Here is a 130,185-nt window from a genome sequence, read left to right as displayed (position 1 = left end):
CGTGTTGCATTTCTTAATTTACCTAACGCTTTTGTCCAAAGTGTTTCACAACATTAAGCTATTTATATATCTGAGCAATTTTACTGGAGTAACTTAGGGTGGGTACTTCACTCAAGGGAGGATTTCAACCTCTGACCTTTGGCTCCAAAGGCAAAAACTCTGAACATTATGCTACCAGGTATCCCGGTTCTACTCAGTAAACCCTTACTTTCTGCAGTAACTATGTTTTATTACCAACTGTGCTCTCTTGACCTGATTTGTTACCTTTGAACCGTTTGTGTGGGCAGTGAATTCTTGCCAAAAGAGAAACTGAGCTGTTAGAAGGAGGCCTGCTGCTCCAGGTATTATAATGTAGGTATATAGTATTTAGTAAGGTATATGAGGTAGGTATTAGTATTTAGTAATGCTTTATCATATATATTTTTAATTGCGAGTGGTACCCTTTCGTTTTCATTTTTAATTTTTGGAAGCTGCCTTGCAAAGTTGCATTAGGGAAGTCAAACTTTTTCTCCACTTTGTCCCGCAGCACCACGTGCACATAATGTAGGAGCGCTGCCTTTCAGTCGTGTTTTGGCGGCCTCTGCTGGTAACAAGTGGTACGTGCAACTGCCCCTTTATTGCGCGCCTTGGTTCGTACAGCTCTTACTTTTGTATTTATTCATTCAGCTGATGCTTTTCTCCAAAGCCACTTACAATGTTCAGTTACTTGCAATTATTTCTATAGCTGGGTCATTTCACTTGGCCAGTTTAGGATAAGCACCTCAAAGGTACTACAGCGGGAAGTGGGATTTAAACCTGCAACTTTAGGAACCAAAGGCAGCAGCTGCAACAACGCTACCAGCTACATGGATAGATTTAAACATGGCAGTAATGTATGTTTAAATTTACTTTGCTGGCACAATCACAAAAATGAATTCTGCAGTGTGTAAACAAGGGGGCGTGGTGGTGGCGCCTGGATGTGTCCCCTCACACCCTGTGCCACTGGGTTGGACTCCGACTCGCTGTGACCCCACTCAGGACAAGCGGCTTCAGACAGCATGTTTGATTGAGTGTATACACTTACTGAAACACAATCCAATAATTTCTGTGTGGGATTGTTGTCAAGGACAGACACATACTTAGAGAACCCCATTATAAAACCATGGATGAAAGAAGCACGAGACATGGAACATAAAATGTTCACTTGTCATGCCCACATGTCTCAGATGATGCAAACACCTGCTGAGGCTCAAAACTGCAGGTTTCACAGCACACAAAACCTCTCTTGGTGCCTGTCAATACAGTAAAACAGCACAGCCATGGGCCAAGGCCAATACTGAACAGAACGCTGCTGGCAGCGGGTGTCTTTGCTGAGATCCGAGAACTAATAAGTCATGCATAGAGATGGCCAAGGCTGACCTTTCAAAGCTCTGATTGAGTTGAGCTCCTTTAACTCAGCAGCCTTATTGTAGCAATACAACAATCATTTCATAACTACCCCTCAAGCTGAAGTCATTGCTCACCCTACAGACCAGTTCCTTACCTGACCAAGATTTAATGTTACAGTGCGGCTGTCAGATTACGGCACTTTAATTTATTTGAAAATTAATAACATCTCATACATTGCCTTTTATGTTTCCGTTATAGTAACATTTACATTTCCCTTTTAGAGGAACCTCAGCAGTTTTACTGCAAAGATCTTAATTCACACATAATTCATAGGCAGCGTGTTTGAGAGTTTCCTCGGAGAATCGGAGCTTGTCGCGTTGCCTGTCGGAGGTGATCAGTAGAATGATTGAGGATGGAGCGTAACCAGCTGCCTGGTCCGTACAGCCTCTGAGGGGCGCCTCCCAGTACCGGGGACGCTTCAGGTTGTCTTTGTCTGCAGAAGCAGCAATCGGTGGGAGATGAACCTCAGAATGAAAGCAAAACAACCGGGAAGATCTACTGAATCAGCATCATCCCCAAACAGTGTGATTTCGTGACACACGGTCATGTTACCTGCCCACCTAGGTGACCTCGTCTTTTTCGGTTTTAGGTATTCAGCAAGTAGGAGGCTTGAGAAGAAAGTCTAGCGGAATGTGATTTTAAGATGTGTCAGACCATCTCCAGTTAAACTCCAATCCAGAGCAGCATGGTCAACATCTGGGAACTATAGCAAAATTATATATAGAGAAGAATCTTAACAGCAATCACCTTAAGCTATAATTAGGTTAGCATGCAGATGTGTGTGAGAATGTGGAGTGAGTGTGCAGCATACACACAATGGTAACATGCATGTACCAGGGCCTCCCTTTGTTTCTTCCTAAATAGAGACTTTACAGCTGAGTGTATTTGCTTGTGGAGTTCATTACATGGTCCGTGATCATCACACACAATTAATTTACAGCTCAGTAAAAGCCGGGAGCAAATGGGTGTTTGTTAGCCAAGACCCAACAGTTCTCTTACATCACCAGACTGTGTTTGCCCCCATAGCGGGGTCAGTTGGTGCTGTAGGGGATAGAGCTATTGCCTTCGGATCCAAAGGTTACAGGTTTGATTTCCCCCCTCTGGCTGTAGTACTCTGAAGCAAGGTACTTACCTTAGAATTATCCAGCCCTATAAATGGGTAAATAATTGTAACCTTACCAGTTGCTTTAAAGAAAAAAACATCAGAAAAATGTAAATAAAGCATAAGCTATTAAAGTGTTTATCTGTAATAGAAGCTGCATTATGTTTGTGCCAGATGTACTAGTCAAAACATGCCTGATTTTATAGATGCGTTTGATAGATTTATTGCACTGCATTGTTTATTTGTATCGAAGGCATATTTAGAGGAAGCAGCAAAGTGGACATAACACACAAGAGGTTTCCGGTGTAGTTTTAGCGACCGCTGTGGATGGTGAACAGGCCAACAATCCAAAGAGCAATGCGTAGAAATGTTCCAGAGCGTGAGCTTTCAGTGCAAAGAGGAGGGCAGGAACCTCCGTTTATTACAGGACACAATTGTACGTGTTTCACTATTATATGTTAAATAATAGGTCGCACAGCAGTGTTCCATTCTTTGCATTTGAAGATGTGACAGCTGCACTCATTGCTTCAATAAATTCTTTGCTCTTCTGTCCTTTTCCTTCCCTGCTTATAATTAACAAACAGGCAGTGGCACTTTGCATCTTCATTATGCCAAACAAGCAAGAAAACTAGAGCATACATTTGCAGGATATTAAAAAACAGGCTGAGATTTATGGAGGCAGTTAGGTGATTACTTTGATTATAGGAAAATGTTTATGGTTTTATTAGTTACACATAATACGTTGTATATTATACCGCTGAGCCCATCTGCCCTAGTGTTTCTGCTGCTCTGTCTGTACTCCAGGCTGTTTGGGATAACTTCCAGCAACTGACATTAAACAGTCAGAAAATAGGGTACATGACCCACATTACAGATTCTAGTTATAGCCACGAATAGGAGAAAGCAACAAATATACTCCAAAGAAGGCAATATAAAATTTTATGTGCAGACAGCTTTATATTTCCTTCTGTATTTTTTCCACAACATCTCCAATCAGTGCACCCTATATGACTGGTTTTTAACCTTGAAACAAGAAGATGGCGAGCTTGGCGTTCTTCCTTTTAAAGTTTAAGTAAAGAATTTGTTATCGCAGCAGTTTTACTTCTATTATTTCTATAAAAACTTGTGTTTCTTTCCACGGCAAAAGGTCAAAACACAGACAGACTGGAGACCAACAGTAGAGCACTGAACCAACGCTGATTCATAAAGCAATAATTCACTACACTCTAGCATTACAAAACACTCAGAAGCTTGTGGATAAACATAAATCCAAACTTTTTTCAAAATAAATCAAGGAGAATTTGATTTGAAATCAGAGGTTTATGAAGTTAAAATACCCTTTAATGTCAGAAACACACCGTACATAGAAACAAACTTCACTGTGGTGCTAAGGAGTACCGTTCTCCCGGAATATTGTTCTACTTTGTTGTATGAGCATTGAGCAGGGACAGTGGTATCTACCAGTCCCCACACACCTTCTCCTGCCCATAGTTTCATGTACAGAGTGCAGGGCAAAAAGCTTTGGTTCCTCCTGGAAATGAAGAACCTTTCATGTTAAAGAGAAGAAGCACTGCAGGGAATCGCCTTGAGATCGTCGTTCCTGCGCATTAATGAAACTCGAATGAAGAGCAGTGATTTTGGCAGCTTCTTTGTGATGCAAACACACATGCTGCTCGCCTAAGACCCAGTCTCTCCCGCGCAGGGTTAACGGCCTAGGAAAGACAATCTGTGAATCCATCCTTACCTAACTCATTCATTTAACCGGCGCTAAATCTGAAGAAAACTGGGTAATGTTAACTCATAGCGTAATCATATCATAGTGTAAATATCGATGAACCTTTGAACTAGAAAGAAACTTCAGTCACAAACAGGCCAGAAAGAAACAGCCTCAGTCATGCACTAGCTATGGCACTTCCTGATCTTGTTTTTCTTGGCCGAACGGACATGCAGACAAACATCACACAGGTACCAACACATTCACGCACAAAACAGCATACGTTCAGGCTCTGCAAGGTGCATGCTGGGAAACCTCGCTGACAGATCCAGGCTGCCTTCACTGTATGAATGGCACTCGCTCCTTGCTGTCACTGTCGATGTCCTGCTCGTCCTCATCCTCATCCTCGCCCGCCTCGCTCGTTTCTGTGCTGTCGTTGGCCATCTGGAGTGAGAACAGGCTCATCTGACACTGGAGCCCAAGACATGAGTGTGTCCACACACTACCGCTTCATCTACATTAAAAATGCATATTTGAATCCATTTTGTGGCTGATCAGTCGCCACATTTTCTATCATTCGGCTGATAACTTTTTTCATCCTACACTGAAAATGGATCATTACTAATCCGACATTAGGATGCAGCAGTAATATCTTGGGATTAAAACAGGGTACTGAAAGTAGAGGTAAAATCTAAGTTAGAAGAAACTGAATTATTACACTAAGATATTAATGATGGGTGGAACCTAAATAAATTATAAGGCACAAACCTCCAGTTTACATTTACTCAATGCTTTTCTCCAATTCTACTGAATCTACTTACAATTGTTTACCCATTTATACAGCTGTTTTTTTACGGGAGCAATTTTAGGGCTTTGCTCATAGGCACTACAGCTGGAGGTGAGAGTCAAACCTGCGACCTTTGGTACCAAAAGGAGTAGCTCTAACCACTATACTACCAGCTGTCCCAGACACAAGTGACATTGAAGTTGTATATTATTTTTTATTAAATTTTGTCAAAATCTGACAAAAATGCAAGAATGTATATGGGTTTTTGCAGCTGAAAGAATTTCCACAAATATAAAGCTTTTATTATGAGAATCAAGTTATTTTAAGTTTATTTACCTACCAGTGGAGTGGGAGACTTTTCTACATCCAAGATGAGCTTCCCTATGTTGCCTCTGTCGTGGATTCTCTGCATGGCTTCTTTTACCTGCAGAAGACATGCATCTTAGAATCACTTGTCATTTATTCTGTACACCGAGGTGTACGAGAACACGAGAGCCAAGAACTGACCCATCAGCAGAGACTCTGAATTTTCAAAGTCTTTTAAGTTTGGGCTACGCAAACGGCTAAGAGAACTGAACAGATCAATGATGCAGAAACTGCAAAAACAGTGTATTAAATTTATTCGGGTCTATAGATTGTAGGAAATCTTTTGATAACTTTTTAAATTGATCACTGGGGTGTTTCAGTTCTTGGTCACTGTGAAACAAGGAAAGTTGCTCATGGTGACCAGCAGGTGGCAGCAGATGTGCCTGAAATGGACACAAAAGTGTCACTGTTTCCAGTGAGCTATTTCACCTGGTGTGACACAAAAAAAAAAAAAAAAAAAAATTGTAATTAAATTATGCACAGAAATTAACACAAAGAAATTGACTGGGCTTTGTGCAGTGCCACCAGCCTCATTCTCACATTCAGTTGCATATGTGATATTGAATATGTGAATATGAGAGACAGACAGGAAATTACATAACATCTCATACCCTTTTCAGACACTCCAGAACAGAACTGCACATGTCTAATGCCTGTCAAAGCTTTCTTCACCTAGGTCTCATTATTATTGTTGCTGTTGTTTATTTCTTCATTTATTCATTCATTCTGGGTCAAGCACACCACATGATGCTGCCTTCAATTTACTGAGAAGGACACAGGTGACACCAGCATCTGCAAATACATGGGAAAGCAACTGCAAGCGGAAAATTAAAGCTACCGTCTGTCAGGACAACAGTTAACGCTGGAAACAAATCTAGTTCGAAACAAAAGGAAAGAGTGTTAAACGCTGCAGTTTTCCAGCTGCTGCCGTCCTGCACGGAACTCAGTTCCCATCAGACACATAAATCATCACGTTTATCTTGTATTGCGCAACATGTGTATACTAATTGTTAACAAATTGTTTAGATGAGAGCCAAGTGATCTCACAGCACTATCTAAGAAGGTCCAGAAAGGGACCCAGACATTTCAGAATTCCTTTCAGTTGACTTTCGGATCAAATGTAAATTTTTCTGTTGGTCATTTACATATTTACAGGGGGAACTTCAGGTGTGGAGCATAACAATGTCCTCGCCAAGTAACAGTAATCAGCCTATATTCCATAACTTAAAAGTGGGCTCTTCTGTAAGAAAAAGAGGATTAAACAAGAAATATTAATATATTTTCTGATTCTTTTGCAACAATTGTTTGCGACATGTAATCAATAAACAATCGCTCGCGTCCCCAAGTCGCAAGTTCAAATCTCTCTTCCTTCGTGTCAGGAGATTCCTGCAGCCTGCGCCGCTTAGCACAAGCAACAGTTGAAATCGGTGCAAAAAAATCCTCAGAAAGATGCAAAAAGACCCCCCCCGTGTCCCATGGTGATGTCCTGCTCACGTAAACAACTGTCCCACGTGCAACAGTCCTAGCAGGTCGTCCATATGCATCATCCTGATGTTGATGACTGAGCAGCTGACCTTTCCCTTTCCCTCCTCGCCTTCGGAGTCCTCAGCTGACCCATGGCGAAGCACAAATGCATGAGCAAAATAAAAGTGATAATCCTGCTCATCAAAAGCAGCCTAGGATTGACTGACCTGAAGAGGAAATGTAACATATGAAGCTATCTGGTGTTCACAGCATCGCCGCTCAGTATTACAATCCTTTCTGACGTGTTCATCGTGCTGCCAAGTCTGATCTTACTGACAAAAAAATTGACTTGTAGCTCAACTTTAAGTCATTTTCATCCAAAAAAGGGCAGCTTTTTTGTGCGCGTCCCTGCATGGAGCTGCCCGCCGGTGCGTTCCCGGCGGGTCTCACGCTCCTGTGTGGACGGGATGCGAGTCAGGGCTTCGGCTTAACGCAGGGGTGACGAGGCCTGACCCGGTATTCCTGAGACCCTATTAGCCGTACTTCCCTCGCCCGGCTGGTCCATCTGCTTCCCCTGGACACCGTCCAGCGCGCGGCTGGAGTTTAACTGCAAGGCGCCACGTTAGGTCCCGACAGCAACAGCAGGCCTAATTATGGTGCGCGGGCTCACAGCAGAGCGCTATTCTGCACCGGTCTTTGCTGTAGGGCAGTGCTGCCTGCGCAGGATTATTGCCAAGTGTTTTTCAGGAAACTGTCAATATATTGCAGAAAGTAATGTACAACCATATCTGTATCATATAAATGAACACAGATCATTGACGTGTGTGTAACAGCCTTTGCCTTCTTTTTTCTATTTATGTTTATCGTTCACATAAAATTATAATCAGTTATAATGAAAATAAGGGGGGTGCGGTGGCACAGCTGGTTTGACCAGGTCCTGCTCTCCCGTGGGTCTGGGGTTCAAGTCCTGCTTGGGGTTCCTTTTGATGGACGGGTGTCCTGTCCTGGGTGTGTCCCCTCCTGGTTTCAGTCAGTGTGTGTGTGTATATAATGAAAACAATAAAAACAGTCTGCAGGTCCATATCCAATAGTAAACAAAGGTGTTCTTGAAAACATTACGATACACTGTATGTCTTTAATGACTACTGTAATTTGTAAATGTATAGGAAAAACCCTGCTGCCCATAGTCAGAATAGATTAAATTTTGACATCTGTTTATTGAAAACTGTAGATTTAATAATTGACGCAACCAGAATAAATTGTTGATCTTTTAATAGTTGTGTCCCTCCTCCATTATTCCTCGTGTCTTACTGTCCCCTACTTTGAGAACAGGATAAAGAGATGGAAGCATCAGCACACTTCTGCACTAATGTAATAGCTGCACATTCAGTCACAGTGGGAAAAATGGGTGAAAATGACTGACAGACATTGTTAAAAGCAGTTAACAGCGTACGAGACACCCTGGTCAAATTAGATATTTCTGGCTCCATGTCACTCTCCTGTCCAGGTAATCCTGTGCTACAAAAGAAGCAGCGCTTTCAGCAGGATTCTCTCCTTTCAGCACTCTGTCCTCATTAGAAACCCGTAAAAGAGCATATTCGTCTGCAGTAAATTGCCAGCTTGTTCTTCAATGGAAATCATAACCGGTGCTCACATTGCAGCTGTTCATAGAGTGATTGCTTATCATTCCGTTCTTGATGGAAATGTTACAGTGACTTTGACAAAAACACTGAACTGGTTAGGAAAGTTATCTTGTAAACGGGTTCATGAGTAAGAGTCAAAATCCAGTAAGTCCAGCCACTAAATCATTACAGGACACTGGTGAGATGCATAAACACATGGAGTGAAACTACTTGTCCTAAGCGGGAGCCTAAACCAGCAGCATAGGGCACAAGGCTGGTGGGAGAGGGGACACACCCAGGATGGGACACCAGTCCATCACAAGGTACCCAGAACAGGACTTGAATCCCAGACCCACCGCAGACCAGGCACAGGTCAAACCCACTGCACCACCACACAGCTTCAACCCTGCTCCTAAGAAATATGAAACAAGTCCTGCTACAAAGCTCAACCAGAAGAACACGTCTGACTTACTACCAGCGTAATGCATAGCCATTCTGCGCTCACCAGGCTGTGGAATATTTGTTAAGATGGGTCTCTTGTTCCCATGGCAACACTGGGAAGCCAAGCTGAAGGCTCCAGATCAGTTTGACCTTGTTCACATAATTCTGAGACAAGGCTTAACAAACAGTTTGACTACCAGAGCACAAGAAAGAGCAGAGCCCTGATTTGTACGGTCGTTTCTGTGTCACGGTGAAAGATCTTCCCCGCAATTGACGACGTCTTTGCCTGGCAGCTGACAGCACCTCCACACAAAATTTAAACCACCTATTTCCCCTGATGTGGTGGGCACAGTGCCTGTGGCACGCACAGCGGCGTTCAGGAACAAGCCCATTCGATGTCCCATCGGCATGTCGGTGGGGAACTTCATATGCAGGTTGCGCGGTGACTTTTCACACTGTTCTCGCATTGGGCCATCTGCTGTCCCTGTGGGCATCTCCAGCATTCCACCCTCTCTTGGACACGCTCACCGTCTGCAACGCTGCCAGTGCGCTGGCCTATTTAACAATACGACAACCGCGGAATCGCTCTTTAAAGCCCATTCCTGGATTTAAAACCACACAATACGCACTTCAGCAGAGTGGTTCGTGGAACATAAAAAAAGACCCGAATGACATGCTGCACTTGAAGGAACACGCACGTGACCTAAACAAAAACCTTTGCAGCGATACTTACACTTTTTGCACCCGTTTTAGTTTTTTAACCACGAGCCTGCTATGAACACGCCATTTGTTCCGTCCTCTTTCCGCACCACGATTCAACACTCAAGAAGCGATTCTGGAAATGTAATGCGCAACGTGAGGAAAAAGTTACTTGTAGAGCAGCGAACCCGAATGATGTTCAAGCTCCAGAAATTCTTTAGGAATGACATGGTAGTCGCGGGCACATGGCCGTTACACAGAGCGCACATGAAATAAACTGTAAAGCTCTTTCCTGAAGTTTCTAGAAATTCTGGCATTTGTGAATCATGCATACATTTGACTGACAACGCATAGGGCCCTCCGATCCACCGTACTAAGAATATATAGGCACACCCCGTATGCTGTCGGATGCCACGAGGACACGTACCTCTTCCAAAGCCCACAGTGAGTCCACCACAGGCCTGATCTTCTTTTCTCTGTAGAGAGAAAGGAGCTTCCGGACCACGGATTGAACCCGGTCGGCCCGCCCTTGTCTGAACAGCAGGTTCAGCAGCGAGAATCCAGCTATAATTTTATTCTCCTCGTACAGCTTCATGGGGTTCACCTTCTCCACCTGCCACCACTGGGAATCAAGGAACGGGTAAAGGCTGTCATTTTATGAGGCTAAATTTGTGCTTTCAGATAAATTCTGGCACCTAATTGCTAATCATTTGTCAAAAGGTAGCTCGAATTACAAATGAGACAATTATTCACAAGGTGTTACACATAAAGGTACTAGCAATACAAAAGAGAAGGAAGGTGTTAGGAACAGCTGGTAATAGCTGGTAGTAGTTAGAGCTGCTGCTGCCATTGGACTCAGAGGTTGTGGGTTCCAATCCCACCTCTAGCTGTAGTACCCTTGAACAAGGTACTCACTCTAAATTGCTCCAGCAAAACTATAAAGGGCTAAATCATTGTAGTTATATTAATATTATAAGCTGATTTGGAGAAATACATCAGCTAAATGAATTCATGTAATGTTTTCCTCTGTGTTAAATGCTCTAGTTTCTCACCGCATTCTTAATATCCCAGTTTCAAACAAACGGTCTGAAGTTCAGCAAACAGCAGCCAATGAGTTTTTCCACCTTCCATCACATCTTTAGCGTTACTCACGGATTTAGCGAGGCTGAAGAAGCTTCTTGTTTCCCCTGTCACCATGTTCGCCGAGCCTGGAAGCACAAGACACGGACGGATTCAAGGCCACCTCGCTCAGTTTGGTTAAGTGACAGCGGAGTTCTCCTGAAGGCCACTGCGAGCAGCAACCTGCACAACTTTTTCCAACTTTAATTTAAAAATGCTATTTATTATTACTTCATTAGGTCCCACTGCAAGTGCAGAGGCACACCTGACAGCGGCCAGAAGCCTTTTCCAATTAAATATCATATGTCGCCGAAACCTGGAGGGAACTGCACTCATTTTACAGTCAAAGGAAGGCCAGATCTGCAATAAGTGGAATAAACCTGTGTCATCTCGCCCACGACCGTAACAGTTTCATCTACTTTAAGCAGAATACCTTGGGTGAAGCACATAGTTAATCTTCTTATACTTGGTATGCAGAGCAGTCCCTGACATTTGTTCATACTTGCTTATTTTCAGGAGAGTGAACAATGACTAGGGGATTTGCTGTCTGTTAATAGCAAATATAAATAAATGCCATGCAACAAAACCACAACAAATTCAGTAGCAGCTTCATAGTTCACTGACATTCCGACGTGATTAAATTTAATCAGGACAGTGACTTCCAAACTAGCTAGGAGATAAAGAACAAACATGCAGGTACACCACAGATTTACTATTAATTCCTGTTAAATTTACTGTTTCGGGTAATGGGCAATGGAGGAAAACCTGGAATAAAAAACATATTTGTAAATAATAGACCATTAGCACAAAGAACCGACAACTGTAGATCCACTACGTCCTTAGATGACAGTATAAGATTTGTTATGTTTTATAACTAATTTATTATAAGACCATAAGATTTACAAGAAAATTTTCAGTACAGTTTATTCTAATAATATTCTAATAGTTACACTGCAAATATTCTATTATTCTAATAGAATAAAACATTCAAATGTTAAAATTTTCATAATATTCTAACAGTCACACTGCAAATAATCATTGTGTCAAGGAATTATTGTATTTCTCAAACTGCAAAATATAATATGTTCATGACTGATATTTTATGTTGTTCAACTCAAAAGACTGGCTTCACGTTATGAAGTTCTCATGAGGTTGGTGTCACAGCATCAGTGGCGCACTGAACAAACATCTGGGGCTCAGTACTGGTGTAACGTGCTGAGAAACCATAGTCTACGCTGTGGAGAACATCCTCTCCTACACACCATAGAGGATGTAGGTTCCCAAGGGCTTCAGTAAGGCCAGGCCTTTCCCTGTGTCCTCTCCACACAAGCAGTCCAGGACAACATCCACGCCTTCTGGGGAGATCCTGCAAGATGCAGAAGAGCTTTAAACACAAGAGGCAGCTTGCAGTGTAGTGATTAGAGCTGCTACCTTTGAGCTCAAATGTTGCAGGTTTGAATCCCAGCAAGGTGCTTATCCTAAATTGTTATAGTGAAATTACCCAGCTCTATAAATAGGTAAACAGTTGATTAGTGTCATAAGTTGCTTTGGAGAAAAGTGTCAGCTAAATGAATAAATGCAAACACCCCCAGAATGTACTGTTGGCACAGTGCAAGTAGTGTAACATCATCTCTTCACAATGTCCTGACACAACTGGAGAAAGCTTCTGCACTTCTAAACTTGTTTTGGGGGTATCACTGTGCAAGCTCCTGGTTTCTGGGCTATGGGTTCGAATCACTCTCAAGTTTGTGTGGAGCTTGCACATTCTCCCTGGGTCCACATGGGTTCCCTTCAGGTGCTCTGGATTGCGCCTACAGTTAAACATCATGTGTTTTCAAGTGAACTGGTCACTCTAAATTGTCCTTTGTTTGAGTGTGTGTGTTTGCCTTGTGATGGACTGGCATCTCATCCAGGGTACATCCTGCCTCTAACTCTGGAACAGCATTTACTGTTAATGGATAGATGGATGGATGGACGGATGGATGGATGGATGGATGTTTACACACTGCTGATTAAATCTATTTGCTTCCTACAAATTACATAACTAAGATCTATCTTAAAAATAACTGGTCCACAGAACTTCTAAAGTTTCACCAGCTACCACCTTTTGGTGAATCAAATAGAAGACACAAGTATTAAAAATGATATTAAATTATATTTTCTTTCACATTTCAAAGCAGATCCATCTGCACTGAGTGTGACTCAGCCTTGAGCTTCAGTTTTCAGCATCTTGTTTTTTCCAAAGTGCCTTCAGTCCTAAACGTACCTAATCCTTAATATAGAGACCATCTGGTCGATTTTTAAATAAACAATTAAACCAAGTTTTGAGCAGCTGGGAGCCTCAGATCTGAAGTCAGAAACATATGGTAAAATGAGAACAATTATATTTTTTGTTCTTGTTCATATTACACGCTGGTTCACCTATTAATTCCTATCTGTCCATAACGTAATGAGACAAAACAAGTCATTTTTTTCTTGGAAAAATATATAAGAAGGTTTCTGGGAGCATTCAACAGCTAAGGGACTAACAGTGAAGATAAGGGGTTCTCCCAGAGCACATCCACATTTCATTATTTCAAAAATCTATTTAAATTGTTACAACTTCCCCTCTGGCAGTCAGATTTTTTTTCTTCTTAAATGTGCTTCAGCTGGTGCTAAATAAAGCACAGATACTGTAAAGGATCTCGGTTACAAATTAATAGACATTGACCGTGTTCAGAAGACAAAGTAACTTATTAGATCTGCTCAGGAAAAGGAATGAGAATTGTGTTTTGAGTCTGGTGCCAACAAACAGTCCTAAGACTAGTGCTTCCAGCATGCAGAAATGGGACCGACTCGATCCTGGGAGGAATGCAAGGCCACAAGCGAAAGTATGATTGTCCTGCATCTATTTCAGACAGTTCAGACTTGTTAGAAGTGTAAAATGCAGTGTATTGACACAGTGCACATATTAAGAGCGGCTTCGTGCTGCACGAATCACCTCATATCCAACCACCGTGAACCTGGGATTATCATGCAAAGTATTGTGCATCTGACGGTTTGGGATTTACTCAAAGCGCACTTCCTATCCGGGCCACCGGCTAATCTGAACACACAACGAACACACAATGAACACACAGCGCTCGCTCCAGACCATTTCAGTCCTAAAATGCCGAGCCCAGTCTGAGAGAGCCCTGTGCTCCTAATTCGCTTGTCTTAACTCTGACAAAATGCCTTTTGGTCTTTCCTCCACGTTTCACATCCTTTCAGCCCAAATACAGTCTTTCATGGCCTTATGAAGCCAATGCTTTCTAGAAAAAACGCTTTTAAAGTGTATTCTCGTAGGCTGAAGATGTAATTACCATTGGTTTTAAATGTAAATGTTATTAAGCATTTCTGAGCCCCAAAATTTACACCCATTTAAGATAAAATATCAGAAAATCCCATTAAAAAGGAGACAGTTGCTTATCATGAACCAACAAGGCAGTTTCCCTTCACTGATTACTCATTATTGATTATGTAATATGTTATGGCTGTCTCAGTGCTCAGTGTTCAAACAAAACATACAAACATTTGATACTCAGTGTTTCTGTATTAAATCAGTCTTTAATGCCAAAAAAACAGAACAGACCAGACAAAATAAGTCAGTGAAAACAGTGAAAAAAGGATTAAAACAATAAAAACGATGCAAATGATTCACACATGTTGACATGGTGTGGACAGTCCAAATAGGGGCAGTGATTATTGAGACTGTAAGAGCAAAAAAAGAAATAAGGGCCAGTGAAAAATGGGAACTTGATGCAGCACAAGCCAGACTGTAAGTGAGAAGACAAACATATGATGGCATTAGTGTCTAAGTGCAAATTAGGATCTCATAAATATGAAGCAATGCCTCATAACAGAAAATGTAATTTTTCTAACCCAAGTGGGCATATCTCACAGTTTGAATGTAATTCACAAATTGTACCGTCTATCAGTGAGAAGTAATAAGTAAACACACCCATTTCTTTGTCTCTTTTAGAACCAGAGCAGGATAACATCAACCTTTAGTTTGCACATTTCTTTTTATATCATAGCTCATTTCTTTTTACTCTATCATTTCCTACCTTCTAAGTGTAAGCTTGCATTAAGATGGCATTTATTGCTAATATTTTCCAAAATAACCTGCACCAGGAGTTGCTGACTGCTCAAAGCCGTGATCTTACAAGCACCTGTGAACTGCGTGATAAAAAAAAACGCTAGATATTCCTTCTCATGAACACTGATAGCCTGAAGGACATTCAGCGAACAAGAGGGTGGCACAGCGTGTAATGCTGCTGTCTCACAGCACCCGAGAGGTTCAAACCCTGCTCAGTCTGTGTGGAGTTTGCATGTTCTCCCTGTGTCTGTGTGGGTTTCCTCAGGGTGCTCTGGTTTCCTCCCATAGTCCAAAGACATGCTGTTCAGGTTCACCCATAGTGTGTGAGTGACAGAGTGTGTGTGTTCCACTGATGTACGGATGAGTGACCCAGTGTAAGTGGTGTATCTAGCAGCGTAAGTCACTGCGGTGAATAAGGTATGTGGGCAGATAACACCACACAGAGTTCATTGGAAGGCCCTTCGGAGAAAAACATCTGCTAAATAAATAAATGTAAGATTCAGGGCAACCGGGTCATTGTTAGCGGTGCGCAAAACATCCATCTGAAGGTCACACAGACACCACACGTGTTGATGTGTTATTAGCACAAGTGACTTTCCAGAGCAGCACAGGTGTCTTTCGCACAGAGCCCTGTGCTACCATGGAGACCAGAGTCACAGAAGGTCAACACATTACAGCTGCCCCTTCATTTAACAAAAGAGTCTTCATGCACCATTATGATGCAGTCTTCCACGCTCCTGAACAGTAAAATGTACTTTGTAGATTATCCAGTAACTTAAACAAAGCTTAGGAAACAGGTTTACAGCTTATAATGCATTGTACAAACACAGCTATAAACAACTGACAAATCTCAGAGTCCTGGCACATTTAAATTCTTCTAAAATAAGTATTAAACAGTTCCTACTTTTTAATCTCTTGTACGTAGTCAGTGTTCCTGTCAAAAAGGAAAGTCACGGAGTCTTTGATGGCTTCGTGCTTGGAGGGTGAAGCGGTTCCGAAAACGGTGACACGGGGCACCGAGGAACAGAGCTGAGCGACGGCTTGTCCCTTTAAAAAGACACACAAACCACTGCCAACATGAGCAGACAGCAAGGTGTTTGGGTCATCAATACCATCTGATGAGAACACACAAGATCCATTTTCAGCCCACATTCTCAGAGTGCTGCCCTCGAGCACCTGCTCTTCATGAAGAAACAGGAGCAGTCATGTTCCCTTGGTGATCACAGGAACCACAACACATTCCACTGAAAGAAGAGATGCTTCAGTTACAGTTAATCACAGCTTAAGCCTCATCCTGCTGAGATAAACCATCATCTCAGCAATCAATGTAAAACTGATGTTAAGTGATTTTTTAGCCTTCTGTACGTATACAGCCATTATTTTTGTCAAAAAAGACTAAGACGTAAAACCTATACTTCGCATATTAAGATTTTTGCCTTATCTGTGAACTCATGTAAATACAAATTTAAAGTTAATTTATCAGTGTGACCCACAATCCAACAACAGTATTAGCAGTCAGGCTTCTGTTAAAGTTTACACACATACTGTTTTACTATTAAGGTTAATAATGCTATAGAATGTTATATAATATTAGAAAACTTTTATTATTATTATTGGTTTTGTAATTTACAACATGAGCTTTCCTCCTTAACTTTAACATTTATGGAATAAAGCTAATGTGTACATTAAAGCTCCTCACCCAGTCCTGTAATAAAATAACAGCTGCAGCTCTCACACTATCAATGTAATTTAATTCTAAGCAATGTAAACAATGATTAAAACTCGCGTTTAGATTTAACAGCTGAAATTTTACTACTGAGTTACACCAAAGCATTCAGAGAATTAAGTGTTGCCTTCAGAGAGCGGCAAAGCTCACTGACATTCCCAGGAGAGCCTCTGTGAAACAGCGAGCTGCGGCATCCAGAGAAGGCTGTGGATCTTTATAATATTCAGTTATGGCGATCAGCTACAATTATGAGGTGTGTTCCATCCCATAGGGGGCATGGTGGTGCAGTGGGTTGGACCGGGTCCTGCTCTCTAGTGGGTCTGGGGTTCGAGTCCCGCTTGGGGTGCCTTGCGACGGACTGGCGTCCCGTCCTGGGTGTGTCCCCTCCCCCTCCGGCCTTACGCCCAGTGTTGCCGGGTAGGCTCTGGTTCCCCGTGACCCCGTATGGGAGAAGCGGTTCCGAAAATGTGTGTGTGTGTGTGTGTTCCATCCCATCACCTCCGGGCAAATTGCTCCTAATGAAATTTCTGGAAAGAGAAGCACCTTTCTGTAACCTCCGCAGAGTCTACGAGCCCTGTGATCATTCACAGCAACATGAAGATGCACCAGTCATCACTTTTTAGTGCTCATGATCTTTGTTCCTGACTGCACTAAAAGTACAGGCCAATTTACTGGATTATTACTAGGATGAAAAATGACAATGGTGCAACATACCACGGCGCCCCCTGCAGAGTGCACTAACACCGTCATCCCTTCCTGCACGTTGGCAATCTCAAAGAGCATCATGTAGGCAGCCACGAAGCTCACGAGAAAGGCAGCCGCCTCAGGGAAAGTCATGGCATCCGGGACGGGATAGACGAAGTCCAGAGGGGCGCACACGACCTCAGCCCAGGCACCGTAATTCACAAAGGCCATCACGCGCTCGCCGATCTGAAACAAGAAATTACACTCGAGTGGGACTGACTCTCCGAAAGTGACAGCAGAGTCACGTTTTGGGGTGAGTCCCAAGAGTTATTTGGAAGCAACAATGTGAGAATATTTCTCTAAATCTCGTGTTTTCCAGTGATAAAGCCACAGCTGATTCTGTTGATGAAAAATGTTCAGCTAAAACACTGAGAAACATAAAGTGTGGAAATGTTCACTGTTACAGTTTACAAGCAAGCATGGAAATAGAATAGTTTTCTGTGTCTGATCACTTCAGAGCCATTAAAGTGACATTGTAACGCTAAGAAAAATACTGGCTTCCTGTCACTCACCTCAAATCCGGTTGTGTCAGGCCCCATCGCCTCCACTATTCCAGAACATTCAAACCCAGGGACAAGTGGCGTTTTTGGTGGATTGTCAATATTTCCTTGCCTTACCATGAGATCTAAAAAGTTCAAACCGCTGCAAAAGAAAACATGAAATTATCTTGACATTTACCACATAGGACTTCTTCTTCGAATCCCTGAAGCCTCAAAGTTTTATTTAACATTGATCAAAAGGCAGTATCAGGAGAATGTGTGTGTGTGCAGGGGGCAATAGAAAAATGAGCTGTATAAATTGGTGTCGTATGGCACTCTCTTACCGAGATATTTGAACCTTCTCAGTCTAAAACAAATGAAGATGGACAAGCGACCCAGTGTAAGTAGTGTATCTAGCAGTGTAAGTCACCTCGGTGAATAAGGTGTGTGGGTTGATAAGACTACAGAGTTCATTGGAAGTCACTTTGGAGAAAAGCGTCTGCTAAATAAATAAATGTAAATGAAGATCAATCTCAGATAAGTGTCTCTGAGGATAAATTAACAGGGGCTCAGTCTTGAAACAGCACAGCAATTTCAGTCTCAAATGTCTTGTGCAGGATAAGCATCTCCACCAAAATGTTTCTTTTGCCTGCCAGGTTTAATTTAATAGCCATTTAGTATGTATGTGACCACAGCTCTGAGGCTCCAGCATGAGAGTGAATCTCACAAAGCTCCAGGTTCGCGTTAAGGAGCTGACCACTCTGATCCTGCTTTCCGGACCCTTCAAGGAAAATCTCACAGCTGTTTGAAAAATCTGAGTGCCACAAAATGCAGTGTGATTCAAAATTTTACCCCATCTGCTGTCTTGCAGTATAGTATAAATACACACACACACACATTTTCAGAACCGCTTGTCCCATACAGGGTCACGGGGAACCGGAGCCTACCCGGCAACACAGGGCGTAAGGCTGGAGAGAGGGAGGGGACACACCCAGGACGGGACGCCAGTCCGTCACAAGGCACCCCAAGCGGGACTTGAACCCCAGACCCACCGGAAAGCAGGACTGCGGTCCAACCCACTGCGCCACCGCGCCCCCTCTAGTATAAATACATGTAGTTATAAATGAATACTATAAATAGAGTTTCTGTAAAGCTCTGAGCCAGCAGGGGGTGTGGTGGTTAGTGATCTCACTTTTGCTTGATTGAGGTCCTCAACCTGCATTGATATAATAATGTATACAGTTGTATAAAGATGCTGTAAACTTAATTACCTAACTGTCGGTGAGCCAAAGCCTAACCCAGCAACAGAGAGCGCAAGGCTGGAGGGGACACACCCAGAACGGGACGACAGTCTGTCATAAGGCACCCCAAGCGGGACTCGAACCCCAGACCAACCTTTCAGAGCAAGCACAGGCCAAACCCGCTGCGCCACCGCAGCACCCGGACTAAATCATTGCTTATCAATGCGCACATTCTGCTAAATTATTAGCCATGAGTAAGGTCTAGCTTCTAAAAGACATTTAAGATGAGGTTAAACGGTTTAGTACCTTAATATCATGTTATTTTTCAGTATATTTAATGTAAAACAATGGATTTTAGAAGAAGGAACTGTATGTATCAGGTTGGGAAATGAAAAAAATCACCTCGCTTCACTAAAACCGATAACTCACTGTGGGACGCACGCATGAGCAGAGTAAAGCTTTCCTGCATAAAGTTCTGCAAGTCCATTCCCTGGCCTGGGTAAGAGGAAGAATTTACCATGCTTTAACTCGGATCTTCACCTCCCCTTGGCGCGGCACGGGCACCGCTCTCCTGCTGCTCACGCGCACTTTGCCGAGACCCCCGAAGGCGCTCAGCACCACCGCGCGCATCTCCCCAGGACCCCGGGTGCACGAGACACCCAGCCGCTGCCGCTCCTCGCCCGGCTCGTCCGGCTCGCCCATGCGCTCCGTTTCGCGGGTCTCCTCCGCCATGTGCAACGGCGCGCGACAGACAGTGCAGCTCGCGGCGCTCTGACGGCGCTTGGAAGCTCCGGCGTGTCTCGTGCGCGTCCCCACCGCCACCACAGTGCTGAGGAGGAAAGACTCAAAGAGGCGTCCCTCGAATAACGGCCTTAACCGGGTCCACGCATTTAATAAATAAGGCTGTGCTTCGCTCACAGCGCAAAAAGCCAAAAATTAAAAAGTGACGGAATTCAAACGCCGTGTAAAAGCCGCAGCGTTGTCACAAGCGGAAAGTCCCCCTGCACGTGCGCCTAGGTGTGATGAGAATAAAGTTGACTAGTTTGAAAATGTCTTCTTTGCCAGAAATGATGGAAATACTTCGCTGAAGTGGGGCGAGGTCTTTAGACAGAAGAGCCCACTGCAGCACAGACGCGCTGAAACACGAAATGGCCACGAGAACCTTCACTCACTGTCACTGTGTGTTCAGAATCCATCCTGGCTGAATCATCACGCAGAAACGTTAACAGCCTGCATTATTATGCGTATGCTTCTGTCCACCCCCCAATATATGTTTGATTCAGCTTTTTTCAAGTGCACAAGATGTACAGGAAGGCTTCGCATTGTTACTGTTCGTGACACTTAAATTACGAAACCTTTAGTGATTGCATCTGCTGCCTTTGGACCTGGAGTTTGCAGGTTTGAATCCCAACTCCGGCTGCCTGTAGTACCTTGAGCAAGGTACTTACCCTAATTGTTCCAGTAAAATTACTTAGTCACTACTAAGTTAGTGGTATATAATAATTATTAATAGCGGGTATCTTAACACATTTGTAAGTTACTTTGAAGGGAGTGTCAGCTAAATGAGTATATAGTATACTAAGGTCTACATATGCGTGCAGTGGTTCATTTAGGAAAAATATCTTTCCTACCACGTAGTGAAATGTGTAGAAATAAAGGTTCACAAATATATCACCTGTTTACACTGAAGCACTGAATAATTGTGGTACTCAATAAGGCGAAAGTTTTGCATAAGTGCTGAAGAGGTTTATTATTGTAAAAAAATATTGTTATAAGTTCACAATTTACATGTTCTCATATTTAATGCGTTAATGAAATTAAAGTTTTTAACAGATGCACATATTTATCCGAAAGGTACATAATTTATCCGATAACAGCAAATTTACATTTAAATTTGTAACATTGCACTGGCGGTGTTTTAGCGCCACCTAAAGGAACATCCTAAAATAGTACAATAATCCCACAAAAAATAATCCCACAACCATAACTGAATTCAATTATAATTCCATAAACATCATGTATAATTAGAAGCTTTCAAAATTCCTCTTCATGTCACCTGTGTGTTCTTTACATCCCAGTAGTAACAGAAGATTAAATATAAACAATAATTTCCTATCACACAGAAACATAAACCTTTGCATCCCATCATACTTATTATTAAATGCTACACCATATGTCTGAATGAACCATTTAATGGTAACAGCCAAAATCCATGGTACCAGTGAAAAATTAAGGTGCACAAATCATTTCTAAAGAAGACAAAGGAACCAATCAAGTAAAAAAGGTTCAATTATTATTTAAACTGTAAATATTTTCCTCTCATGATGGAAAATCATATCAGTTGCATCAGAAATTTTAACTCGGGGGAAAATATCAAAATCACAAAGTGCAATTTCTGTTACTTTATGTTGAAGAACCTTTCATAATTAAGTTTACGGCAATTTTAAACTGTTAAATATATAACCAGAAAAAAAAAAACATCAGGCAAGAAATTACAGTTTACTCAACCCCAGTTGGAAATTGTGCTGAAAGTAAGACAGGGGGTCTTCAGGGTCAAAATCTACCTCAAACATTGGCTTTCTCCTGTAGACCAGAACTGCAACAGTTATGGCCAGCAGAGCAGTTAGGCCCCATATGTGGTACTCATTGTTCGAAGCAGCATCCAAGTACCAGAAACTGTGAACTCTGAATGGCAAATAAGATGCCTTAAAAAAGGAATGGTTGGTCTGGGAAAGGAAATAATCCAGCGGCACTGTGAATACACCACTCACTTCTTCTGGGTTTGGGTTAGCTTCAAAGGTGCCATCAATGAGACCCACCACTGGAGTGATCAACAGGCCGTTCTTCAGAGGGAGAGAACACACGTTGGAGAGTGCAGTGAGTGTAATGTAGGCTAATTCCTCAAACAAACAACAGAACATCTTGAAATATAGTTTAATCCTTTTGGGCATACATTACACACTGCTCCTCAGAAACTACAATGCTACTGCTATGTGTAGGTCTGCAATATGTACAAGGATTCTTTCATGTTATCCCCAATTGCAGGGAAAGTCAGCAAACAATGAACAACCGTGAATATTTAAGCTCTCAGTTTCTGGGTAATATAAAAGAAATCCAAGAAAGACTGAGAATGGACTGTACGTTTGAGACTGAAGAAGTACCTTATTCAGTATCGGTAGAAGCTTTCCTATGACCTCCACCTTATCTGGGGGAAGACCAATCTCTTCCTCGGCCTCCCTGAGAGCTGTGGCTATCTCATCACGGTCCTGTGGGTCATACTTCCCACCTGGAAAGCACACCTCTCCCGCGCCACTTCTAAGCTGAAATAAAATCCAAAACAAATGAGGTGGAAAACACCTACTGAAAAAGAAAGCCCTCCAGCAGAGCAACCATAACTGGTCCAGAAACTGTCAAATGGAGGTGAAAAAACACTATTCCGCACATATTATTCCTGAAACGAAAACATTTGTGAATTTCCTTGCAAGTATTAATAAAGTATTATCCTATCCTTCTCATTTACATACAAAGCATGAAATATAAAGATTGATGAGATAGTGATGAGACATATAGTAGTGATGCATAAATAAGTTTTCTTCTGAGTAATATTATCAAGTATTTTCTAATTTTGTTGAAAGTACAAATATTACAGAAGCAAACAGAATTCCACCGAGGTTATACTATTTCTTTAGTAACCATAACTTTAGAAAATCAGTTAATACTAGATGTGAACAATGAAAGTGTCTAACACCATACTATGTATTGATGACTTGCCTTTAATGATCGAAGTGTCATCAGAACATGAATTTCTCTATTCTTCATAAGCAATGGGATCAAAACGGACGCCTTTGTCAGTGCAGGTACATAAACTGTAAATCCGGTATCATACTTTTTGATATGGGCTTTGATCCTTTCTGTTTCTCTAGCATCCATCCTGAGAAAAAAGACCACCAGATCTGAGTATGTGGTGATGGAAATTAATTCCTTTTACATTACATTACAGCACTAAGCAACTTACAATTAGAAACCCATGCAGCTGGGTAATGTTTTTCACAACACAATTGTTGAAGTGTTTTTTGCCATCCTGATTTCTGAACGACATCTGATTTTACACAAGACAAGAGAATAATCTAGAAATGCAGCACGGGAAAGCCACCGCTAGTTGGAGTGGTTATTAACTTAAAAGAGAGGAACTATAACCAGAAATTGTTGGGTCGAGTACCACTCCTCCTTGACATATATAGCGCCCTTCAGTAAGGCACTTAACGCAACTTCTACAGTAAAATTACACACCTGTGTAGATCATAAATAAACACAAATACGCCAGTACTAGTACTAGCAGAATATATACTCACCTTGCTCAGCTACGTAAAAGAGCAGACACTCAGAAAAGCCACTATCCAACAACGCAAAAACAAATACGAAAGATGTTTAGGTTGTAGATGGTCAGAGCAAATTAAATGTCTGTCAAGCTTTCTGAGCTCCAGATGCCCAGTTTCCCCGGACGCCTCATGCTGCTCCACACACCCAAGCTACGGGTCAGGTGAACTGCACCGGATGTGACGTCATAAACAAGAGACGATGTCATTTCTTCGTCGCGTCGCAAAAACGGTAGAACGAGTAACTCTGGGTTTCTGTGGAACGTGCGTGTGGTTCGTCGGTTAATTCGCAGCTTTTGTATCTTGACTTACGGTGTCTTCGGATAGGGAGGAAGAATTGCATTCCGTCGATGTAGATGTTTGTTAAATATTAATAAGTGTTACTGGACTTTGTGTTTTGTTTGAGTTGACAAGCCGGACCGCCAGGCCACACTGTGTGACAGAGAGAAACAACACAGCCACGGGTGTTACATTTAGGCGACACTTTCCCCGTAAAACGACTTACACTACAGTGTTAAATAAATTACTTACAGTTATTTGCCAATTCAATTTATACAGCTAATTTCACTGGAGCAATTCAGAGTACGCAAGGCGTAGGCGGTGTAGCTCTAACTAAACTACTACTGCCTTCCGGCTTCCCCACCATGCCATGGTCTACTCTAAAATTATTTTTGAAGTTGTTGTTGAAATACAATCTCCCAAAACACAGCATGCTGCTATTATTATTGTTTCGATAGTCATGGTAATGATCTCTTAGTAAGTGGAATCGCTAGGTACGTCGTGAGTTACATCATTGAAAACAGCAATTTTATGACAATGTCCTGTTGTTGTGTGGTTTTATTAAAACAGACAGTTCCTGCTCTTTTACCAGCACAGCATTATTCATATTGTACAGGTAAATTGGTTGGAATGAAAAGCATGCAATTTTTTTTTCCTCATGACAGGCACTGAAACCCGCCTCTGGTGATTTGAAGGTGTAGGTTCTGCTGGAGTTAATTCTGCTCATCATCCTGCCCATAAATATCCCAAAGTTTGTTTGAAAAGTATGTAATACTGACACCACCTCCACCTTTGTACCATTTCAAAATCAGGTCAGTGCTCAGTGTTTTTGGAGCCTGCCTTAGTGACTGCGGGGCCCAATTTGGACGATTTGGTGAGACCCCTGAATTTCAGATTATTTCAAGTTATGTATCAGTAAGATATACTATTCCGTTGTATTAAAAACAAAACAATTTATATTCATATAGAGAAAACAGTATCCGCCTCCCTGGGGAGGTGCTCCGGGCTTGTCCCACTGGGAGGAGGCCTCGGGGCAGACCCAGGACACGTTGGAGAGACTATGTCTCCCGGCTGGCCTGGGAACGCCTTGGGGTTCCCCCAGAGGAACTGGAGGAGGTGTGCGGGGAGAGGGAGGTCTGGAGTACTCTGCTCGGACTGCTGCCCCCGCGACCCGGCCCCGGATAAAAGCGGAGGAAGATGGATGGATGGATGGATGGAAAACAGTATCTCTGCACCTCTCCCCACAGGGCCCCATTGGGTCAAGTATGCTCAGCTGGCCTTGCAACATCTCTGGGCCCCTTAACCTTTGATGAAAAATCAACACTGAGGATATGGGGAATGTTTAAAGTTTTTATTTTTTATCTAAAATTAATTTTAAAATATGCTCTGACCCAACATGAATCACACATTTTCAGAACCACTTGTCCCGAGCGGGGTCACGGGGAACCGGAGCCTACCCGGTAACACAGGGCGTAAGGCCAGAGGGGGAGGGGACACACCCAGGACGGGACGCCAGTCCATCGCAAGGCACCCCAAGCGGGACTCGAACCCCAGACCCACCGGACAGCAGGACCGAGGTCCAACCCACTGCGCCACCGCACCCCCCAACATGAATCATAATACCATTTTAACTTGTTCCAGTTGTTTTTATTGTCATTCTTCGGAGACCATAGTGCAACACCGAACATAGCACAAGACAATAAATAAATACACAGGACAGGACGTGGGTATGGCTGTGAGCTGGAGGCAGTTGTGGTGTAGTGTAGTGCCGAGTTCACTGTTTGACTGTGCCAGGTGAGTATTGGGAGGCAGCTGGGTGCTGAGTAGACTGACTGCCTCAGGAAACAAACTTGCGGAGTCTGCCGGTGGTGGCATGGATGCTCGTGTACCTCCTGTCAGACGGCAACAGGGCGAAGAGTCTATGAGAGGGGTGAGAGGGGACGTCCACAATGCTGGTGACCTTGTGGATGCAGCGGTTTTTGTATGTGGAGTCGATGGCGGGAAGAGGAACTTGTAGTAACTTTGGTGAAAGAGCAACTCTGTACTAGGTATCTATGATTTTATTAAGGTACTCAACAATTAGCTCAATATTTATACTTAAAAATGGTGATAACACCATATAACTTCAAGCATAAATATTATGAATTTCTTTGTTCACTTTTTACCTCGTAAATGTGCTACACTGTACATTTGTTTCTCTACTTTAAAATACATTAAAGATGGATGCAGACATCAATTAGTTTTCATACAATTTTGATAGTTATTTAGTATTAATAACTAATTAATAACAGATTGAACTGTGTTGTAAAATACAAAATTGGTGCACACCTTCATTACCAAATGGCAAAAATCTCTAATAAATGCAGTAATCATCAGCAAATACTTGCATTCTAACGAATTTTATGTTGTAAACATTTCTCCACATACTACACATTGCAGTGTGGTTAGATTAGTCTTTTTAAAGGATGTGTTTCTGAAGATGCATATAATAAAATCAGCTTTCATCAGGATGTAAAGTATGATTTTCTTATGACTGCAGATTTACATCCATTGTAAGCTTCAAACTTGTACTCTGTCTTGAAAGATGAAATATCCATGCATGTCCATGTGAAGCTGTGCATTAACAGAAGCTCGTGCAATCTCCGTAAACGTTTTTGCCTCCAGCACTAGCAGGAAGTCCGACTTCTGTGAATCCATACTGATGACTGTTGCTAAAACCACACCTGAAAACAAAGAAACATTGTTAAAGATAGCAATTAACCACAGGACTCTATGCATAGATTAAAAAATATAGAGAAAATACTATTTTTACACAAAAGTTCAAAAACAGCAAAGTCAGATTATCTCATCTCCAGCTGTTTTCTGGAGAACACACCGGAATTGAAAGTTGAAAGAATGTTATAATATGCCTGTATGTGTAAATTAGCTGACCATCATCTTCCTCTGTTGCATTAGGATTGGCAACAAAGACTGGTTCACTAGGCCAGCATCCCTGTTCTTCCCAGTGTACCATCTTCTTTGTTTCAGTGTCAAATTTTGTGACCTATATAGACAAAATGAAACAGAAAAATATGGTTTAAGCAATAATTTTACAGGTTCCAGTATTGAGTGACTACAGGTGAGGTATGAATTGAAAAGATGTAATTCATTCAACCTTGGTAGGTACTGGTGGCTTCTCAGAGCAAGTCAAATAGACATATTTTTGTTTCTTGCCATTGAAGTTGTAGTTAATTCTGGGAAGGTCCAGTCCTGGACAGATTTAAAGTTTAAAACAGCAAAACATAAGAAATGCATGGTAGAGGGTATCAGCCTAAACTGTAAATTAGTAGTACTCATGCAGCTTTATAGTCTAACATGTAAACATGCCTCTTCTGGTTTCTGAAGCACTTCAAATTTTGCATGGGATCTAGAGGTTATCAACAGTAAAGTATGTCATATTCTCATCTGTACTCGTCCCATGTTATAATAAGTGTTGAGCTATCATATAAGCTATGATACTGTAGCTCATGATATTTTCCATATGAACATATTCTGTCCATACCTTCACAGAGAATTTCTGGTTGGCAGAGAAGCAGCTTTTCTTTTTCCTTCACAGCAGTGGCTGTTGTATACTTTAATTTAACCAGATCTTCTCCAACTGAAGCCTTCAAAAGAAAAAAATATATACACCATAAATCTAAGTGCCTTGACTTTGCTAAATTTCACTGAAATTTTGACTGGAACAAGGTTCTACGCTTGTAATAGACAAAAATGGAGTTTTCATACAGAAAAGAGTCTAATTGCTGCTTTAAAGTATAGTGGTAGATTCATGATTTTATGGAGCTCTTTTTGCTTCAGAGGCCCTGGGAACCTTGCTAGGGTACACAGCATCATGGACTCCATTAAATGCCACAAAATTTTAGGTCAGAATTCAGATGCCTCAACCAGGAAGCTATAACTGGGTCATGGCTGGATCTTCCAGCAAGTACATGACTCAGAGCACACATCCAAGTCCACACAAAAATGATTCACTGACAACAGTATCAACCTTTCCCAGTGGCCATCCCAGCTCTCTGTGGTGAACCCCACTGAGAACCTGTGGGATGAGCTGAAGATGAGGGTCCAAATCTAAGGACCAAGGGCTCCGAAGGATCTGGTGAGATTCTGTATAGAATAATGTCTCAGATCTCTTGTTAAGTGTTCTCCCACTTTATACAGCATTATATGGAACAACTCAGAGCTGTTATCTTGGCAGAAGAAGCATGAACAAAGTACCAGAGGCAAGGATGGCAATAATTGTGACATGCATCTCTCTCAGAATAAAAATGTGTTAATTTTTTTCTTCTGATAAATGCTATCACAATAAAAGAATATAGTTTTGTGATTGCATAGTGATTACAGCTGTTGCCTTGCACTCTAAAGACCTAGGTTTGAACCCCACCTTCTGCTGTATTACCCTTGATCAAGGTACTTATACTGACTGATATAGGAAAAATTACAAAGCTCTATAAATGGACAAATAATTGTAAGTAGGTTAACATTGTATGTCATTATCAAGAAAAGCTGCTAAATTAAGAAATAACTAAATACATGTTGCTTGGCATAGAACAAATTCCCTAAATAATTAAATTAATTTTATGTAGCATTTTTTGCTCATCTTTACCAAGGGTGCCCAATAATGCTGGAAGGCACTGAATATATAATAGGATTTCTTCTGAAAATTACATTTATGTTTTTGTACTTTATGCCATTTATTACACTGGGTAGTAATGATTTTTTTTTTGCTTTGAGTTCTGTAATGTAGGTATTAAAATACCTTGTCAATCTGCAATGGAAGGACAAATCTCTTGTATTTTGGTATGGGAATGGATTTTTTTGAAGAGCCAGACTCATTTATTTCCTGTCGAAGGCTGTTCAGGTAGAACAAGTCATACAGGCTGTTGTCGTCATATGCAATGATATCAAACACGATGTGGCCATCCTCCTCAAACGCATTAACGTGATGGTAGACCACCATGGCATCTGTGTAGTATCTTGTCTCCACTGGCTTTTGGGTCTTTCTGTCTATCAGGTGAATCAGGGTCTGAAGTGCAAGCAGGCAAAAGACACAGGTGTGAAAGTAAAACAGCAGTAAAGGTGCAATGAATAAAACATGCATTTACAGAAATATCATGGAACATGAGGACCATGATCTATTGAAAATACTTGTTTTTAAAACAGCTTTAAAAATCGTCCAATTTTATCAATATCAAGAATGACTTTTACACGGAAAAGGTAAAATATGTAAATGAAAGGGTAATTTACATCATCTTCAGGGTTGTACTTAAGACAGCTCGCCCAGTTTGTGTGCCTCATGTATGCGGTGGCCATCTTCAGGATGTCCAGTTTTAAAGGCTGTTCAATAAAGATGATGTAGTTGTCCGTCATACCGAAGCTGTGGTAATAGCTGGGGGTCAGGAGTGAGCGGCAGGGCACTGAACACAACACCTCCAGGTTCTTCAGGGCAGGCGTGCCCTTGGGGACATCTGCAAAGAGACATGGAGTTTGGTCTCATTTTTATATCACTGCTGTTCTTCCACATTTTCTCTTTAGCCTTTAACTCACTGCTGAACCACCAGTAAAAACGATGCAGTCATTTACATCTTCCAGCATTAATTAACAATCAGACTCAGCGTTATCTTACCCTTTGCAATGGGTGGAACTTTGAATATAGTATATTTTGTCTTGCCCTTCTCTGCTATTTTGGTCCCAATGTTGTAGCTGTTTCCTTCCTTGTCATAATGTGGGTGTGATGTCACCAAATTTACTGCTAGGTATTTCTGGTAGTCCACCTAGGATGAAAGAGCTGATCACCAGAACAAATCTGAGCATGATGAAACGAGGACAACTTCTCTGGTAATATTTTCATTCCTCCCCCAATCGTGTGTCTACATCTAAAGCTCTTTGTCTGCTCTGAAAAGCACTTGTTTACTCAGAGTTATGTGTCGCCAAGGAGAAAAGTGTCTGCTGAATGAATGAAATGCAAATATAAACTGTGTTACCTTGTCTTGTGTTTCCAGCGTCTCTGGATCTATTTTACGTATGTAGTTGGTTTCTGATGTGGCATAATAGTCCTCACCATATCTAATGATATTGTTCCCACAGTTGTCTGTGAAGTCTGGGATGGTGTGGGACAGAAAGGTGATTGCCCTAGAATTGTTGAAGAAGTATATGTAAATAAGTCTGTACACAGATCTGAAAATATATAACTACTTATTCCCTAGCAGTGTAAAGGGAACAACGAATACTATAAAATGCTTTGGATAAAAGCATCTTTTACACAACAAATTAGTAGTAAAATGACAATCTGTTACAGTGTTCATTTAACTGGTTACACTGGCTGGCTTCTTTACAGTATGATGGAATTGCCTTTTAATACAGGGGACACAATTTCGTACAACCTATGCTGTAAGAAAAACGTCATACAAAAATTCAGGATCTATTCTTCTAACCACAAACACCAAGAACTTACTTAGAGAAGATGTTTTTGCTTGGATCTGGGTACGCCATAGTTCCCATCTCAGACACAACTATTCTGTTGGCCTCCATGTTTGCAGTATAAGTGTCTCCACGCAGATATCGGCTTCTGTACATAACATCCCCTGAGACCAAATGAAAGTTATATTCTGCTCATTCTGACTTCAAAAACGTTTTTGACACCTTTTGGTATATATGTTTTTGTGATTTTAATTTCAATTAAACCTTCAGGGCTATAGGCAGTATAACAGGGCTTATAGACCTGAATGTAAATAATTGTTGTTTTTTTTTGAGACCTTCCAAGTGGCAACAAATAAATTGGTAAGCGGTACAAAAACATGCTTACATATGTTTTTGTACCAAATAAGCATGTTTTTGTACCGCTTACCAATCTATTTGTTAGTGAATCTACCATTTAGCTGTAATGTTTTAGGGAACCCAATGATTATGAGGGCCTCCATTCTGTGTGAGTTATGCAGTGCTCTGTCCTTACCACCTCTGAAGGCAAAGCTGTGCATCAGGGCCATTCCATCGAACCAGTGGTTGTAAGCGGTGTCCCCAACAGTGAACATGCCGGGCCCAATGCGCACAAGTGTTCCTTTCAGCCACTCGGGGATGCACCCTGTCACCACACACAAACAAAGAGGATCGATTGCCATCTTTAAAAACATGAACAGAGAAATAAAGGTAGCTGAAGAAAAATATTATTTTATATTTCATTAATTCAGTCTTCATTACCTGCTTGTCTGATGTGGGGTCGTAGTGGTCTGGAGCCTATCCCTATGTCTGGTGTGAGGCAGGGTACCATATTATAAACTTGAAACATAAAACTTGGGCACTTTTGCCCAGAGATCACCCCAAAATGTCCTGAGCTGTCCCACAGTTTTGTCCACTGTCGGACATTATATTTTAAAGAAGCGCAACAGCCCAGCCGCTCTTACAGGGATGCTACTTAGGGGCAGCAGGGATGTTTTTGGTGGCGCAGTGATTACAGCTGCTGCCTATGGATTCCAAAGGTGTGGGTTTGAATGGCAACTCCTGCTGTAGTACCCTTTATCGAGGTACTTACCCTGAACTGATACAGTAAGAATTACACAGCTCCATATACAAGGTGTATGTGTGTGAGAGAGAGTAAATCAGTGTCAGCAGCTTCGGGCAAAGCGTCAGCTGAATGAAAACAGATAATCCTTCACTTATGACATATGCAACATAAGATGTCCAAGTCATCAACTTTATTATATTATTCCCCACGTTGGGTTGTAACGCCTAACAACGGCCATTATATCCACTGTATTGTCAATGTGTCTGTCAGCGATTGTTGCGTTTTATTTACACGAGTTCTTTTATTTACAGAACGTTTTGTTTGTGATTCTATTCAAGTTATTTTTCACATCAGTTAGCAAGCGGAGACATGAGTGTTTTGGTGTGCAGAAAATAAAAAGTGAAATAAGAACGATTCAGAAGTTATAAAGAAAAGAACAGTGCATCGTGAACACGTAACTTGTGGGTCTGATCACCAACAACGATGAGACGGCCTACAGAGAGGAGGTGAGTCTCCTGGTAGAGTGGTGCCAGAACAACAACCTGTCTCTCAATGTCAGTAAAACTAAGGAGCTGGTGACTGACTTCAGGAAACAGGACACGGTTCATGCACCCATCTACACACGAGGGGACGTTGTAGAGCGGGTCAACAGCTTCAGATTCCTAGGGTTCACCCTCACTGCCAAACTCACATGGACTGAGCACACAGCATCAACCATCAAAAAGGCCCATCAACACCTCCACTTCCTCAGGTGTCTGAAGAAAGCCAGGATGTCCACTACAGTCCTCACCACTTTCTACAGGTGTGCCGTGGAGTCCGTCCTCACAGGGTGTATTACATCCTGGGGTGGCAGCTGCTCCATACAGGACAAGAAAGCCTTACAGAGGGTGGTCAAAATGGCTCAGGGAATCATGGGCACACGGCTACCAGCAGTCGAGGACACCTACACCACACGCTGCCTCAGAAAGGCGATGCGCATCATGAAAGATCATAGTCACCCAGCACGGGCGCTCTTCTCTTCCCTACCATCTGCAAAACGGCTCGGGTCTATTCGAACCCGCACTGCTAGGTACAGGAACAGCTTTTACCCCAGTGCTGTAAGAGTATATAACACTCACCAATGTGCCACCTTTAGTAACTAGGGTTGGACTGCTCCTCCCAAGCACACTGGTAAATTACACTGCCACTTTAAGCATTCTCCTTCTCATTCTCTCTTTCTGAGTTCTCTGGCTGTCAACTGGTATTATTGTTATTATTGTTACCGTTATTTCTTGTTATTGCTATTGCATTACTCACTGTCATTGTCTTTGTCCCTGTCCATAGTCTGTGGAGCAGCATTCAAGAAAAGAATTTCATGATACTTGTACACGGTACTTGTACCTATGACAAAAAACATGAAATTTGAACTCCGTCCTGTATGTCGTTTACAAGGCCCAGCCACCAGGGGGCGACAGCGCTAACACGCGTGGCGTGTGTGTGTGTGTCTGTGTGAGTGGAGGAACTTGAGAGTGCCAGAGAGAAATCACACCGCTAGCCAGGAAGTTGTATTTATGTTTTTTTTCACTACTTAAATAACAATCACTCACTTACGTCACAATAGTTAAAACAATATAAACTCCGTGACCCTGTAAATATGCGCCCACTTATTGTTTTAATAATAATAATGTGTGAAATGAATGCAAAAACACTACCAAATCATTAGAAAAATGCTGCCTTCATGTATGTTTCTTGTTTATATATCCTTATGGTTCATATTATACAGATTATTAAGGGGATTTGCGACTCACGACGAAGACCATTTATAAGAGGTTGTCGGAACGGAACCCCGTCGCGTCGTAAGTCGAGGACCCCCCTGTAACATGTCGGTGTGGTACAGTACTCGATAAAAACAGCAGAATCGCTCAGAGCACTGAAATAAATGTGCTGTAAGAGTGAAACTTTGCGTGCCGACTGATGAAATATATTCATAAGTATGTGTTCACACGAGTAAATGCTAACTCTCGTACAGTGTTGGCGCAGAGACGTGCCATGAAAATCTTACCATTGACTCGTGCTTTCGTGGGGCAGGGCTGTTCCTCTTTATTGCTGCCGTAGTCGTACTGCATTGTCTTTTCGCACATTACGAGTCTCAATTTAAACTCTGCCCAAACTGTTTTGAAGAATTACTGTACAAAATCTCCGCCTTCTCCGGAAACCCTCAAGAACTTCGCTTCTGTTTTGTTTTAGTATAGAGTCCCGTCTGCGTCTCGCGCACCGCGCAGTTTCTGTGCAAATACAACATGATCATGCCGTTTGGTTTAAACTTGAACCTAACAACCTGTCCCGAGTCCCCGACCTTTGAACGTTTCACCACTGTGCGATAAGATATTAGGAAATATCATATAGATAGTTATTCAGCGCTGTACAACTCTCCCTAACGGTCTGTTTTGTTGTTAGTTTATAAAGAAACACCCGACCGGTTTGTATTAACTGGTTGGTGCGACCGCTGCGCTCTGCAGTGAACACCAGTTTACAGAATCACAGTGTTACACAGGAAATCCCCCGTTTCAGATGGATTTGTACTAATTTCACACAATAATATGAATCAATGAGGTCAATTCTGTTCTGACGTATAGCTCGGCGTTTCAGCAAACGTGCCGTAAACAGGCAATAATAAGCTTCTCCACATACTCTATACATTTTTTTTTACGAAGGACCTATAATTCCAGTGGATTTCACCCCTAGTAGGTCCGGTCTGTTTCCAGTCCCTTTGCAATCATTAATCTCGAAAAAGGCACGGTGGCATTTTTTTAGCCCGTGTAACTGTTCTTCACTCTGAGTAGTGTACATGAATTTACTGTGTTTGCGTTCCGTCCAACACCTCTTATCCATAGCAGTGAGTGTGAATGAAAGTAACATAATACTGTTACGTTGCAGCTCAAAAGCCATGTACTTTACTCCAGTTACACTAAATACTGAACACATGATACGATAATTAAAATAAAAATGTTAGCATATGCAATAAAAAGACAAAATATGCGAAAAGAAAAAACTAGTTCAGCAACCAACTATGACTTGCATGTTAATATTTGATTGATCCATTTATAAAACAAATTCACTGGAAATAACTACCAGTAATACTCAGACAATCTTATTTTTAGTTACTATACATAAAAAGACACACATAGAGAAGGTATAAACTGAACACATAGTTTTTGCATATCAAGCCTGGGCAGTAAGGTTTCAGACACTCAGACATACTGAGTCTTAGCCCTCAGATTTCCTCCAAGCCTCAACTTTGCATTTAGAAATGTAAATTCTGTAATATTGGATGTACACTTATGCCATTTGTATATTGCTGCCATTTGGTATTCCACCACCCATCCATCTGCATTAACTACTTGTCCTGGTTAGGTCAGTGGTCTGAAGGCCATCCCAGAATCCCTGCCTATAAGGCTGAGAGTTTTTTTTTGTACCCTGGAAGGGACATCAGTCCATCACAGGGTAACTTTTGGTATTTTATAGCATATGACGACAATTTCATATTACGTGCATTTTCCTGCAAATATGTCAGTAGGAATCTTTCATTGTATTAGTCATTTAATTATCATAATCATCCAGGAAGGTGCTAGTAAAGTGAAGATTTCATTCATGAAAATAAGGCATAGATATATTAACTGTCGCTGTACACACATCAGATCAAAAGTCATGTTTATAACAGCTTGAGGTTGCTGTGGAAATTATCCAGGTGTACAGTAATTGCTGTATGACATTTCAGGTAATTCTGAATTTTATTGCACATTTGATAACAGCATTTTTTGCCCCAGGTGGAAGAGTTCAAGTATCTTGGGATCTTGTTCACGAGTGAGGGAAGAAGGGAGCGTGAGATCGGCCACAGACTGGGAGCAGCGGCAGCAGTAATGCGTCGCTGTACCGGGCTGTAGTGGTGAAGGGGGAGCTGAGCCATAAGGTGAAGCTCTCCATTTACCGGTCGATCTATGTCCCTACCCTCACCTACGGTCATCAATTCTGGGTGATGACCGAAAGAATAAGATTGCGGATACAAGCGGCCGAAATGAGTTTTCTCCACAGGGTGCTGGGACTCACTCTCCGTGACAGGGTGAGGAGTTCGGACATCCGGGAGGAGCTCAGAGTAGAGCCGCTACTCCTTCACATTGAGAGGAGCCTGTTGAGGTGGTTCGGGCACCTGATAAGGATGCCCCCCTGGACGCCTCCCTTTGGAGGTATACCGGGCACGGCCAACTGGGACGAGGCCCCGAGGTCGGCCCAGGACCCGCTGGAGGGATTACATCTCACAGTTGGCATGGGAACGGCTCCCCCAGGTTGAGCTGGAGGAAGTTGCGGGGAACAGGGGCGGCTGGGCCTCTCTGCTCTCCCTGCTGCCACCGCAACCCTTTTAGGACAAGCGGGACAGAAGATGGATGGATGATAACAGCATTACAAATGAAGGCACAGGGCATTTTTTCCCATGTAACAAAGACTTCAAACTGATGAGATTCAGGAAAGCAAGCTTGATCAGAACGATGTCAAAGAGGAGAATACATGTTTTATAAATTAAAAAAAAAAAAAAACACTACTTCTTGATGGCCAACAACCTTAATCTTAAATTAACATGGGGGTTATATGCATGTATATGTATATATTACTAACAACATTAGGATTATAGTCGAGATAAGTAGGCCAAAACTGGATTATCACATATCCCCTGACCTTTACAAATAAGGTATTTAATGCAAAGATTTACCTTCAGACTTCTGTACATGCTGCTTACTCTTTGCTGATCTTAAAATATTCTCTTTCCCTTGAAGGACTACCGCAACTCTCTTCTGTGTGGCCTTCCTGCAAATGCCATCAAACCTCTGCAGCTTCTACAGAATGCTGCTGCACGACTTGTGTTTGATTTGCCAAAGCGCTCCCATGTATCTCCTCTACTCAGCTCTCTGCACTGGCTTCCCATAGCTGCCCGTATCAGATTCAAAACCCTGGTTAATGTGTACAAATGCATCAGTAGAACTGCTCCCGGCTATTTACAGGACTTGATCAACCGGTACACCCCAGCCAGGCCCCTTCGGTCATGTACTTCTGCTCGCTTGGTGATCTCGCGCACGAAAGGCAAAGCTCGGAGGTTCTCGGTTCTGGGTCCGTTGTGGTGGAATGACCTTCTCCTGTCACTCAGAACTACGGAAACTCTTTTCAAGAAGAGTCTGAAAACCCACCTTTTCCAGATCCACTTCGCCCAAGATCTCTTCAGATCATCTATGGTGTAACCGTTCACGCATCGTAACTCCAGAAGCATCCCAGATACAACCTTTATTCAGCCATTACTCTGCTATTGTACTGCTCATTTGTGTATCTTAATTCAATTAAAAAAATTAAAAATTGGTGTGGGTATCAGGATTTGTGTCATGCATCTACTTGAACGATGAACCTTGGTGCAGCAAGTGGTAGGGAACAAACTAGGTTTGCTTGAGACTTTCATGTCTGCAGCTATGTCTCCTTCTCAATGTAATGCATAAACTGTACTTTCGCTGAGATGTATGTCACTTTGGGCAAAAGTGTCTGCTAAATGAATAAATGTAAAAGGTTCATTCAACATTAATCTATTGTACTCCATGAACACAATCTGCCTCCCATAACAAAGTATTCTGAATCAATGTCAGTAATTCAGCAACCACCATTTGTTATTTCTGTTTAGAAATCCACTTCAATGCACAACAATGTCTGACACTAACACTAATAGACAGAACATGTACACAATGTAGTATAATTGGAATATTTATTGCAACAAGGTGCTGTGCACTTGACAGAAGACTTTCACTTCAACATGATGCAAATTGCTCTCTTGCCATTTACTCACTGTATTAGCTAATCAGATTAGCAAGAGGTTAAAAAACTTTTAAATTTAAGCTCAAATGTGTTTGTGAGGGAAATTTACAAAGTTACCTAAAATGCACATTTGCCAAAAAATGAAAACAGATTAGGAAAACAAGATACTGATACTTGCCTGTATGTACATACAGGCAGCAGGATGGGGGGGGGGGGGGGGAGTTACTTTGCCAGGCATACTGACAATGTTGGCTAGAAGATACCTTGCAAGAAAACAGTAAGAAAAAAATACAGACACCCTTTGGTCTCCAGCATAATCATGTTTCAGTATTATTAGCAGCTGTAGTTCACTTCTTCATCCTGGAGGAAGCATTACCTTCTTCCCTTTCTGCATTACGATTGGCAATCTTGTTGTTGATGAGGTTGTGAAGCGCCACCACAGAACGGATGAGAGAAGCCAGGTAGATCATCAGCATCTGGTCATTGGTCTTGATGTACAAAGTCTTGACAAACTCTCGCAGGTTGACATCAGGGAGAAAACTGAAGATGTCCTGAAGATTATAAATTATCTGCTTGTTTAATGGCAACTTGCCAGTGACCACCTTCTCCAAGTAGCTCTTGATGATTAGTAGTTTCAAATTTAGCTCCTTCAGCCCTTGCACTTGATAAGCAATGCGCTGTGACAGAGTTCCAATAGTTGTGTCTTTGATGTCTCTACAGAAGAAGCAGCAAGCAGGTCATATACCAGACAAATAACTAGCAGTCAGGAATGTATTCAAAAACCAGCAGTACCAGTATCACTCTTCAAGTAAAATTTTGGATTTCAGTAACAAAACAGTGACCTTAATATAGTACCATATTTAGAGAGCTACAAGAAATTAGATTCACTTGTTTATTCCACAGTGGCGTGCCATGGGTGAAAAAGACCATAACAACCCACTTTAATACATAACCATATACAGTATACAACCAGCAGAAGAGAAACAGCCAAGGTCTTTTACCTAAGTAAATGCTCCACACCGACTTCTTCTGCTTCTTCTGCCCCAATTTCACTGTTCACATGTTCAAATGTCTTGGAGGTTGGAGTACCATTCTTCAGAGGAAACATGCATTTCACAAAAATTTATTGGCCTTACAGAGACTACAAAATTCCTCATGTTCTGCAATCTTTAAGTGTTAATGAAAAGCATTAAAGAAGGTCTTTAAGTGTTCAGTACTATAATGCAACATACACCAAGTCTCTCACACACACACACACACACACACACACACAAACCACTTGTCCTGAGCATGGTCGCGGCAAGCCGGAGCCTAACCTGGCGACACAGGGCGTAAGGCTGGAGGGGGAAGGGACACACCCAGGATGGGATGCCAGTCCATCACAAGGCACCCCAAGCGTGACTCAAACCCCCAGACCCACCAGAGAGCAGGCACAGGCCATACCCGCTGCACCACTGCACCCCTCCACCTAGTCCTACACTTGGTAAATTACACAAGCAAGACCTACTTACATCATGGAGTTGATCTACAGCAATGTAGGCTTCAGTGGGCAGACTAAGAGCTTTAGGCTTTACATCAATAATAACTAAAACCTGGGATGTGAACAGAAAACAGTTAAGTACTGTCCTAAAATAAACTGAAATTCATGTCAGACATCTTGATTCTCCCAATTAAGCAGTAAATTAAACTGACCATTATTTTTGCAAGGCAGGTTATAAACTGCAGAAGGATCAAGGGCAGTTTTCATTAGCAATTAATATATTGACAGATGAAGTACTTTGGTTTATCCATTTATTAATGTTGTACTTGGAAGTTTCATAGATCTCCCACCCCAATTCATTTGTTCAAGTTTTTCCACATTTGTCTTTAGCAAAGATAAAGTGACTTATTTCCACAGTCCACCATTAACTGGCAGTAAAGAATGTTGTGCATATTAACAAAATAAATATGCCAATAGCAGGAGTTGCACAGAGGTTTGGAGAGAAGGTATTCTTCATTTTGATGTTGCTTGAAGCTAATAAGATGTTAAAATATTTGTTACAGCTCTAGCCAGGCGTTTCATATAACCTAAGCAGTAAAATTGAGGGACACCTATTGTGTCAAGTTGAAAGTGACTAGAACACTGATGCATCAGCATGCCCCATGTTCAAGGCAGTCAGCAATGAATAGGAGGGTGCAAAAATGGCACGGTTTTCATTTTGTTTGAAATTAATACTAAAAATGTGTTACACAGCAATGCACTGGCATCACATCTAGAGTGTACTCTGATGATGCTATCTGTTTTTAAGAAAAAGCTCTAGACCCCCGCAAGCAGTGGACTGATGGAAGTGTTACTGAGTATTTATTATAGCTTTATCAGAGGTGTTGTCTTCATAAATTGAAAAGCCAGTATTATTATACTACAAGAACCTACAGTTTGCAAAGTTTCCTTTAAAAACATAGAACTGACATATGAAAAGTACTTACTGAAGTTGTGCAATACCGCTTTATGAGGTCATTGATGGCAATGTCATTTTTATGCAGCTTTGGGCCTGTGTGATACCAACCAACTACAGTTTCTCTGGCTTAAAAGCAAGCACAACACAAGTTAAAGCAGTATTTCAATAAACTGATTAATAGAGATCTTTGATTACACTTGTGTGGCTGTGTCACGCTGACCATACCATTGACTTTTTTGAACATCCCAAACATATTCTCCAAGTAATCATGGTCCAAGAACCACACAGATTCATCCTCTTCATCAAAAGGCACTGAAGGGGAAAAATATTTGTATCAATCAAATTGCATACAGAGGAGAACATAAGTCCTCCCCAGGTAGAGCAGCATCACTCACGGTATGCATTCCAGCAACAGCAAAAACACTCACAGGCAAAGCTGTTGGACACATCAAGGACATTGTTCTGCCATGACCCCAGCAGGACACCAACAACTCGCTTGTGGATGCTAATTTTGGCCACTCTGAATAGACAGCATGAGAAATATCAAGGGTGTCACAAGATGCCAGATTCTTTGACAGGGGGGAATATTAGCACTGGCTCTCAGTGGGGTAATATGTAAATATCAGGGGAGTGGGGAATTAGGGTGCCCTAAATATTGTTACACCTATTAGAAATAAATGAAATAGGGCATGTACAGTCAATATATATACACACAGTTTACATTGCTGTTTGATAGGAGCATGAATGTGTTCTGGAACAAGCCTTCATGGGCTTGTGAAGAATTTAGCATTTTATTTGTCCTCATGAATTCATATGAACTGTCACCCCTTCTCCAATTCAAAACACAGGTGATTAAGAGACCCTCAACCCCGGTAACAGTTTCTGCAGAGAAAACAACGGAACTGCTGGGGAGGCCATTACCTGTTAAAGTGGTCCACCACACTGAGCAGCACCAGTGGGTGCACAACTACTTTCTCCACGGGAAACATTATCTGCGCAAGTCAAGAAATAAGTCTCCCCACCAGCCCACAGAGCCACTCACTATCACACTGTCCAAAACCCAACAGCGCGCTTAATAAAGGATCACGTGCTGGTAGAAGCACGCGGTACTTCTCGCGCGAAGGAAGGTCTGATTTCCTGTCCAATCAGCGCAGCCTTCGACGCTCGATGGAGAGCGGGAAACTGCCTTTTAAATCTTTGTTAATTCAGTACATCTGTACGCACGCTTCCACCGTGTCATTTCCTATTTATCTCTCTTTTCATCTGTGACATTTAATAAATGCAGGTACATTTGGGTAATTCAGTTACCTCTTTTGAAATAAACAGCATACACAGTACAGATGAACCTTTTAAGTGGACCAATACAAATAGTACAAATTGTTAATGTGGTAGCATGTCCCACACGTTTTCAGTGTCGCAAAATGTCTGTTTTCCCAATTTTAATTCCATTAGCGCGCATGAAAAACTCAACTTGGTTTCTAAAAATGAACACGTTTTAATATTCCATTTAGCAGTTTTCTCCACGGAAAAAAAATCATTACTGAACAAAAATGCAGTTTTATTTGTACGCCTACGAAAATGGTGAGTTTGATTTTGAATATGGACAGGGGTTACTAGTTGTGACGTGTACGTTTGAATTAACAGAGCGCGTAGATCACTAGAGGGCGAGCTGATCAAGACAACTACGGTTGCTCAGTTGAACTGATAAACATGGAGTAGTGTCTGTTTATATAACGTTTTTGTAGTGTCGCTTATAAATGAAAGCACTTTGAAAAAAAATTGAATTTATTCCCTCATGTTTATCACTTCTTTCTAGTCAACGCCCACATATTTACTGTCTTTAAGCCTGTACAATGACACCAGGCGCCTACACTGCTAAAACAAACACGTCGGCCGTCAGGTCTGTCGACTCTGACACCTAAACAGGAAAAGGCGCTCGCCTCTCGCTAATCTCGCGATACTCTCACAACTGTCTTGCGCGGGGCGCCGTTGCCCATGCCTTTAGGCGAGGATCGGTTCTCTTGCGATCATGTGACCGCGGCATCACGCGGAATGGGAGGAGTCGCTGAGGAAGGGAAAGGGGAGGTTTGCGTCGTAATTGCTCGAGCTGAGCGGAACCGAATGGCCCGTGTCGCGTTTTCCTGCCCACGTTCGGCTGAAGAAAAACGCACGTCGTATGATTAGTGAGGAAACTCTTGTCATTACTATTACTATTACAAGCCTATTTGGAGTGTGAAGCAGGGGGCTGGCCGGCGTCTCTCCTCACGGCTGTGCGATGCCCTCCGACTTCATCTCGCTGCTGGGCGCCGACCTCGACCTCAATTCTCCTAAGTCGCTCTACTCGAAAGGTACCGTCAGCGGCGGCTTAGCGCGGCTCCTCTACGGGGAGATACTCTGGCTTCTTTTCTGTGACGTTAGCTAGTCTTAGCTGCATGCGCCCGCGAGTATTTCTCACTCTGTCTAGACTAGTCTAGGCGCACGCGAGGAGTTGTTGTGTTCTGCTTCTCAACCAGCCAGTGCCGCGCGCGCGCCTCACCAAACAGGTGTGAGAGCCTTCTCTGATGAGCGCGTACACGAAATGTAGGCGTAGGACTGTTGGAATCATGGCTGGAGGGAGTGACTGTACAATGTCCCGTGCCATGCCATGCCTGCGCTCGCGGCCCAGTAGTACACAGGAAGTCCCACACATGCGCGATGGTCGTTAAGAAGTCGGGTAGATGTCACTCAAGTTTTGCAGAGTATTTCATTAGATGTAGGCGAGCACTGCTGTGCTGTCCGATTCCATCCGCATTTCAGTCATTCAGATGTAAACTTATATATGTGATCTGTGGGTTACTGTTGCTTCAGTTTTCATCCGCTCACCATAGAGCAGGCCAGTGTTGACCAGTGAATTTGCAGGGCTGATGAGGCTCTGTACTAGGGTACCCATATCTTCACTAGTTACACCTTCAGTCAAAGGGAGACTGCTGGTACTTGGAGGAGAAGTTGAATTCTGATCTCAGTTTTGATCAAAGCATGGCCCCTCCACAAACTGATTATATATTACCTCTTGATAGATGTATATTTTTAGTTAGCGAAAACTATTTGGCCCATACCATATGGGGATCAAACCCATGACCTTGGTGTTAGCACCACCTCTAACCAGCAGAGCAGTGTGATTCTCGATCACAAGGTATAGAGGTTTTCTTCTTGCTGCTTATCTTTTTTTCTGTGCCAAGCTTCCTTGGCCAATAAGGGAGCTAACCGATGCTAACAGCCGCTTGTCCCTAATGGGGTCACGGTGAGCCGGAGCTTAACTTGGCAACACAGGGCAAAAGGCCTTTGGGGGGGGGGGCACACCCAGGATGGGATGCCAGTCCACTGCAAGGCACCCCAAGCAGGGCTCAAAGCCCAGACCTCCCACACAGGTGACACTGGCCAAACCCACCATGCCCCCCCACCCAATAAGGGAGCAATGAATCTTTTTTTTTTTTTATTTTTTTTTATAAAGGTCCCAATGATGTTTTGTAAGGGTTCAGATGTGCAAGAATCACTTAATACTAAACTGATTCATGCTTCATGCAATTCTTAAGGTTTACACCTGAAACTCATGGAAGTGCTCTAACTTGTTTTGGAAGTTTGAATGTAGGTTTTTTAATGACATACCCTGTTTCCTGATAATTTTGTTTCAATTTGCTGCTTGTTTTTGAGGTATTTAATGCTTTTTATTCTGAATTCGGTCTTCGTACAGACCTGACAGTCTGACTTCCTGGTGTCACTGTATAAAGACCTTGGTATGCAGGAGTTCTGTAGTAGTGCAGATTAAATCTGAAACTCGATAGTGATGGAGATCACTAATTTAATTGACATTGTCTGGTGGATGTTTGTCTGACTTTGATATTCTGCCACTTCGTCATGAAATGGATTTGGAAATGTAAGCATGTAGCTTTTCTCTACAGCTCATATACCAGCGATTTGTGTGGTGAGATGTCTTTGGTCCATCTAAGTAGCAGCACTCAGTGATGCTTCCAGCACCAACACAAGTTCTGGTATGTCTGAAACTCTGCACTTGTTTGAATTCAAAAATAAATATTATCTTTAAGTATATATGGCCACTGTAAGTGCAACTTAATTCAGTGGTATGATTAATTGTTTGCGTGCACATCTCCAAAATCCTTTTCATGAGATCAGGTTAGCTTTTGCTATAGGTTAAATAAACTCTCCCTGGGTCTTACAAGCAAACTTTTGAAAGCATGTTACTGCTTCATTTATTTGGTAATTTTTATCAGTAGTGATTTGTAGTTCTTACTGTTTGTACTACTGTTTCCTGAAACAATGCCCTGCTATGATCAGCGCAGGGCTTCTCCTTGGGCTTAAACCTGGAAGCTTCATGTCATAAGTCCATGTCTTTAGCTGCTAAACTACCTGCTGCATACAAATTAATGGATTGTGTGTTACCTCTAGTTTCTCTGAGATGGCAGTGTTTTCATGTGCAGTTTGCTGAACCACAGCTGTGTCATTTGCAGTATATTGTAAATGTTTCCTTGCATCCCCTAAATTGGGGAGTAACATAACAGTACCACTGTTGATTTGTTTGTTTAATCTGGAATTTCACTTAGCCTTTGTGTTACATTGTGCTGTTACTTGTCCTGTTAATAAATTGAGGAAACACTTATGGCTTACTATATCACAAAGGCAGACTTGTGACATTGTCATGGAGATACAATGGAAAAACTGGTTTCATTTTTTTCTTCTGCATGGTGGTATTTTTAAATTTTCTAATACTGTGCCAACATTTAGTATACAAAATTTTGCCTCTGAATTGTAAAGATTTTCATGCAGACGGGTCTTTCTGAGCTTCTGCTTAGTAGCCCATGGCAGTGTCAACACACTTAGGTGCTGTCTTCGTCTGAAACCCATGGAGGGGGTCTTCAGTGGAAGCTCTCCTCTCTTTTTTTTTTTTTTTTTGAGCACAGCAGTGGGCAGTGGGTTTGGACCCAGTGGCACAAGACAGAAGCATGGAGGCTTTTGTGTGTCTGTACGTATGTCTCTGACTGGGTAAATTGTTCTCTGTAAACACTGAATGGCTGCTCGTTCCAGTATCCACAAGAATGAGCCATCTGTCAGTTGTAGAATTTTTTTTTTTTTTTGGGTCTGTTGGTGGGAAATGGTTGTGCTCCTACAATGCCTTGACTTCAGTTTTCAGTTCAGCCTGCAGGTGAAAAACACTCTTATGTCAGCAAATATTAGAAATCCAGTGTGATGCCAAATAAAAACTTAACTGGTATCACTGGACTTGCTATGATTGCCCAGTGTGTGTATCTAGCTGTACACCTTCACATCAACATTCCTTATTTACATGATTCACAGTGAGCAGGTTCATCGTCACTGCATCAGCTGCTGCCTTACGTGGTATTTTCAAAGAATTGGTTGGAAAAAATACTTTTTATGAAATCCTTTCCTGGTATTTAATCAGTCTTTTTTCCATTGATCAACTTTTATTCAAGTGGTAGGTTTCTTGGCCTGATTATTTTCATTTTACACCTGAGTTTTCTGTTTTTTATCACTATTTCCGTTGGATCATTGTGCATTCTTTCTACAGTTTTTCATGATTTGAATGTCTTTAATATTCCACAGAATATATTATGTATATATTAGATCTAGATGAAAACCTGTTAAGCAGTATATCTATAAGCACTTCTGTGAAGCCCAGGGGTTCTGTAAAAACTGTAGTGCTTGTAGCTTAAGTAAAACTCCCTAGTTTTCTGGTTCTGGTTTCCATATCTACTGATATAATCAGGTCATATTATTCACCAGATACATTAAACATTTTAAAGCTTTCTATTAGAAATTGCTGGTACTGAGTTAAGTACCCTAAAATACACTTTAATGGTTTTTTTTTTTTCTCCATACCCACTTTTTTCTTTGATGTCCTCTTGTCAGTGTAGCATCAGAAATATCTTACTAACGTGAATTGACTGCTTTTAGGGGTTGTTTGTTGCCCTGAAATGATGTTTCATGAAGGAATATTGACGTTGGACGATTTGCATGTGTGGACCCAGTAACTTCTGACACTGGTGTTCCTTACCTGCACTGTCCTAAGTACTGGCCTTGGGTAACAGTCATTCTTTAACCTGCTGGATGTGTTCAACATGCTGTTGCTTTGGTGATATGGAACTTTGCCCAAGATGGCCAGAGTATTCCCATAAACTGTGTGGGAACAACTTTCTTACAGATTTCTCTCCGTCTTTAAAAAAAAAAAAAAATAAATAAATGAACCAGTAGACCACTAAACTGTTCAGCTAAATGTTACCAGGTTTATTTATGGTAAATGTGTTCACAATAAAATGTCGTTTTAGAAATGACTGTGTTGTCTTTGTGATGGTAGCTTTCACTTTAGTCCCTCTGTTAGATCTCAGCTTATGTCTTATGATTGTTTTTCTGCAAGTTCAAAAATAACCATTGCTTAAAATAATAAACCTGTTCTATGAAAAGGGGTGTATATTTTCACAAGTTGTTGTAGCTGCTTTTTATTGTACAAGACCTCACTATCCAAGGACTGAGTGTACTTTAGGAAAAGTCTCAGCCAGAGCTCCAGACTCGGAAGTGTCAGTGCTGGCCCGGTTCTGAGTTTTCACTCTGCTGCAATCTGATTGGATTAGCACATGGCGGTAACGGATGTTCTTTAAAGCAGCAAGCAATGATTACGTATCTGGTTAGGGACAAAATGAGGTTCTTTTTAAGATTATTTTTTTTGCTAGTTGTTGTTTACCTGCGTCACCACCGCCCTAACTGCATGCTCAAAAGTTACTGACCAATGGACCAGATGCCTGATCCAGATCAGCAGGTTTCTGTTCTATATAGGGCTTCCCATCAACACCCGTGTACTGTAAGTCAGAGATTATTGGACTGGAAGGTATTTCAGGGGCAACCGTTTCAGCCATCTTAAGTAGATTTGTAGGAAAAAAAAGGAAGAAAAGCACATACTGTACAAGATAAACCTGCTTTTGTGCTGTTTTCAGACTTCCTGTGCTTCAGCTTCTGCTGTGATCTTGTACAGTATGTCATTATCATAGTAATAGGAGTGTGGGGTGGGTCCCAGCATGATTCTTTTGAACTGAGTTTTTTTTTCTTTTTTCAAAATCAGATGTTCACCTACTTAGTATTAAGCAGAAGTGGTAAATGTTACTAGGATTATTACATTTTAAAGTGATAGTGTTGAATTTAGGGAAACATGGTTGTTTCTTTTCCATTACTACATGAGGTTCTGTGAAAGTATTATTTGGTTTAGGTCTTATTTTGTCATTGTACACTGAGCAGGAAGGTGCTCCAAATGTAAGAAAATCCTGTTTGAGTAAGAAAGTTTATATCACAGAATGCTTATCCAATTCATTGATTGTACAGTTGAGATGTTTAGTGGTTACCTTCACATGTGTATTGATTAACCAGTCATGTGCCTGCTGATCGATCATTCATTTAAAGAGAAATGACCTTTGGCTCTGTGCTTTATGTTCAGAGGTTGTCCTGGTCTCTGTGTTATAGTGGTCAAAATGGGAGTCTCTCTGTCTGTTCCTGTTTTTTTTCCTTCCCTCTTTTCAATAAAACTCAGGTTATGTAAAATAATTAATCCGGTGAAAGGTGGGAGTAGGGTGTCCGTATCATTTGGAGCAAGATGAGTTAGATGAGCTGTCATCCTACACCTACTGAGGGGAATACAGTACAATACAATTTATCCGTTTATAGAAACGTCCTACACTGCATCACATAGTGCCCTCAATATCTTTGAGACTTAATTTTGCACTCACTGGTTGGCTACATTTTTGGAAACTACGATGTCGCTCTGTTCTCATTAGAACCAGGAAGAACTTTTAAGTATGCTATAAATATCTGAATGTACAGTAAGAACTGCTTCTTAAATGGCATTTTGGTTTCCAGGCTTGTCAAAAGTCCCTTCAAGTTCTTTGCCACTCCCTACCCTTCACTCCCATAGAAATCACTCCTCAATCAATATGATATTGTTTTCTGTCATTAGGAAAAATGGGAGCGCACACAAGCTTACAGGAATAATTTTTTTCTTCATAACATTTATGAAATATAAGTGTTATAAAACTATTCTTGTAAGGTTGTGTGGTGGTCCATTTTTTTTTCATAATGTTGTATATAGGTGGGGTTCCAAACACTCAAGTTCAAGCTCTTAACTTGTTTTATATCTACTTGAGCACATCTGCTGTTCTTTCCAGTATATTTGTTTTCTTTTATGCATTTGTCTGCTGTGTAGTGCAAGAATTCTCTCAGGCATTTACAATGAATCAGCAGATGCACTTTAAAGCCTTAGACTATGATAAATCTGCTTATGTTAATATAATAAAGGTGTCGTGATAGTCTGGGTCAGATGATGCTTATAGAACCTTGATGACATCTGGAGCCTGTTGAATGGAGAATACACTGATAGGGAAGTCATCCTCCCATACTTATTGAAGGGCAGGCTCAGTCAGTGGAGATTTTCTGATTAGTCAGTAATGACTATTGCTATTTATACTTATCTGTTTAGACTCTGTTGTGTGTTTATTTGTGCAAAAAGAAAGAGACAAACCTGTTCATATCACAGCCAAGGGATTCTGTTAAATTTAACCAGAAATAGAAAAACAGGTTTTGCCCAGGGCTCTCAAACATTTCTAACCAGTTGGATATTTTTGAGTGCCATGTGTCAGTAGAAACATACTTTGGGTATTTGTGGTCAGAGCAGGCATGTGGGCAGTGTGGGAACAGAAGCCTTGATGCTTTCCTGCCTGTGGTTAGGGGTGGTTTCAACAGCATTAGGGAGTTTACATTTATTTATTTAGCAGACACTTTTCTCCAAAGCAATTTCCAGTGATCTCCATGTAGGGTTATCAGCCCACACTTTATTCACCGAGGTGACTTACACTGGTAGATACACTACTTACAATGGGTCACTCATCCATACATCAGTGGAACACACTCTCTCTGTCACTCACACACTATGGGTGAACCTGAATAGCATGTCTTTGGACTATGGGAGGAAACCGGAGCACCCGGAGGAAACCCACGCAGACACTGGGAAACCATGCAAACTCCACACAGAGTGAGTGGGGATCCAACCCATGTCCTCTCGCACCACCCAGGTGCTGTGGGACATCAGCGCTACTCGCTGTGCCGCCGTGCCACCCATGTTCCATGGTACCTGCTGTGAGTGGTTGGGTTCCCCCCATCCGTGTGGGGCCTCCTTTTGTCTCCTCCTAAGCTGTTCCATCACACAACAACTTTCACACGTGACTAGTTGGGACATTCTTCATTCAGCCTGATTTTACATAGCCTCACTCCGGTTGGAAATGTGGGATTGATAAAATATGTAGTACTGTTGCTTAGTCATGTCCACGAAGCCTGCAGCTTTATTTTTGCACCACATGTTTTCTCTATTTGTATTTTTTTTCCTAACCAAGTGGCTCAGGAATTACCACATTGCATGTACATGCAATGACAGACTGTTGAGAAAAATATTGGCTGTAGCTTTTAAAATTAATACCTGCCTAAACATTCACAGCTGCATGCTGTAATTGTGAAGTATCATTCAACCAAAATATTTTACTGAAATTTTTCAGTCCTCATCCATGTAACCTCTGCTTGCTGGTCTTTGATCAGACTGATCTTTGGTCATTTTCTTGAAGTTGCCTGTTCATTGAATAACGCATGATTAAAATAGTGTTAGCATTAATTGAGGATTAGCTGTAATTTGTAGTAGTTGCTAAACATAAGGCAAGGCATGATATACCCTGGACAGGAAGCTAGTCTAACATATACTGCATACGCAAAGTACAGTGTAGTTACCAAGCCGCTCTCTGAATCTGAAGTCGCTGACCTCCTGATATTGCGCAGAGCCACCACCTGCTCGCTTGATCTGATCCCATCGTCACTCCTTCAGAACATTTCCCCGCAACTCTCCTCCTTCATCTCTTCTTTTATCAACTCTACTCTCCTCTGGCTGTTTCCCAGCTGCCTTCAAAACCGCTCTAATTTCACCTCTGTTAAAAAAAAAAAAAAAATCCTCCCTGGACCCCAATCTGGTTGAAAATTACAGACCAGTCTCTCTCCTCTCCTTCCTGTCCAAAACCGTTGACCGGGCAGCCTGTGATCAGCTATCCGATTTCCTCACCCGGAACCATCTCCTTGATGGTTATCAGTCTGGTTTCAAAGTTGGTCACTCCACTGAGACCGCCCTTCTGGCGGTATCTGACGCTCTCCAAGCTGTTAGAGCTGCCTCCCTCTCCTCGGTCCTCATCCTCCTCGATCTGTCTGCAGAATTCGACACTGTAAATCACCGGATTCTACTGTCCTCTCTCTTAACTAGCTTGGGATCAAAGGTGCGCCACTAAGATGGTTTGAGTCCTACCTCTCTGACAGATCCTATCAAGTGGTCTGGCGGCGCTCTCGTTCTTCTTCTCTGCCTCTCTCAACCGGTGTTCCGCAGGGCTCGGTATTAGGTGGTCGTCTTTTCTCCATCTACACCTCCTCCCTCGGTCCGGTCATAGCCTCCCATGTATTCAAATACCACTGCTATACTGATGATACCCAGCTCTTCCTCTGCTTTCCACCTGGTGCGTCAAACATCTCCACACGCATTGCTCCCTGCCTGTCGGACATCTCTTCATGGATGTATGATCACCACCTCCAACTCAATCTCTCCAAAACAGAGATTCTTTACCTCCCAGCTGGCCTGTCCTCCTCTCACGATCTGTCGATCAAACTGGACAACTCAATCATTTCGCCTACTTCCTTGGCTAAGAGTCTGGGAGTTACGATTGATGCGAGTCTGTCATTCTCTCAACATATCGAAGCCACAACCCGATCCTGTAGATACATCCTGCATAATATTTGTAGGATCTGCCCCTACCTCACTACTGACTCCACCCAACTGCTTGTCCAGGCTATGGTGACTTCCCATTTGGACTGCTGCAACTCTCTCCTGTGTGGCCTTCCTGCTAATGCCATCAAACCTCTGCAGCTTCTACAGAATGCTGCTGCACGAGTTGTTTGATTTGCCAAAGCGCACTCTGCACTGGCTTCCTATAGCTGCCCGTATCATATTCAAAACCCTGGTTACTGTATGTAAATGCATCAATAGAAGTGCTCCCGGCTATTTACAGGACTTGATCAACTGGTACATCCCAGCCAGGCCCCTCTGCTTGTCTACTTCTGCTCACTGGGTGGTCCCACGCACAAAAGGTAAATCTTGGAAGTTCTTGCTTCTGGGTCCGTTGTGGTGCAATGACCTTCCCCTGTCACTCAGAACTGCGGAAACTCTTTTCAAGAAGGGTCTGAAAACCCACCTTTTCCAGATCCACTTTGCCCAAGCTCTCTCCAGCTCATCTGTGGTGTAACTGTTCATGCATCGTAACTCCAGAAGCATCCTCAGATAAGACCTTTATTCAGCCATTACTCTGGTATTGTACTGCTCATTTGTGTATCTTATAATATTTAATTAAAAAAAAAAAAATTGGTCTGGGTATTGGGATTTGTCTATCCTGTGTCTTATGCACCTACTTGAATGATGAACCTTGTTGCAGCAAGTGGTGGGGAACAAACTAGGTTTGCTTGAGACTGTCCTGTCTGCAGCTATGTCACCTTCTCTCAATGTAATGCATAAATTGTACTTTTGCTGAGATGTACGTCGCTTTGGACAAAAGCATCTGCTAAATGAATAAATGTAAATGTTACCAACTCAGCTGAAACACATGGCTTTGGATGGCGGTTGGAAACACTTGCAAACACTGGGAGAACATGAAAAGTCCAAAAGATGTTCCAGACTGAAACCCGCATCTGTGTAAGGCTCTAGTGATTCTATTATGCCGCTGTGCTTCCTAGATTAATTTTTGGAAGTTTGCTGTTAGTCAGTGAAATATAAACAAATCAAGAACATCATAGAATAAAGTCACATGCAACACCTGCATTCTTAAAATATAAATCTATTTTGTTTTCACATTTTGGGGCACCAGACTTCATAGATTCTTGAAGCTATGTCTTTCATTTTTAGCATTGCCTCTGTTTCTGCTGGTTCATCATGTACTCATGTCATCTGCCAAAAAGTCATGGGAAAAGGATGTCTAATTAAATGTGTAGTCTGTCTTTAAAAAAATTGAAATTAATAATATAACTTGAATTCTTGTATGAACTGGGCTATTGGATGCCTGATGCCATCGACCCTATCAGAACTATTCCTGAGCCTCGTAGTGTGTTAAGATTGGGATTTAGATCAGATGCAGACATTGAGTCAAATTTCTGAATGTGTATTTACAGAAATGTACCACATTCCTCAACTTTGCTGTGACTCCTTATGCTTTGAAGACACTGTCCATTACACATGGTTTTCCGTTCTGAAGTCTGTTAGAAGTTTCGGACTTATTACATACTGTTACTTTTATTCATTGATGTCCATGCTGTACTACTACTTTTTACTTTACCCTAGATGGAAGCTTTGTGGTCTTGTGATGCCAGGGAGGAGTGCCAGTATCCCCTTAATCCCATAAACCATAATAATAGAGGGCTAAATAGTGGCAGCAGTTAATACATTATGGTGTGAAGTCTGGATGTATTTTTTTTCCAAACCTTTCTATGACTTTACTAAACATTTGGACATCGCATATGTTTATTGGAATACTAGAAATGCATCTGTTTTAAACACTAGAAAGTTTTTAAAAAGAATAAAATGATACCATCTGTCATGTACTGTCAGGTTTATGCAAAACCTCTTAAATTACAGCCGAGATGCACTGGTAGTGCCAGTGGACTTTTTTTGCAATGTGTTTGTGTTATTTATGATATAAAAGTTCATCTCTTCTATTTCATGTAGACTTTGTTGTCTAAGATGACTGCAAGTTAAAACAAGGTGTAGTTCATATCAAATCCTCAACAAAACCATTCAGAAAAATAACATTTTGGTTCGGGACTGTTTGTGACTACTTATGGCTACCTGCATGTCATAATTACACATTCATTCAAAGTTTTGGATGTTTATTTTGACCTGAGTTCAGTAGGTCCTTATGTGACATTGAGCAGAGAAACATTCTTGAAGGGAAATCACGTAAGCCCTCTATGCTTATGGTGACCACTAGCAGCAGTGTTTAGTATTACACAGATCCAGTATCACTGAGTATTACCACTTGGAATGCTCATTAAACCAGAAGTAGAAAATTTCATTTGAATTGAAAGATTGATATTGGCTACTTTTCCATTTTTCAAAGTTGTACTGTTGTATTAGTGCAATTGATACTTCAACAGTGCAGTGCCTGGGTGGTGCAAGAGAATGTGAGTTTAATCCATCCTCTGTTTGTCTGCGTTTTACCTGTTGTCACCGTGTTTGCGTGAGTTTCTTGTGGGTGCTCAAGTTTCCTCCCATAGTTTAATGCAATCACAGTGGCAGTCAATTTCAAACTGGGGAGTAGTTGTAATTACAGTAATAATAATTGTTAGTATATTCTTATTGTCATTCAACAGAGTTACTCTGGCAATAAATAGAAAAGGTGTTTGTTTACCATTTACAAATATGACTTTTGCCTTAGTGTCAGTTCTAACCTCCAGATCCCAAATTTTCTTTAGACCTGGTTTACCTTCTACCATTAGTCAAGTAGTTTTTAATACCACAGTTTTCTCACAGAGATGATGAAAAGATGAGATTTATTTTTTTTAATGCCATAAACCCTAATGGGCTTTTCTTTGTCTTTACTTGTTAAGTGTTCTATCGTGGAAGTTGTATGGTTTTGACGGCTCTTGTGCAGTGGGACAAAGTTCAGTCAGTGGTTTCGTCTTTGCGTTTGGCAGCTTTTCTTACATATTGGCCAGAATTTTGAGCACATGTTGCTGCAAGCGTGGATATGAGTTGGGCCTGGTGTGGGGACAGGAGATGTCAGTACAGTAATTCCTACACATCTACCTTCCCCATTTTGCTTGGTAACACAAGGGGTCTGCAAACAGTTTGATAGTTTACTGGGTGAGCCATTCATTCTTCTTTCTTTGTATCATTTTGCTCTGGACTATTTGTCTTGGTGTGGAACAAAAACATTGCCAAACTATAGTGTGAGATCAAAGTAATTAAAGCTGGAAGAGTTGAGCAATAGCTGCAGAGTTGAGCAATTTTAATGGCTGCAGCAAAATAACATTATACTATTTAGATGCTGGCTATAGATGGAAAGAACGTTTATGTGCTGCGTAAAACCATAGGAAGACTGTTGAGTGAATTTGTTGTAGTTCCACACAAGCTCCAAAGTAATGAGAAAAAAGGCTGGCAAAATACCACTATGTGTTTGCTGTCTAAAAAGGCTTGAACAAATGCGTTGTCCTGGTGGTTACTATGCATGTGGGTGTATTTGGTCTCAGCTCAAAAGCAGGTGACAGGGCAGTCTGCTTCTGAATGGTATGAGGAAATTCCAGTTGCTCTGGTTAGCAATGGTCTGCATGTGTTGGAGTGACATAGCTGTTGGTTAATGTCATCTTGCTCTTACCAATTTTCTGGAGCCATACTTGTGACCAAACAAGGCCCAGTGTACGATGTGGGATGAAAGGTGGGATTGTGTTCAAGAGAGGGGGACACTGGCACTCGCTGGCCTGTGGTGAGATCATGGAACCACAGAAGACATTTATGCAGGAGGCTGATTTATTCCTGGCTTATGTAGGAGACCATTTTTAACTTGTCAGATGGTCTAGATTGATAGCCTGGCATGATGACACTGGCACTGCTGCTGCTTGCTTTGAGAGTGTGCAAAGGGTTGATTCATGAAGGGCCCTTTTGTGCCCCAAGTTGAACCATAGGGTGGTTTCTGGATAATGGTGGCCCTGAGTCAGATGGCAAAAAAAAGAAGCGCATCATTTGCTCAGTTTCAGGGGTTTTATAGTATATATAGTATATTTCTTTCTGCTTTTTCCATTTCATTTGTTGAATTGGGTGGTGCAGTGGGTTTGACAGGGCCCCGCTCTCTGGCGGGTCTGGGGTTCGAGTCCTGCTTGGGGTGCTTTGCGATGGACTGGTGTCCCCTCCTTGGTGTGTCCCCTCCCCCCTCCAGCCCTGCATCCCGTGTTGCCGGGTTAGGCTCCGGTTTGCTGCAACCCCACTTGGGACAAGCGGTTTCAGACAGTGTGTGTGATGTTCTTGGGAAACCAGGCTGCAACCTTAGCAACCAACAGAAACTTCTAAAATTTACTTTTGTTTATAGCTGCAGTACTTCTCGTCATGTAGTTAATAACTGTTAATGCATACTTTGTGTTAAGCATAAGCAATACCTTACAACTTCACAAACACTCAACAGACTTAAGGTTGTTCATGTAACCATAAAAAGTTTGGTAACTGATACAGCCACCATAAAAGCCTTCACAGTGTATATCTCGTTTGGTTCCTCCTCAGAATCGGTGTATGATCTTCTACCCAAAGAGCTCCAGCTGCCGTCCTCCTCTGAGAGCAATCCCGCTGCCATGACCCAAAAGAGCGGCGGAGAGGCGGGGCCTCCCCCACCCGCGTCCCTTGCCTCGGGTAAGTTCCTTCCTCGCCCACATTGCTGCTTACTGTGAGCAGTGCTGTAATGGTTCCCTACCGCTGGGCTTTTCTTTAGGCTACCTGCAAGACCTTACAACTAGGAGAGTAGGTTTCACATGAGGTTGTACTGAAATGTGGTTAACGTGTTGATCAGGTTTTAAATATTTTTAGGACCTATAAACATAGTTGTGTGCATGTGTGAGCATTCGTTTGTCAAACAGCTAGTTGAAACCATAAATTGTGTAAGTTGTTCTGCAGGATTAACTACAAGTGAAGAATATCTCTATTGTTTGGTTAATGGACAGTGGAGAGTTACACGCACGAGAATCTTTTCTCGGTTGTTTATAAATTAGAGCAGAAAGAGATTAAAAGATTCCCAAGGAGTGTTGACCATGTGTGTTGTACTTTGTAGAAGGGTGTAGTGTGTTACTTATGACTTCTTTCTGAACTACAGACCGCACAGCTTTGCATATGTACTTGCTAGTTTTAAAACTTGGAAGTTTTTTGTTTGAAAAAGCAATTTTCAGTTTCCTCATTCTTATACAATAAGAAGCATGAATTAGTAAAAGTGAATTGAAGTGGTATTGTCTGTTGCATATAAAACCCTTTTTACAAACTAGCTTTGCTACTGAAACTTTTTGGATGTGATTCAGATCTGTTTTAGAGCCTGTTTTATAGCTCATGTAATTTCATTTATCTTCTTATATGAAGGTTTTCTTCAGCCCATTCTGTGCTCTGTGTGCTTCTCTAGAGATGTTTTGCAGCTTGTTTTACTTATTGTGTATGATTGGCTCCCAATTCTTGTGTGTCTGTCAGTTCTTTGTTTTTGGTATCGGTTGAGGACCTGTGTGTTGTGTGTAGGCTCTGTATTTGCATGCTTTTAAATCCTACATAAAAGTAGGATTTGCAGGGAATGTGCACCTTGGTCATTTTTGACCATTGAGTGTACTGTTTGTTCTTTTTGGAGGGTTAAAACACTGTCCATCTACTGCATGCCAGTTGACAGAGTTCAGTGGTTACGTGATGTATGACTAATTTATGATATTCTTGGTGTTTTAAAATCTAGAAAAAATGTGTGCTTAAAAAAAAAACATATGGAATCAATGTTAATCTGTTCTTGTACTCAACATAGTCAAAACTAAACTGTTTCAGTCTCAGATTTTGTTTGCAGTTTTTTTCTTAATTAGGTTTGAGTGTGATACCAGCACCTCAAAATATGATGTGAATCCTGTGCCTTGCAGTTGGAGCCTAAGGAAATACTCTTAATTTCCACTTTATTTTTTTTTTATTTATTTATTTTTTTTTTTTTTTGCAGAGTTCTACTCTTTGTGACATGAGTCACAAATTCCTGTGTGAAGGCTGTTACAATAATTTAACAAGGGCACTGCAGCAGGTGTCAGCTATGCAACAAAGCAAAAGTTCTTTTAAATAATGTGACACAGTAAACCAAAGCAATTGGACATCATTAAATTAAGCCTTCTGAATTTGCCTTATGGAAATACGTCCACTTGATTTAAACCAGCTCGGAGACATTCAAAAGCTGGCTACAGAACCATTTCCGTACTGCTCACAAATAAGATCTGTGATCCTGACTGCTGAACAGTTCATTCATGTTTTCTTTGGGGTTGGGGGGGGTGGGGGCACTAGCTCAGCAATGTTACCAGTTTATTGCAATATGTTCTGTAGCCTTTTGTTTATGAAAAATACATGGGCACATCTTAGCAATCAGTGGTTTTAAATTACTTTTAAAACCTGGAAGTATGTTTGTAACTAAAAGTTGCTCCCAAATACTAATATTCCTTGAACAGCATTTATTGTTAATGTTGCATTCAGAGGTTTGACCTGTCCCCTTTTTACAGCTTGGGTCTCAAATGGAGGGAAAAAAAAAACAAGCATATATAAAACTTGATGCCAAATGGATAAATGAGGTAGAAAAACCTAGGCATCTTTTCTTCCTTTGTATTCTTTTAATATTCAAAATGCAATTCACTTTAGTTTTTTCTGCTCCTCATTGAAGTGCGCAGGTTTAGAGTGAGTTTCTGTAGATCCAGAAGTGTGGCTGGACGTCAGAACTGCAGCCATTTGCAGTCCTTCTGGCGGAACTGGACATGCTGGCTGTAGCTGAAGGAAGGTGAAGTATTCCTCACTTTCAATGAATTTTAATTCAGGAGAGGTTCCACTGAAAATTTAGCCCTTTGTCTACTAGCTATTTTCACAAATTTATGTTTTGAATGTGTTTTATTATTATTATTAATTTTATTCTTTTTACCTCAAACTCTAGAATTGACTGTTCATGAATGGCTTTCATTTTAAAGCTTTCAGCGCAACACTTGGTGGTGCATCTCTTCTCTTTTACAATAAAGAGGAAGACTCTTCTCCATCTGAATTACAATGAACTTCCTTGCTTTTGGGGGTAAAGGTTAAGGCTGACCTTGTGGTGAGCAGGTCCAACTTGCCATCCACCTTTTTGCAACATACACAGTGCCCTCTGCTGTTTGGTGTTCTTTGTTAGGTGGCTCAGTGTACAGTGTTGAGATCTTGACCAAGTCCTCTCCCAATGCCTGTGTTCCTTTATCCAGGGCTGCTTCTTCCAGTTTCCCTTGTTCAGTGCTTGGTATCTAACCCTAGCATGACCCTCCCCTGATTCCTGTCCTTTCTCTTACCTTCACCCAATTTATGCATCAGGATTTATCTCTCTTGCCCTTTGACCCTCATTAATGACTGACTACAGAATTGTAGTTTGTAAAATAAAGTTACCGATTTCACAGGCTTTGGTTTAATTTTTTGTAAACTGTTTAGTTTTTGATGAAGGTTGAAGTCAAACAGTTGCAGAACGTGGGTCAAATAAGCATGCAGGCAGTTGCGTATTGTTTGTGTTAAGTGGAATTCCAGCGGTAACGGAAAAGTGTGGAGAACGCAAAGAGTATTTGCTGAAGACAGTTTTGGGTTCGTGATGCAATAGCGTGAGTCTCTGTGCTGTAAGTACTGGGTAATGAAAAGCAGGAACTGGTTGCCATGGAGAAGCTGCTGTTGCCCAGTGCGACTGTTGTTGTCCTCCCCTAAAGTCCTGTTGAGCTAGTCTAAATGGGGCACATTCCATGTCATGGAGGACAGCTCCACTCTTTTGTTAACGTCAGTGAGGTTTACTTCAATCTCTACCCTTTTCCATCTCTGAGTATACTTTAAATGAAATGAGACTACGTCATCTACAACACAGCAGTGTAAATGTAAATTCTGAGGTTTCCATTCAAGGGTTTTGACTATGTTTCTGTGTATTTTTTATTTAGAAATGTCCAGATGGAGGGTAAGTTACTTTACTGTTGCTAGGCTGATGAGGTTTTTCGCTACTGCAGTTTTCTTGGCTTAGTTTCTTAAAACAGTGTGTCGTACATCAGCATAGTAAAAACATTTAGCCTCCTGTTGCCTAATTCAGATTTCTCAATTTATGTACTTGCTGATTGATTTCTCTTGGAACATTTCTGTTGAACAGTAATTCACTTGGAGTTTTTGAAGCTACTCCCACAAATTCTGGCTGAGGACTCTTGGAAAAGACTGTGCTAATCTCACACTAGTGGATTCTAGCCTCATATACAGAGCACTGAGTGAAATGGAACCAAAATGAGCTAAGGCAAGCCCAGTGATTGCCCAGTTTCCAGTGTGAAAAGGAAGGTATCCTCTGGTGGGACTTTGGTGTTTTTTTGTTTTTTTTTTAATAAATCGGTGTCATCCTGCTGATGTGGTCCAGTGGTTCCTTTCATGTTTTCAGAAGCCTTGGGTTATGGATACCAGGGTCTTCAGTCATTCTCTGCCGGCACACAGTGGGAGACCGGCATTGCATGACCTTGTCTCGCTTTTGCGTCTGTTGTCTAACACTTTTGAAGTAACTCTCAGGTTTAGCAGTCTTCTTTTTTTTTGTTAACCGAACAAAAAAGCATTATTTACATTTAGGACTAAATGTGAGTGCTCTACAATTTAGAAACAGCAGCTTTAAAAACTGAATTTATGTAGCTTCCTGAGCTATCATTTCTTGACCAATATTTGCTGTAATGGACATGATTATCTCTAGCTCTTACAGTTTATTTTTTTCCTGGACTGGCATGAAAGGCCTTCTACTGAACATTGTTTGGGGGGGGACAAAAATCACGGTTTACTTTCTTTTTAAAGGGCAGTGATACAAAGGAATTTTTTTAAAGAAATTTCACTTTCACAAGTCATTTCCCTTTCCTGATGACTTTCTTGGCCTGAACAAATATATTCCTGGACCTTTGTCTTCTCCCTTGCCCTCTCTTTCCCACTTCCTCTCTTCGACTCTCCCTATTCCTCACTACACCTTTTTAATACCTGATGCATTCTCCGATTCTTTAGTACCCTTTTTTTTGGGATTGACTGACTGAAAAAAAGACGGTGGTTTTGCTTTGACTTGGTGTGCTCCTGCATAACCTCTTGCCTTGTGAAGAGAATCTTCACAGAAGCTGCCAGCTGATGTCAGACTAATTAGTAGCATCTGCTGTCGCTGCACTAACAATGAATATAATTCGTGGAATGAAATGGCTTCTAAGCAGCGTGATACATTCGTGCCGCAACATTAATGTGGTCACTAGAGCATCAGTGTCATTCATTTTCTGGTGTTTTTATGTATTAAAATTGTTAAAGCAATACTTTGTTGGTTGCATGGGATTGTACATCTTGGCTTCTTTCTTTTGCATGACTTTGGTTTAGATCGGAGTTTAGTTTGGTTGTTGGCATGGCTAATTTGGTTTTGTGCATGCTGCCTTGACTGAGGGTAAGCTCAGAAAAGAACTTGCATCCATATTTCTGACACAGTAAAAGCTGGATGTATAGGTGACAGTATGGAAGTACAGATGTTGGATTTAATTCTGCTCTTTAAATTTTCCACTTAGTCCAATTTATAAGAATAAATTGTGTTCAGTCCTCAGCCTAGTGGACCTGGTTCTTTCTGTGCACATGTGCTCCACCTTGCAAATACTGAGGAAAATGACACTAACACTTTAGCACAACTCAGAAGAGGATGCCCAGAGTAGAGGCCATGGTGCCCCTGTGTCGCTTGTCACTTCCTTCACGTCCAAGCTGTTTTCTGTGGAACATAAATTGTGATGCTATATCTGTCATGCTGTTTTGCTACCAAGTCAGCACTTGTAAAATAGATAAAATTTTACTAGACTGTGCAAAGCATAGTCACACATTGTGCTGAATTATACAGAGCATCAAAGGTGGCTGTAGGCCTCTGACTAACACTTACTCATTAACTGCAGAAGCTGAGAACCTCGGCAAAACAAAGGATTTATTGTTCATTCCTGGTTGGTTTGCTTTTTTTTTTTTTTTTTTTTTTTCCTCCATAGTGCAGGACGCCTTATGAGTCACTGTTGTAAAGATAATGTGTTTTTCTAAGGTGCTAATTTTTTCTCAAATCTTGCAGTAAACATGGGCAAAGCCTTCTTGTGACATTGTGCTTTTCGACAAAGTTATATAAATGTTTTTTTCCAATTTTTCTCTTTCTGATGTAGACATGCATAATTCTAGCATGAAGTCCTTCATTACATAAGGTTGTCTTCACAGAGATGTAGAATTTGATTTTGACTATGTGAATTAGGCCACTTATTAACACTCATTGTATACACTATTTTGCTGTATAAATGATGCATCATCAATTGCTAAAATTTGATGCAAATTTTTATTAAATTGATTTGTAACATTTTAAAAAAATAAACCTTTTTGTCCTAATAACCTGCATGATTTTGTGTGTGTGTGTGTGTGTGTGTGTGTGTGTGTGTGTGTGTGTGAGGGGGAGAAAAAAAACCCAAGTACAATGTATTTTGCTTTCTCTTTTTCTGAATTCAAAGAGATTCTTTGAACCACAGATCTGGTTCAAAAATGTTTCCCAGTTTGTTTCCCTGTGTGAAAATGGAACTTCCTGTTTGAAATGTCATCTGGAGGTCTTTTTGTTCAGTGGCTGAGGAAAAAGGGGAGAAAGCATCTCCTAGGTTTTCGTCTGTGCCATCTTTATCCAAGTGCTGCATGTTGGAGTTAATGCTGACTTGGTGTGCTTATGGTCCAGATTAAAGTTAAAAGAGATAAAGGCTGCTATTGTCCTTAATGTTCCTGTCTGGTTGGTGTTTCTGTGGTCTTTTCAGTGAATACACGTGCTGAAGTTTTCCTGCTCATCGGCGGGGGGGGGGGGGATTTAGTGCTGTGGAATTTCAGTGATATTTAAAGACAATGAGGGCTTTTGTCGTTTTGCCACACACACGCAAAGGATTGAACTTCTACTGTCCCTTTTAATGACCAACTGTCGTACTTTACCTACGCTTGCCGTCGGACTTCTCTGCGAGCACAGTTCATCTACAGAATGGTTTCCTTTTAGCATTTAAATCATAAAGGCAAAAGTCATTCATGGACATGCAGATGATTGACTTTAGGCAAAAATCGCTCATCTGATAACTGGGCTTATGACAAGAGATGTAAAATATTGTACATGTAGCATTAGTAGCAAGAATCCTTCACCATATTTTTAGCTAGCCTCGCTCTGGCAAAGTGAAGCTGCAATTAGAAAACGATTCCTACAGGAGGGCTTTCGATTTCCCCCCATTGGTTTGCCAGTTAATAGGACAGACTTCAAAGACCTTCCCAGGTGGGATAGGTCAGAAACATCTTTGGCAGTTCCATTTTCACATTTTCTTGTACTTTGTTTTGTTTGTTTTATATCTGATCACAAAGGAATACATGCTTAACAGGCAGCTCCTATTGCTCATCTGGTGTCTCGTTTTTATTCCAGGGTGTTCCCTCTGAAGCAGGGAGGGTCTGCATATAAAATGGTCTGCAGTTCTCTGCTTCATAGGTCAGAAGCTTGTTTACTCTGTTTCTGTGGCTACGCTCAGTCCCAGCCAAATTGTTGTAATTGTGAAAAGGTCTGATTGGCATGCATCTCCTGACATGAAAGCTTACACTTGGTGCCAAAAACACTGCTTTTCAGTGCTCCATAAATTTCTTATCAAACTCTTAAAAACATCTTTTAAAATGATGAAAGAGCAAGAAGCTCATTTCAGTTCTAATCAAGTTAATATATTTCTGTATACTTTCGAAAATGGGGGGTGTGAAATGACGCTGAAGGACATCTCGTATTTTTTAAAAAATTGAAATTGTCTCATTGACACTGGGAGACAATGAATTAAAGTGACAACAAGGAAACAAACTTGGCAAGGTTCAGATTTCGCTGCTTGAATGGGACTGCTAGCCCATGATGGTGGAGGTACCGATATTTACTGTCCATGTTGTACACTGCAGATGCCACCTCCAGTTCATCTTCCATGCCCATGGGATGTCCTCGCACTGCTTGTCCTCCATCTTCCAGCCCCACGATGCACTCCCCGTCCTGTGTTACCGACCAGGCCGCTGAACATGACAACCCTGCTGCGGGTGAAGGTCCAAGTAGCAGTGGGGTTGTCAGAGCTCTTGCCATTGAGAGTAAGTCATCAGGGGTCGAACCGGATGCCATGGGATGCAGCAGTGGTGGTGGCAACTGGTCTGGAGGAGCAGGAGGAACAGCACCACAGCCCCAACAGTTCCAGTCAACTCCCTCGAAGCGCCGGACGGTACTAAATATCTCGCCCCCACCGGAGGATCTCCTGGATGACAGCCGCATGTCCTCCCATGAAGACCCAACCCAAGACTCTGAGCAGAGTGCCAGCATCTGGATGGATGACTCAGCCTCCAACTTCAGTATCGTGAGCTCCGGTTCCTATAATGATAACACTGAGGTACCACGCAAATCCCGCAAGCGTACACCACGTCAGCGTCCTGGACCCAAGCCCACCTCTGCCTCCGAGGCCAGCATGGATGTGTTTGATGCAGATAGCGCCAAAGGGCCGCACTTCGTCCTCTCCCAGCTGGCCTCGGATATCAAGGCTTGTCCCAAGGGAAGGTGCGTTCTGCCGTTCAAATAGGGGATGGTAGCAGGCAGCCTCCTACCACATTGAGGCTCCCTCATGTTATACTTAAACACCTGTATAAATGACTGAAAATGGCTTGACTGCTTTGAGTTAATCTTTTAAAAAAGAAATAATAGTAATTTGCTGTTCTCTGATTTGAGATATTCCCCTTTCTTTAATGAGTGAAACACTTTCATTGCTTGTCAACGTTTTAAGGTCCCTTAGGTTAACGTCTGGTTCAAAATAAGGACAAACGTCCTTCATAGTAGTCCTTGGTTAGTTATATACCAAAGACTCTCCTCATTGTGTGTGTATTGGACAGCAAAAGTTTAGAAAATAAACTTGTGAACTGAGATGTGGGAGGGCTTATAAGTATATTTAACCCTCCCTGTGCATTAAGGCTCAAGATGGTACTATTGTGTACTTTCCCATGTTATGTGGCATTTATTTATTTATTTATTTATTTATTTATTTTTTTATTCATTTATTTATTTAACAGGAACTGCTGAAATAAAATCTTTGTCATGTTGAGTCTGGTTTCCCTGGGATGTTCAGGTCTTAACTCGGGCACATTGCGGGTTACAATACAAATAATTGGACAGGTTGAGACAGCACTGCAATTTGTTAACCTTGTTTTTGGTCTGTTTGGAGCTGGTTAAGGACTGTTGGCTGTGAGTGTAGAAAGCTTTGGGTGACAGTCAGTAGGTCTTCAAACTTTTGCGGCAAAGATTGCTCCCAAGTTTGCTGTGTTCCAGGTGGGTCTCTCTCAGTGCTGTATCACACAGGGGTCACTGCTTGCCTGGAACTTGGAAAGAAAGTGGATTGTGCCTTGTTCCTGATAAGGATTGTTCCACTGTGTCCTGCCTCTTCTCGCTCCTTCATTAAATGAGCATAAGGCTAGTGCTGTGTCAGGGCTGTAGGGTGGTGCCAGACCGGGGATTAGTTCCAGTTACGGTAACTGGCTGCTGCTTAAGGTCCCAGAGGCTCCTAGGGGCATGTGGCAGATTTAGAGCTGCAGGTGTGGCACAGTGTATGCCAAAAACGGCAGAAAGTGAAATACCACACATTGCACCACCTGTGTGAAAAGGGGGGCTGTTGTCTGCTCCTGAGAATATATTCCAGTTAAACTAATATTCAATTTTTCTAATATTGTACACAGATTGTTTTACTTTTTAATCATTTAGCAGCTTTATAGAGCCAAATAGAGTGGGTTTCCTCTTTATGCACTTTCCAGTAACGAACTTTTTGCCATTACAAATTCAAAGCTGTAACACGTTTTTTTTTCCATATGCTAACATGCAATTCAAGTCACTTGCCAAAGCGTCACCCTGACAGCTAGCAATTACAAATAGTAAGTGCTGTTTGTCAACTCCCTGCTGTAGCTCTGGCCAGGCGTCTTTATTGTGCTTTATTTATGCTTTTCAATACCCAGCCAGGGGTCTCAGAACATTTCTTGGCTCTCCAGAAGGAGGGACTGTCTGCCAGCCTGTTATCCTCAATCTACTCAATGGAAGAGCTACAGTCTTCTGTTCTCTTCCCATCTGTAACACAGAACTGTCATGTTGCTGGAATATACTGTACATTACATTTATTCAATTAGCAGATGTCTGTCTCAAAGGTGATGTGCAGCTCTGAGTAAACAAAAGTGTGCATTCCTCCACCTTTTGGTGAAATGCACATTTTTTGAAGCATAGTCACTTAGTCCAAAACCACCATTTTTGCCAACATATTGCATAAGTGGCAAAATATGGAATAAGTTGTAGAACTGATGATGAGCCCTTGGGCCACTCTATATCGAAATCAACTTACATCCTTTTCAAGTAAGAAACTAACTCTTGGTACCAATTATGTTTGTGTTTAGGGGACCGATTCTGTTTATCAAGGCATTTTTTTTTTTAAAAGACTAGCAAAAATATAGTTCTGGCTTATAATAACGTCTGAATGTGATCCGTTGTTTTAGATTTGACTTTGTTGGCATCTCGCTATCGTAAGTATTGAATGGCTCATTTATTTTGCAGTTCAGCGGAGGGTTTGCAGTCAAGCAGTCCAAAAGCCAGCACGCTGTCTGTGCAGTACCCTGCGAAGAGCGAGGGCAAGGAGCTGAAGATTTTGGTACAACCAGAGACCCAGCATCGAGCACGCTACCTGACAGAAGGCAGTCGAGGGTCTGTGAAGGACCGCACACAGCAGGGTTTCCCCACTGTAAAGGTTGGGCTTCATAACACGTTGGGCTGCCCCTGCTTATCCATAGGGCTTGTTTTGAATTCCTTCATTTATTTCTCAGCCAAGCTTACTGCACACAATTGAATTCTGTTACTCCAAGCTGTACAGAAACAGTTTGTCCTCCATGTGTTTCATTCCCAAATATTTTGAAGATGCTGCATATGACGTGTGTGAATCTGTGGAATGAGAAATGGTGTCAGTTTTTCAACTTTCCAAAAACACACATTTGTGTGCTTGCCATAATGATGGCCTTCATTTTGCACTCCCTGGCTCATTGTCAGGATCAGCCAAATAGTTCACACACACACATATTTTCGGAACCGCTTGTCCCATACGGGGTCGCGGGGAATCAGAGCCTACCTGGCAACACAGGGCGTAAGGCCGGAGGGGGAGGGGACACACCCAGGACGGGACGCCAGTCAGCCGCAAGGCACCCCAAGCGGGACTCGAACCCCAGACCCACCAGAGAGCAGGACCCGGTCCAACCCACTGCGCCACCGCGCCCCCTCAGCCAAATAGTTCAGTTAACAATAAAGCTACTATTTTTCACATATTTGACATTTTCATTGAAAGATCACTTATAAAGAGGCAGAACAATAATATGACAGATCTTGTTTATGAGCACTGCCACATTTCTTAATGCTGCCCAGTGTGTTGAAAGTTACAGCCTTTTGTTTCATTTCTAAGTCCACATTTTCATGTCCACTTGCCTTTCCCTTTTTTGTCCCTCTTTTTTTTTTTTAATCATAACAATTGAGGCTGAAGCTACAGCAGAATTTTGAAAGAGAAACAATTGTTTTGAATTTCAAAGTTTAAATTATTTTTGTATGCATGTGGAGGTATGTTGTCTCTACTGAATATTGACCTTTTGCTTAATAGTGGCTCCTCTGTCTTTGCAGGTGGAGGGGGTGAACGAGCCGGTGGTTCTTCAGGTGTTTGTTGGTAATGACGCTGGCCGAGTGAAGCCACACGGCTTCTACCAGGCCTGCAGAGTGACTGGCCGCAACACCACGGCCTGTAAGGAGGTGGATATTGACAGCACCACAGTCATTGAAGTGGGCCTGGACCCAAGCAATAACATGACTCTGGCGTAAGCATCAGTTTCTCGTTTTAACGTTCATGGACGTCTCGCTAGAGACTCAAAATAACCAAATTCAATTTAAACCATATATGAATTTAACTGGAAAATTTCCTCAATTAAATTATTCAAGTAATGTTCACATTATTAAATTTATTAAATTATTCAAGTATTAGTTTTTTTAAATTTGGCTGCCACATCACTGTGACAACAAAACAGATCAGATAAGGTGAACAGGTGCTCTCAGACAGAACTCCTTTAGGGAGATGTGTACCAGCAGGTGCAACCAAGGCCCAGGCGAAACCCTCTGTGCCAACATACATGTCTCTCCTCAGGGTGGACTGTGTTGGAATCCTCAAGTTGCGTAATGCTGATGTGGAAGCCCGCATTGGGGTGGCTGGCTCCAAAAAGAAGAGCACGCGAGCCCGTCTAGTGTTTCGGGTCAACATCCCCCGGCCCGACGGCTCTGTCCTCATTTTACAGGCTCCGTCTTCCCCTATCCTCTGCAGTGAGTGTACTGTACAGCCATCTATAAACCTCACACGTTTGGGATTCTTGCTACCCAGGAGTCAGAGGGATTGTATAAATGGACATTTTTAGTTATCTAAATCCTTAACCACTTCTGCAGCAACCTTTGTTAGCCAACACAAATGTACATACTCCTTAGAACTACAGGTGCTCCTCGACTTACAATTTTTTCGACTTTATGAAAGTGAGCTGGCGATAGACATTCAGTAGAAACCGAACTTCGAATTTTGAATTTAGATTTTTTCCCGGGCAAGTGATACGCAGTGCGATACCCTCTCGCGATGCTGAGCAGCAACAGCGATCAGTATCTTCTGGTCACAGAGAGGTGTGTATTAGGTGTATTAAATACATTTTTGACTTATGATATTTTCAATTTACGATGGGTTACATAGAACGTAACACCATTGTAAGTGACCATTTGTATAGTGTCTTCCAGGCATATAAGTTGATGAAATTTAGTTAAAAGTGGATTTGAGATTTTATTCCTGGTTTAGATAAGCATTTTGTAGTGTTGATATTTTTTAAAATTTCTTTACTCAAAGCTCTTAATGAGTGAGTAAAAGCAAGCAAATATCGGTATTCGCTCATTTTTTGCTTTTATTAAATTCAGTTACTTCAGCATCTTGAGTTTAAGACAGCTGACATTAAAATAACAGCAAAATTTTCTTTTTTTTTTTTTTTCCCCCCCCCCTCTTGACAGAATTTGAGAAAATGTCACTCAGCATGAACGTAGCAGCAGTTATCTCAGTGGCTTTTATGCCATAATTACCATCATGCTCATGATTTTTTTGTCTCTTACCTGGTCTTCCATTGGAGACACGTTTTTGCCCTATTTCAGTTCTGACGGAGTGTCATCAATGTCTGTCCTCTATTTTAGAAATTCCCTTTTCGTAGTACCAAGTGTTGTGTGTGTTATTGAGGGCCATTTTCCTGTCTACAGCTCAGCCTGCTGGAGCACCTGAGATCCTGAAGAAGAGCCTACACAGCTGCTCTGTGAAAGGAGGTGAGGAGGTCTTTCTCATAGGAAAGAACTTCCTCAAGGGAGCTAAAGTCATATTCCAGGAAAACCCAGCAGGTACAATCGCTAACATATATGAACTTTTCCACATGTTAATTACTCCTTTGCCTGTGGATTGTTGGATTTTAATCTGCCGTTCTGTCGGTAATACATAATCTTCTAATAACTGGCATTAATCTTTTTTTGTTTTTAAGATGAGAACTCCTGGCAGGCAGAGGCAGAGATTGACATGGAACTGTTTCACCAGGTAAATCTACATTTCTTTTTAATGTACCGTCATAGCTAATGGGCACTGAGAACTTTTTTTTTTGTTTCACTGGCAGATTTTGCTATCACCTTAAATTGCTGTTTAATCCTACATTTTGCTGCCAGCATTGCACTGTGCCCCATTCGCTTGCACCTGCAGCAACTGAATTATATAACATGTTGAGCAGACCGGTCTAACCCCTTCTCTGTGCCAATGAGTTAATATAGATTTATAAGACCAACCATATATCTTCACCCCCTTGTCCTCAAAGCTATAAACTTCTTTTCCTTAGTCACAACTTCCCATGTCAGATAAACTTGAAATAAATGGTACTTGGTTAAAGTTCAGTATTTTCTGTGCCTTTCTTAACTGAAACTTCTATTAATATAGACGATCCATGAACCAACTTAAAACTCAGTTCTGAAAAACTTGGTTGGTTAGTACAAGAATTTTTTATTTTTTTTATTTTTTTCCTTTTAAATTTTGTAAATGGAATGTATGCCCTGTCAACTGACTCACTTGTCTGTTCCTCAGCATAAGTAATCTCGTTTTTTCTTTTTCCTTGTTTAGAACCATTTAATTGTGAAAGTCCCTCCATACCAGAATCAAGCTATCAACTCCCCAGTCTCTGTGGGAATCTTTGTGGTGACCAATGCTGGGCGGTCTCATGACATACAGCCTTTCACTTACAATCCAGAACCTGATCCAAGCATTCCACTGCCTGCCACTTCAGAATCAGGTCAGTAGGCCTCCTCTTCTGTGGTCCTGTTAGTTAATGTCTTGGAGAGAAGGAACAGGAAATGTGAAACCTGTTCTGTGGTAATGATCCATTATGGTACTTCTCTCACCCTCCTTTTATGTTCCTTCAAACCAAAGAAACTTCATCCCCTTCTTACAGCCTTGATTAAGTCCATATACTGCTGGGCCCTGAATATAGTGGGTAGTCACACCTTATTGAGTTTCAGAATGTTAAAATGAATGCAAAAATGAAGAACCTATGTGAATTTTTCTGGATTTGTAATGTAGTTTCACAGCTTGTGTGAATATCAGTGACAGAGTAGCATTTTTTGTGATTTGAAATATTCCATGATGCACCAAAGGTTCCAGGTTCAAATCCCACCTTCAGCTGTAGTACCTTTGAGCAAGGTACTTACCCTAAATTGCTCCAGTAAAATTACCCAGCTGTATAAATATGGGTAAATAATTTTAAGTACTGTAATGACCCATGTTACTGAGGAGTGTCAGGTTCAAGCAGGAAAAGATGTAAATAGTTGTAACTAACTGTAAATAATTGGGAATGATGGGAATTGTGAGAAAGATGTAAAGTAATTGTTCAATCACTGTGGGGACTGACAAGGATTGTAAGGAGGTGAGTGCCTGTTGGACAGTGTGAGAAGATTAAGAAAAGCTGAAAAAGGCCAAACAAGCTGGGAAAGGCTGACTTGAGGTACAGGTCCTTGAGGAAGAGAGGTTCTCGGAATGAGAGCATTATTTCCATTGGTTCATACCGGTACCTCTCGCTGTGTGCTGGTGCTCCAATAAACATTCTCCGTGCGTCCTTCTTTACCTGATCCAAACTCAGCGCTCTCCATTGGTGTTAGAAACGGAATGGGGCAGGGCGATGAGAAACTGGATTCAAGAGCTGTGGAACCCCGAAGATGGAGAAGTGGGAACCAGAGCAAAGGAAGAAGCCAGCGAGATGATGAAAATGCGACCGGTGACAGAAGAGCCTGTGGAGGTGAAGGTGCAGACAGTGGACCTGTTGAGAAGCACTGGTGTTCAGGGGGTCCCCAGGAAAGAGCATGCTCTGTGGCAAAGAAGAGCTGCAAGGTGCTGCTAAAGGCAGGTGAACAGGTCGAGTGGGGTCTCCCTGTACCCGGGGGAAAAGCGGCAGAGGAAGGCAGTGAACCTGTCGCCGAGTGTGAGTGTTTGTGTTTGGGGGAAAGTTCCTCTGGATCCGTGGAGGAGAGTGCTTTCCTGAAGACGCCAAATGACATGCTAGATGGCACAGAACAGCATACCCCATCTGCGCACAGGCAAGACTTCCCAGCTGGGTCGAGCGAAGCCTTAAATGCAAGATCGCCTGTGTTTAAAGACTACTTTGGAGGAGGAAACCCCTTACTTGCCTGAAGCCCATTCGAGCTGCCTGCCTGGGTCCTCTGCCGAAAGGTGACCAGGCGGCGAGAGGTGTTGCGTGGCACCCAGACACAACAGGAGTGTTCACCATTGCTGACAAAGCAGGATCTGCAGTGAGTTGACCCTTGCCCTCCTGTGTAAGCTGGTCAGCTGGGGGGAGCGCAAGGACTACATTGACGCCACTAGGGCTGGTTGTGTTTGGATAAAAGAATTGTGCTAGGACTGAGGCCAGGCAAACAGGCAAGGATGGCCACCACAGCCTCCAGGCATGCTGCCGTGGTGGGCTGCCTTGGCTTTCCTTGCCCTGGCCATCGACACTAAGCGTCCTGGATCTGCGTTTCCGACTGGAGGCACATTTGGGACAGTGCCGTACAGTGGGACATTCCTGGGGCAGGTAGGCAGCGAGGTCGCTGCCATTTTTTTTGGTGAAAGGCAATGTAACGACCCATGTTACTGAGGCCTATACTTTTTGCTGTGTGCCAGCGTTCCAGTCAGCATTCATAATGAACGCTGTCCGTGTGTCCTCCTTTGCCCCATCTGAACCTAGAGTGCAGTGCACACTACAGTACATTAACATTGTAAGTCATTGTGCAGAAAAGTGTCAACTAAATAAATGTAAATATACCAGCAGAGCTTCATGCAAGCATTATATTTTGTTTGTGCTGCAGGTCAAGTGGCAGAAGTGTCTGTGAAGAAAGAAGTTCAGTCTTTGACCAATCCTTGTTCTTTCAAAGAGCAGATGAAAGGTACACATCAGTTTTTACTGTCCTGCAGATAACATCCTGCACCCTACAGTGGTCTGTTTCAGTGCCTTACATCTGTCACAGAAAATCAGTCCCTCTTTTTTTTTTCTTCTTTTTGGGTCAAATATTCACTTGACTAGATAAATGCCACTGAATTAAACATGCAGTTGCTTTAATAATAAAGAGCTCATGTATTTAGCTTATATGTATATAATAAGTAAGGAGAATCCTCAGTGTTGCTGTTACTAATACAGAACCAATCTGTATAGTGAAATGCAAAGGATGAAATTTAATTCATTTTTGTTGCTGGCTCATCTTAACAATGGCTTAACTGACCATGGCTCATTTCGCTGCTTGGAAATGTAACATTTTGTTCTGTTGTTTTGCCTGCCTGCTCTGAATTCACTCTCTGCTGTGATTTGTGCTATGTGTTCTTGTGACACAAGTGATTTATCCACCTGACCTGTTGTTAAAGGGCTTCCCTCACATAATAAATGCTCATATTAGAATACATACTTACAAATATGTGTAAAATGTACTCTGAAAATTGTATAATAAGCTATCAACTCACATGAGCAATGCCTTACAACAGAAATGTTAGTTCTTACGATGAGCCTTGCTGATGCTAAACAGCCCACAAGTGAAGAATCACAAAATATTTATAAGCAATTTTGTGGGTCTTGGAATTAAAGGTATCAGTAGTAGTTCTGATGTTCCGAACTTGGTTTTGTACTAGATTTTTTCCATGTTTAACAGATACAGCAAGAATTATGCATGTTTCATGAAAAGGGGTGAACTTTTTGTGGGTTGGGAACACAATGCATAAATTTGCCCAATCAGTTTAATCATAATTGTCTTTTATGAAAATTCACTTTATGAGCACATTTTCAGGAAAAAATTACTCATTGTTCAGCCTATAGTTGATTCCCATAGGTAGTGATCAGAGATTGAATTATCATAGTTACAATCAACTTATGTGTTTTGGATCTAGCAAGGAGTGGCAATACATGAAAAAAGACCAAATAAAACCATTTGAATGCATGGAATATGAAATTAAAGGTTTTCTGCATTTTAAGGGGAAAGCATTGTGGTGTGTATTCCATTTCTATATTATTTTTTGCTCTTGCAGGGGTACAGAGTGCTGGTTCTAACTTGGACAGTGCAGTGATGGCCCCAGTGATACCACTCATAAAGAGGGAAGAGGTCATTCCAATGGAAGTGTCCAGCCATCCTGTAGCAGAATCCATCAGATCTGCTCAGGAAGGAGACATGAGGTCCAACATCTCTAACAGTAACCACCCTTTCTCCATTCCCATGGCTTGTCAGCCAAGGGAAGCAGACCAACAGGCTGCTATCTACACAAGCACAGAGCCCCTGAGTACTATGCAGAAGCAGGATGTTACACCCACTGATTCCTTCTCCATGCCTGGGGAAGCCATCCTCCAGCAGCTCCCCCAGCAATTCCTCCTAAAATCTGAGGGCCTACAGCATGAGGAATCTTGCAGTGGCCCAGATACAGGTGTGGTGGGGCTCCTGCAGATAGTGGAGACTCCTGAGCAGCAGTCCCAGCTTCCTCTGTTCCCACAGGATGGGGTGGCCCAACTGGAGAGGGCAGTGCGCCAGCTCCAGGCCGGGGGGTTCTCCTCCACTCACTCAGATGGAAGCAACCTGGTGCAGCAGGTCCTGGAGGCAGCTGCTCAACAGCAGCTTAACCAAGTGCTCTACAACCCCACTTCCCCTCTCTCTGAGAGTATGCAACAGGTGCAAGAGAACATCAGTGGCCAGCAGCTGCAGTCAGCAGAAAACTCCCTTATGAAGGAGCAGCAGCAGGAACAACAGCAGGTCCTTGAGGACCTACAAAAGCAACTTCAATCAGAACTGTTCCAACCAGATATATCCATGCAGTGTGGCATCTTCCAAGATGATTCTCAGACTAAAACACCCCAACAGCAGAGCTCTGCTCAGGCCATGGCACCAGACCAGGGGCCATTCTTTCACTCAGCAGAAGGTTTGCACTGCACAGCCACACAACATCAGCAGGAGCAGACGCACCAGCATCAGGAACAAGCAGCCCTTTTTCAGCAGGCTGAGGAGCTTCTGTCCATCCAGACTTCTAGCTTTCTTCAGCAGCCCCCTGCCAACCCCTCTCCACCTCAGCAGCTGTTTCACAACTCAAGTCAATTGACCAACACTCAGGGGTCACTATTTCTGACACAGAAGGCCTCTCCCACTCAGGAGCAGGTCCAAGCAGTCATCTTTCAGAACACCCTAACGGTTCTCACAAGCTCCACCTTGTCCTCAGACCAGCAGTCTCCCGCCCCAGGGATTTTTCTCCCTCAGGGTGCCCTACCCAGCCAGCTGTCAGCAGACAGTAGTCAACAACCGCAACAGCAACAGATGGCATTTCTTGACTCTATGGCGACATCTGCTTCCAATACTCAGTCAGGGTCAGTGTTTCCATCCCAGCTGCCTCCCATTGAGCAGAACACACCCATGGGACAACAGTTGTCATCCCAGCAGCCACAGCAGCAGGGCCAGAGCATGTTCCAGAACCTGTCAGCTCACCCTCCAAGCAGCACTCTCTCCCCAAGCCAACAGCAGCAGCAGACAGGCCTCCTTTACTGTGCCAGCACCTTGAGCACCCAGGAGCAGTCTCCCAGCATGATCTTTGAAAGCAGTGGTCCTTCCCAGGAAAGTCAGAGCCCTGCTCTTCTCTTTTATCCAAATAGTGTGGTATCTGTGAGCCAGCAGGAGACTACAGAGCCCATGTCTTACCAGGACCAAAGCTCCATAGTGGAGAACCAGCCTGTCAGTGAGCCCCAACAGCAGAGCCTGTTTGAAGGCCAACAGCCCATGCAAGTGGTCCCAAGTTCTGGCAGCTCTGCTGAGGCCCCTGTCACCATCTTCATGCCCCAGTCTGCCATATCGGTCCTGCAAGGAAGCTTGAGCTCACAAGACCTTACCCAGGCAACAATCTTCTCCACACAGAATGAGACGGTTGCTTTGCAGACCTCCACCTCCTCTGCTGTGCAGCAGCAGGCATCGCCCTTCCAGACAACTGTAAACATGACCACAAGTCAGAGCAGCCAAGACCAGCAGCCTGGCATTTTTCTCTTTGCCATTCAGAATGGTAAATCCAATTTGTAAATTGTTATATTGCATAGAATTAACTCATCGGTTTTAAAATTTGAGTAAGAAGTTTTACGTTTGGTAACAAGGCTTGCTTACTTAAGTTTTTTTGGTCTTTCTCAGAATGTGGTCAGCTGATCAGCTCCTCTGCATCTGCACTTTCCAGCCATCATGAGAATGATGCCCCAATGCAGTCTTTGCTCAACCAGCCCGCATCAATTTCAGGGGACATGCAGGACAGTGTGTCTACTTCTCAGAATATAGAGAAGATTGATGATCTGCTTGAAAGTCTTCAGGAGCAGGGGAACAACATTTCTCGTTCCTTCTAGGGTTCCTGCAGGTGCAAAGTCCTGTGAAAGCTGTTTGTCTTCATGAAGAACAGGTATAACTGGCATTTTTTTAACTTCTGTTTTGCTGCTCCTGTTGAGCCATTCAAGGCTAAACAGGAGTAACAATATGGAATGTTCATATTTTTGAACATCATGGATGCTGATGGTAGTGGAATCAATGTGATTATAGTTTGATATATAAACGGGGAAAATAGTTTTTTGGCATTTGTCATTGACTGTAAATGGAAATATACCACCATTTCAAATGTTTGTAACATCCTGGTAGTCTGCTGGTCACTTGTTTTTAATATTTCCACTTACACCATGAGATTGTACTTTTAGATATGAGCCATTCTTACAGCATTGAAGTAACCACCCCCCCCCCCCCACACCCAAGAAGAAGTTAGTTTTATACAAATTGAAACTATTCCTTCTGCATTGTGTGACATTACATGTTGAGAGGACAGTGTTCCTTTGCTTTTGGCAAAGACGGTCAAGCTGCGTTGAGTACAAGGGTAACAGATTGATACAGTTGGCGCTCACTGTTGTAGAGGAGTTGGAATTGATCTAAAGAAGAAAGTGGTGATACTGTTCTAAAGGGGAAGAGAAATTGCACATGAGTTTGACTTCATTCCCAACTCTTTCCTTAAGTACTTTTTCCACTAAGGCATACGGTGTTAGTTTGGTTTCACTGTGTTTAACTTTGTCCATCCACTGATCTCTGAACCTTCTTTGTCTTCTCTCCTATAAGCTAATGTTTTTAAAGAAAGTCAAATCTTGTTTTTAATAATTTAATTCTAATTATGCTTTATCAGTATTAAGTAATGAATAATTATTGATACTAAGGGAATTTGGAAGTTGTTACATGGAGTTCAATTACATTGTCAAGGCAATTACATTAACTTTGTAGGATGATGGCAAAGAGCAATGTGCAAGATACAGAAAATGCTGAAGTAGAAGATAAAAGCGAATACATTGCTCACTTCCACGAACTGACACAATAAGATTTCCATTGCTCAAAACAAGAAAAATCAGACTATAAAAATTCTGTCAGGGAAGTCTGTGTTGTGTTTTTGTGTGATAGCTTCTATCTGAACATAGTGTTTACATTGCTCACTGTCTGCACTGAAATATTGTACATGTCAAAGCAGCTGTTAACCTTGTCGTTGCTTCATTTCAATAGTCAAAGCTGTGTAGGGGGTCTCTGTCATGTGGTTTGATATAATTGATATCAATATTAAGAAAACAATATCAACTGCCTAGTTCTCAGAGAGACTGGGGAAATAGATGTGGGTTTATATCTAGTGTATATAGTGGAGTTATTCATAGAAATGTTACTCGTTCAAGAAATGTGATGCAACTAAATCATTTCACTTTAGGCAAATCATTTAAGCTAATTGCCTAACATACCAGTGTGTTAAACTGATTTTTCTGCTGGAGAGTGATGTGATTATAGTCACCTTTGTGTAGTCTTTGCATTTTTTGACTCAATGAAAAACCGATTGATTTAAAAATTGATTTGCTTCAGTTTATAAACAAGTTCTATATCCTATAGTCCTGAGACTTGCACACCAGAGTACTTGCATAATAATTCTCGATGAAGAGGAATGGTATGACTCTGAAATAATAACCAATACACTGTCCTTAAACTGGATTTTCTATAGGATGTCATGAAAATGATTTGTTATATTCATGGATTTAGATTTAATAATTGTTCTCATATTTCACTGGCTGTGTTTTGGTTTCCTCCAGTGTTGTGCAGAAGTGAACATCAAAGTGAATATTGAAGACAAACATTCAGTATAATTAGATTTTTTTTTTTTTTTTTTTTTTTGTTCATTTTAGTAATGTGCTCCCTTTCATTAGGTTTGTATTCCTGTTTTGTGAATATATCAAACATATCAATCCTCTTTGTATCAGTTAATATATTCTGGTGTTCCTGAGCTGATTGTGAACTGGTCTCAGAGTTGGATGTCCATTGTCAATGTTTTACTCTACTGGGGTTGAAGAGAATTACAAAAAGTATGAAAACTTCTGAAGAGATTATTATATTTCTACATCTCTTTTATATGAGATGGAGTTCTTCTATTTTTGGTCAGTTTTTAATTTATATAAGCTTTGGTCAATGTTTTAGTATAACGCATAATCCTGAAATTAGATAAAGTTCTGAAAGGTGTCATTTGGCTTGATTTTCAGAAATGCCTTCAAGTCAATGCTCATTGGCCCATGTTCTCTTTTTTTTTTTTTCTTTCTTTTTCAACTGAAGTCTGCGGCTTATTGTCACCTGAACCAAGATTCATGTCTCAGCCACAAGAGCATTGGGAAATGCTCAGTGTGTGTTCTTTTGTCTGTTTCTGTATTAGTGTTTTGACTGTCAGAGTGGCGATGTTTATTTTGACCAATTTTTTGTAGAGGGCTGTGTACGTTACCTCTAGTGAAGGGATCAGTAAGTAGAATTTTTGTTAGACACCACAGGACTTAATCTTTTTTTTTTTTTTAAGGGACACTGCAAATTCAAACATAGCAGAGGAAGGTATGCTTGTGATTACTTTCCTTTTATGGGAGAATGATTCTAAAATATTCCTTATTTATTTGTTTAAAACTTTTAAGAATATTTTATTGTATACCACAAGAGTTTTTTTTTCCCCATCCTTTTTCAGTCGCCCCCCCCCCCCCCAATTTTGGCCACTGTATTAAGTTGATAATTGGTTGTGGTCTTCCAATCTCCATCACACTTTTAGTGTAAGGATTTTTGATACAATTTATGAAATATAAATGTATTATCAAATGCACTACAGTACATATAAATATTACTGATTTTCTTATTTCAGTACAGTGTGCAAGTATTTTATGCTTTTATGAGTTCTTTGTATTGATATTCCAAGTTGAAAGGGTTAGTACTGAGTCAGTGCATAGTTTCTTCAACAGCTTAACTGAAACAGGCCCCTAAACTTCATTTTGATCATTCTTCTGATCGAGTGAATGGCAGTAAACTATAGGACAGCAGTGCTTAAAGCTGTATAGATTGTGAAATCATGGCCTCAAGTTTATAAAAGACAGCTAAGTGTGTATATCTTACCTCATATTTGTGTATATGTAGAATGTGGGCTACTAAATTTTTATCAGACCAACAAAACAAATATAAAAGGTATTTGTGCTGAGTACGTAAATGTGTCAGACAAACCTATCCAATATAAGCATACTTGGCATTTTGTTATGAGCACTGTCTGTTTTCCTATGGCATTTTTTGTCTCAAATTACTGCCTCGATGTTTGCGTGAATATTTCTTAAGATTTAAAAAAACAAAAGTCACAAAGTTGTAAAATGTGTTTCAAAATACGGCATATGTCGGTACATCTGTTAATCATTAGTGTGTCCTGGAATTGTTTCCTAGTTTTCTGCAGTAAGTACGTGTGCCTTGATAAACCAGTGTCTGATATTAGAAAAGCCGGACCTCCTGTACCACAGCTGCCTCTACTTTGACTCATTAGTAGTGCAGGGGTCTGCATTGTTGAACAACTACCAAGCCATCAAACTGGAAGTTTACTTTTAAAATACATCCCAAATCAGTGACCAGCTAAATGTGTAGATACTATACATTTATCGTACATCCTTTTTGTAACCATTTATTGCATATACTCAAGACTTCAGTGCAAATGGAAGTCACCTCAAACTGCTATGCAGCTTGATTCTAAAAAGTATAAATCTTACTTTCTCCAGATTTTTTTTTGTACATAAATTTTCAACTGTGAGTGAAACTGTGAGAAATATTGTAATTATGCTAATATAACCTAGAAGGCTTTGTTGTTTTGTGGTGTGGAAATATGTAGGTTTTGTGGTGTGGAAGGGCTCAAATAAGAACAAGGTTACAATTGATTTTTTTTTTTTTTTTTTTAAAAATCATTCCCCCCCCCCCCCCCCCCCCGAATTATACACATCACAATTTGGTGTACTGTCGGGTTTTTTTTTTATTTTTTTTATTAAATATTTGTCAGTTTTTCCAGTTATCTGTCAAGTTTGCACTTTGCTGTTATTCTTTACATTTCTGCTCATGTCATGAGAATTTTCTTTTACTGGTCCCTTGTCCCAAGATTTCTGTAGCTGACACACAGCACTGTCACAAGGTAGGTTGAGAGGGTAGTTTTAGCTGTTAGAAAAAACCTTTGTAAATAGGAAAAATATGTATTTTGCTTTTGTCAGGGCATTTATATATTCTTGCAATTATATTTCTGTAAACTTTTGCTGCTGTCTATCAATAAAAATAGATTTTAAGTTCTTGTTTTTGTTTGAGTTCACATCACAGTGCTTTTGTAAGCATATTCTGTGAAATACATGAAATTGCAGTTGTACACGAACTTGAAATTTCTACACTGGAATTAGCTTAATGAGCAATCGCACAACAGAAATTTCAATTCAAAATACAAGCCTTGGTGACATCAAGGACAAGGAGAGCAACTTATTTCCACGTCATGCGTTTTGTGGCTTCTCGTGCAGATCTTTCATATGTTTCATAGCCTTGGTCCCATTTGCAAGCATTTAGTAGAAATCTTTTTTTTTTTTTTTTTATTTAAAAAATCGGTATTAAAACCATCAATCTTATGAGTTTTAAGGCAAAAGTTTTGAAGTGCTAAAAATGTTGAAAAAGCAGCAGAAATTGTTTAATATGGAGTTATTCATTGGCACAGTGAGTAGCTCTGCTGTCTCACAGCACCTGGATGGTGTGAGAGAACATGGGTTTAATCAGAGCTCAGTCTGTGTGGGTTTCCTCCGGGTGCTCTGGTTTCTTTCCACAGGACATGTTTTAAGTGAATTGGACTCAAAAACTGCCCTGTGTGTGAGAGAGAGAGTGTGACACTGTAGGTAGTATATCTAGCATTGGAAGTCATCTTGGGTGAAAAGGTGTGAGATAAATAGTACTGCATACAACCCCTGGCAAAATTATGGAATCACCACACTTTGAGGATGTTCACACAGCTTTTTTACATTGTAGCAAATAAATCACAGAGAGAATACAAAGCAATTTTTGTTTGATAGCTGAATATTCTGGGTTCATTAAACATACCTCAAACAAATTATTTTAATTAATGACTTTTTTTTTTTCAAATCAAGTAGAATAAAAAATTTTGAAATCGTTCAATGTTAAGGAAAAAATTATGGAATCACTTGGTATTTGCATTTTTAAAACAAACACAGACAGAAGTCAAACAATGCAAATTAGTCTGCAGTTAAAAGGAGAGAGCTTACTGAGCTTAACGAGCTGTTGGACTTGACTAATTGAAAGGAAACATGGCCCCAACAAGAGAGTTGTCAATAGAAACAATGGAAAGGATAATAAAACTTCAAGAAGGAAATCCAACATGGAGTATGGCAAAAGAAGTCGGTTGTTCCCAGTCAGCTGTGTCTAAAATTTTGTGCAAGTATAAACAAAATGGGAAGGTAATAAACGGAAAACATACGGGTAGACCAAGGAAGACGTCAAAGTGTCAGGATAGAAAACTCAAAGCAATATACCTTGAAAATAGAAAATGCACAACAAAACAAATGGGCAGAAACTGGAGTCAATGTTTGTGACAGAACTGTAAGAAATCGGCTGAAAGAAATGGGATTCACATATAGAAAAGCCAAATGAAAACCAGCACTAACACCTAAAGAGAAGAAAACAAGGTTACAATGGACTAAAGGGAAGCAATTGTGGAGTGTGGATGACTGGATGAAAGTGATATTCAGTGATGAATCACGAATCTGCTGTGGCCAAGGCGATGATGCTGGAACTTTTGCCTGGTGCCGTTCTAATGAAACACATAAAGATGACTGCCTCAAGAAAACAACCAAATTTCCCCAGTCATTTTTGATATGGGGTTGCATGTCAGGTAAAGGGCCAGGTGAGATGGCAATCATGACCTCAGCAGTCAATGCCCAGGTGTACATTGAAATTTTGGACACTTTTCTCATTGCATCAGTTGAAAATAGGTTTGGTGATGAAGTAATTTTTCAGGATGATAATGCATCTTGCCACAGAGCAAAGAGTGTTAAAGCTTTTCTTCAGTAAAGGAATATCAACTCAATGACATGGCCAGCAAGCAGTCTAGATCTCAGTCTGATTGAAAATTTATGGTGGAAATTGAAAAAAACTGGTCCATGACAAGGCTCCATCCTGCAAACCTGATCTGTTAACGGCTATTTGAGAAAGATGGAACCAGACTGATGAAGAATATTGTTTTTCCTTAGTGAAGTCAATGCCACAAAGAATCCAGGCCATCATAAAAGCCCAAGGAGGAACGACAAAGTATTGAATGTATTTTTTTTGGTTGATGATTCCATAATTTTTTCCTCTACTTGATTTGGGGAAAAAAATGCCATTAATTAATTTAATTTGTTTGAGGTATGTTCAACAAAGCCAGAATGTCCAGCTATTAAACAAAAAATGTTTTGTGTGGGGCGCAGTGGGTTGGACCGCAGTCCTACTCTCCGGTGGGTCTGGGGTTCGAGTCCCGCTTGGGGTGCCTTGTGACGGACTGGCGTCCCGTCCTGGGTGTGTCCCCTTCCCCCTCTGGCCTTACGCCCTGTGTTGCCGGGTAGGCTCCGGTTCCCCGTGACCCCGTATGGGACAAGCGGTTCTGAAAATGTGTGTGTGTGTGTGTGTTTTGTGTGGTATCTGTGATTTGTTTATTTGCTATGAAGTAAAAAAGTTGGGTAAACATGCTCAAAGTGTGGTGATTCCATAATGTTTGCCAGGGGTTGTAGTGTTCATTGGAAATCGCTTTGGAGAAAAGTCTGCTTAATGAATTCATATACATCAGAGTACTCTTGAAAGGCAATATCATTACAAATGACTAATTCCATTTTGTTCATTAATTACATTACCAAGAGGAGTTATGACCATTAAAACTGACTAGTATTTAATATTTTATAAAATACTTTTAAAAGCAGCTTCTTAAACAAAGATACTGTAATATGGATTGTAATTTTACAGCAGACATTTACAAGTAAAATATATTTTAAAAAACATAATATTCCCTGCATTTCATGCTTCCTGGCAATCAGATACAGTAAGTCCCAAACTTTCAGAGAAACAGCTTTGGCCATATGTCCAGCATCCCATACTACATGGCAGATCTATCGCTATAGAATGGCACTCCCAGTATTCCCAAGATTTACTAGCAAACTCTGCTAAGATGCCTGATTTGATGTCACTCATATCACCATGTTTTTTCTGCGCTATTTTGTGTTTACCAACACTACAATATGTGTGGAAAATACTGGGGCTGTTGATAAGTGTACAGTTAACTATGAAAAGTTTTTAAAAAGATGAACAAGGTGATTAAATCGTAAATGGCTCTTGTGCTTCTAGCCCGAATCATTTCTCCATAAACGGTTAAGGACATTACTTTTGCAATGGATTGCAGTTTTTGTTAGTCGGATGTAAAATTTTCTTCATAAGCCACAAATTATACCTGCAACTTATCATAAATATCCAGCCCTCTAGTATTTTGTTGTTCATTAATTATCACTGACTGCTTGTCCAGTGTAGGGTCGACATGGTCCACACCCTATCCAAGGAAGCATAGGTGCAAATGTGAGGTTTTAATTAGAGAAAATAAGTTGCAAATCTTTGTCACATAGTAGAAGAGGTCCTTCTGATGTGTGTCATGACGTCAGTTGTGTAGGAGCGTGAACCCTGCACCTTGTGCGGAAAAGACATCTTTTCGGGGGGTTCTCCCGGGCCTTCCTGTCGCCGGGCGCGGAATCCCGTCCAGTGCTCGCTGCTCTCGCTCCTGCCTCTCCCTCCTCTGCACACTCTCGCTCAGCACGCTGGCAGCAAAGTCGCGCTCGTTCCGGAAGGCAGTGGCTTCATCCCGCTTGCGGCTCACGTAGCCCTTCAGGACGGCGTCGAACGGGTTGTCCCTACAGTCGGGGTTCTGTGTCTGGTACTTGAACTCCATGCGCGTGATGAGGGGCAGGAGGAAGCGGCCACCCCTGTCGGCCACCTCTCCGCTGCCGAGGGCCTCCTGCACCAGCCGCTGGGGAAGGGGTACCAGGTCACACCCGGAAAGCTGGTCCACGTATTGAGGGAAGTTCCTGCGCACCCGCACGACGTCCCGCAGGGACTGCGCTCGCCGCTCCTCCAGGTCTGTGATGATGCGCTCAGGGTAGTTCACTCCTAATGTGACTCCTGTGAACACAAATCAGCGGAGGCCTCAAACTTCTCGTCCTTTTCATTGAAAATATTTTCGTCTCCTACGTTTTCAATAGATGTTTCTATTTCAATCTGTTTCTTAAAAACTGACATTTCACTGTATTGTATTTATTATACTTTAGTACTATTTATACAATATTTAAATACTGCTTTCACATAATAAGGATATTATGAACAAGCGTACACACACACACACACACACACACACACACACACACACACACAGTGTCTGAAACCGCTTGTCCCATGCGGGGTCGCGGGAAGCCAGAGCCTAACCCAGCAACACGGGGGTAAGGCCGGAGGGGGGACACCCAGGACGGGACACCAGTCTGTCGCAAGGCACCCCAAGCAGGACTCGAACCCCAGACCCACTGAATAGCAGGACCCAGTCCAACCCACTGTGCCACTGTGCCACTGCGCCCCCTGAACAAGTGTATCCAACAGAAAAAAGAAAAAAAAAAAACGCTCTTTTACTAGCTGAACTCATTTAAATTAGTTTCCTGTATAGCCGAGAGGTGATGATGCAAACTATATGGAACTGCCACAGATCTCGGGGAAATGGCAGGATTATAAACAACCTGTAGAGCACGTGTGCAGTTTCGGATGTGTTTGGAAGGCTCCGACTGGTGGTGGCTCGCATGTCTAAAATCCGTAACAAGATTCGTGAACAACGAGCAGAACCTGTAAAGCAGCGCGCTTACCAGCTCTGCGCAGCATCGAGGCCGGGCTCTTCCAAGGCCGGTGAACGAGCTCATCCGGCAGAGCGGCCAGCTCTGGGCACCACCTCCTCGCAAAGGTCCCCCGGGGGTCGCAGGTCAGCCCTGCCGACACAGGGTGCATCACGAAGTTCCAGTGGTCCAGGCCGCACATCCCTCCGTTCTGCCACATCATGGCATCTATGGCAACATCAGCATCCACCAGGGTGTCCTGCAGGAAAACCATTGACCGTGTCACGTCTTTCAGTGCAGCCGTCATAGCCGCGAAGACCGGCGGCACGAATACAAGTAATGACCAGATGGAAATGAAAATGTCCTGCCATAGTGAGAGCAAAGTGGAGCTCCACCTGGAACCACCTATATCCCTCCTGCCAGGGAAGGTGAAGATAGGCGATGAGAAAAGAGGCCACCACGTGCCGCATGTAGTTGTTCATCCAGCCCGTGAGCCAGAGCTGCCTCATGGCAGCATCCACAAGAGGGTACCCCGTCCTGCCCTTCTGCCAGGCCTTCAAGTGTGTGCGATCTGAGCTCCACCGCAGCGCCTGCAAAGGACATATTACAAAATTAATACCACCTCAGCTTTTTCAAAGTTTACTCCATCCTTTCGCTATTTGTAGGTGACAAAAGAGGACCTGCCCTGTACGCGGGGCGCAAAGACTGCCAGGGCAAGTCAGGGAAGAGGCAGAGCTGCCAGTAGGCCAGGTCTCTCCAGGCCAACTTGCGGCGGAATTTAGGTGGCCTGCAGGTGGCGCTGCGGGAGGCCCAGAGGAGCAAGCGGGGGCTGATCTGACCGAAATGCAGGTAGGGTGACAGGCAGCTGGTGTTGGGGGCATCTGCACGGCAAGATTCCTTCTCGTACCTGTGTATACCTGGTAGGGAAACAGGCCAGGAGCTCACATTTCCATGTCGCATTTATGGACGTCAGTGGTATTTACTGTACACACAACCCTTATACTGCTTATAGTTTCAAAGAGGTGTACATAAATGTAAAAGTGTACCTAAAAATTGAGGCTTTGATGCATATTATAACAGGACACCACCGAGATACAATCTACTGTGTAAGCTGATAGGAAAACTTAGAACGTCACTAAAAATGTGCATCAATCCATATAACAATACACACACACACACACACACACACTGTCTGAACCGCTCGTCCCATTCGGGGTCGCGGGGAGCCAGAGCCTAAAGCGGCAACGCAGGGCGTAAGGCTGGAGGGGGAGGGGACGCACCCAGGATGGGACGCCAGTCCGTCGCAAGGCACCCCAAGCGGGATTCAAACCCCAGACCGATTGGAGAGCAGGACCCAGTCCAACCCACTGCACCACTGTGCCCCCTGTCATATAACAATATTATTTAGTCTATTAAATATGTGCCAAAAACTGACTATGGTTATCAAAACATCTGGGATATTCAGTCTGCCAATTTTACTAAATGTTTGTAAATAAAAATATGTCTATGAGCTACTTAAGGAAATTGCTAAAGGATAGGAATTTAAATCTGATGTTCATTTTTTTTTTTTTCCGTCTCAGGGCACTGTGGTGATTTTAAGTGTAGACAGCTGGTAGTGTACTGGTTAGAGCTGCTGCCTTTGGACCCAAAGGTTGCAGGTTTCAATCCCACCTCCAGCTGTAATACCGCTGAGGAATGTACTTTGCCTAAATTATTCCAGTAAAAAAAAAAAGAAAACAGCTGTATGGATGGGTAAAAAATTTAAGTACCTTAACCTAACTCTGGAGAAAAGCATCAAAGACAGAGACCAGTGCATTTAAAAAAGTATGAAGATGCACGTAATTGCATTATAGCCCCATCTTGTGGGGAAAAAGCTCCACACTGAAGTACATGCTCTTTGACCTATGCTGTTTCACTTCTTTTAGCAGACACTTTTCTCCAAAGCAACTTCCAATGATCTCCATGTAGGGTTATCAGCCCACACCTTATTCACCGAGGTGACTTACACTGGTAGATACACAACTTACACTGGGTCACTCATCCATACATCAATGGAACATACATACTCTCTCTGTGTCACTCACACACTATGGGGAACCCGAACAGCATGTCTTTGGACTGTGGGAGGAAACCAGAGCACCCAGAGGAAACCCATGCAGACACAGGGAGAACATGAAAACTCCACAAAGATTAAGTGGAGTCGAACCCACGACCTCTCGCACCACCCAGGCGCTGTGAGACAGCAGCACTACTCGCTGTGCCCCCATGCCGCCCCGATTCATGTCTAACTGCACTGCATGTGTCTCACCATCCAGCAAGAAGGCCCTCAGTCGTGCTTGGGCTCCTTCTTCGCTGAAATCCCAAGAGCTACGAATGTTGGCTGCCCAGTCCACCTGAGGTCAAACATCACACCATTAGTTCCTCTTTGAAACAGTAAAAACTGTCCACGTGAATGAACTGACTTACCGTAGTTCCGTCCTTCCTGCGGGGCATTTTGGCCAGGCCCAGCTGGGCAAGGGGGCAGCCCTGGGGCCATGTCGATGGCACTGGAAGGCCAGGCGGAGTTTCTACTGGTGTTCCCAGTGCTGACTTAGAGTTCTGCTGGCAACAGCTCAAGAAATGGGAGACCGACCCGATTCCTAAATGAAATAAAAAAATGACAACTGCTGCCAGGTAGCATCCTTTGCATTCCTAGTTTATGTACTGTCTGCCTTATTCCAGTACACCTTTACAGGACACTTCCACGGATGCCCTAGCTGTGTTTCAAGTGTGAAGCCACTCTGGACTTTGGTACGCTCATTCTAGGAACATGAGGTGTTACAGATTTACTGGAGCGACACTGATTTACAAAGCTAAAGTAAAAGTAAAGCTATTTTTACCCCTCTCAGTCCACAATGTCAGTTATTCTAAATAGGAGGGTAAGTTAAGAAGTATCCACAATAAATTCTCTTTCACAAGATTTCTAATTTCGTGGATACGTTTTTGACTTGGTGTTGTGCTGCTGTGACTAAAGGGATTTTATAAAATCATTTTCTTCTTAAAGAACAGCCCAATTTTTAAATAAAGATGCAGAATTTAGGCTAATTATTCTTACATGCTTTTCAAGGAAATTTATTTTTCTGCTGTAGTCTACACCTCGTTCCCAATATAATCAATGTATGTGGATAACCAAAGCCTTTAATTTTTAACCAGTAAAAAAAAAAAAAAAACAATATTTAATCTACATTACAATTTGGAGGAATTCTGCAATGTCTAGATACCCTTTAGGAACCTAGACAGATGAACTATTCAGCACTATTGTTAGTTCATTTTGTTACTACTTCATAATGATTATATTACCATTCTGCACAACTTGCACTATATACTGTTGCACTACCTGCACTACATAGTTTTTATTTATTTATTCAAATACACTTATTTACTATTCCTCTAACTGTATATATAATTGTAGATATCTTTATCTTGTATGTTTCCACTTGTTTTATATTTTTTATATTGCAAGTATTTTAAGACCTGTAATCTATCTATCTATCTATCTCCCTTGTGAGATTAATAAAGTATATCTATTTATCTATCTAGACAGTGCTATGAGATCATACATGTGAAAAACCGTGGCTGTGTTTGTATTTTCTCGGTGTGCCGTTCCTCTATCTACAGTATGTTGCTGTGACCGAGCCCTGTCCCACCAGTCTATAAAAAAATCAGAACTCGTGAGATGAAGAGGAGGCTCACCTCTGAGGCCCACGCCCTCGGTGCTGATGGAGCTGGGCTCCCGCAGGCAGTAGGAGTGACGCAGCTGGCACTTCACTCCCTTGCTCTCCAGCGCAGAGAACACAGCCTCGTCCCTCTCTTTGAGCCAGGGCTCATACAGGGCGGCGGCCACCACGCCGCTGGCCCCAGTCTCGGCCGCCAGGCCCTGCAGGGCCTCCAGGGAGGATGTCTCCGCTTCCACTGTGACCAAGTGGCTGCCCAGCTTCTCCAGCGACTGGTTCAGGCACAACAGGGCGTGGTGGAGCCAGTACTTACTGGCGCCACCTGTTGCCACGGTAATTCCAGGCCCCTCCTCCTCCTTGGGGCACCAAAGGAACACGGGTATGATCGGGACGCCCATCTCCAGAGAGGCGATCAGAACAGGGTTGTCGGACACCCTCAGATCCCGCCTGAACCAAAGCAGAATGGGTTTCAGGAAGGAAGGGAACCGAGAAATGGCCAGCTGCTGTTTGCCACTCCGCCGCTTCCTTCTTGAGCTCTTGGCCCTCCCGGGGCAGCTGGCGGTCACCTCTTCTGGCACGTTCTTGTTGTCTGTGCAAGGGAGTAGACTACAGCTGTTTGCTCTTTCGCTCATACTGTTACTTTTCCCTGTAGTTCCTGCCCCTGTCATACTCTGAGGCTGCAGGTTGTGCTGATGTTCAAGATCCCCGCTGCACTGCGTTGAGCTGCTGCTCCAGCCATCGCGTGGTCCAGCCGAAGCGTTGGCTTCCAACCAAAGCGTTCGGGTGCACTTTACATCCTGGGACCGACTGCCTGATGATTCTTCTGTTGTCATTTGCTTTCCTGCTCCCGCGTCCTGGAGCGAAAGAGCCAGAGCCAGCGCAAGAGCCTCATCTTCCTTTGCCTCCTGATCCTGGGAAAGAGCCTGCAAAGTGAACATATTTTCAACACTTGGCATTCACAGTTAGTGACAGTAGCTAATACTTTGCAAGTTCTCTCCGTGTTTACATGGGTTTCCTCCAGGTGCTCTGGTTTCCTCGCACAAACATGTTTCAAGTGGACTGACTGTAAATCACCTTGGGTATTTGTGTGTGTGTGTGTGTGTGTGTGTGTGTGTGTGTGTGTTACACTGCTCTGCTCTATATGGATGTGTAAACGACTATTGAGAGTTTATTCCAGAGCATCTAACAACGCAAGTCACCTTGGATAAAGGTGTCAGCTGAGTGCTGGTTTACAATGTTTTGTACACCGTTTCTGGAGAAAAGTGTTTGCTGTATGAAATCTAAATAAATCGAATGTCATCGTGAGCTGCACTAATATTTTTTGAGAGCGAAAGGGAGATGCGAAATGGCTCCCTTAGACACACCAGTACACGCACCCAGAAAGATGATGATGATGGGATGCAGTAATTCAGAGTATAATTGTACAGTGTGCCTACCCTGGTGAAGTAATCCAGGAAGACAGAAGTGAGATGTGTGTGGACCTCAGCGTGTTCCTGTGCCAAGGGTTCGATCAAATCCAGAAACGTGTCCTGTGTGCCCTGGAGTCCCAACAAGGAGAGGCTCCCCCAGAAGAGCTCCTCTGGCTCCATCGTGCCCAGCAGCACCTGTGTCACCATCGCCTGCACGCGAGACACGTGGGCAGCGGGCCTGCTGCTGTCTGTCGCAGGCATCATATTATCCACAGTGCGACTTCTCAGCAACGATCGATCCCAGCTCCCGGAGCTCCCACCTGCACCACGTTTTGTACTCTGTTAGGCAGTCCTAGTAGTAGTATCAAAATGTTTGTTGCTTCCGACAAGTCAAGTGAAGTGTCGATTTTATTCTAAAGCTTCTAAACTTAGTTCTCCTCTCAGCAAAGTTCCGCAATGATCTTTTTTTAGTTGTGTTCCTCCTTGTTATTGTCATAACAGCCCTGGTCTGTCGGCATACACAGGTTTGGTAACTTATAAAGAGCTGAGTTATTTAACCAGCAGGGAGACGTTTCGTAACGGAGACACCAGACCGGTTTGTTACGAAGACACTCGATATGCGCATGCGTCAGAGTCAGCCAATGAGGAAGAAGGAGTCCAACTCGAAGTGTAGCGTTGTTATGGTAACAAAGAGCAATTATGGTGACGGAATTACAATTTTACCGGCTCTCTTGACGTTGAGCCTATTACCTGTAAATCTACTGACTCCCTGTCACGCTCATTTGTGAATACAAAATAGAGCATCTCAATAAGAAGACTTGATTTCGACCTTTCTCTGAAGGTGGCCTAAATGCCCTAGACTTTAAGACCTTAAATCAAATTTTCAGTATAACTGGCAACTGGAAAAAGTGTGTGCATGGGAACTTAATTTGGTTGTGAATTGCTAATATGATTCTTAAGCAGTGTGGAAACCTAAATTTCTTACTGTCTTGTGGCTTTAGATGGGCAAGACTTCCTCTGAATTTATCTGATTTCAACAAACAAGCTTTTGAGGCCAGAACAGTTCAGTCAGAATATTGTTTAAATTACAGAAATGTGGAAAGATAACTGGGACACTTATAATGATTTTGTTGTAATATCTGGGGCTAACATTGTTATGCAGGATTATATGATGTGTCAACTGCATTCCAGCTAATTTCTTACTGTTTGTAAACTCCTCAATGGTGTATAAATCTGTTACTTGATATTTTCCCCAAACGTCTATAGATGGAGTTAGCCTCTCAGATACTAAATGCACCAATGTCCATATTGGAAAATCTATTATTGCCAATAAGATTGCTAGACAGAAAGCCTACTGTAAATGGTTGATATCATATTCTTATTTTAATCCAATTCCTAATTTATAACATGTTACAATCATTAATTAATCTCTACTTCCCTTGCAATAGATTCTTAAATGTAATGGACATATCTTGCCACTGTGTTTTTGTTCAGCTGCGATTGAAAGAATTCCTCAGGTTTCTCTCCTTTTAATTTCTCTTCAGTATTACCGACTGTGTGGTTCTTTTTCATGCTGGTGAATCTGGTAACAAGTATTTTGATAATGCTTTTGGTCTCCTCTGCTTATTGGGCAGATTTCATTGGGTAGGTTTCACAAGGCAAGATGTGTTATACCTAGACCTAATTATAAACTACTTCTAATAGATTTACAATTTCTTTTTTCTTCTCTCCAACAATTTTCTTCTAAGAAGAAAGCCATTACAATATCCCATAATAATTGATTTTTTTTTTGATGAACATCCCTTCATCATACATATGCCTGATTTATTTATTCATTTTCTCTCCGTATACTTGTTACCAGTTACAAAACAAATGTCTACACCTGCAAATATTTTTCCAGAATTGGTGTGTATATACTTATATTTGAACACTTCTTTTTAATAAAAACAATTTACTTTTATTAAATTTAGTTTTCATTTAATTTATTCAAATGCGCAAAATATCACAGTTTTTGTCATTCAGAAACATTAAAATTCTTCATACCATATTTATATTAATATCGGAACATAAATCAAACTTAAAATGTCATTATAGGTCACATGTAGTTATAGAACGGACAAGACATTTAACATAAAAAATCAAATTCTTTCTCAATACAACAACAGAACATATACTTCCGGGTCATTATAAGGACCGCTGTTCGCAATTGGTTCGTGTGAGAAATAACCCACAATTCTCCGGGCCCTACCTTCCTTTTTCCGCCCGGCCGTTTTTCTTGAGGACGGTACGTGGAAAATGGCTTATATTTTTCTGGCAAAATCCTTAATAATCCACACAGTTTTAACAGTGTATTCATGTTTTTCCTGTTCTCATATGATCATTATTATAAATTCTTTACATTCATTAGAGTATTGTCATATTGTGGCCAAATATTTGTGTAAATAACTTGAAAGTGTTTGCAAGGTCTTCGAAAGCCTGATGATGTCTCCCAGCACGCTGAGTTCGTATGTAATTCTGTCCTTTTTGTGGTTGCTTGCGATGGTTATATTGAAGAGCCCTCTTCAGAATTTCGTATTATTGTTTTTGCTAACTAATGAAACGTCCCCGTTTTTTGTCGGCGAGATTGTCATTGTGCCCAGCTCGTCACCACCAGTCACAGTGCAGCGTTTACCGAAGCGAGAGACTGCCGTACTTTTGTTAAAAAAGAAACTTTTTTTACTTGCCAGCGATGACATGTCAGATGTTTCCTCCGGCATTTCAACGGAATTATTTACGCCTAAAGACGGCTGTGTTAATTAATGCTTCTGTATTATTTTTTGTGAATGAGAGTACAGGTACGAGCGGTTCTGAAATGAAAATGAGAGTACAAGTAGAACGTGTTTCATTTTGGTTAACTTACGTCAGAAACGATTCGTAAAAAAGTATCCAACGCCAGATTTAACCCGTAGACTATAGATACATGAATTCCTTATTTCTGCATAGCGAGCGATATTTGTGTTAGGTTCTTCACCTCGTTCATTTTTTTTTTTTTTGTCCCAACTTTTTTAAAAGTAGGCTGTTTTTCTGTTAACAGGGAAATAAGTAACCATGGCCCCCAGTCGGAATGGTATGATTTTGAACCCTCATTTCCACAAAGACTGGCAAAGGAGGGTGCGCACATGGTTCAACCAGCCTGCCAGGAAGCTCCGCAGGTAGGCTTTTTGTTGCAGTTTCGGAATTTCATCCTTAAGTTATGTGTTTCTTGGAACAGCAGGTAGAGAAATGAGTGTTAGGGCCATCACCTCTCAGTCTGAAGGTTGGTGGTTTGAAACCATGCTTCTCCTATAGTACCTATTATCATGTTATTTACCCTGAATTGTACCAATTGAACTACACGACTATATAATTGAGTAAATTACTGTGAGGGGTGTAGCATGCAAACCAAATTTTGTAAGGTGTAAGGTCAGCTATATAATAAGTAAATCCGAACTGCTTCTGATTCCTCTTCCACTCGTATAACCTTCAGGAGAAAGGCTCGCCAGGCTAAAGCTCGTCGTATTGCGCCGCGTCCTGTGGCTGGCCCCTTGCGTCCGGCTGTCAGGTGTCCCACCATCAGATATAACAACAGGGTGCGGGCAGGACGGGGTTTCACCCTGGAAGAGCTGAAGGTACGGCAGTTATGTCTTTGCAGAGTAAAACAAACATCCAGGCTTGTGGCATGTGTGTCTTTATTTCTCCACCAAACCGTGATTTAATGTTTCATGGCAGTCAGATGATGACACGTTCTCCGGAATCTCTGTACTCCCTTGATGATTAGAGTTGAACCCTTTTAACTGATGACTGCTGGTGGCTGATGCTTGTATCACTTTTTTTTTTTCCCAAAAATCATTGTGTTGTTAAAAGCATAGTTTTCATGTCTTTCTGTAATGTATTGTTAGTACTTATAGAAATTTTTAAGCAAGCGTAAGATATTTCTGTTTAAATTTTCAGAACTGCAGAAATGGAGGACTGCTGGGCTTTTCTTTTTGCATCTTGAACCACCTAAGAGAGTTGTGTTCCGCATGTTGCAGGCTGCTGGCATCCACAAGAAGGTTGCCCGCACCATTGGGATTGCTGTTGACCCCCGCCGACGCAACCGGTCCACAGAGTCTCTGCAGGCCAATGTGCAGAGGCTGAAGGAGTACCGCTCCAAGCTCATCCTGTTCCCCAGGAAGGCCTCTGCTCCCAGAAAAGGAGACAGCTCTGTAAGAAAATATTCCCTTTTTCAGTCTTTGAACTGTGTTAGGTCTTTGTCTTTTGGTTTGTGCTCCTTGAGTTAATGTAAGTGACTTTGATAAAATGTATGCATTTTTTTTTTCCTGTGTTGTAATATGGCTGGTAAAGGTATTACATGTTTACATTGTCCGTGCTAATGTATAAAACTGTGGATTTGCAGTTGAATTTTTCAGCCAAATACCTTTTATAACCCTATTAGAGATTTTTGAGTTTATTGGACTAATGCTTTTGTTGCATCTTCAGCCTGAGGAACTCAAGATGGCCACACAGCTCACTGGACCTGTCATGCCCATCAAAAATGTACGTATTATTAACTGAAGCAATCTGGACAAGGGTATTTAGATTTCATCATGTTCATTTGTGAAAAACTTGCTTTCATGTTTAAAACAGTTTGTGTGTGTTTGTAAAATACACACACACACACACACACACACATGCACATTTTCGGAACCGCTCGTCCCATACGGGGTCGCGGGGAACCGGAGCCTACCCGACAACATATGGCTTAAGGCCGGAGGGGGAGGGGACACACTCAGGACGGGACGCCAGTCCGTCGCAAGGCACCCCAAGCGGGACTCGAACCCCAGACCCACCGGAGAGCAGGACCCGGTCCAACCCACTGCGCCACCGCGCCCCCCCTGTTTGTAAAATACACCATGTAATACACTACTCCTGACGATAAATTTCTTCTGCAGGTGCACAAGAAGGAGAAAGCCCGGGTGATCTCAGAGGATGAGAAGAACTTCAAGGCTTTTGCCAGCCTGCGTATGGCCCGTGCCAATGCTCGTCTTTTTGGTATTCGCGCTAAGAGGGCCAAGGAGGCTGCTGAGCAGGATGTGGAGAAGAAAAAATAAAAATGTTTGCATTCAACAATTTCCAAATAAAAACAACATTAAAAAGCAAAGTGTAGAAGTACGTTATTTCTTTTAAAAACCTTCACATTTGCTGGAGAACTTTAAATAACTAATTTTTATTCTTAAAACTTTAATAATTTTATGATTGAAGTAATTTTTCTGATTTTCATAGATTGCTCTCATTGGTATGAGATTGTGTACAGTAAAACTGGGAATTTTTACCCTGTTAAGCAAATGTGGAATTTGAAGAAGTTGAGTAAACATTTTCCTAAATGTGCACGTTTCTCCACAGGGTGGCAACAGTAGACTTTCACTAGTCGATGCTGAAAGACAGGCATTTGTGAATTTAATTTTCCTTTAGTATTAAAGTTTGGTTTAAATATATGGATGCAGCATCATTGAAGGGATTCAATAAATTCATTTGGTAAACTTATTAAAACTGGAGAAAATACCAAAGTGCTTTATGTAGCTTTTAAGGAGCAGATTGCTACACTGTTGAGGTACACCTGGCAGCCATTGACTGGCAGTTTAGGTGTTAATGTGACTTCTTTTTCTATTATCTGGTTTTATATTGTGCCTTCATGAACGCAAGCTAAGAAACTTCACAATGGTAACATCTGAGGTTTTAGTAAGACAGTAAATATAGTGTTTACACAACATTCTGATGTGTAATTCGCAGGCTTTTTTGTGAAACAGCAGCCTTGACACGAATGGATCACTACAGTAATGGCAAGGTCCTTCCTACAGCTGAGTAAATGTCAGTGGAGCCAGTTGTGTCATGAGGCAAAATGAGGTGGATAGATAAAAGTGGCAAAATACAGTAGTAAGTGATTCAGCTCATGAATGTCTATTGGTCTAAAGAGCTAAAATACCAGACATTTCTAATACGTAATATGATAATTTTTTTTGAACTTGCAGAATTGGTGACACTGAATTACCCTTAGTGTCTTTGTCTCTATGCTTTCCCTGTTATTGGCTGGCATCCTGTATGGGGTGTACCCTGCTTTACACCCACTGTGTTTCCTGGTTAGGCTCCACACCACCATGATCCCATGCTGGACAAGTTTCAAAAAGCACTAACATCACAGTGATAACAGTGTAATAGAGAGTCAGTGACCATTTCAGGATCATAGTAACTGCAGTGGTTTTGAGGAAACGGACCTACGGACTGTGGACTCTGGTGGTTCTGTCTCTGGAGGCTTTATCAAAGTGCAGTCACTCCCACTGCAAGAGTTTCTGAGCAACTGCTTTCCATTGGTAGGTATTAACAGCTGGTGGGCAGTGGCTGTGGGAGAACACTGTGGGAGTCTTACATAAAACTTACCAACGTCCACCTCTTCGGAACCTGTCTATTTGTAGCAACTCTTCAAAATGTTCGCTTTTATTACGAAAAATGCTACAGACAACATGTGGCTGACAGTCCATCTCCTATGTCTTCCACAAGCGGAGGTTCACTATTTCCATAGGGGTGGATTAGTGACAGAATCTAGTACAGTTACAGTTTATTGATAGATATGGATTAGCAATGTTACAGTAGCATAGTAGTATATTAAGAACTCTTGGCCTGTTCAGCAGAGTACACATTAATGTTATGATCATTATAGTTATGATCATCAGTTTCCATAAAGCAATCTTGTGAAAAGCAGGACACAAGACCGTGGCAGAGGAGCTGGGTTTCGAGCGACTAGAACAGTGTTTCCCAAAAACAGGTTTTATTTAGGAATGCAGCAGCACAACTTTTGATGGGTGACGACTGTTTGATGAAGTTAATATCAGTATGTGGGAAAGTTGTGTATAGAAAGAGAAGATATGGCTCGTTGCACTTGTTGCTCGTTTGGTTGTATTGCAGTTTTATTTGGAAGATCAAACCTGAATTTTCGATGTTTATGAACTACTTACTGAAATAACAGAAATGAAAATATTTCAAGTGGCCTTACTATAGGAACCCTACTCTGTATAAGTTCACATATGCACGTTATCCCTTAGCACAGTGTTGACTCATTTGATTTAATTAGAGTGACTATAAAGTGATAAATACACTAGACTCTTATTTATCTGCCGTAAAAGCTGGAGCTCATAGGAGTCTTTTTTATTTTGCATTTGGGAAAATAAACCTGTAGTCAAGCCCAATGTTTGATAAGTGATCTGGAATTCAATGCAACGACAATTTTAGCCACATCTTTTTTACGTTTTATGTGGATTAAAATAATGGATCGGTTTTATATTATGACAAAAGGTAGGATAGTAGAGTGGAGCAGGTGCCATTGTTTATATCCATGTGATTTTGTATTCAGTACTGTTGTGACTTTTCAACAAACTTATTTTAAACCAGGACCTCATTTTTTAAAATGTAGTTATTACTGGCTGGCAGGGGGGGCACGCGGTGGTACAGTGGGTTGAACCGGGTCCTGCTTTTCGGTGGGTCTGGGGTTCGAATCCCGCTTGGGGTGCCTTGCGATAAACTGGCATCCTGTCCTGGGTGTGTCCCCTCCCCCTCCAGCCTTACGCCCTGTGTTGCCAGGTTAGGCTCTGGCTCCCCGCGACCCCAAATAGGACAAGCGGTTCAGACGATGTGTACTGGCTGGCTGATCATAGCTCCAAAGACCATGTGTAATGTAATTGTATGTTCATATTGTAAGTGTATTTGGTAATGAAAAATGTCAGATTTAATTCTCCATTCATTCATGATTTTCAGAATTGAACAGCTGTGTTTCGTACATTATGCATGTCAGTGAAATGGGGAAACAGAGGTAAGTTTCTGTATCTGAGCTGGTTGATATACTGCACTGTACACCTCAGTAAAGTGGATTTAGGAAATTTTTCACTGGGACAAAACAGGAAATTCAGTGCAGTTGCAGTATAATAGCATGACTTCAGCACAACATTTATTAGCCCACACTCATACAGATGGTATTTTGTATTAGAACTGCAACATGCGAGCCCATCACTAGCATGGCCTGTTGAGAAATCCTTCCGTCATTATGAAGCTAAAAATGAGAGAACCTGAAATGATGAAGTGATGTCACACTTTCTTCTTCCACTCGGAGAAAGCCCAATGACACGGCGACAAAAAAACTCTCTCACCATCTCCTTCACGTCTACCAACTCTGCCAACGTGGTAATTTATTCTCATTATCAAGCAGGAAATTTCTTTTTTTCCCTGCTATTTTCTGCCAGTCCATTTTCTGTTTTATTCTCAGTGAGAAACGCTGGGTGGGTAAAGGACGTTGTGCACTTTTTCCTCTCTGCTTCTCTCAGGCCACTTGTTGTGCAATGAGCAATACGCAGTGTGTTGTTTCTGTCCGCTCTATAAAAAGATTGACTTGCTGGTGGCAGAAAAAGACTGCGCAAAAAAAAAAAACCCATCATGTATTAAATTAGCTCTTCCTTGTAGAGTTTTTTCTTAAACGAGTTCTCGTTTGGATGTAAAACAACCTTCATTCAATGCGCCGAGAGCGTGGACGCATCGAAGGCGTCGCAATGGAATGAACTTGTAGATGCTTCGGGCATCTGCACAGTATATAAATTCAAGTAGATTTAAAAAAAAAAATTGGTTTTGTGCACAGCGCAGGGGCAAAAATGAAACAGGTTTTTAATCTGGAATGAGTGAGGCTTATATTCCGTTACCCCGCGTTTGTCACCAAACAGGCGCTCGGCGATGCGGTGAAACACGAACGCGGTGCGTACGAGCACGAGATGCACACAGCTCTTGCTCTCCAAGGCCAGTGTGACGGTGATGACTGGTGGCATTCGACAGACAGCCCGTGGGCAGTCAGCATTAACTAGCACTACAGCTAACTAGAAGTGACAGAACTGCATGCGGCACCCTTTGTAGCGCTTTGTCCTCGGTGTGTATCCTGTGGGGAGCGTGTGGACACATGGGAGGACGACACCTGAGAAGCCCAAGGCGACCTGTCAAAGAGCCGAGCGGATGGATCGAAATTGGCTTTGTGCGCAGCCGTTTCGGCCCCCCGGTCCTTAGAACGCAGGATCGAACATCCTTCAGAGCCAGGTCTATACACCGTTAGAGCCACGTGTGCGTGCTGTGACTACCGCTGTCGGAACAAAGTGACACGTGTGTGAGTTTGTGGCTGAAACTGTCGGTGGGTTGGGGGAAATTGATGCAGGGCTATATTTTATCCCACCTCATGTTCCCTCTTGTCATGCATTGTAATTTCCTTTATTGTTTTTATTAGGTCCCTTTTCTTTCCTTACAAAACCCATGAATAATAATTATTGCTCATCACTTTAATTTCCCATGCAAATTAACACCAGTTTGTCACCGCAGTCTTCTGCTGTCACCTTAGGATTCGCACAAAGACCCCTTTTCAGAAAGCCCAGAAAAGCTTGTCTCGTTTAATTCGAACTGGCTGTCACAGCAGTGTGTCATCGCTTGGATTTGTGTTTTGTGACTCAAAGATGTTGATGGTTTTAAGGAATTAATTATGGCAAGACTGGGGGGAGAAAAGAGACTTCAGTGAATGTTGCACAGCAGAAACCATGGTGGAGATATGACGTGATCAAAATATGATCATATATTTTTACATGTGGTGAACACAGAAGGTGTTGTCCTGCTGAGGGCTGTGGCTCTGCAATCTCAAGTGCCCTGGGTTCGTACTCCCCCTCTGGTACCCTTGACCAAGGTACTTACCCTGAAATGATTTCTACCCTGTTTTATAAATGGGTAGATCATTGTGCAGTTTATCACCTGGCCCTGTAATCCGGCTAAATAAGGGTTAATGACATAAATTGCCTAGAGGAAAACAGAAGACTGCACACAACTTCTCCTGCCTCTCAAATGACGCGAATTATTATGTTGATCAGATTAAATTTTACAGCAATCATAATGAACAGCTACCGCTTCTGCAGCCACTTGTCTTCATTTCGCGCCCATTTAGCTCTTTTCCAGCAGCTTCGTGAACTGATGTGTGACTTACTGGAGCACGTGCGTCATATTAAACACAGTATTGCCAAGTGATAGGGTTTTCGATCGATGCGGGTCTCGTTTTTTGAAAGTGCAGCGAGCGTGCGGAAAGCTGCAGCGCACATGTAGCGGCGCTGCTCATCTGCGCGCTCAGGCGCCCTGCGGCTGCTCCGCTACTGCGCCCCGGTGCTGCGCCCTCTAGCGGCCGACGCACGCATGACGCCGACGAGACGTGGGAACAGATGAACTCGATTCATTCACAGCGTTTCCTTGCCAGTCCCTCCAGTCCCGAGTTGGGAAAAGCAGGGGTAGTAGCCGTGGACACCCTGGAACAGGTGCGCGTTCTGGAGGACACACAGCAGGTAGGAGCTGTCGGCGTGAACGAACGAGCGCCTGCTTACGTGTACGGCCACCACCAAAATTTTGTTATTAATTATTATTATGACCTGATTATTACTGGGGAAATTGCTTGAGTGATGCTCACATGATGAGAAAAGTGAAGGACCTATGTATGTATGTGTATGACATTGTTCAGGCTCTGTATACAGTAACCTAATGTAAGGTTATATTATTATTATTATTATTATTATTATTATTATTATTATTATTCCCTATTAGTCAGCCTGGAATTGAATGTGAATTGTTTTGTACTCCTCAGACAGTGGAGAAGAATGATACTATAGTTCGTCTGAATTATGAGAATGGCAAAGTTGCTCTTTTTTTTTTGTGTCTGGTGGAAATGAATGAAAGACTCGGACTGTGGAGCGACAGGCTGCTTAATTGGCTTCATTATTATCCGTGTCCAGCGTGAGGAGCTGAACGCGACACGAACGGAACGCTCGTCGTCGTCTGGAGAGCGCGAGAAACGAGCCGATTCTCAGTAATATGTCAGCAATATTATAATACACACATACATAATAGCTCGTGGTTTTGCTGGCATGTACGGTGTTTATATACAGCGTTAATTTTTAGGAGTGTGGAATTGCCCAGTGTTATATTCCCGCTCTGAGTCACTTGACTAAGATGTGAATATTAATAATTATAATGGTTGTTGGTAATTGAGGGGGCGCGGTGGCGCAGTGGGTTGGACCGGGTCCTGCTCTCCAGTGGGTCTGGGGTTCGAGTCCCGCTTGGGGTGCCTTGCGACGGACTGGCGTCCCGTCCTCCCCCTCCGGCCTTACGCCCTGTGTTACCGGGTAGGCTCCGGTTCCCCGTGACCCTGTATAGGACAAGCGGTTCGGAAATTGTGTGTGTGTGTGTGTTGGTAATTGCAGCTTAACCGCCTTCCCCCCCCCTGCGATTCGACACGTGTGACGCTTTTTTAAACGAGGCTTTTCCACTCGATGCAGGAGGAAATTGCTGTGGGAAAAACTCTGCGTCACAGAAAAAGAGAAATGCCAAAATAATATTTAATGAGCAAAGCACGACGAGCATTTTCCAAACCGTGTATTTAAACTAGCAATTCATCTGAAACATTTAATGTTAAGTGACAAAAAAAGGTCAGTTGAATCAATGAGAAACTAAGCATCTGCTCTCTTCAATATTGATTTGCAGGACCTCAGAGCCACACCTGACCCAGCAAGTGGCCTCCTATTTTACACTGAAAACCGTGCAATGAAAGCCAAGGCCCCCCAGCTAGAGAAATGCCCATATATAAATTCAGAGAAATATTACACTCAGTTTATTGCACGGAAAATTGATTTTCCACACTTAGAAGTATGTCATAGGGAGTAATACCATATTAATATTTTTATTTCATTTTTAACTTGTATTTGGCTATGCAATGGTCCTTTCAAAGCTAGCCCGCCCTTTCGTCTGTGGAGCTCAGGTGACGAACCCCTGTCCTTCGCTCTGTGCCTGTGACGTGCAAACTAAAACCGTAGATTGTTTGGCAGCAACGAGGCCAGCGGTGTGCGCCACGTTTGAGGGCTGCGGGGGCTGCCGATGTGGTCCTCGATGAGAGACGACAGTGTGCGGGGCTGGAAATGTTTTTGTAAAACTTGACACAAGGGATTAAAACGGGATTAGTAAATACAAGACTGGGAAAGGGGCCTCACTTAATAACTTGCTCACAACAATCTTTACAAAACTCAAATACACTGAAGGCATCTTTTAAACAAATTCCTTGCTCTCCCAGTTATGCAATGGAGATTATCCCTTTTTATGTAAATCAGGAGATTGTCAAGTGTCCATTCATTCATTGCGGTAGAAGACGATTCATTTTACATGCTAATATGAGTTCCGGTTTATACGTATTATGTTGTCTGTTTTGGTTTTACAAGCTATCTTCTGGATCTTGGAGAAGATTCCCTTGCACTCGCAAGAGCGAGTTAATAGTGTAGGAAATGCAGTGAAAGGCGCGATTAAAGGGATAAACTAAAATGCCTCTTAATATTATATTTTGATACTGTAATGGAGATCTGCTGAGGTAGCAAGGGTAAAATCTTAAGTTTTTTGCCAACATTCATTGTTCTTATTATGTATTAGAAGACTCGTCTTCTAGTTCTGGAGAGATATATAAGTACATGTGTAACTTTTTCTCATATAGTTATATTTATAAAGTCAGATAGTGCCCTTTTAATGAATGGGGTGTAATTTTTATTTTTTCTATTCATTTGATTTTTTTTTTTCTGAAGGAATGTATAGCTCAGGCTATAGCTTTTGGTTGTGCGCCACAACCTTTGTCGCATTTCTTTTGGATCATAACAAGTCAGACAGCTGATAAAGATAAATCGGGGCTCATTGTGTTTCACTTCAAATGCACTGTATTTTAAGCCATTTCCTCTGTGTGGCCGTGGAGTGGATTGAATCAGCGCTAATTCACTGATCCCAGTTCACTTCTTGCCCCCTCAATGAGGACTAACATTCATCTCGAAAGACAGTTTACCTTTTCAAAGAGAACATGTTCCTCCTCCTACAAAAAGGACTTGATGTGCATGCCCTGGACCAAGGATTTTGAAGAGGCAAACATTTCTGGCTTGTTTTCATTCTGGATTTTCTGTGTTAACAGTTTGCTTCAGAACATGAGGGGTTGTGTGTTCAGTACCCTCCAGGCCTGTGAGGTTTGCAATCTTTTGGCAGATTCCACCAGCTGTGGGGCTTGACTGTACATTTTCATCTTGCTCCTCCAGGACTCCAACACCTTCTGGCAGGATGAATGACTCTCAAGATCTGACAAGCCCAGCGGCTGCCCTCAGCGTGTCCAAGGTGGAGCTGCGGGTCTCCTGTAAGGCTCTGCTAGATCGGGACACGCTCAATAAGTCGGACCCCTGTGTCATACTCATGGGGCAGGTGGAGGGCCAGTGGACAGAGGTAAGCCTTACATTTCCAGGGTTTGATCTCCTATTACTGCAGACCCAAGTAAGGAGGAATGTTCTTAGCAAGGCCTGAGAATAATTGTCAGACCAAAAAGTTATGTCTCAAGTAGCATGTCCCTGGAATAATCTGGTTCTCTTAAATAAAATTTTTACTCTCTGAAGAATTTTGAATAACTATAAAGAAATTTTCCTAAAACATGTGACCTGAATACCTGGGCAGCAGGTGGCATAGTGGTTACAGCCACTGTATTGCATTTGTAAAACCCTTTTGAACAAGGTACCTGAATTGACAGTCAAAATTAACCAGCTGTATAAATGGCTAAGTAATTGAAAATAGCTTAACACTGCAAGTTGTTTTGGAAAAAAGTGTCAGCTAAATGAACAAATAAATAATAAACTAAATAAAACCTTCCTGAAAAATAAAATGCAAAGAATGTCTTTAAAGCCTGAAATTGTTGGTTGGGTCATGTTCCTTGGTATTGCTGCAGTTCAAGATGGGTGACAGATCAGAATTCATCGGACTTATCTCTTTCTTAATTAGTAAAATTTGTATGGTTGTAATAATTTTTTTGTAATAATTGGTTATTCTAAGTAACTCTGCGTCTGATGTTAATTTACCGCTTACACTGCTTGGCCAGGGAAATATTTTGTGCAGTAAAAGTCATGTTATTTCAAATAAGACACTGAGCAGAACTAGGGGATCGCTGTAGGGGAGACTTGCAAAGCTCATGGTCCTAAACTTACAAAGACAGTTTGGATCAGAAGTCAAGTAATTCACCAACTCACCAAAATATCCAAAATATGCTGAGATAAAATGAAACATGAAATGTAAAAATAAAAATATATAAGTGTATTTTATATATTTGCTTCAATTTCATCTACCCCATCTCCTGTTTAGGCCCACTATTTTTCGGAGACTACGTAGAAACATAGGGTGTGGAGCAGGGAACACCATCGATGGGATGCCAGTCCATTACAGGGCTTTTATTTTACTATCCTTTGTTAACTTGAAACAATACGTGCAACATTCATCAGCATCTGGACACTTCCGGTTTGTTATCAATAAAAGTGTGATAATAGAGACGTACCTCATTTTTTTCACTGGATAAGTTCTCCAAAAGTCTTGTATGTAGCCAGAATAAAAATTTGTTGTAAGACATTTAACATTTTCAGGCTACATGAAAATTACAACTAGCTGCAGTAAGTTTTTGAAAAAAATGGCGAGTGAAGAAAATGCAATTCAATTTGAATAAATGGAAAAAAAGTTTGTGTTTTTTGAATGTGCATACAGTAGCTCACACTGTGGACCCATTATGGTTAGTTTGTCCAAACCAGTGGGAGTGTGGAGTGGGGGTGGGATGTTCAGGCTTCTGCACATATATTAGGAACAGACTGCCTGTGCACAACATCAGAAGGAGGGATGAAATGATCCTCTGCTCTCTTGGAGCCCATCAGCAGTCATACACACACACATACACACACACACACACACGAGTGAGAAGTCCAGCAGCGATGGGATGTGCAGCTTCTGGTTTGCTTGAATGGCTGGCCTTGTTTCCTTTGCTTTTTGCACTATTTCTCTACAGAGCACACAGCATATATCAAAAAGGATCCATCACTCTGACAGAAGGACTTTTCCGACTCTAAAATTCCCAGCAGGTGGTTTGGAATGAGTGAATGATGGTAGCTTTGGTGAAGCCCTTGTGCATGTGATGTGATTTATATACAGATTTTTTTAGTTTATCTGCAACGGATGCAAGGAATGCACATATATTTCTTATTCCTTAGCCTGTATGAGTCCTTGTCTGCCCCAGCGATCATGTGATTTGCAGTACGCAGGTCCGAAATGCCACAAAGCTTTCCACGTGACAAGTAGTCAATACAAGGCACGGTAGATGTGTGTACAAGCTTGTCCGTGCCCATGATTGTGGACCATCTATAGGGTTAGTTTGAAATGACGCATGAAGGTAATGGACCTTAAAGAAGATTCTGTTTCATTGTAATTTATCTTGTCAATCTAATCTATTTGCTATGTCAATTCGATATGTAAATGGTCTCGATCAAGGACACTCTGGTGTCGGACAGTGGGCTGAAGAGTGGATAGTCAATTAAAATGAAGTAAAGTAAACGTAAAATGCTTTCATATGTAAATTACTTTAACAAAGAGCACACAAACAGGAATAAGATAAAATGTTGGAACTGCATTGAATAAAGTGGAATAATGATTACAAATGTGGGAATTATTGAAGACAAGCAGTGAATCTAATTTAATGACAAATATTACTGGATATTAATGGATACAGGCAACTGAAAATGTTTTTCTCATTTTGGCAAATTATACGATGAGGTAATTAGTCTCAAAAATTATGCCTGTTTTAACAGAAGACCATGAACTTCATGCTTTATTATGTAGATTTCATACCCTTTTTAGTACTTCATTATGCCGGTGTGAAAAATGTGCAGGTGTTACGTGCTAAATTTAACGGACGAAAGATTGCTGATATTGCGTCTGTTTCTGCAGGAAAAAAACCTGTGACCAGCATTTGCCTTCTATAAACGCCCCCATTAAATAAACCGAGGCGTGTTCTGAATGTAAATCCGCCAAAACGGTAAGCAGAACGCCCTTTAAGAACAGGTCTGGCGGATAGATGATTTGTGCCACAAGAACATACAATATAACACAAATCATAACAAAGTGGGCGAATGCATAGCTGGTAGGCAAAACAGCAGAATGAAATGTTACGTTTCTATGCAGCGAAATTAAATTTTAATGAAATTGATTTTAATTGCCTTCAAATCAGAAGTGCTGGGCTCCTTTTTATGCGGTTTTATGTGGTTGTCTGGCCGTCTTCCGCTCCCAATTACCAGTGTCACTTTTTCTTAGAACTGAAACTGTACTGGTGAAGTGACACACAGAAACAATCAATTCTTGGCCACATAACCTGACTTGTTGTTTACAAGACTTGCAGAGATCACAGCTGAGCAAATTACAGGGTATCTAACAAGTTATAGATCAGTTCAGTTTCTTCCTGATTATCTTATATACTTCTTCATTCAGCTATTTGCATTTTACACCATGCATACAAATGACTTTATTCCTGATTTTTCAGATCGTCTGTTTCTACAATCCCCGGAAAGAAAATATTTAGAGGTTAAGGAACACAATTCCACACGTTGTGTGAAACAAGCAGAATGAAACGTATCCAGTGCAATATTCTAAAATGTAGATCGAATCAAATATGTGGAAATGTTGCGTGGAACTTCACTGCTCCTTTAGCGTCACTCTCTGCATCAGAGCTCCACTCATTCTACATTTTCAGGAAACTTTTGTAGAAATTTCCCAGCTTTACAATGCTAAAAAGAAACTCACACACACACACACACACACACACATTTTCAGAACCGCTTGTCCCATACGGGGTCACGGGGAACCGGAGCCTACCCGGTAACACAGGGCGTAAGGCCAGAAGGGGAGGGGACACACCCAGGACGGGACGCCAGTCCGTCGCAAGGCACCCCAAGCAGGACTCGAACCCCAGACCCACGGAGAGCAGGACTGTGGTCCAACCCACTGCGCCACCGCACTCCCCCCTAAAAAGAAACTCTTTCTAGCATATTACCGTAGTGTCTCTTTCCAGGAGCCTGTTTTCTCCCCGTCTACAATGGTGGACCTTTAAAGATCATGTCTCCAAGCGTTCTCGTTGCTCAAGTGTCTTTGCCGCACCAATAAACTGAGCTCTGTTTACAAAGTTGTCCCAGCAGATGGCAGTTGAAGAAGGATAATTAAGCAGAGTTACTGCAGTCTGTTGCTTCTTTCATCAAATTATTTGCCCTGGGTGAATACAGTAAATGAAATCTTCCTTTGAATTTTGGTATGTGAAATAATCAAGTTACGAGAGATCCAACAAGTAAGTAGTCACCTGTACGCTTCCAAACGTACTGCCTCTTTTTTCTGTTTTCTCCTTTGGTCTTTTTCCGAAAGGTAAAAAGTACAAAGTGCCTCTGTGCACATGAGAGCCTTTTTACAAGTGAATACATTTTCCATATATTTCTAACTGTCCACTTCTTTCTCATATTTTGGTTTGAACGAAAGTCTCACACACGATCAGATGTGTTTTTCTCGAGCTGTGAGGCACATGGTACCGTAGAGGAGTGCTGGTGCCAACTGGACGTGCAGAGCATCTCTGATTGGTGTCAGCGTTCATCCGGCACGGCACTTAATCCAAAACACTTGGTAGCTGGCCATGCGATTCTTCTTTTCAGCACGATAGATTGATTGGTAATTATCTCTCCCAAACATTCCTTGGTTCAAACTTCTTTAAGCCCAAAAACACTCTTGTGCAAAAATGCTGGAAAAATTTAATCCAAGAATGGGATGTGAAAGTCCTCTGCAAGCCACAGTATATTTGATCGACAGACACTTATTGAACAGAAGCAATTTAGTGAAATGTATTTATGCTAAAGTTAGAATATAAATGACCTGACATACCTAACTCAAAGATCTCAGGATGTCTGAGTTGGATGTTCAGGTCAGGCATTTAGGGGTGCAGAGAAAATGATGTACTTCAGTTCATAATTCATTCTACTTTCAGTATAACTGTATATTACTGAAAAAATGTCAGATTTTTTTTCCTTCTGGGATGGAATCGTTTTTGATTACAAGTCTTTTGGTTCTGTAAACCAGTTTTTTCAGTTTTATTTGAAGCATATGATTTATAGTTAGTAAGGACTGACTGTGCCAATGAACAACTGTATTATGACAATAATGAAAAAATTGAGTCCAATAATCCCTGCAGCTGCAGTTCCCATAAAAGGTTGCATCATTTCAGTCTTTTATCAGTTTCTTTTGACATATGCAGATTTTTTTAAAACCAAATTCTGACAAGATGGATATTTCCTCAACCTTTTCTGCTGCATCTCTTTTTTCCCCTCCGAGCCAGCTGGACAGGACCGAGGTGATCAAGAGCAACCTAAACCCTGTGTTTGCCAAGGTCTTCACTCTAGATTACTTCTTCGAGGAGGCCCAGAAACTGCGCTTTGAGGTGTATGACATTCATGGCACGCACAGCATTGGCACCCGTGACGACGACTTCCTCGGAGGCATGGAGTGTACCCTGGGCCAGGTGGGAAGGGGCTTTTGTATTGCGTTAGTGCTCTGTGGGATTGATCTGTATGGGAATTAATCCCATGCATACCTGGGCTGACAGTGAAATCTGCATTCCTCTTGCTAATGCTCTGTATCTTTACAGCCTCCCTGCCATTACATTGCATTTGCTTTCACTTGCTGGACATGAACCCTACCCTGTGGTTTAGCAAACAGGTTTTATATTCAGATCATTAAATGATTTTCGAATTTTTTAACTTTTTTAGTTAATTGTGTGTTTGTTGGGTTATCTGCGTTTGTCACTGAATAACTAACTGAAGTCTTTTTTAATTCCCTCCCATTTAGCAAGATTGCAGAATGAGATGTATGGTAAAAGCTATTTAGGGGTTTCTATTATCAAGAACAAACACTGAGGGATTAGCATTCTATGGAATGAAATGTGAGGGGGGGTGGAAATGAATTAAGATGCTAAAGATGTCATGAGGACTCTGCATTGGAATGTTAAATTATGTTTATGATTATGATGAGACAGAAGAAACTGTCCTTTATTGCTTACTGCTTTTTACTTTGGCGAATAGAATATGTCCTTTCCCCTTGAGAATAATAAAAAGGTAGCACAGTAAATAACTCAGCATGCTAACCATTTGTTTTCCATACAATTTCTGTTTGTTCTTTTTGACGGAAAAAAAAAATGACTCATTGCAGCTTCTAGGCTGCGTTGCTAGGGATGCTCTCAGACTGTTTTAATGTGCACCTGCAGTATCTGTCATGTGTGGGCCTTAATCGTAGAAGAACACATTTTCGGTAAAAATAACTTGAATATACAGTATGCATCCATTAACATCTTATCATTTTGAGGGTTGTAATAATCAAACACATTTATTAGTGTCCTTTATTTACATCATTATTACTTTTAATACTAACAACACAGTTACCATTTGTTAAAATTTTTTACATGTGTTTTATAGAAGCATGAATTACGTGAATATTACATTTTGTGAATGCCGTTTTTGTGTCCTTAAGACTTGGTCCAGAATCTTTCTTTAAACTTATTTCCTGGTGCCTAGATTGTGGCCCAAAAGAAGATGGTGAAGCCTTTGTTCCTGAAATATGGGAAGTATGCTGGGAAATCCGCCATAACGGTACGTTCAGCTTCACACTTCCTATGGAACTGCAATTTTACCAGTCCACCGTGTCAATAAAACAAGCAAGCTGTTTCCTGTGGTCTTCCACAGGGTCCTGTGGAAAGCTACTTGAGTCATCTTACCATGGTGAAGTGCTGGCCAGAGAGGATGGCCACCTTCCTCCATCGGTTTAATAATTCACTCCCACTAAACTGACACACACACACACACACACACACACACACACACACACACATACACACACACACACACACACACACACACACACACACACACACACACACACATGCAAAATCTTCTTGGGATCATAACTAAGTGTCATTTTCTCACTCTCTGTCATGGGCCTCAGACACACAAACAGTTATTATGCATTACAATGATGTTAATAATGACAGTTTGCCTGGTTGATGCTGTGTACCACTTGACCACTTGTGAAAGCACTTTAAAGCAACATATGCAAAACAGGCACAGTGTTTGCTTCTAATAATGCCAAAAAGAGACAGCGTGTATATTTTACACAGAATTGTTCACTAATATGTGGCTATAAAGCTTACACTCTTTACAAATGGTACAGAATTTATTCTCTAGGTTGGATTACCTTGACACTCCCGCTTGTTGCAGTTTTATGTAGTGCTATATTGCTTCTTGCCAGTTTCATTTTCACAGTTCGCAGCAGGTCGAGATCTACAGAAGTTCAGAAGCTGATTCACATGAGGCAGCGAAAGCTCTTTCGCCTCTTTGAAATGAGTGTCTTCACGCTGAGCAGCAGTTGACCTTGTGTCCCATGGCAAGTGGCCTTAATGGGTACAATGTGCTGAAACAGGGTGAACTTGGGAGATCAGGAATGTGCAATTGTCCTGACACAGAGCAGCTTTGCCGCTTTCCAGTTTGAATTCGTATGGAAGTGGTCTGAGATTTGCCAGATAATACAGATGCACATGTAAATAAGACACTGACAGAGTAAAGATTGTCAGTTGTTTCTGGATAGCTGTCCAGGGAAATAGTCCTGCAACAGATGTCCTGCTTTCTACTTTTCTATTTGAATTTTTTTTCCCACTATATCATCAATTTTGATTTTTTGCCCAAGTAGGTACAGTATACTGCTTGGACTGTGTTTTCAGCCTGACCACAGCACTTGGTCATCTTACTTCTACTATGTGCAGGCTTTGTTTTATGTTTGTATTGGTTTGGTGTCGATTTATTTTTTAAATTTTTTTCAAGTTTTACCAGTAGAGGCCATGCTTTCACTCTTGTCCTTTAGAGACATTAATCTCCCCTTACACTAAATGGTTTTTGACCTTGTTCTCTATGTGTGTTTAAGATACCTTTGAAAACCTACTAAAACCTTCACCCTGAAGTTATAGATAATTCTTTCTATTCGGTTCAAATTTAGATATGTTAGAAATGCTCAGCAAGTTGTAATTCACAGTGCCTTTTTAAAATAATGGATGAAGACTGTAGTGATTTTAATAAAACAAATGACTCGATTGCTTTTTCTTTAAAGTACAAATTCCCAGTATGATTTGGCAAACAAAACAAACTTGCAAAACAAGTAATGTAGTTACCTTAAATAATTAGTGTTGAATAGTTAGTTCTAATACTAGAAACCTCTGTTTTGTGTGAAATTCATTCAGGACACATTGATTACAGTAAAAATCTGGAAATGTTTTCTCTTAGGAGAAGGCACAAAAAACTATTCTGTTTTCTCCAAAATTATTAACATCCCTGTGAAACTAAAACTAGAACATTAGACATCCTTTCATTACATGTCCTTTGTTCTTGACTAATATTGAACTTTGATAACAATGCAACCAAGCATAATCCAGCAGCGGTAGAGTGGTTATTTATTCCATTGTGATAAAGTGCCAAACTAGTACATAATAAATTATGGCCTACAGACATTTTACCTACAAAAGTTGGGCTGAAAAGAATGTCAAACACTTTATCAATCAAAACACTGTGGCATTTCAAACAGAAATTTACTATTAGATCTGGTTTGGAAAGGTGTTAAGAGACACCTGGGTATCCTGAACAGTTTATTATTATTGTCATATTGCTCTCAACCCAGATCTCCCTCCTGCAGAAGTGATGCCTAAAGCGATATTGGATATTTCATTTTTATTTGCACATCAGTCACTGGTGAGCTTTAGCCATTTAAGACATAATGTCAACCTACCAAATCCACAGTTCTATGAATATCTACAATTATGTCATTTTATTGGTTATAGACAGAATAAACAAAAACAGAGAAATAGCTCATTACACCAGACAACTCCAGGGACACGATTTCTGCATTATATATCCTTTTATTAAGTGCTGGTATTGGCTCTTTTGATGCACTGAAGGACACTTGGGAACAGGACTTTGACGTGTCTTTTAGCGACCACGGCTGGTCATCTGTATGTTCTAAAGTCTTCCCTGTGTGCACCTCTCTCAATATTCAGGAGCAAACTTCAAGTTCATTCACAGAATCTATCTTACTCCAGAGAGCCTTCATAGGATGTTCCCAGGAACATCTCAGCTGGGTTTTAAATGCAAAGCCTCTCCAGGTACTTTGACACATACAGTATATTCTGGGAATGTGATAAGGTACAAGTTTACCGGACTGGGCTTCGCACAACAATCCGAGAGACCTTTAACAAAAATGTTGATTTCTCCCCAACTGTTCTCTTGTTAAATCACAGCCCGACCTCGTTTGCTCATGATGTTGTGGTACGTAGACTATCCACTCTAAGATACTTGGCAAAAAAATGTATTTTTTTGCTGTTGCCTACACCAGAAATTCCCTCAGCAATGCCCCCCCGTAAAAAAAAAAAAAAAAAAAAAAAAAAATTGACATTGGATTCTCACGACAGCACCAATGAATTCTGGAATATCTGGACACCCTTCTGGAAGTTCTTGCTTCTGGAGTGTGTGAAGTATTGATGTATCAGCATAAGAATTAATTAAAAAGGAACAAAAATTTAAAAATAAGAACACTTAACTGGAAATCTGAGTGAAAAGACTTTGTGCCTCTTAACTGCAGCACTGGAATAACAAATAGATTTTTATTTTATAAATCACTATGTAGAAGCACCAAATCAACATGACTTGCAGGCAGTACCACTGTGTGCATGCTGCTGTCAATATTTATTTAGTACACTACATACAGGCATGTCCCCCCAGTATTCCAGCAAGCCTGTATAATCCCACCAACACGACTGCTAATATTTCTTTCATCCTTGGTACCTTAAAAGTTGTTATGATCCGGGAAGCCTGCCCTTTCTAAAAAAACAAAGCAAAGTCTTAAAAAGCATAGTCTTAATGCATTCCTGATGTGTGAAAACAAAATAATAACCAGAGCAGAAATAAACATTAATAATGTCAGAGCAGCAAAAAATATATATACTGTATATACGGTATATATATATAGTTTTTTTAAGTGTAACCAGTTGGGAAAGCTAGCTGAAATCATCTTTATGAGAGTATTCGTCATTCTTGTCTTTCTCATCTTCCTTGTTCCACTGAGATAGATTTTGACGAGGGAATTAATTTTCTTCATTTATTTATTCAACTAATTTCCAAGAACTAAAATCTGAATCATTGTTTTCCCCTCTAGGACAGAGGTTAATGTGTTGTTTATTAATAACATAGTGAATTAAGTTCTGGCTGACCTTTGTTTTCTAGGTGAATGCAGAGGAAATTTCGGGGAACAATGGCTATGTGGAGCTTTCATTCTGTGCCAAGAAATTGGATGATAAGGTATTTTTTCCCCTTTTTGGCATGATCAATAGTTTTGGAAATGTACACAGACAAGTGTGAATTTGTTGAAGCACTTTGCTGTGTTACTTCTGAAATTACGTTCAGTGAAAAATATTTAGAGCATGTTGATAACAGAGAGTAAAACAAGGGTAAATGTAACTCTAAGCAAGAATTAATGATGCACAAACAATATGCCTGTCAACTCGCGTTGCAAATGTAATCAAAGCATGACATAATATGCAAATCAAAAAACTGATATCTAATAGCTCATGGCAGTCATTTTTTAGAATTCATTTTTTTCCAAGATTGCTTTATGCAGAGTTCATGCAGAAGCTGGCTTCAAAATCATCACGAAAAATTGAGTTTATTGCAGTTGACTTAATAACCAAGATGGTATGCTTTACAATTTGAGCTCCTGTTATTTATTAATGACTTAAAAAATGCTCGAGTGTAACATCACCACCTTTTATAACATGCTACAATCTTGACAGTCTCACAGCAGCACCCATTTAAGCTTTTAAATTTTACTGTTGTTGTACTACATGTACAAAAGGAATATGTTCCATAATGCCAGACTGCCCCTGTGGTTTAATGGTATGAATAATCACTTAAATGCTATAACCATCTTTATGCACATAGAGATGTACTTTTTAAATTGCTAAAAATAGATATAATTCCTTTATGCCAGCTTGATCTAAACTATGAAGTTTTTTTCAAATCTAACAGGTTATTGTTGATATTCCGTGTATAATAATATCAGCGCTTTGGCAACTGAGTCTCATAGATGTATGACATGAGTTCACACCGCTGAATGTTCTACAGCTGGTGCTGTTTGCTAAAATTTCTTGTTATAAAAGCAAAGGCCGTGATCAGAAGTATCGCTTCCCACCCGAGGATACAGAGCTCTTGACACAGAGGCTTCCCCCCAGAGGGAAAGCATTCCCCAGGTGGACTGACTGTATTCGGTGGGACAGGACGCAGGTGTCTTATCCCACACAGTACGCCGACCACTGGCCTGAAGCGCCTCCAGTGGCTCCCCCCTGCCCACGCGCCTCTCCGCTTTGTACGAATGCCAGTCCTCCACTGTCTTTCAGCCTCTCTCCCCGCACCCCCCCTTCATCCTCCTGCCTTGCTTCTGACTTAACCCTGCCCACCATGACACAACTGCGATTTGTGATATCTGATCTATATAACTCTGCCAATACCCCCTAGTTCTTTCTTTCATTTAACACTTAATAATGCACGTATATAAAGTTGTTAGTCTCCAGAAAGTAGGATTTAGTGTGGCATAGGCCACTTTATCTTTTGTGAGATGCCAGTGGCTCAGAGTTGAAATATAGAAATCAATAAATGAGTGTTTTGCCTCCAAATGAAGATGGAAAAAGCAGCAATAATGCAGCGGTTAACAGTGGTTAGAGTGTGAGGCCTTGCAATGAAATCAATACGCTCAGGGGCACTTTGCCACTGGAAGATATTGCGATTTGTGTGGAGAAATCATTTTTACAGTTGCCCAATATCAGTTACTGCCCTAAAAATTAAACTTGTGGAAACTTCTAGTTTCCATAACCCTTATCAACAGAGGTGATCTTGTGACTTTGTGAACTGGCAATAAATACATTCATAAACAGCAGTAACTCACAAGAAATACATCTCTAATGCATTTCTACAACTACAATGACATCTGAAGATATAATGGGCAGCGCGGTGGCAGAGCGAGTAGCTCTACTCTCTCACAGCACCTGGGTGGTGCGAGAGGACGTGGGTTCGTGGGCTCAGTCTATGGGGAGTTTGCATGTTCTCCCTGTGTCTGTGTGGGTTTCCTCCAGGTGCTCTGGTTTCCTCCCATAGTCCAAACACATGCTGCTCAGATTCCCCCATAGTGTGTGAGTGACACAGAGAGAGTGTGTTCCGCTGATGTATGGATGAGTAACCCAGCATAAGGAGTGTATCTAGCAGTATAAGTCACCTTGGTGAATGAGGTGTGTGGGCTGCTAACACTACATAGAGTTCGTTGGAAGTTGCTTTGGACAAAAGCGTCTGCTAAATAAATAAATGTAAATTACATCTGTATAATATTTACTTCTTAGGCAACAGAACAGTGGTAAATTCAAACGTGTGAAGATACAATCGTAATCGTAAAACCTGGCATACCATTTGAGCCCAGGATTCATCTGACATCTCCTGGGCAGCAAGCAGAACAAAGAATTTAGATGTGCTGCTTTGCACAGTCAACGTTTTGTTTTTGAAATAATTTCTTTTCGTATTTCAATGTGACACTGGAGAACATTTCATCCACTGAAGACCATTTCACCTTGTACATGACATGGTACATTTGGCCCAATGTGTCCTGTTCCACTTCTGGTGAAACACTAGCTGGTCTCTTCCAATGCACTACGGTACCAAAAATTATGTGAAAATTATGTGTGTGCAGTAATGTACACTGAAGTCAATATGGTCACAGTTACTGGATTGAAAAGAGGGTAATTGAGCACATCAAATATGGCAAAAGACATACAATATTTTAAGAGCATTATTACCATTAATAATTAAGAAGATCTTGAGGCAGATTACTTTGTACATTTCACTCTATACATGCTCTTTTTGTATATAATGACTTTGAACATCCAGCCAGTCGATCCACACCCTCTATTCGTTGCCTGGAGTGCCATGCAGTTCGTCCTCAGGGGTCCTTAACTCTGATCACGCACTTAGCAGATGTGTTTGATTTAGATGCGAGCTCTACCAAACACACACGCACACACACACACAGAAAGCCAAGGACAACTTTAATGGGAGAAGGGTGACCACTTGGATGATGTTTCATTTATCAGTACGCTCCTAGTTGTACAACGTTCAACAAAAATCCCCGACAGGGTATTTTTCCATTTATGAGTTTTGATCCTGATTAATATGTTTCTCAGATGACCTTCCTTGCTTTAATTAAACTATTTTCTTCAAATTGACCCATCTGTTCCAGGGGTATGACTTTCATTGTTTCAAATGAAATTATATGGCATAAACCATCTTAGAAGATAAATTTTTATGGCATAGACCATTTTATATGGCATAGACCATTTCGGAAGCTAAAATTTTCAGAACTGTAGGTAAAAGGCATTGCTTTTGTGCTCAGTTTCTTTCATCTGTAACATGTGGGTTTGTTCTCTAGTCTGCAGTAAAGACACATTCCTTAACCTTGTCCAGAAAGAAAATCAGCAAGGTGTGATAGTGCAGATTTAATGCAGCGTGAAGACGTAATGCAGACCGCTGCAGTGACCACATTCAAGCCGCCCGCCTTGGTTTTAGCCACTTGTTTCAGCTTAATGAAATGTTCCAATGTTCATATAATTTTTCCAGGATCTCTTCAGTAAATCGGACCCCTTTTTGGAAATATACAGGATCAATGATGATGGGACAGAGCAGCTGGTCCACAGAACAGAGGTGAGTGAACCGCACATCATTTTACATAAGAGAAGAAGCTCACTGTTTTATAGTATAGGTGCTTTGGGTGAAACAAACCTGTACCAGACGTGTTTGTTGCTGCTGGCAGGTGATCAAGAACAACCTGAACCCTGTGTGGGAGTCTTTTAAAGTGTCTCTGAGCTCTCTCTGCAGCTGTGATGAGGACAGGAAGCTTAAGGTAGGTTCTTCTCTCTTCCAAAAGCACATGTGAACCTGGGTTCTGGTTCTCGTGGAATGTTGACCTTGTACTGTTTACATTTATTCATTTTTCTAATGCCTTTCTCCAAAGCAATTTACAATGTTGAGTCACTTAGCATTATTTACTGCATTATAGGTCTGGGTAATTTTTACTGCATCAGTTCAGAGTGAGTAACTTGATTAAGGGTACTACAGCAGGAGGTGTTCTTCACACCTGGGTCCTTTGAGTCCAAAGGTGGTGTAAAGGCAGCAGCTCCCACCACTACAGCACTTGCTGCCCTGGCTGCTAGTCTGCTAATGATCTGTTCAATTCTGAGGTCGTGGCTGTTTAGTGAAGATCACAGGATTAAATTCGTCTTCATGACACAGGCAGACAATGCAGAAGAGCTGCCGTTCAAAAATCTGAGAAAAAAAAATCACAAACAAAACTGCGGAAGAAATCTGTTGCATTTGCTTTGTCTCACTTTCACAGCATTTCTCCATTTCACCTTCTCAGGTTTGGGTTATGCACACCAAGGAGCACAAGCAGTGCCATTAGGCCCTGCAGGCGGTGTAGGCACTTTACACCTATGAAGGAGGAAAAAATGTAAGAAATAGAAAAAATAACAAAAAAATAAAGAAAAATTTGTGAGACAAAAATGCAATGCAACTTAAATATAAAAATAACATTTTTGAAAACATAATTCCAGAAGTTGTAGGTATTTCTAAAGAAAGTTCCTTTGGCTTCTCCATGGACCTTGTGGTTTGAGCATTAGAATAGAAAATGCTTCATGTCAATTGATGTAATTCAATTGGCCTTTCCCTGTCTTTTTGCACTTTTTGATGCATTTCGGCCCTTTCAACACCAAAATCCAGCTCTGAGTACAAGTTAATGTCTCTGACTATGATACTGGATTTTCTGAAACTGCTGAGACAACAGGATGTTCTGGAGATGAAAATCAGTTTTCTTTTTTCCACCTTGGTTTTTATGCATTAATTTCAACAGTTCAACAAAACAGTGGCCAAGGGCAAGAGAAAGAACATACAGATATGAAGTAATTTGGCCAGTGAGCTAATGTACAAACTGTTCTCTTTGTTTTCTACAGTGTCTGGTCTGGGATTACGATTCCAGTGGTAAACATGACTTCATTGGAGAGTTCTACCCCACCTTCAGAGAAATGCAGAAAATAGCAGGAGGAAACAAAGTTAGTGTGGAAGATGTCTGATATCATCCCAGTAATGGGTCTCAATGTAATTTTGAGAACTTGTCTCTGTCATTATTTCTTTGCTGATGATTCTGATTGCTGGTTGATGAAAGGGTGCTTTCACATTTGCGTATCTGGCTGTTGCTTTTGTCCAGGTCTCGTGGGATTGTATAAATCCTAAGTACAAACTGAAGAAGAGGAACTACAAAAACTCAGGTGTGGTCATCCTAAGTGATCTCAAGGTGAGTCCATGATGTTGTCACATAGAGTATATGAGAAGTGTGGCATTCCCGCATGATAGTGCCATGTGATGAGGATGGTCTTTCTAAGGGAATGTGACAGAAATGTGTACGTGAGAGTTCCTCCTGTTTTAGCCTTCTGGCTTGACATGCTGTCAGAGACCTTACAGGTGCCTCTTTCCATTTCTCCTGCCCAAAGCAAAATGCTTCAGTAAAATAAATGACCCTATGGACATTCAAGTGGTAGACTCATTTCAATGTTAGTGCATGACGTAGGCTAATTTAGAAAATGATGCAGAACTCAGTACATATTTGTAGCATCAAACTGTCTGTCACAAAATCAATAGTGTGTGCAATGTATGGTACACGGTCCATTTATTTTATCACCAGCTCTGATACTCTGCTTTTCTCACTTCTTTTTCCTTCAGCTCCACAGAGTTTATTCTTTCCTGGACTACATCATGGGAGGATGCCAGATACACTTCACAGTGAGTTGTGCACCCATGATGTTCTAGTGTGTCCTCCTCTCCTTTTTGCACTGTACTGAACTGCATATTCCCAGAATTTTGGAATCTGTTAATGCACTAGTGTCCAGAGATGAGCTAAATGAGGAAGATCCCAATTGCACAAACAGATGACAATTTACAGACAATCACCCTCAGTGTCAGTGTTTTCAAGAGGCAACACTTCCTGAACTTTAGTTTTTTATGTAAGAGCTCAGTGGTTTCCAGTGTTCTAACGTTGACGCTTTAAGCTGCTTAACAACGTGAATAATTGATCTACCGCTTCGGCAACTGCTCCTGATCAATCTGCATTTATTGTGAATTGCCCCTTAGTCGGTGCCCTTGGAACGGACATCCCTGAGCTGAATGTCTGAGATAAGCAGTGATAAAACTACCTGTAATGACTAGGCTGTAATTGTTTGACAGGCTCTTGGGAACCGTCCTGGAGCTAAGGCCATAAATCTCTTCTGAACAACAGCCAGTCACCTTGTATTTTGCAAAACACTTCAAGACAGTCCTGGTTGTAGAACAGAAAGTTGGCAATAAGTAGATGTGATGGACTGCTTTGTTAGACCGATGGGCCTGGACTGACTGCCAAGTGTGAAGCCCCCCCCACGGACGTGAAATGGTGGTTACTCTGTCTTTCTGGTTTCCTGTTGTTTCAGGTGGCCATTGACTTCACCGCTTCCAATGGAGACCCACGAAACAGCTGCTCCCTGCACTATATCAACCCATACCAGCCCAACGAGTACTTGAAGGCCCTCATTGCAGTGGTAGAGATCTGCCAGGACTATGACAGGTAATTAGCAATCCATCACTCTTGCTGCTTATGACAACCAGCTCTTTTTCAGTAGGAATCGTGTTTTTGTGCATAATTGAGAATAATTTAAGTGGACTGCGTATGTCATTCATGCCTTCTTTTGTAGAGCAGTGCTCCCCTTTTGCTTTCCACCCTTTTCAGAATGATACACATGTAGTAGCTCAGCTGCGTGTTGAATACGGTGTGAAAAACAAATCGATGAAATGAGCCTCATCAGAAAACAAAAATGTACAGTAGAAAAACAAGTAGTTTCAAGTTTCAAGTTATTATGCAAGTCATATAAGCTTCTAGTTTTTTTTACATAATCTGCATAATGTAACTTTTTATATTACCCTACTGTAGGTGTTGTTTTTTAGTTATATGTCAAATGTGTAAGAGCATACACAAATTTTGCATTTTTAAAAGAAAACAGGACAACATCCATAACTGTAGCTATGCTGTGAGAGCTGTTCGGTTTCAAACTTAAGTTTGTTTTCTCAGGATCCAGCCCTTGTTTAAATATATTGTCAGTTGTTGTGGTATAAAATTCTAAAAAACATAAAACGATTAAACAATCTGCTATCTTAGACCCCACTCTGCCATAAATAGTCCGGAATAATGAAGATGGACTATATTATCACAGGTGGCCCTCTAGTAAATATATCAGTCTCTCTCACTCAAAATTCATGAAACATTAATTACACAACTGTATAATAATATCAGCTGTTCTGTGGGATTACACTGATCCAAAGGGCAGCTCAGTCTCCCTCTTACAAAAATATATTTTAATATGTAGTCAGGACAATCTGAGATGGAATCCTTATTAAAGCATTCGAGACTAGAGGGTTATGAATCTGTAAGTGGAAGAGTAATAGACTGTATAATTAGTACATACAGCTGTGAAAGTATCAAAGTGTGGCCAGAATGAAGGTTAAATTAGTTTGCAGACCTCCAAAGGAAATGATATCTGCTTTCGAATGCATTCATCTTCACAAGCCAAGCTCAGCAGAAGTATTAAATATTATTGGGCTGAGCAACATTAGTCCGCCTCTCAATCTGTCTCCGGTAATTTATGGAAATCCATTTTTATCCTGTGCAGCACCAACCTCAGTGCTATATGTGTGTTTCCTGTGTACTGTTGTGAATTTCTGCAGATATCTGTGAGTTAGAATTAACACTGAACACAAGATGTTTCTGTTGTTTAGGTGTTTAGATGATCTAATATATGTGTGATTTAAGTTGTGTTTTTTTTTTTTTTTTTTTTTTTGCGCTGCTTTTCTCCCTTCTGGTACCGAAAATATTTCTCATTAGGGGGAAATATTGCATTCTTTGACTGAACAAGTCAAGCTACAGAGGACATTCAAAGATGTCAAATACTGCTTGGTTTTATAAAATGTGTTTTGTAGTTACAGTGATGCAGTGGTAAGCACTGGTGCCTCTGCTGTGGTTGTAGGTTCAGATTTGGACCATTGTGTCTGAAGTTTTCAACTCAAAGACAAATGTTGAGGAAAGCAGCGGTAAAGCACTTCCATATCCTCATAAAATGTATCTACCACCATGAAATTTATGCAAGCAATCACCGTGAGACAAATGCTACTTGATGAAACCTACCCTACCTACCTATGTCTCTCAGTATAGTACTTAGCTTCTTCAGATCTGATAATTATTGTCTGAACTTTAAATATATACAGCTTGGATTTCTGTGTAAAGGGCCATATGTGATAGGAAAACAGATTTATATGCTCATGGATTGGAAGTGCTTTGGTATTAGGCAAACTGACAGTCTGTTTATTTAAAACATTTTCAAAAAATTATTCATACCATGGTGTGTACAGGATGAACACTAGTTTTAAGTATGGTGTATTTTAATTATGTGTGAAATTCATTTTGATTGGAAAACACCATAGGAGATACTGTTCCATTACTGAAGTCGATGGCTTTGGAGATGAAGAGATTGCGTTCATGTCAATACCTGTCTTTCCGAAGGGGCCTTTAGCCACCCTCCTCACAACGATGTCTTTGTCCGTTATGTGTTCTCTTACCTTTTTAATGCTATTTTTCTTTTTATAGTGTAATCTGCTGCTGCAGGAGATGTGTTAGCTGCCGCTTTGCATTGCGCTTAATGTGGTTTAAGGCCTCCATGGGCCCCCTGCCTCGGCTCCCAGGGCTCCTGAAAAGCACCCCCTGCAGGGGTCATTAGAAGCCGGATTAGCTGCTCTCAGCTCCTTGGCAGATGTCTTGCTGTGAGGCAAATGGGGAGGCTGATTTCACTGTTTTCTTGCAGAAATGGTTGCTCCTTTCAAAGCTATCAACATTTTTATGAGAGCATTTTGAATCTAAAAATGTGTGTTTTCTTTATCACTGATGTACACCAGATTATAAAACATTTGTGTAATTTTTGGGTTTATATGCCTTTAACCGTTTATTGGGGTGCTTGACTCTTAGAATGAAATAAAACATGATACTGAGACCTATAAGTATATTTTATTCTCCTTATGCCACATTTCATTGATATTTTATTCCCCTTATGCCACATTTAATCGGTTACAATAAAGAAAACCCATAAAGGTACATAGGAGTAGGTTAGTACAATAAAATGTGACCTTTGAATATGACCTTTTAGTACTTTTAGTGATAGTCAACCGGCAAAATTTAAGAGCAAGGAGGTTTCTTTGTGGACTCCACATGTTCAGACTATAATTATGCATAGCCCTTACAGGCTTTGCAGTTATATTATGAGCGTTTATGATTACTGATGTCCTCCCACCAAACTGAACAAGGACTACACGGCAAATTGGACATGTCACAATCTGCTAAGATGAAGGTGTGGTTAAATGGACCTTGTTTTAGATGACCAGCACAATGATGAATAGGCTTCTTTACCTTGGGAGAGAAGCATATTATATGAAAAACAGAGTAATTTACCTGGGCCTTTCAGTTTTAAAATATTATTTTATTAGCACACCTTTGATCAATATGTGATGGCTTTGTCTAGTTGAAACTTGCTAAATTAAATTCAAAGGAGAATGTACACAATATGATATTGCTTTTTACACTGAGTTAACAAAATGATGTAGGAAGTGACATGAGTAATTGCAAAGCTTTTTTCACCTCAGAAAAGAGTTTATTATAAGATTATGCAATACTAGTTATATCTTGTTATCAGATCTCAGGACTCCAAGGAAAAAATCCAATATAATTCAAATCAACAAAATTAGATTGAACTGAGGTGAAAAATGTAAATCATTACATGTGTGTTTTGGCTTTTAAAATATATTAGTCACAAAGGGGCGCTCCAGTAACAAATGTGTATAAAAAGCACTTACATTGTCCACTGAATCCTAACGGAAAAATAAACAAAATGAATTACTCGAAAGGGTGCATTTTGGCAGATATTTCTGTACTTTCTTTCAGTGACAAAAAATTCTCTGCCCTGGGCTTCGGTGCTAGAATTCCCCCGAATTATGAGGTAAGAAAATGTGTGACTTCTTTCACAGGATTTTGCACAGGCTGTTGGAGATTTCTTTTACAAATGACACCACCAGGGCCTCAGGGACACATAGGACGCTAAATAAATGGTTTCCACCATGCTCTTTCAATAAACAAGTGCTTCTATCTTAAGCAACTTAAGCTCCACAATGTGTGTACATGAGAGTCTATATAGGTGTCCAGTTCCTGGATAATTTTTCAGTCTGTCAGCTTTCACGTTGTGTCCAGTTTTTTATTTTACATTTGCTGCTGCTTTTTCTGGAAAAGTTCCAACCACTCCAGAGATGGATTTAAAGTAGTCATCTCGGTATGCTGATCGAAAGTTGCCAGGGGATTTTCTTTGCAAGCAATGTGTTTGTCTAAGATTGAACCTTGAGAAGACAGAACATACTGTATACCCAGGGGTGGCTGTAAAGTTGATAGACAGGCCCTGCAAAGCTCCATTTGAGGGGGAGGGAAAAGCTTGTGCTTTTTATTTTTGATGATAAATTATGTTCTTAGCATTATGTTATGACTGTTTATTCTACTGAATTATATCATATTTTCTAGGGCTTAAAGGTTGCCAGTTGGGGTCCTTGGACATGCTATGCCGTAGTACCTTTATTATTCCAGAGAAACACACACACACACACACACACACACACACACACACACACACACACACACAGGCTGAAGCTGCTTGTCCCAGGCGGGGTCGCGGCGAACCGGAGCCTAACCCGGCAACACAGGGCACAGGGCTGGAGGGGGAGGGGACACACCCAGGACGGGATGCCAGTCCATCACAAGGCACTCCAGGTGGGTCTCGAACCCCAGACCCACCAGAGAGCAGGACCCGGTCAAACCCACTGCGCCGCCACGCCCCCCTCCAGAGACATATCCTGCTGCAATTATGTACACGCTGTATATTGTTCTGCATTAAAACACACACACACACATTTTCAGAACCGCTTGTCCCATACGGGGTCACGGGGAACCGGAGCCTACCCGGCAACACAGGGCGTAAGGCCGGAGGGGGAAGGGGACACACCCAGGACGGGACGCCAGTCCGCCGCAAGGCACCCCAAGCGGGACTTGAACCCCAGACCCACTGGAGAGCAGGACTGCGGTCCAACCCACTGCGCCACCGCACCCCCCTCCAGAGACATATCCTGCTGCAATTATGTACACGCTGTATATTGTTCTGCATTAAAACATTAACTAAGAAATATAACTTATGTATTCACAGAAATGATTTTTGTAGAAATGTTTCATTAAAGGGGAGGGGCGCGGTGGTGCGGTGGCGCAGTGGGTTGGACCGCAGTCTTGCTCTCTGGTGGGTCTGGGGTTCAAGTCCCACTTGGGGTACCTTGCGGCGGACTGGTGTCCTGTCCTGGGTGTGTCCCCTCCCCCTCCGGCCTTACGCCCTGTGTTGCCGGATAGGCTCCAGTTCCCCGTGACCCCATATTGGACGAGCGGTTCAGAAAATGTGTGTGTGTGTGTTTCATTAAAGGGTGATATTGCTGGTTGGAAAGCTCTCTATTATTTTTTTATATATTCCTCCATATAGATCAGTGCTACATTTTTGGTATAAAAACTATTACGGTGACAATTTTGTTTTCTTACATTCAGGTCTCTCATGACTTCGCCATCAATTTTAACCCAGACAACGATGAATGTGAAGGTAAGATTAAGTGAATCTGCTGTTTCACTGAAACTGCTCTGTATTTCAATATCTCCCTTCTTTTGTGCTAGGTTCAACGTAATGGTCCAGTTTCACTTGAGGAGTGAGGCTTGAGTGTGTCTTTCTACATTTTTAGAGCCAAAATTTAGCCTTGAGGCCTAAAAGCCCCTTTTAATCGCTAACTCTCAACCATTGGCTTAAAGCTCTTAGGCCTAAATCTCCCACTGTGGTTCAGTCTCTTTCAGACCTGTTCTCATCACATTTCCGCCCTAAAGGAACTAAGCAATGTCTTTGTTCTCCTTGAGAAGGAATCCAGGGTGTTGTGGAAGCCTACCAGAACTGCCTGCCCAAGATCCAGTTGTATGGCCCCACCAACGTGGCTCCCATCATAAACCGACTGGCCAATCAGGCAGCACGTGAGGAGACTACCAAAGATGCCTCAGTAAGCATCCCTGCGAAAGCCTCAAAAGCTGTATCACCACCAATTTCACAAAGGTAATAGAGTGGTGATATGACATATATCCTACACACAGATCCTACGGAGGACAGCAAAGGAGAGACAGCAACCAATGAACAGATATGCTCATCCCCTGTTATTCAGTCTCCCCATATCTGATTTTTCACTTATTCAGTCTGCAGTTATGAATACCCCTTATCATTAACCAGTCTAGGTGTTTATGTGTCTGTTTTCTGACATCTGGTCTGGGCCGTCAACATTCGGGCAAGCGGCTGTGTAAGAGAGACCATGACGGATTGCATTGTGGGAATTGTGCCTCTACACTCTCAGCCGTAGTCTGGCATTCAATGGTCTCCCTTATATACACTCCTGTGTATTTCCATTCTGAAAGAAATCTTTCCTTTTCCCGTTTCAGCCATAGGGGACACTGAAAGAAACACACTCAGACACACAAAGACTTTTCACAACATCGGCTGATGGGAGAGTCCCAGAAACTGGGTGTTTCCTCGATCAGTCTTTATTGCCTGCTTTTATTTGTCAAGCTCATACATAACTCATTACAGGGCGTTACAACAGGTGTGTTCAATGTTTTCCCGCCTTTTTACCTGATAACTTTCTAGTCCTTTGTTCTTAAAACGGGGTGCGATGGCGCAGTGGGTTGGACCACAGTCCTGCTCTCCCGTGGGTCTGGGGTTCGAGTCCCGCTTGGGGTGCCTTGCGACGGACTGGCGTCCCGTCCTGGGTGTGTCCCCTCCCCCTCTGGCCTTGCGCCCTGTGTTGCCGGGTAGGCTCCGGTTCCCCGTGACCCCGTAAGGGATGAGCGGTTCTGAAAATGTGTGTGTGTGTGTGTGTGTGTGTGTGTGTGTGTGTGTGTGTGTTCTTAAAACTCCTCAACCTTAACCTGAACTATCCAACCCCCATCATCCAACCAACCAACGTCTGCAACCGCTTGTCCCCAGCGGGGTCGCAGCGAGCCGGAGCCTTACCCAGTAACACAGGGCACAAGGCCGAGGGGGGAGGGGAGGGGACACATCCAGGATGGGACACCAGTCTGTCGCAAGGCACCCTATGCAAGGCTCGAACCCAACACCCACCACACAGTGGCCACTGGTCAAACCTGCTTCACCGCCCCACTCCCATCCCCACCCCCATACCTTAAACTGACTTTGCTACATTCCACAGCACAGAACACAGCCTTAAACCCAGTACAAAAATATTACCAGTTACCATACGTAACAATTTCTATAACTACTAAATTTTAACACCACACCATCATCTGTTTTGCACCATTGTGTTTTTATTTTGTAATTATTTTTTTCAAATGTGACATATAGCCTTCCTCTTCCTCAACTCATTCCACACACAATATCATAAGTTTACTTTATCAAATAATTTTTTTTAAGTTTATAATAGTATTTATATAAGGTCTTTTAATCATTATTCATTCTATTTTAATTTGTTACACAACTATTTCTTTATTATATTATGCATCAATCAGGGTTTCATTTTGGGGTTAACTTTGGTTGATCTTGAATAATGGAATAAGTCATTTCATTACCTGGTCTTCCAATATTTACAATGGTTTCAAGAACAATTAGAAATGAATTACAGGGCTAAGTGCACCTTAGATTTCTTTTAAGCTCTTAGTGCTTAATACAGATAAATAACTGTAGATACCCTAAGTAAAACTGCAGTTAATGTCTACAATCACAGGTGACTTGTGACTTGAAACTCCTCTAACGTTTGTATTGCTGTTAATCCAGCTGTTCAGCCTCAGAGCAAGTTTTAAGAGCTTGTGAGTGACCTTCACTTTATTTCTACCTTGGAGCAAATGCCATGTTTTATTGTATTCTCAGCATCACAGACTGATTGAGTGTATGAGATAATATTGAGAAAATATCAGTTTAACCTAATTCAGAGTGAGAGCCAGAAATGAAAGCGAGGCACATCCAGCGCTTGGGTCAGTGACCTTATGGTATCTGTTCATACCTCAAAGTCAATCTGTGAACATTGATTTCTTGACATACAACTCTTAGTGTGGGTAGATGATTTGAATTACAAATTCTGCTTGACACTAACCCACTTACTCTTATATTCATGACGGCAGCTTCTTTAAAAATATATTTCTACACATTGTACCACATTGTTTTATAAGGACAACTGCACTCAGTGGGTCAGAGAGTAAGTGGCACATCTCTCCTCAGCGATATCACATCCTGCTGATCCTCACGGATGGGGTTGTCACAGACATGGCAGACACGCGCGAGGCCATTGTGCGCGCATCGTACCAGCCGCTGTCCATCATCATTGTGGGCGTGGGCAATGCCGACTTCACGGACATGCAGATCCTGGACGGGGACGATGGGATCTTGCGGTCCCCCAAGGGAGAGCCCGTGTTGAGAGACATCGTGCAGTTTGTGCCCTTCAGGGACTTCAAAACGGTCAGTAGCAACCCACCTACCCCCACTTACTCATGCAAACTCTGGCTTGCTGTAGCACTGATAGTCTCTCAATGTTTATTTGATTTAAATGAGGCTGCTCTCTTTTTGTTTGGATGAATGGGTACATTTTCATCCGGAACCACACACTACAGGAGAGTGGGACCAAAGGTCTTCATTGGCTTTGTAATTGTGATGTTGACTGCTGCTGATGTGACAAATCTGACCCCAGAACTCCTTCAGAAAACAGCATTACCCTCAAGTGGGGCCACACCGAAGCAGGTGGGACGGTTGTTGTGGAGGCTGAATTGGCAGGAGTTATTCAGTGCTGCAGATGAGTAAGACTTTCAGGGCTGCATGGCAGCTCACTGCATTCCACTCAAGGGTCTCAATTCCGTTTGCGAGACAAAGTTACGAATTCATTTTATTGATTGTGATGGAGGGAAAGGCAAGTGATTTTCTAACATCTTGTGTTTTCTTTTGTGCTTTCAATTCATTCTTTCCATTTGGTTATAGGCTTTTCAGAAAAGCCCTCACAAAGACAGTGGTTTTGTCAGCACCAGTGACAGTCATAGCTATTGATGCACTTAAAGGAATTTAAAGGAAGGCACATGCATGAGTATCCATGAGGAGGTTTTGCAATGCTTGTCTCCTTTGTGTTGCAGGCCTCCCCTGCGGCCCTGGCTAAGTGTGTCCTTGCAGAGGTGCCCAAGCAGGTGGTGGAATTCTACAGTCACAAGGCTTTTGCGCCCAAGTGCCCTATTCTGGATTCACCCAACTCCACTGCCAACACCCCTGAATAATGAAGGGACAAACAAGCCTTGGCTATTTTCGATGGGTGAGTGATAGAACTGATGGTGTGGAGGAATATTTTTTCAAAAATGAAACAGTCTGGGTTTCTAAACATGTTATCATATAATTATTAATAATATTGCATGTTTATATAAAATAAATTCAAATTTTTTGCAACAGATGGTTCAGTGTGTCAGCTTTATAGGTGCACGATGTATGAGGTTGGGGGCTTTTCCCTTGCGGGTCAGAGCTGTGTTCTGTGCCTCCCCACCTACTATCTCCCCATCGGTCTGTGCTGTCCAGGTTGGCAGACTACTCAGCTCTCTTCTTACGGCAACTGTTTTTTTTCATTCTTCTACAGTTTCCCCCTTTTCCTTACATCTACCACTTGCCTTGTTTGAAGAATCGAACAGTGGAAATGATGGGATATGGAAGCTGAGATGGAGGCATCAGGCACATAAAAATATGTGAAAGTTTATGAAAACAAATGGCATATTTATTTTTAGAGAAATACAAGGAATTAGTTATTTTGATAAGTAGTAGGAGAAGTTATCTAACAGTTTCTCATTTAAACACTTATAATTACCCTTTATTTCTATGTTTAAGGTCATAAAAACTGTATTGGCTCCTCAACTTACAAACAGTTTACCGTCTGTAAATCTAAAGTCATTTTAACACTAAGTCACAGTCAATTTAGATTTTTTTACTATTTAATACAGCACCCCCTAGTTATTATGAGGTTTTTTTTTAAAAAAAAACCTCAGATAAAGCTGTAAGAAATTAAAAATACTCTGTAACACTTCCTCCCATTAATCTATATTCATAAGTTGCTTGTCTAATGCAGGATTTTTTTGGTCCAGAGCCTATCCCAGAAGCACAAAGCACGAAGCAGAACAGACCCTGTGCAGGACACGAGTCATTCGCAGTGTAGCACTTTTATTATTTTTATTAACTTCTAATGACATTGAAATTAAACTTGCTTTAAATTACTAAAAATACATCATCTTCATAGCTGCCTATTCAATCCCAGTTGCTGACTGATTCATCACATAAGCATGTCTAATGTTTGTCGGCCTCTGGCCACTTTCAGCTCTCTTCGTTACCCAAAAGATCAATAAAGGCCTAAAGATACATCTAGTGACAAATGACTGCCACTGCAGTTATTCCTGTATTGTTGTTCTTGTCACCGTGAGTAAAAATATTGAATGCTGTCATTGGAAATGTCACAAATGCGGATTAACTGCAGCATTCAAATTATACACGGAATTTAGTTAGCAAGCTAATAAGTTCAGGTTTCCCTTGTATAATGAAGGATCATTCTACCAGAATTCCAAGTTACAAGTAAATGTAATTTGCACTCGAAAATCTGCATAACAAGCTGCTGAGTCTCATGAGAAACACCTTATAACAACAGAAATTTCAATTCAAAATGCACACCTTCATGAACTTGAGCCTCCCGCAGGGTGAACAGAATCCCAGTGTGCTGTGGCCTGCACATGTCAGTTGTCAGACAGTGTATCAAGAGATGAGCATCTCTGAGACCTTTAAACGTGTAAGTAAATGAGCGTATGATTGCCATGGTGTCCCGGGTGCCAGCGTGACCCCTCCTCGTGCATTACGCAGAGGGAGAGTGTATTTATTAGTAATGGCTGGATTCTGTTGTTCTTCAATGATTGTAATTTGCTGTTTTTTTAATTTTGTTGTTTCAATCTTTTGCTTTGTACTGTTTTTTTGAAATGCTGGTATTTATTGTAAATTCCTTTAAAATTGTTATTCATGTTACTTTAAATGTTACCCACATTCTTCTTAACTGTAAAGAGTTTCGAGAAGTTGAATTTAATGTACTACTTATAATATTAATAATGCTAGGAAGAAAATGGGAGAGCACACAGAGCTAATCAAAACTGGTTCTTAATTTTTATGACACGGCTGTAGTTTGACGGAATGCCTTCATCAGCATGTATAGTTCAGAGATCCTGTGACGGTTAATGACATCATACTACTTGGATCAACACCAAAAGTAAAACACCAAATGGTGGTAATGTGGAATAATAGAAGTTACATGAAGATGTTGCACCATGTGAAAAATATCAGTGAAAAAAATGATAATAAACAGAATTTATCAACAGTGAAAAAGTAATTCAAAGAGTAATACAAAATAATTACTAAAATGTGTACATTTTCATACATATCTCTATGCAGAGATCTAAATGTATAAATATAAATATAAATATTTTCACATGCTTAAATAAATAAATAAATAAATAAATACTCCACTTTATGTTCTCATGGGTGAACCTATTATGGTTCAGGAAAACATCTATTTTTTTCCATTTAAATTGATGAAATTAGTTTTTTTTAATGAGAATTCACTTCAACAGCAGATTTTCAGGAACAAATTATGCTCATAATGCAAGGGAAGTCTGTACTGACTTCATTAATATGACCCACAGCAGACAAAACAATTTGAAGCATTGTGATTTCTTTTTCCATTTTACTTATTATGTGTTTAGTCAGAACTATGTTTGAAGTTACTACTGATAATTCATTTCACTGGACCTAGATGGAACTGTTTCATTTTGTATAATGACAGACATATGATGACCATAAACCAGCCGCATTTTGCTGCATGGATTGGAAAGTATGAAAGTATTATTATTATTTTATTATTATTATTATTATTCTTATTCTTATTATTATTATTATTATTGTTATTACACATTTAAACAGCTACTGAAATTCCAGTGTCTGAGTGCTGGAAATTCCAATTTAGAGGCTGTATATTGCTTGTGTTCAGTGTAGAGACCTGGCACACATGCTGGCAAAGCCTAAATGACATCTTGGAATTTTCATCACTTTTTCCTAGTGACCTTTGAAGGAAAAAACTAATTCAAAATGTTTCTCTCTTTGGAGTGATAAACTACTGTTGATCATCACACCCCGAAGTTCGAAATGGTAAAGCTTATCTATTGGCTGTGTGTTTCTAGCTTTGTTGGTGCTTATCTTCTCTCTCAAAAAGGTTGTGTCTCTCTTTTTTATTCCATGGTATTTCTCCCTCGGTTTTGTATTTCACTGCAGAAAAGCAAACAACTCTCCATGACTGGTTTTATGAAGCTCTGCAACCTTTTTAAAATATAGTTTACATTTTAAAAGAGTGGAAATTATGCATCCGTTCATAATTCAAATTTAAGCACTATTGACACGGCACGTACAAATAAGATGTGATTGATTATATATCAAGA

The 130,185-nt window shown here is 41.5% G+C and overlaps 8 protein-coding genes and 1 non-coding gene across 11 annotated transcripts; 4 read left to right on the top strand and 5 right to left on the bottom strand.

The window, feature by feature from the left end:
- Nucleotides 1-3,920: 3,920 nt before the first annotated feature.
- On the bottom strand, nucleotides 3,921-19,679 carry LOC108926209 (synaptic vesicle membrane protein VAT-1 homolog-like). Its single transcript, XM_018738794.2, has 9 exons — nucleotides 19,567-19,679; nucleotides 17,842-17,971; nucleotides 17,300-17,515; nucleotides 15,764-15,906; nucleotides 12,005-12,108; nucleotides 10,776-10,831; nucleotides 10,051-10,245; nucleotides 5,372-5,455; nucleotides 3,921-4,688 (listed from the first exon to the last, which is right to left on the bottom strand). The coding sequence occupies exons 1-9, from the start codon at nucleotides 19,677-19,679 to the stop codon at nucleotides 4,584-4,586; spliced, it is 1,146 nt and encodes a 381-aa protein (XP_018594310.1). The 3' UTR covers nucleotides 3,921-4,583.
- A 1,723-nt stretch (nucleotides 19,680-21,402) lies between these two features.
- Nucleotides 21,403-23,583, bottom strand: nudt7 (nudix (nucleoside diphosphate linked moiety X)-type motif 7). Its single transcript, XM_018738793.2, has 4 exons — nucleotides 23,402-23,583; nucleotides 22,821-22,980; nucleotides 22,211-22,369; nucleotides 21,403-21,892 (listed from the first exon to the last, which is right to left on the bottom strand). Exons 2-4 carry the CDS (start codon nucleotides 22,977-22,979, stop codon nucleotides 21,542-21,544), a joined length of 669 nt encoding a protein of 222 aa, XP_018594309.1. The 5' UTR covers nucleotide 22,980; nucleotides 23,402-23,583; the 3' UTR covers nucleotides 21,403-21,541.
- A 2,446-nt stretch (nucleotides 23,584-26,029) lies between these two features.
- On the bottom strand, nucleotides 26,030-33,782 carry bco1 (beta-carotene oxygenase 1). Its single transcript, XM_018738867.1, has 11 exons — nucleotides 33,283-33,782; nucleotides 30,693-30,821; nucleotides 30,195-30,324; nucleotides 29,725-29,872; nucleotides 29,367-29,514; nucleotides 28,988-29,208; nucleotides 28,500-28,766; nucleotides 27,246-27,348; nucleotides 26,859-26,953; nucleotides 26,636-26,747; nucleotides 26,030-26,427 (listed from the first exon to the last, which is right to left on the bottom strand). The coding sequence occupies exons 1-11, from the start codon at nucleotides 33,359-33,361 to the stop codon at nucleotides 26,264-26,266; spliced, it is 1,596 nt and encodes a 531-aa protein (XP_018594383.1). The 5' UTR covers nucleotides 33,362-33,782; the 3' UTR covers nucleotides 26,030-26,263.
- A 3,498-nt stretch (nucleotides 33,783-37,280) lies between these two features.
- Nucleotides 37,281-40,553, bottom strand: LOC108926279 (26S proteasome non-ATPase regulatory subunit 7-like). Of its 2 annotated transcripts, XM_018738876.2 has the most exons (7): nucleotides 40,427-40,553; nucleotides 39,934-40,025; nucleotides 39,731-39,817; nucleotides 39,534-39,631; nucleotides 38,579-38,659; nucleotides 38,069-38,160; nucleotides 37,281-37,781 (listed from the first exon to the last, which is right to left on the bottom strand). In XM_018738876.2, exons 1-7 carry the CDS (start codon nucleotides 40,492-40,494, stop codon nucleotides 37,415-37,417), a joined length of 885 nt encoding a protein of 294 aa, XP_018594392.1. In that variant the 5' UTR covers nucleotides 40,495-40,553; the 3' UTR covers nucleotides 37,281-37,414. The 2 variants fall into 2 exon arrangements, with proteins under 2 accessions (XP_018594392.1, XP_018594393.1); XM_018738877.2 differs by lacking the exon at nucleotides 38,579-38,659.
- Nucleotides 40,554-41,585: 1,032 nt separating this feature from the next.
- Nucleotides 41,586-74,706, top strand: LOC108926347 (nuclear factor of activated T-cells 5-like). Of its 2 annotated transcripts, XM_018739013.2 has the most exons (12): nucleotides 41,586-41,853; nucleotides 54,894-55,019; nucleotides 62,325-62,961; nucleotides 64,987-65,176; nucleotides 66,091-66,281; nucleotides 66,605-66,777; nucleotides 67,738-67,872; nucleotides 68,010-68,062; nucleotides 68,633-68,801; nucleotides 70,867-70,944; nucleotides 72,071-74,071; nucleotides 74,194-74,706. In XM_018739013.2, the coding sequence occupies exons 1-12, from the start codon at nucleotides 41,781-41,783 to the stop codon at nucleotides 74,397-74,399; spliced, it is 4,032 nt and encodes a 1,343-aa protein (XP_018594529.2). In that variant the 5' UTR covers nucleotides 41,586-41,780; the 3' UTR covers nucleotides 74,400-74,706. The 2 variants fall into 2 exon arrangements, with proteins under 2 accessions (XP_018594529.2, XP_018594530.2); XM_018739014.2 differs by lacking the exons at nucleotides 41,586-41,853; nucleotides 54,894-55,019 and adding an exon at nucleotides 61,802-61,878.
- Nucleotides 74,707-81,885: 7,179 nt separating this feature from the next.
- Nucleotides 81,886-88,702, bottom strand: LOC108926228 (deoxyribodipyrimidine photo-lyase). Its single transcript, XM_029253546.1, has 8 exons — nucleotides 88,414-88,702; nucleotides 86,997-87,879; nucleotides 85,731-85,903; nucleotides 85,573-85,657; nucleotides 83,949-84,181; nucleotides 83,660-83,854; nucleotides 83,298-83,523; nucleotides 81,886-82,572 (listed from the first exon to the last, which is right to left on the bottom strand). Exons 1-8 carry the CDS (start codon nucleotides 88,648-88,650, stop codon nucleotides 82,055-82,057), a joined length of 2,550 nt encoding a protein of 849 aa, XP_029109379.1. The 5' UTR covers nucleotides 88,651-88,702; the 3' UTR covers nucleotides 81,886-82,054.
- Nucleotides 88,703-90,595: 1,893 nt separating this feature from the next.
- On the top strand, nucleotides 90,596-93,544 carry rpl13 (ribosomal protein L13). Its single transcript, XM_018738851.1, has 6 exons — nucleotides 90,596-90,670; nucleotides 91,460-91,577; nucleotides 91,892-92,033; nucleotides 92,436-92,609; nucleotides 92,884-92,940; nucleotides 93,336-93,544. The coding sequence occupies exons 2-6, from the start codon at nucleotides 91,474-91,476 to the stop codon at nucleotides 93,492-93,494; spliced, it is 636 nt and encodes a 211-aa protein (XP_018594367.1). The 5' UTR covers nucleotides 90,596-90,670; nucleotides 91,460-91,473; the 3' UTR covers nucleotides 93,495-93,544.
- On the top strand, nucleotides 92,139-92,220 carry LOC114910998 (small nucleolar RNA MBII-202). Its single transcript, XR_003797844.1, has one exon. It is a non-coding gene; the product is annotated as a small nucleolar RNA MBII-202 (small nucleolar RNA).
- A 5,170-nt stretch (nucleotides 93,545-98,714) lies between the features above and the next one.
- LOC108926259 (copine-7-like) lies at nucleotides 98,715-127,390 on the top strand. Its single transcript, XM_018738847.2, has 17 exons — nucleotides 98,715-98,780; nucleotides 101,550-101,730; nucleotides 106,676-106,858; nucleotides 107,907-107,981; nucleotides 111,651-111,725; nucleotides 115,080-115,163; nucleotides 115,273-115,362; nucleotides 116,468-116,566; nucleotides 116,722-116,808; nucleotides 117,234-117,293; nucleotides 117,974-118,107; nucleotides 121,522-121,576; nucleotides 123,205-123,256; nucleotides 123,565-123,698; nucleotides 125,918-126,154; nucleotides 126,817-126,989; nucleotides 127,305-127,390. Exons 2-16 carry the CDS (start codon nucleotides 101,572-101,574, stop codon nucleotides 126,952-126,954), a joined length of 1,662 nt encoding a protein of 553 aa, XP_018594363.1. The 5' UTR covers nucleotides 98,715-98,780; nucleotides 101,550-101,571; the 3' UTR covers nucleotides 126,955-126,989; nucleotides 127,305-127,390.
- The last annotated feature ends 2,795 nt before the right edge of the window (nucleotides 127,391-130,185 follow it).

The sequence above is a fragment of the Scleropages formosus genome, chromosome 7, assembly GCF_900964775.1.
Source record: "Scleropages formosus chromosome 7, fSclFor1.1, whole genome shotgun sequence".
Taxonomy (NCBI): domain Eukaryota; kingdom Metazoa; phylum Chordata; class Actinopteri; order Osteoglossiformes; family Osteoglossidae; genus Scleropages; species Scleropages formosus.
The sequence above is the reverse complement of the archived record's forward strand: the minus strand, read 5'-3'. Positions and strand labels throughout refer to the sequence as shown.

What these genes read in the sequence shown, in the direction of transcription:
- bco1 (XM_018738867.1), bottom strand. Translation starts at nt 33,361, where the DNA reads ATGTGCGAAAAGACAATGCAGTACGACTACGGCAGCAATAAAGAGGAA. An exon ending in TTCCATTGCAGATTGACAAG is followed by an intron (nt 27,349 to 28,499) that starts GTATTTTAATAC and finishes TTTCTTTTGAAG; the next exon opens with GCTTCAGTTGGAGAAGATCT. An exon ending in ACCAGAAATTCTCTGTGAAG is followed by an intron (nt 26,954 to 27,245) that starts GTATGGACAGAA and finishes AAATCTGTCCAG; the next exon opens with GACTGGACCTTCCCAGAATT.
- LOC108926209 (XM_018738794.2), bottom strand. Translation starts at nt 19,679, where the DNA reads ATGCGCGCGGTGGTGCTGAGCGCCTTCGGGGGTCTCGGCAAAGTGCGC. An exon ending in TACGTACAAGAGATTAAAAA is followed by an intron (nt 12,109 to 15,763) that starts GTAGGAACTGTT and finishes TGCATCTTGCAG; the next exon opens with GATCTCCCCAGAAGGCGTGG. An exon ending in GGGAACCTACATCCTCTATG is followed by an intron (nt 10,832 to 12,004) that starts GTGTGTAGGAGA and finishes TTGTGCTTCCAG; the next exon opens with GCTCGGCGAACATGGTGACA.
- LOC108926228 (XM_029253546.1), bottom strand. Translation starts at nt 88,650, where the DNA reads ATGATGCCTGCGACAGACAGCAGCAGGCCCGCTGCCCACGTGTCTCGC. An exon ending in GAGGGCCTTCTTGCTGGATG is followed by an intron (nt 84,182 to 85,572) that starts GTGAGACACATG and finishes TTTCCCTACCAG; the next exon opens with GTATACACAGGTACGAGAAG. An exon ending in CTTTGCGCCCCGCGTACAGG is followed by an intron (nt 83,855 to 83,948) that starts GCAGGTCCTCTT and finishes TGTCCTTTGCAG; the next exon opens with GCGCTGCGGTGGAGCTCAGA.
- nudt7 (XM_018738793.2), bottom strand. Translation starts at nt 22,979, where the DNA reads ATGGATGCTAGAGAAACAGAAAGGATCAAAGCCCATATCAAAAAGTAT. An exon ending in TGACACTTCGATCATTAAAG is followed by an intron (nt 22,370 to 22,820) that starts GCAAGTCATCAA and finishes ATTTTATTTCAG; the next exon opens with CTTAGAAGTGGCGCGGGAGA. An exon ending in TTCTACCGATACTGAATAAG is followed by an intron (nt 21,893 to 22,210) that starts GTACTTCTTCAG and finishes CTCCCTCTGAAG; the next exon opens with AACGGCCTGTTGATCACTCC.
- LOC108926279 (XM_018738876.2), bottom strand. Translation starts at nt 40,494, where the DNA reads ATGTTTCCCGTGGAGAAAGTAGTTGTGCACCCACTGGTGCTGCTCAGT. An exon ending in TGTGTCCAACAGCTTTGCCT is followed by an intron (nt 39,818 to 39,933) that starts GTGAGTGTTTTT and finishes TTTCCCCTTCAG; the next exon opens with TGCCTTTTGATGAAGAGGAT. An exon ending in CTGTAGATCAACTCCATGAT is followed by an intron (nt 38,161 to 38,578) that starts GTAAGTAGGTCT and finishes TTTCCTCTGAAG; the next exon opens with AATGGTACTCCAACCTCCAA.
- rpl13 (XM_018738851.1), top strand. Translation starts at nt 91,474, where the DNA reads ATGGCCCCCAGTCGGAATGGTATGATTTTGAACCCTCATTTCCACAAA. An exon ending in CCTGCCAGGAAGCTCCGCAG is followed by an intron (nt 91,578 to 91,891) that starts GTAGGCTTTTTG and finishes TATAACCTTCAG; the next exon opens with GAGAAAGGCTCGCCAGGCTA. An exon ending in CCAGAAAAGGAGACAGCTCT is followed by an intron (nt 92,610 to 92,883) that starts GTAAGAAAATAT and finishes TTGCATCTTCAG; the next exon opens with CCTGAGGAACTCAAGATGGC.
- LOC108926347 (XM_018739013.2), top strand. Translation starts at nt 41,781, where the DNA reads ATGCCCTCCGACTTCATCTCGCTGCTGGGCGCCGACCTCGACCTCAAT. An exon ending in AAGGCTTGTCCCAAGGGAAG is followed by an intron (nt 62,962 to 64,986) that starts GTGCGTTCTGCC and finishes TTTATTTTGCAG; the next exon opens with TTCAGCGGAGGGTTTGCAGT. An exon ending in ATTCCAGGAAAACCCAGCAG is followed by an intron (nt 67,873 to 68,009) that starts GTACAATCGCTA and finishes TTTGTTTTTAAG; the next exon opens with ATGAGAACTCCTGGCAGGCA.
- LOC108926259 (XM_018738847.2), top strand. Translation starts at nt 101,572, where the DNA reads ATGAATGACTCTCAAGATCTGACAAGCCCAGCGGCTGCCCTCAGCGTG. An exon ending in TGGAGTGTACCCTGGGCCAG is followed by an intron (nt 106,859 to 107,906) that starts GTGGGAAGGGGC and finishes CCTGGTGCCTAG; the next exon opens with ATTGTGGCCCAAAAGAAGAT. An exon ending in ATGAGGACAGGAAGCTTAAG is followed by an intron (nt 115,363 to 116,467) that starts GTAGGTTCTTCT and finishes TGTTTTCTACAG; the next exon opens with TGTCTGGTCTGGGATTACGA.